At 43.1% G+C, this 121,896-nt stretch overlaps 6 protein-coding genes and 1 long non-coding RNA gene across 13 annotated transcripts; 4 read left to right on the forward strand and 3 right to left on the reverse strand.

The window, feature by feature from the left end:
- Window positions 1–60,095: 60,095 nt before the first annotated feature.
- LOC139539686 (NADH dehydrogenase [ubiquinone] 1 alpha subcomplex subunit 11-like) lies at window positions 60,096–62,437 on the reverse strand. Its single transcript, XM_071342860.1, has 4 exons — window positions 62,290–62,437; window positions 61,762–61,854; window positions 60,652–60,774; window positions 60,096–60,285 (listed from the first exon to the last, which is right to left on the reverse strand). The coding sequence occupies exons 1-4, from the start codon at window positions 62,366–62,368 to the stop codon at window positions 60,173–60,175; spliced, it is 408 nt and encodes a 135-aa protein (XP_071198961.1). The 5' UTR covers window positions 62,369–62,437; the 3' UTR covers window positions 60,096–60,172.
- Window positions 62,438–62,632: 195 nt separating this feature from the next.
- Window positions 62,633–65,205, forward strand: LOC139539688 (vimentin-type intermediate filament-associated coiled-coil protein-like). The gene is made up of 3 exons (XM_071342864.1): window positions 62,633–62,970; window positions 63,070–63,284; window positions 63,436–65,205. The coding sequence occupies exons 1-3, from the start codon at window positions 62,941–62,943 to the stop codon at window positions 63,788–63,790; spliced, it is 600 nt and encodes a 199-aa protein (XP_071198965.1). The 5' UTR covers window positions 62,633–62,940; the 3' UTR covers window positions 63,791–65,205.
- Window positions 65,206–65,568: 363 nt separating this feature from the next.
- On the reverse strand, window positions 65,569–68,152 carry larp6b (La ribonucleoprotein 6, translational regulator b). Of its 2 annotated transcripts, none has more exons than XM_071342863.1 (4): window positions 67,719–68,152; window positions 67,455–67,579; window positions 66,995–67,211; window positions 65,569–66,869 (listed from the first exon to the last, which is right to left on the reverse strand). In XM_071342863.1, the coding sequence occupies exons 1-4, from the start codon at window positions 67,761–67,763 to the stop codon at window positions 65,757–65,759; spliced, it is 1,500 nt and encodes a 499-aa protein (XP_071198964.1). In that variant the 5' UTR covers window positions 67,764–68,152; the 3' UTR covers window positions 65,569–65,756. The 2 variants fall into 2 exon arrangements, with proteins under 2 accessions (XP_071198964.1, XP_071198962.1); XM_071342861.1 differs by having other exon boundaries at window positions 67,455–67,551; window positions 67,719–67,914.
- Window positions 68,085–73,128, forward strand: LOC139539689 (uncharacterized). Its single transcript, XR_011667977.1, has 4 exons — window positions 68,085–68,400; window positions 69,602–69,974; window positions 71,470–71,693; window positions 73,000–73,128. It is a non-coding gene; the product is annotated as an uncharacterized lncRNA (long non-coding RNA).
- A 7,037-nt stretch (window positions 73,129–80,165) lies between these two features.
- LOC139539691 (mitochondrial import inner membrane translocase subunit Tim13) lies at window positions 80,166–82,160 on the forward strand. The gene is made up of 3 exons (XM_071342870.1): window positions 80,166–80,466; window positions 80,899–80,967; window positions 81,144–82,160. Exons 1-3 carry the CDS (start codon window positions 80,347–80,349, stop codon window positions 81,240–81,242), a joined length of 288 nt encoding a protein of 95 aa, XP_071198971.1. The 5' UTR covers window positions 80,166–80,346; the 3' UTR covers window positions 81,243–82,160.
- A 198-nt stretch (window positions 82,161–82,358) lies between these two features.
- Window positions 82,359–108,586, reverse strand: tmprss9 (transmembrane serine protease 9). Of its 5 annotated transcripts, XM_071342865.1 has the most exons (18): window positions 108,454–108,586; window positions 105,047–105,100; window positions 104,645–104,824; window positions 104,412–104,539; window positions 104,239–104,306; window positions 103,797–103,972; window positions 103,507–103,548; window positions 103,292–103,405; window positions 103,013–103,178; window positions 102,407–102,681; window positions 102,150–102,292; window positions 101,380–101,641; window positions 99,605–99,718; window positions 93,466–93,600; window positions 85,525–85,693; window positions 83,596–83,861; window positions 83,323–83,459; window positions 82,359–82,809 (listed from the first exon to the last, which is right to left on the reverse strand). In XM_071342865.1, the coding sequence occupies exons 3-18, from the start codon at window positions 104,778–104,780 to the stop codon at window positions 82,648–82,650; spliced, it is 2,493 nt and encodes an 830-aa protein (XP_071198966.1). In that variant the 5' UTR covers window positions 104,781–104,824; window positions 105,047–105,100; window positions 108,454–108,586; the 3' UTR covers window positions 82,359–82,647. The 5 variants fall into 5 exon arrangements, with proteins under 5 accessions (XP_071198966.1, XP_071198968.1, XP_071198967.1 ...); XM_071342867.1 differs by lacking the exon at window positions 93,466–93,600 and having other exon boundaries at window positions 108,454–108,585; XM_071342866.1 differs by lacking the exon at window positions 105,047–105,100 and having other exon boundaries at window positions 108,454–108,579.
- Window positions 108,587–113,465: 4,879 nt separating this feature from the next.
- LOC139539693 (kelch-like protein 23) lies at window positions 113,466–117,436 on the forward strand. 2 transcript variants are annotated; one of them, XM_071342872.1, is made up of 4 exons: window positions 113,466–113,999; window positions 115,072–116,104; window positions 116,293–116,704; window positions 116,826–117,436. In XM_071342872.1, the coding sequence occupies exons 2-4, from the start codon at window positions 115,141–115,143 to the stop codon at window positions 117,127–117,129; spliced, it is 1,680 nt and encodes a 559-aa protein (XP_071198973.1). In that variant the 5' UTR covers window positions 113,466–113,999; window positions 115,072–115,140; the 3' UTR covers window positions 117,130–117,436. The 2 variants fall into 2 exon arrangements, with proteins under 2 accessions (XP_071198973.1, XP_071198972.1); XM_071342871.1 differs by lacking the exon at window positions 113,466–113,999 and adding an exon at window positions 114,027–114,344.
- Window positions 117,437–121,896: the final 4,460 nt, after the last annotated feature.

Here is a 121,896-nt window from a genome sequence, read left to right on the forward strand (position 1 = left end):
TTTAAAGGTCCTCAATGATGTCACCATTGCCCTTGATTCTAAGCAATGTTGTGCTGCTATTTTTATTGACTTGGCCAAAGCTTTTGATATGGTGGACCATTCCATTCTTGTGGGCCGGCTAAAGAGTATTGGTGTCTCTGAGGGGTCTTTGGCCTGGTTTGCTAACTACCTCTCTCAAAGAGTGCAGCGTATAAAGTCAGAACATCTGCTGTCTCAGCCACTGCCTGTCACCAAGGGAGTACCCCAAGGCTCGACCATAGGCCCCACGCTCTTCTCAATTTACATCAATAACGTAACTCAGGCAGTAGGAAGCTCTCTCATCCATTTATATGGAGATGATACAATCTTACACTCAGCTGGCCCTCTCCGGATTTTGAGTTAAATGCTCTACAACAAAGCTTTCTCAGTGTCCAACAAGCTTTCTCTACCCTTATGCTTGTTCTGAACACCGCCAAAACAAAGGTCATGTGGTTTGGTAAGAAGAATGCCCCTCTCCCCACAGGTGTGATTACTACCTCTGAGGGTTTAGAGCTTGACGTTTGCCGTGGATGGGAGAGATCAGTATGTCAGGTGAGTATGTCACCTGACATACTGATCTCTCCCATCCACGGCAAACCTCATACAAGTACATGGGAGTATGGCTAGACGGTACACTGTCCTTCTCTCAGCACATATCAAATCTGCAGGCTAAAGTTAAATCCTCTAACGTAATCGCTCCTCGTTCACCCCAGCTGCCAAACTAACTCTGATTCAGATGACCATCCTACCCATGCTAGATTACGAAGACATAATTTATAGATCGGCAGGTAAGGGTGCTCTCGAGCGGCTAGATGTTCTTTACCATTTGGCCATCAGATTTGCCACCAATGCTCCATATAGGACACATCACTGCACTCTATACTCCTCTGTAAACTGGTCATCTCTGTATACTCGTCGCAAGACCCACCGGTTGATGCTTACTTATAAAACCCTCTTAGGACTCACTCCCCCCTATCTGAGATATCTACTGCAGCCCTCATCCTCCACATACAACACCCATTCTGCCAGTCACATCCTGTTAAAGGTCCCCAAAGCACACACATCCCTGGGTCGCTCGTCTTTTCAGTTCGCTGCAGCTAGCAGCTGGAATGAGCTGCAACAAACTCTTCATCCAAAGACTCAATCATGGACACTCTTGCTGACAGTTGTGGCTGCTTTGCGTGATGGATTGTGGTATCTACCTTCTAGCCACTTGTGCTGTTGTCTGTGCCCAATAATGTTTATATCATGTTTTGTGCTGCTACCCTGTTGTGTTGCTACCATGTTGTTGTCATGTTGCTACCATGCTGTGTTGTCATGTGTTTCCTGCCTTGCTATGTTGTTGTCTTAGGTCTCTCTTCATGTAGTGTTGTGTTGTCTCTCTTGTCGTGATGTGTGTTTTGCCCTATATTTGTATTTTATTTTTAATCCCAGCCCCGGTCCCCGCAGGAGGCCTTTTGCATTTTGGTAGGCCGTCATTGTAAATAAGAATTTGTTCTTAACTGACTTGCCTAGTTAAATAAAGGTTAAATAAATAAAAAGTAATTCAAAGAATTGTATGAAATATAGATTATATTAGAAACATGTTTATTAATGACAAATGTGAAATAAACACACACACACAATGACACAGCTCCTAGGGGCCTAAGGTACAGATGTAGGATCTTAATTTGAGCCAGTTTGCTACAGCAGGAAAACAAATCCTGCAGCAACAGGGAATTTAAATAATGGATTTTTTTTTTTTGTACATTTTTTTGCAATTAAGACACAAATAAAAGTGTGTCTGACTCTTTGTGTTTTACCACTACTGTCTTGACTGTAGTGTACACTTTGCAGGTAATGTTTGTTTTGGACTAGCTGGTACTACAGAGGTAGAAGGTAAGGACAGGTAAGAGAGAGAATCCAAGACAATGCACTTTCTACTTCTGCCTTACAACACACCTGTGAGAGGGACTGGAGTCACACCTGACATACTGATCTCTCCCATCCACGGCAAAGTGAAGAACAATAAGCAGTACATAACAAACCTAATGTAAACTAGGCTAATACAGTCAGCCTACACAAATACATGGTTATTGGGAAATTAGTCAGTATTCAAGCAATTATGCTAATCAAGCATCATTGCAAATTAGTCAATTTAGGCTATATCTGCTAGCTATGTGAGGCTTTATCATTGGCTGATTTTAATTAATGAACAAATACATTATTGGTAGCTATGGTTAGGCGTGTTTATAACAAGATACAAGTTTGTCCCCTGGATATCAAAGCAAACGATGGCCACAGTAGCTAGTTTATACAGCTGTATCTATAGCCATTTTAACTGGCTTAATACTTAACTTGTCATGTCAAAATGAATGCAAATTTGGAATCTGAGTAAATCTCACAGCTGTCAGTGTCGCCTTTCTAGTGTGTCATGACAAATCATCTAGCTAGCTAACTTAGGTGATACTGTCTAACTAGCGAACTCATAAGCTAGATATAGCAACTTCACAGAAGTGAAGAAACAACCTTAGCTGGATTAATATTTTGCCTTGTCATGAAATGTTAACTTGCTAGCTACCACCACAACTCCTGGCTATCTACCTATCTTGCTAGTAAATTGTTGATGACAATGGCTGTCCTTTACTTAAATTGGCAACTATTAGCATGCAACAATATAACGAATTACAGTATGATTTATTAGCTATTACTCTCGGATCTTACCTTGTAAGTTGAACAATGAAATTCCCACACCATTTCTATCAGAATTGCTTTTGGTCCATCTAGCTCCAGTCAACCAGCTTGCTTTTTTCTTTCACGTCATCCATAATTGAAAGATGGAAGGACGCTATTGTTGTGTCCTTCTTCCAAAGAAGGAGAATCTATACACGATTGGCTTATGAAACATGGACAACTGAACGGTGATTGGACATATTTGACAGACTTATGTGAATTAAGTGACGCCAAAGGAGCCATGCTCTACCAACTGAGCTACAGAGGACTAAATATGTTTTGTTTATTAAGTGATGAATGTTCACAACGACCGATCTATTGTTATATCCATCATTACAGTACGGTCATATAATGTAGGAGTATGACATACAACAGGGTATGAACATGGTATGAATACAATATTACCACATGAAAAAGTCATAGATATTGGACAAATAGCTGATATACTACAGAAAATGTGGGTGTAAAATCACTCCAGTTACAGTTCTGCAGTGGAGGGATTAAAACTTGATCTTAATGTCAGTGTGGGCTGCCGAGTACCTTTTCTCCATGCTCTCCCATTTATCAGAGAACAAAGATATGAGAGCACAGAGAGCAGGACTGTGTCATCTCCTCCCCCTAGATGAGGTACGGCTGTGGAAGCACTGGGCTGGGAGAGCTCTCCTCTGGGAGGGCCTATGAATTTCTCCAACATGTTCTTTCCTTGCTGCAGAAACAAGTAAGACCAACCTTTTAACAGCCATAATATCGCCCCGAGGACATGTGCATTTCTCTTTTCTGTTGAAGTTTATACCCTCGTTGGCGTGTGTGCGTGCATATGCATGCATCGGGGGAAAGGAGTGTGTGTGTTTATCTGGGTGTGTGTGAGTGTGTGCATGAGTTCAACCAGCCAAACTTCAGAAGTTTGGTTTACAGAGTGTATTGGATTCCCCAGGCTCAGCATTCTGTAAATTATTCTGTGTTGAACAGATTTTTACCTTGTCAGCTCAGGATTTTATCTGGCAAAGTTTTGGTTACTGGCTCAACACTAACCACTAGGCTACCTGCCGCGAATGCAAGGAGCTCTCTAGTTCTGGGTTTTAGGAAGTGTATTGTGTTGATGTTTTGGCAGCTTTCATTTATCTCAGTCACATTATAGTCTTAGAGATTTTTTGGGGGGGTTAACGTTTGGGAAATGATGCCCATGAACGTTTGACTGACTTTTGTGTTTTCTGATTTACAAATTTTCCCCTGCAGCTTCAGTAACAGTAAGAGGATAGCTGTGTTCGAATACCCACACTAACATACTGTATACTACATACTTAATGAGTATATACTATGTACTATTAGTTAATTTTAGTGTACTGTAAACGAACAGCATCCTTTCAGTTGAGTATACTAGCGCTTCGCCTGTCTACCGGAGGTTTATGCTGTTGCTATGCAACCTCTTGCTAGCTTGTTAGCATAACAAATTACAAGCAAGACATCATACGACTTCAGGTGTGTTCGTAAATTACTGTAAACGAACAGCATCCTTTCAGTTGAGTATACTAGCGCTTCGCCTGTCTACCGGAGGTTTATGCTTTTGCTATGCAACCTCTTGCTAGCTTGTTAGCATAACAAATTACAAGCAAGACATCATACGACTTCAGGTGTGTTCGTAAATTAATTCTGTAGTGCCAGAGTGCGCTCTGGGCATTCTTTAATTCAGAGTGTTGTCAGATTGTCCGTTAGTAAATTCAAAGCACACACTGGACGCGCTGGCCCGAGGAGTAGGGTTGATCAGAGAGTTCTGACCTCTCAACGCCAGCAGTAGAGAAATATATATTCAATGTTTATGTATTCCTATTAGTTGGTTGAATTTACATATCAAGAAGGTGTTATGCCATTTGTCGTGCTTGCAGATTGTGGAAGATTGTGAACGTCAAATCCTTCTCAGTCTGATATTGACATGCAAGCGCGAGGTCACGTTCTGAAATAGTACATTCTATTTACGTATGCAAAATGTATACAAGTTCACTGTGTACAGTATATGTCTTGATGTGTGTGTGTATATATATATATATAGTACCAGTCAGAAGTTTGGACACACCTACTCATTCAAGGGTTTATTTTTTACTATTTTCTACATTGTAGAGTAATAGTGAAGACATCAAAACTACGAAATAACACATATGGAATCATGTAGTAACCAAAAAAGCGTTAAACAAATCAAAATATATTTTAGATTTTAGATTCTTCAAAGTAAACACCCTTTGCCTTGATGACAGCTTCAGAAACTGTTGCCATTTTCTTAACCAGCTTCACCTGGAATGCTTACCCAACAGTATTGAAGAAGTTCCAACATATGCTGAGCACTTGTTGGCTGCTTTTCCTTCACTCTGCGGACCAACTCATCCCAAACCATCTCAATTGGGTTGAGGTCAGGTGATTGTGGAGGCCAGGTCATCTGATGCAGCACTCCATCACTCTCCTTCTTGGTCTAATAGCCCTTTCACAGCCTTGAGGTATGTTGAGTCATTGTCCTGTTGAAAAATAAATGATATCCCACTAAGCGCAAAACAGATGGGATGGGTATCAATGCAGAATGCTGTGGTAGCCATGCTGGTTAATAAATCCCCGACAGTGTCACCAGCAAAGCACCCCTACACCATCACATCTCCTCCTCCATGCTTCATGGTGGGAACCTTTGCAGCAATTCGACCATGAAGGCCTGATTCACGCAGTCTCCTCTGGCCAAGGCTTTAACCAGGCCAAGGCTTTCGACTCTGTCAATCACCGTATTCTTATCGGCAGACTCAACAGACTTGGTTTCTCAAATGACTGCCTTGCCTGGTTCACCAACTACTTCTCAGATAGAGTTCAGTGTGTCAAATCGGAGGGCCTGTTGTCCGGACCTCTGGCAGTCTCTGTGGGGGTGCCACAGGGTTCAATTCTCGGGCCGACTCTTTTCTCTGTACATATCAATGATGTCGGTCTTGTTGCGGGTGATTCCCTGATCCACCTCTACGCAGACGACACCATTCTGTATACATCTGGCCCTTCTTTGGACACTGTGTTAACAAACCTCCAAACAAGCTTCAATGCAATACAACACTCCTTCCGTGGCCTCCAACTGCTCTTAAACGCTAGTAAAACTAAATACTTGCTTTCAACCGATCGCTGCCCGCACCCGCCTGCCCGACTAGCATCACTACTCTGGACGGTTCTGACTTAGAATATGTGGACAACTACAAATACCTAGGTGTCTGGCTAGACTGTAAACTCTCCTTCCAGACTCATTAAACATCTCCAATCCAAAATTAAATCTAGAGTCAGCTTCCTATTTTGCAACAAAGCCTCCTTCACTCACTCTGCTCAAACATACCATCGTAAAACTGACTATTCTACCGATCCTTGACTTTGGCGATGTCATTTGCAAAAAAGCCTCCAACACTCTACTCAGCAAACTGGATGCAGTCTATCACAGTGCCATCCATTTTGTCACCAAAGCCCCATATACTACCCACCACTGCAACCTGTATGCTCTCGTTGGCTGGCCCTCGCTACATATTCATCGCCAGACCCACTGGCTCCAGATCATCTATAAGTCTTTGCTAGGTAAAGCTCCGCCTTATCTCAGCTCACTGGTCACCATAACAACACCCACCCATAGCACGCGATCCAGCAAGTATATCTCACTGGTCATCCCCAAAGCCAACACCTCCTTTGGCAGCCTTTCCTTCCAGTTCTCTGCTGCCAATGACTGGAACGAATTGCAAAAATTGCTGAAGTTGGAGACTTATATCTCCCTCACTAACTTTAAGCATCAGCTATCTGAGCAGCTTACCGATCGCTGCAGCTGTACACAGCCCATCTGTAAATAGCCCATCCAATCTACCTACCTCAGCCCCATATTGTTTTTATTGACTTTTTTGCTCTTTTGAACACCAGTATTTCTACTAGCACATCATCATCTGCACATCTATCACTCTAGTGTTAATTTGCTCAATTGTAATGACTTCGCTACTCTGGCCTATTTATTGCCTTACCTCCTCACGCCATTTGCACACACTGTACAGTATATAGACTTTTTATATTGTGTTATTGACTGTACGTTTGTTTATTCCATGTGTAACTCTATGTTGTTGTTTGTGTCGCACTGCTTTGCTTTATCTTGGCCAGGTCGCAGTTGTAAATGAGAACGTGTTCTCAACTGGCCTACCTGGTTAAATAAAGGTCAAATAAAAAATAAACAGTAGATGTTGAGTTGTGTCGGTCTGTGAAGCATTTATTTGGGCTGAAATTTCTGAGGCTGGTAACTCTAATGAACTCTGGGTCTTCCTTTCCTGTGGCGGTCCTCATGAGAGCCAGGTTCATCATAGCGCTTGATGGTTATTACGAATGCATTTGAAGAAACTTTCAAAGTTCTTGAAATTCTCCGCATTGACTGACCTTCATGTCTTAAATTAATAATGGACTGTCATTTCTCTGCTTATTTGAGCTGTTCTTGCCATAATATGGACTTGGTATTCCACCAAATCTTCTGTATACCACCCATACCTTGTCACAACACAACTGATTGGCTCAAATGCATTAAGAGGGAAAGAAATTCCACAAATGTACTTTTAATAAGGCACACCTGTTAATTGAACTGCATTCCAGGTGACTACTTATGAAGCTGGCTGAGAGAATGCCAAGAGTGTGCAAAGCTTTCATCAAGGCAAAGGGTGGCTACTTTGAAGAATATCAAAAATAAAATATATTTAGATTTGTTTAACACTTTTTTGGTTACTACATGATTCCATGTGTGTTATTTAATAGTTTTGATGTCTTCTTCTTCTTTAGTTTTGATGTCTCAGAAAATAGTAAAAAATAAAGAAAAACCCTTGATTGAGTAGGTGTGTCCAAACTATTTGACTGGTACTGTGTATATAGGAAGTAGACGCGTTCTGTCTCCTAGAGATTAACGTACTTTGATGCGAAAAGTGCAAATCAATCCCAGAACAACAGCAAAGTACCTCCTTGTGAAGATGCTGGAGGAAACAGGTACAAAAGTATCTACAACAACAGTAAAACGAGTCCTATATCGACATTACCTGAAAGGCCGCTCAGCAAGGAAGAAGCCACTGGTCCAAACTGCCATTGAAAAGCCAGACTACGGTATGCAACTGCACATGGGCACAAAGATCGTACTTTTTGGAGAAATGTTCTCTGGTCTGATGAAACAAAAATAGAACTGTTTGGCCATAATGACCATTGTTATGTTTGGAGGAAAAAGGAGGAGGCTTGCAATCCGAAGAACACCATCCCAACCGTGAAGCACGGTGGCAGCATCATGTTGTGGGGGTGCTTTGCTGCAGGAGGGACTGGTGCACTTCACAAAATAGATGGCATCATGAGGAAAGAATATTATGTGGATATATTGAAGCAACATCTCAAGACATCAGTCAGGAAGTTAAAGCTTGGTCGCAAATGGGTCTTCCAAATGTACAATGACCCCAAGCATACTTCCAAAGTTGTGGCAAAATGACTTAAGGACAACAAAGTCACGGTATTGGAGTGGCCATCATAAAGCTCTGAACTCAATCCTATAGAAAATTTGTGGGCAGAAGTGAAAAAGTGTGTGCGAGCAAGGAGGCCTACAAACCTGACTCAGTTACACCAGCTCTGTCGGGAGGAATGAGCCAACATTCACCCAACTTATTGTGGGAAGCTTGTGGAAGGCTACCCGAAACGTTTGACCCAAGTTAAACAATTTAAAGGCAATGCTACCAAATACTAAATGAGTGTATGTAAACTTCTGACACACTGGGAATGTGATGAAAGAAAGAAAAGCTGAAATAAATCATTCTCTCTACTATTATTCTGACATTTCACATTTTTAAAACAAATTGGTGACCCTAACTGACCTAAAACAGGATTTTTTTATTATGATTAAATGTCAGGAATTGTGAAAAACTGAGTTTAAATGTATTTGGCAAAGGTGTATGTGCAAAGGTGTAACTTCTGACTTCAACTGTATGTATGTGTGAGTGTGTGAGTGTGTGTGTGTGTGTGTGTGTGTGTGTGTGTGTGTGTGTGTGTGTGTGTGTGTGTGTGTGTGTGTGTGTGTGTGTGTGTGTGTGTGTGTGTGTGTGTGTGTGTGTGTGTGTGTGTGTGTGTACAGCCATCGACATACTGTTGCCCTGCACATCTAATGTGCTTCCTTGTGTCTATCGTCAGAATAAACACCAATCAACTGGGACTGCTGGCTGGGTAGTCCTTTCTTTAAAAAACAATGCAAGAGTGTTACGAAGTACGATCACATCTGTTACACTGGCGCTGAGACCCGTCTTCTTGTCTTCCTGGGACATATATTACATCTGCTGACTCTCAGATATATCTTAGTGTAGTGGATGTGAGTGAAAAGGACATGGATAACTGCTAACAGCAACTTAATGCCACAACTTCGTCAGCCAATTAGATAAATGGTATCTGCTTTAGAGTTTTCAATGATAATGCATTTTATGATAACCAATGGGGAGAAATGAAATCTACATAAATTACTGAGAAAAAATGTAGACTGTAAAATAACTTTAAAATGGGAGTCATGGAGCTAGGTTTGAGGGAACAGTCTTTCAGGCTTCCTCGCTTGTGAGAGTTTGTATACACCACGAGGGAATGTTGTGGGTTCAGCGGTAATTCAAAGGAAACTCAGAGACCACATAAACATTGGCATAGTTAGTCAAGTGTAAACACTCTGGTTCAAATCAGACCACATTAGCGGCCAACAAACACCTTGTCGCCCTGCTCTGGAACATGTTGTTCAGTGGTTGAAAAAGTAAATCACCAGCGAAACAGGCCACAGTCAACCATTGCTACAAATGGGTATAAGCTGTACTACTTTAAAGAATCCCTGATAGGTGGTTTACAGAGTGGGTTTAACCACTGTCCTCATCAGGTTATTTAGCACCAGGAATCTGACCTGTGACCTGTCCTGTGTGTTGGGCAAATGAGAGCCTCTGACAGAGGTGGGAGGGTGGAAATAGTGGAATAATCATCTTTACCATCAGCATAGCATCTCTGTCAAAATATACACAACCTTAATGTAACACGGCTGGCTAGGACCTGGTGAAAACCATCCATAGTCAGGCAATCTGTGGGTCCTGATTGGGAGTAGAGAGAGGAGGTTAGGGTTAGAGGCCTATCTGCAAGAGAAAAAACCTCTGGATCACAAATGTTTGGACTATGTCTAGCAAGTGGTCTCGTAATTGTCTGTCAAATAAACATGGTAGGGAGTTATAAGTACGGATAAAGTGACACTTGCAGTGAAGGTAAATGTGTTCAGTCCAACTACACAAAACAAGAGACCTCTGGAGAGACTCAAGCATTTCAGGATTTAAGAAGAAAGCGTTTTATGTTAATTCACATATACAACAGAACTCAGCCACTAAAATGTAGCATAAAAAAACAAAACAAAAACATTGTGAGTGATTCTAAATTGATCCCAAGTGACGTAGCATACTGTACATTTATGTAAGTGCCTGCAAAGGATAACCACTCTCGCAGTCCATACAAAGACATTAGGGAAACCATTACAATAATCCTGAACCAGTTTGTAGCAAAATTGGTCTCCCATTGGATTTTTTGTTTCAACACTGCACATATACTCCCTGAGCTAACTGGTTTTAGGCAGTTCAACACTTCAATTAGGAAGATGTTAAAACACCAAAGGCTGATATACCAAACCCTGTCATTCGATTCTTCTTCGAGCTGGTCAGGTCAAAAATGAGCCGCTCCAATCCATTAGCCCCCTTGTAAACTGTGTCGACCACGGACCTGGCTTAGCCTCCACTATCATGCTCAGTGTAACCCAGGGCATTGGCATGTTTGCCTGAAGGCGTGTGACCCCTACAGACCCCACAGATGGCCAGGGCTCTGCTGCTCAGGGTTCAGGGTGACTGATTGTTGTGTGAAAGCATTCACTGTGCTAGTGTACTTCATGTCTCATCAATCACTGGCCACTGTGCAACATTTCTGGAAGCGCTGATCAATCCTCTTTACAATTTACAATGTACTGGAATGCAATGAATGGGTGTTTAGGCCCTGCATGTATGTGTAGTTGTATCTCGTAAGGTTTGTGCCATGCCATTATGATTCAAGCAAAATGTATTTACATTTGTCTGCTCCTGCAAATTGAACTTCATGTTTCACCGTCTGGGGATTACTTTGGGCTCACATACAATATGGTGGGATCCTTGTCACAGTGAGGAGTGCAGACCCAACCAACATGGAGTGATTGAGTTTTGCGTTTCCAAACATTTAGCCCCAAAATGTCTATTTGATCAAAAATGGAAATTGGGTTTGTACTATCTTGTGTGTCAGAATAGTAATGTATACTAGTATTGGTCGTTTTTGGCATAGTGGACCAGTAAATTAACAAAATGTCAACATACAGTATAAATCAATCTTACTGATTCATAGTGTCATAGATATCGATATCGAATATTAAGTCTAGTAAATAGAGAAGAAAAAAATAAGTATTTGTTGCCTGGAGTATGCTGACTGTTTTCAGGCAAAAAGGGGCCGATGTGCATTTTCCATTCTATATTGATTTGTTTTCCTTGGCTTGGAGGTTTAATATGAAGTGTACAGATACAGCGAAATGCAGAATGTATATTTTTGATTAATTCAGCATCCGGTCACCTCTTTTAAGCCCCGTTTATACCTGGAATGTTACCTGCCGCTAACATGTGTCTTTCTTCCTGATCTTGTCCCGATCTTGTCCTGATCTTGATAATTTACACTTATAAGATCTGATAAAAATCAGTTCACAATGAGTCTTTTGAATCCTCTACACCTATCAAAAAATGTGGACACAATCAGAATGAAGACAAGATCAGGACAAAGGACGCATGTTAGAACCAGGTATAAACGTGGCTTCTGTTTCTTCCTCTGAGTCAACCAAATGCTATTCCATAGCCTGTCAGATCATGTACGTGAGTGTGTTAAATGAGTTATCACATTTACAGTGTACATGTGATGTAGTCTACTGTTCTTCCCAGGATGGTAAAATGGGATGGCAGAGGATCAGCGAGCTCAGTTCCATGAAACAAGCCTTTTAAATCTAGTTAACATCAACCTGGGCTGCGGTGTGCGTCGGTCAGGAGGCCATTGACAGGGGTCATTGTTCTAACCTCCAGGAAATCCTCCCTCTTCCTTTATGGGCCAAGGCTATAAGTTCAACACTAGTTGCAGAGCATTAAACATAGCGCAGATAAGACCGAATTGAGTGGGCGGATATCCCAGACAGGCATAAAACAAACTCTTTTTATACTATTTTCTGTCACTGCCTTTATGTCCCAGTGAGAGTCGATTCTGCGAATCTATTTTGATTTAGATGACATCCATGGTAAAAAACATATTAATAAATTATGCCATTTTTGAGTGACCTATCCCTTTAAGTGAGGGTATGGTGACTTTCAAGGAATATCTGTAATATCAGGACAAACTCAAAGCATTCAGCTCTGACATAATGGTGTGAAGAAAAAGCACTCAGCAACCTAGCTTCCAGGGGGAGGGTTGTAGCACTCATCATAGTGTACTTGACTGTGCCACCAAGGCACAGAACTCTAACAACTAGCTACCAGTCTGAAAAAGAGGTGTCACCCTGGAGTACGTTTTTGTCAAGTCATCAAATATGTAAAAAGCTTGAATATCAGTGGACGGAAATGTGGTAGTATTATATATAGACAGTATAGTGTAAGTACACACCACCACCACTACCACCACACACACACACACCACCCCAAAATCCTGAGCATTGTATCTCTGAAGGTTTCTGTGCTGTGTCTACTGACAAAGTGACAAAGGGAAGACAGTGTAGCATCATGCTATCTTTCCATTTTACAGAGAGAGAGACAAGACAGTTGGTTCTATTAATACCATGCCTTCACATTGACCTCTACTTGGCAGGCACAAAGGTGGCGTCAGGCAATGGAGCAACAGCAATAGCAGGAGACATTAGATATTAAATATGGACTGTGCAATCAAGACCTCCTGGAGTCAGAGCTGCTGTACAGTACTTAAATTACTTAAGTCCATTTAACTGGTTCAAACCAAACCCCTTTCAATCTCATGCATTGAAACAGGCATGCTATTCTGAATCCCATACAGAGCAAAGTATCATATGTTTGTGATCTCTCACTGGCAAAATTATACAATACAAAAATGTTGGATTAAGATTGGAATACAGATTGATTTATGGGGGGCTTTGAACTTGTGTATAACTTTTTTTTAAATTCCTGAGTTCACTCACTTTCTCAGATGTGCTTATTGAAACCTTATGACATGAGCTTTAACAATGTTCAGTTTATGCTCTCACACATTACAAACAACATTGTCCTGAATCTAAAATTAATATATTTTATTTGTGTGATGAATCATTATTGTAGATTTATTTCACGTGTCTCTACAATATCCTTTGTATAGATGTATGTATGTATGTGTAAATAGAAGGGTGTGGTCTACTCTAGCCTACAACTAGCCCAGCCAAGTCCTCTCCAACAGCTTCTCTAAAAGCCTGTCTTCTGGAGGGATATAAGAAAGACTTATGAAGCGGCATTTACAAAGTGACCGCTGGAGTTTTAGATTGATGCTGGAATCATTGTTCCATGTGGCCGATCTCTGACTCCATGTGTTATCTTATCTTAAAAGCCTGTTGAATTATGCTCCATGACATATTATCTCTGAGCTTGAATACTGGGGAGAAGCTTATGCTACTAGTAAAAGTATCCACTCAACAGCCATTAATAGTGTTCTCCTAAGGTAGTCTTAAATGTGTACTTTTGTGTGTATTTGGCTCTGTCTGCACTTGCCACTCTCATTTAATGGAATGTGTGTCTCTTTCTCTTTGGAGTATCTCCTTTAGCTGTAAATTATTGCTACAGTGCCTTCGGAAAGTATTCAGACCCCTTGACTTTTACCAAATGTTGTTACGTTACAGTCTTATTCTAAAATGTATTAAAACAAAATTAAAATCCTCAGTATTCTACACACATTAGCCAATAATGACAAAACAAAAACAGTTTTTTCGAAATGTTAGCAAATTTATAAAAAATTCAAAACAGAAATATCTTATTTACATAAGTATTCAGACCCTTTGCTATGAGACTCGAAATTTAGCTGTGCATCCTGTTTCCATTGATCATCCTTGAGATGTTTCTACAACTTGAGTGGCCAGATGGAAGCCACTCCTCAATAAAAGGCACATGACAGCCCGCTTGGAGTTTGCCAAAAGGCACCTAAAGACTTTCAGACCACGAGAAACAAGATTCTCTGGTCTGATGAAACCAAGATTGAACTCTTAGGATTGAATGTCAACTGGCAGCTTCATTAAATAGTACCCGCAAAACACCAGTCTCAACGTCAACAGTGAAGAGGAGACTCCGGGATGCAAAGAAAAAGCCATATCTCAGACTGGCCAATAAAAAGAAAAGATTAAGATGGGCAAAAGAACACTGGACAGAGGAACTCTGCCTAGAAGGCCAGCATCCCGGAGTCGCCTCTTCACTGTTGACGTTGAGACTGGTGTTTTGCGGGTACTATTTAATGAAGCTGCCAGTTGAGGACTTGTGAGGCGTCTGTTTCTCAAACTAGACACTCTAATGTGCTTGTCCTCTTGCTCAGTTGTGCTAACATAATTGTAAAAGGGTTTTCTAAGGATCAATTAGCCTTTTAAAATTATAAACTTGGATTAGCTAACACAACATGCCATTGGAACACAGGAGTGATGGTTGCTGATAATGGGCATCTATACACCTAGATAGATATTCCATAAAAATCTACCGTTTCCAGCTACAATAGTAATTTACAACATTAACAATGTCTACACTGTATTTCTGATCAATTTGATGTTATTTTAATGGACAAAATTTTCTTTTCTTTTGAAAACAAGGACATTTCTAAGTGACCCCAAACTTGTGTCTGTAAATGTGATATTTCTGTTTTTGTTTTATTTTAAATAAGCAATAAATGTGCTAACATTTCTAAAAACCTGCTTTTGCTTTGTCATAATGGGGTATTATGTGTAGATTCTTGAGGGAAAAAATGATTTAATCAATTTTAGAATAAGGCTGTAACGTAACAAAATGTGGAAAAAGTCAAGGCGGTGTGAATACTTTCCGAAGGCAATACACCCACAAAGACATGTCCATTTTAACTGTGTCAATGAGAGTCAAAATAAAGGTTTGAATGGGAATTGAAAGATACAAATGACTCACTGTACTTGCAGGGACCTTTCTGAATCGCCTTCCATGCTAATAGGCTCATCATTTTGGAACACACTTCCCCTATGGTGCTCTTTCAAAAAATTATGTTGAAAAAATGATTACAAGTTCAGCCATTGAGCCACAAAGTTGTCTGGAAGTTGTTGCTGTTTGGTTTGTGTGGAATGTGTGATTTCACACGCTCGCCCAGCATGCAGACATGTGAGTCTATGGACCTTCATTCATCACAATGTGACCTTTTCATTTAGAATACTGTCAGGCGCAAGCCTTCACTTCCTCTGATACATCAACAATGCCAGCCAGGACTCCCATGGATCTCCTCCTTCTCATCCCCAGCCAAACCAGGGTCAAAATTATCCCTGCAAAAACACTCTGCATGTCACATATTCAGATATTGCTGAACAATCGACATATTTGGGTTCCTCTTCAATGTCTTTCATTCTGTTAATAAGGGATTAAATGTTAGAACACTAACCCATCAGCCTTACTCTGGTAAGAATGAACCTTGTAATTTTCCAAACCATAACATAATGTTCTTTTTCCAAGTTTATCAACTAGGACTGATAAGATTGGATCAGATTCAAAATGATTCAGATTGAAAAATCATTAGATGTGGTTGAGGTACAGTACTGTACTGTAGGTTGATCTTTCCTGGCAGTTTTCCATTGCCCAAGCTTATATCTCCCATAGAGATGTTACGGATTGATGTGGTCTGAGGGTGTTGAGTGAAGCAACCTCTTTCAGTGCTTGATAACACCACACAGTCTCTCGGACAAACAACTAGATGAGATCTGCCCAAACTGTCTGCATTAAAGCCAGCCATTAGCAAAGGAAATCTGAGCCACTTAGTCACTCCCCTTCTTTTTGTCCACCGATATCCCCTCATTACTGAAAGCCGGGCTGAGGGAGGCATGTGATTTGGGATCGTAATGAGGGTCGACTCCCGTCCTACTGTACCAGTAGCTGAATGAATTATTGCCCCACTCACCTCTGCCTCTCGCAACTCTCTAAGCACTACTGATGGACAGCCAATGCTCTCTCTCTCTCTCTCTCTCTCTCTCACACACACACACATACACACACACACACACACACACTATCTCCTTAATGTCTTTCATGTCATGTGGTTACCTCAGGAAACCAACAAGATGCAGCTGTATTTTCGCATCTCATTTACCGTGTTTATGTACTGAACCATAATATTTATAGTAATCGCCTGTAAATACATTTTGGAGGGATGTGCTTTTATTTGTATGGTACATCAATAATGTTTTAACACCATGAAGGCCTTCTCCAACATGCCAATACTGATGTGCATGGCTTTAGTTTTTCCTCAACGCTAGGAAAATGTCTGCCAAACAGGTGAGGTGTAATGGGGCATTCTGAAAGGCCTTGATCCCCTGTAAAGTCCCTCTGCTACCCTCCCTCCATCACACCGTCCTACAGCCATAGCCAGCTCACCGCTGACTGAATGTTCAGCCTGGTTCAACCACTGACGGAAAAACCTGCCTTATAAATAATGCAGATCATCAAGGGGTCCTTTGTAGCTCAGTTGGTAGAGCATGGCGCGTATAATGCCAGGGGAGTGGGTTTGATTTCCGGGACCACCCATACGTAAAATGTATGCACGCATGACTGTAAGTCAATTTGGATAAAAGCGTCTGCTAAATGGCATATCATATTATTAAGCTCTGTCCCAGCTCTGAACAATCAAGGTGGGTCTTAACAGGCAAGATGCAAGGCACTTCACATCGCTCTAAATAATTAGGCTATCCAAATATGTAAACATTGAAGGCATATATGGTTTGCACTTATGATTGCATTGTGTTAATAATGAAAATGTTTGTGCCAAATTATAAAAAAGGGGATTTATCACAGGGATCCTCTCCAGGGACTGTCACAGGAAGTTGAGTTCCAAGCACTGATGGATGGAGAGAAAGGTCCAGCATAATACTAAGCTACCAACTGAGCCCTGTGTGAATACTTTCCTTGGAGTAATCACTGATCAAGCTCACTCAGTCAGCTAAGTGAAGCGGCAAGTATCCCACTGCATAGATTACACCATCTCAGCCAAGTCAGACCAGTGATAACTCAAGAGGAGGTGGAAAACGGTTGAAGCATCGCAAAGTATTTTAACAGAGCCCAGGTATGAGGGGGTGTAGGGCGGACCTATTGAGTGGTGAGGGTTTACCTCTGAGTCACAGCTGACTCACAGACTGGGAATGGCAGGATTTGGAAGTTCACATTCCATCCTGACTCACACACGCTACTCTGTCAATCCTGATGGGATTCTCTGACAAGAACTGTATATATACAGTATCAACAGTCAGAAGCTACAGGTGTTAAGTGCAGGGGTAAACATACTCTATATAAATGAGTCATCCTGCAGTGTTTGTCATTATACCCTGAATGAAGACAGCTTGTCTGTTGAAACGTTGGACATAAATATTTTTTGCATCTGAGCTCCTAGTGTGTGGCTCTTCTTTATTTTTTTAAGTGTTCCAATCTGCTAGCCAGCACCTCGCCTAAATAGGTGTGTGTTTATTTCGCCTCTAGAGCAAAAACCAAGTCATGAGGTCAAAGGAATTGTCCGTAGTGTTCTTGGAGGCACAGATCTGGGGAAGGGTACCAAAAAAATGTATCCAGCATTGAAGGTCCCCATGAACACAGTGGCCTCCACCATTCTTCAATGGAAGAAGTTTGGAACCACCAAGACTCTTCCTAGAGCTGGTCGCCTGGCCAAACTGAGCAATCGGGGAGAAGGGCCTTGGTCAGGGAGGTGACCAAGAACCCGATGGTCCCTCCGACAGAGATCTAGAGTTCCTCTGTGCAGATGGGAGAACCTTCCAGAAGGACAACCATCTCTGCAGCACTCCACCAATCAGGCCTTTATGGTAGAGTGGCCAGACAGAAGCCACTACACAGGAAAAGGCACATGACAGCCCACTTCGAATTTACCTAAAGGCACCTAAAGACTCTAGGACCATGAGAAACAAGATTCTCTGTTCTGATGAATGAAGTCTAGCATTGATCTACAACCAATTTCACACAGCTTGAAGAATCTTTTGAAAGAATAATGTGCAAATGTTGCACAATCCAGTTGTGGAAAGCTCTTAGACTTACCCAGAAAGACTCCCAGCTGTAATCACTGCCAAAGGTACTTCTACAAAGTATTGACTCAGAGGTGTGAATACTTACAGTAACAGTCAAATGTTTGGACACACCTACTCATTGAAGTGTTTTTCTTTATTTTTACTATTTTCTACATTGTTGTCACGTCTTCGAGGAGTAGTCGGTGGAGGAATCTGGCGCAGAGAGCAGAGGTAGTTCAATCGTGATCTTTTAATCCCGAACAACAAGTAACGGTAACGCCAAACACTAAGGCGCATCACTTTCAAACAGTCCAAAAACAGGACCAAACAGTCCGGAGAAAATAGAACACGAGAAACACACCACATGAACAGAAAAACAAGCCCGCACAAAAGCAGGCGGGCATACCTGGTTTAAATAGCCCAAATCAAAACCCAAACAAGGAACAGGTGTAACAAATCAGACAAAACTAACTGAAACAGAAAAGGGGATCGGTGGCAGCTAGTAGACCGGTGATGACGACCGCCGAGCGCCGCCCGAACAGGAAGAGGAACCACCTTCGGCGGGATTCGTGACAATTGTAGAATAATAGTGAAATAACATATATGGAATCATGTAGTAACCATCAAATTGTTAAACAAATCAAAATATATTTTAGATTTTAGATTCTTCAAAGTAGCCACCCTTTGCCTTGATGACAGCTTTGCACACTCTTGGCATTCTCTCAAACACCTTCATGAGTTAGTCACCTGGAATGCATTTCAACTAACAGGAGTGCTTTGTTCAAATTTAATTTGTGGAATTTCTTTCCTTGAGCCAATCAGTTGTGTTGTGACAAGGTAGGGTTGATGTACAGAAGATAGCCCTATTTGGTAAAATACCAAGTCCATAGCAAGAACAGCTCAAATAAGCAAAGAGAAATGACAGTCAATCATTACTTTAAGACATGAAGGTCAGTCAATCTGGAAAATTTCAAGAATTTTGAAAGTTTCTTCGAACGCAGTTGCAAAAACCAAGCGCTATGATGAAACTGGCTCTCATGCGTACCGCCACAGAAAAGGAAGACCCAGAGTTACCTCTGCTGCAGAGGACACATCTCAACATCAGTTCAGAGGAGACTCCATGAATCAGATCTTCATGGTCGAATTGCTGCAAAGAAACCACTACTAAAGGACACCAATAAGAAGAAGAGACTTGCTTGGGCCAAGAAACATGAGCAATGGACATTAGACCAGTGGAAATCTGTCCTTTGGTCAGATGAGTCCAAATTCGAGATTTTTGGTTCCAACCGCTGTGTCTTTGTGAGACACAGAGTAGGTGAACGGATGATCTCCGCATGTGTGGTTCCCACCGTGAAGCATGGAGGAGGAGATGTGATGGTGTGGGGGTGCTTTGCTGGTGACGCTGTCTGTGATATATTTAGAATTCACTTTCTTACGGCTGAGATCCCGTTAACGGGATCGATATGACAGCAGCCAGTGAAAGTGCAGGAAGCCAAATTCAAAACAACAGAAATCTCATAATTAAAATTCCTCAGACATACAAGTATTTTACACCATTTTAAAGATAAACTTGTTGTTAATCCCACCACAGTGTCCGATTTCAAAAAGACTTTACGACGAAAGCACACCAAACGATTATGTTAGGTCTACACCTAGTCACAGAAAAACCCAGCCATTTTTCCAGCCAAAGAGAGGAGTCACAAAAAGCAGAAATAGAGATAAAATGAATCACTAACCTTTGATGATCTTCATCAGATGACACTCATAGGACTTCATGTTACACAATACATGTATGTTTTGCCTCCAAAACATCCAGTGATTTTGCAGAGAGACACATCAATTTACAGAAATACTCATAATAAACATTGATAAAATATACAAGTATTAAACATGGAACTTTAGATAAACTTCTCCTTAATGCAACCGCTGTGTCAGATTTCAAAACAACTTTACGGAAAAAGCACACCATGCTATAATCTGAGTACAGCGCGCAGAGCCCAAATAAGCCATAAAGATATCCGCCATGTTTTGGAGTCAACAGAAGTCAGAAATAGCATTATAAATATTCACTTACCTTTGATGATCTTCATCAGAATGCACTCCCAGGAATCCCAGTTCCACAATAAATGTTTGTTTTGTTCGATATAGTCCATAATTTATGTCCAAATACCTTCATTTTGTTCGAGCGTTCAGTCCAGTAATCCAAATTCATGACGCACAGGTCAGACGAAAAGTCAAACAATTCCATTACAGTTCGTAGAAACATGTCAAACAATGTATAGAATCAATCTTTAGGATGTTTTTAACATAAATCTTCAATAATGTTTCAACCGGAGAATTCCTTTGTCTTCAGAAATGCAATGGAAAGCAGGTCGCTCTCACGTGAGCACGCATGTTCAGCTCATGCCAGACACCTGACTCAAAGAGCTCTCCTTCCCTCATTCTTCACAGTAGAAGCATCAAACAAGGTTCCAAAGACTGTTGACATCTAGTGGAAGCCTTAGGAAGTGCAATATGACCAATATCCCACTGTATATTGGATAGGCAAATCTACAAACCTCAGATTCCCCACTTCCTGGTTGGATTTTTTCTCAGGTTTTTGCCTGCCATATGAGTTCCGTTATACTCACAGACATCATTCAAACAGTTTTAGAAACTTCAGAGTGTTTCCTATCCAAATATAATAATATGCATATCTTAGCCTCTGAGCCTGAGTATCAGGCAGTTTACTCTGGGCAACTTTTCATCCAAGCTACTCAATACTGCCACCCAGCCATAAGAAGTTAAGAAGTACGTGGGTGGCCCAGCTGGTAAGACCCTGGATGGTACGTTCTACAGAAATTATGACAAGGCCTACAAAGATGCGTGGAACAAACTCCGTGACACGGAAGAAGTTGAAGATGATGGAAATGAAGGCGAGAAATGGTATATTGCTCATCATGGTGTATATCATCCTAAAAAGCCATATAAGCTACGTGTAGTATTTGATTACTCTGCCAAGTACAAGGGAACCAGTTTAAATGACCATCTGCTTCCAGGGCCTGATTTGATGAACAAGCTGAACGGTGTTCTTATGCGTTTTCGGCAGCACCCTATTGCATTGATGTGTGACATTGAGAAGATGTTTCACCAGTTCCATATACCTGAGACTGACCAAAACTATCTGCGCTTCCTTTGGTGGAAAAAGGGAGACATTAATGCACAGCCTCAAGAGTTCCGCATGAAGGTGCATCTGTTTGGCGCTGCATCATCTCCTGGATGTGCAAACTATGGGCTGAAGCACGTAGCTAATGAGAACAGAGACCTATACCTTCTAGGCTCACAATTCATCATGAGCGACTTTTACGTACAGTTGAAGTTAGAAGTTTACATACACGTAGGTTGGAGTCAAAAAAACTTGTTTTTCAACCACTCCACAAATTTCTTGTTAACGAACTATAGTTTTGGCAAGTCGGTTAGGACATCTACTTTGTACATGACACAAGTAATTTTTCCAACAATTGTTTACAGACAGATTATTTCACTTATAATTCACTGTATCACAATTCCAGTGGGTCAGAAGTTTACATACACTAAGTTGACTGTGCCTTTAAACAGCTTGGAAAATTCCAGAAAATTATGTCATGGCTTTAGAAGCTTTTGAGTCAATTGGAGGTGTACCTGTGGATGTATTTCAAGGCCTACCTTCAAACTCAGTGCCTCTTTGCTTGACATCATGGGGAAATCAAAAGAAATCAGCCAAGACCTCAGAAAAACAATTGTAGACCCCCACAAGTCTGGTTCATCCTTGGGAGCAATTTCAAAACGACTGAAGGTACCACATTCATCTGTACAAAAAATAGTACGCAAGTAGAAACACCATGGGACCATGCAGCCGTCATACCGCTCAGGAAGGAGATGCGTTCTGTCTCCTAGAGATGAACGTACTTTGGTGCGAAAAGTGCAAATCGATCCAAGAACAACAGCAAAGGACCTTGTGAAGATGCTAGAGGAAACAGGTACAAAAGTATCTATGTCCACAGTAAAACGAGTCCTATATCGACAACCTGAAAGGCCGCTCAGCAAGGAAGAAGCCACTGCTCCAAAACCACCATAAAAAAGCCAGACTACGGTTTGCAACTGCACATGGGGACAAAGTTTGTACTTTTTGGAGAAATGTCCTCGGTTCTGATGAAACAAAAATAGAACTGTTTGGCCATAATGACCATTGTTATGTTTGGAGAAAAAAGGGGGAGGCTTGCAAGCCGAAGAACACCATCCCAACTGTGAAGCACGGGGGTGGCAGCATCATGTTGTGGGGGTGCTTTGCTGCAGGAGGGACTGGTGCACTTCACAAAATAGATGGCACCATGAGGGGGGGAAATTATGTGGATATATTGAAGCAACATCTCAAGACATCAGTCAGGAAGTTAAAGCTTGGTCGCAAATGGGTCTTCCAAATGGACAATGACCCCAAGCATACTTCCAAAGTTGTGGCAAAATGGCTTAAGGGCAACAAAGTCAAGGTTTTGGAGTGGCCATCACAAAGCTCTTAACTCAATCCTATAGAAAATTTGTAGGCAGAACTGAAAAAGTGCGTGCGAGTGAGGAGGCCTACAAACCTGACTCAGTTACACCAGCTCTGTCAGGAGGAATGGGCCAACATTCACCCAACTTATTGTGGGAAGCTTGTGGAAGGCTACCTGAAAAGTTTGACCCAAGTTAAACAATTTAAAGGCAATGCTACCAAATACTAATTGAGTGTATGTAAACGTCTGACCCACTGGGAATGTGATGAAAGAAAGAAAAGCTGAAATAAATCATTCTCTCTACTATTATTCTGACATTTCACATTGTCAAAATAAAGTGGTGATCCTAACTGACATGAGACAGGGAGTTTTTACTTGGATTAAATGTCATGAATTGTGAAAAACTGAGTTTAAATTTTGGCTAAGGTGTATGTAAACTTCCGACTTCAACTGTAGATGACGGGGTCACAAGCATAGACAGTACGGAACATGCTATTCAGTTTGCACGTGAGGCTCGAGAACTTTGTGCGATGGGTGGTCTTTGACTGCCCTAGTTTGTATCCAATAACAGACCTGTCCTAGAAAGCATACTGCCATCTGAACATGCATCCGACATTAACCTTGCATTTGATGACTTGCCATCAGAAAGAGCCCTAGGGATTCAGTGGCACGTTGAGTCTGACTGCTTCGAGTTCAATGTCAATCTCAAGGACCAACCTGCAACGCATCGAGGTATACTGTCTACAGTTGCCTCCTTATATGATCTTTTAGGGTTTGTAGCTCAATTCCTGCTCAACGGAAAAAGAGTACTGCAGGAAATGTGCAGGCATGGCACAGGTTGGGATTACCCTATGACTGATGAACTTCAACCAAAGTGGGAGTGTTGGAAAAAAGGATATTGTTCATTTGGAGATGGTGAACATACCCCGTAGTTATGCACCTGCTGACTTTGGAAGGGTTACCAAAACAGAGCTACATAATTTCTCTGATGCAAGCGCGAGTGGATATGGTCAGTGTTCATATTTGAGACTCAAGAATGAAGAGAGACATTCATTGTGCTTTAGTCATGGGAAAATCTTGTATCACTCCCACAAAGGTCACAACTATTCCCAGACTTGAACTCACAGCTGCAGTTGTCTCAGTAAAAGCAAGCAATGTGCTCAAGGAGAAATCAACTGTGGGAGCAATTATTAGGAAATGGAAGACATACAAGACCACTGATAATCTCCCTCGATCTGGGGCTCCACGCAAGATCTCACCCCGTGGGGTCAAAATGATCACATGAACGGTGAGCAAAAATCCCAGAACCACATGGGGGGACCTAGTGAATGACCTGCAGAGAGCTGGGACCAAAGTAACAAAGCCTACCATCAGTAACACACTACAGGGACTCAAATCCTGCAGTGCCAGACGTGTCCCCCTGCTTAAGCCAGTACATGTCCAGGCCCGTCTGAAGTTTGCTAGAGAGCATTTGGATGATCCAGAAGAAGATTGGGAGAATGTCATATGGTCAGATGAAACCAAAATATAACTTTTTGGTAAAAACTCAACTCGTAGTTTTTGGAGGACAAAGAATGCTGAGTTGCATCCAAAGAACACCATACCTACTGTGAAGCATGGGGGTGGAAACATCATGCTTTGGGGCTGATTTTCTGCAAAGGGACCAGGACGACTGATCCGTGTAAAGGAAAGAATGAATGGGGCCATGTATCGTGAGATTTTGAGTGAAAACCTCCTTCCATCAGCAAGGGCATTGAAGATGAAACGTGGCTGGGTCTTTCAGCATGACAATGATCCCAAACACACCGCCCGGGCAACGAAGGAGTGGCTTCGTAAGAAGCATTTCAAGGTCCTGGAATGGCCTAGCCAGTCTCCAGATCTCAACCCCATAGAAAATCTTTGGAAGGAGTTGAAAGTCCGTGTTGCCCAGCAACAGCCCCAAAACATCACTGCTCTAGAGGAGATCTGCATAGAGGAATGGGCCAAAATACCAGCAACAGTGTGTGAAAACCTTGTGAAGACTTACAGAAAACGTTTGACCTCTGTCATTGCCAACAAAGGGTATATAACAAAGTATTGAGATAAACTTTTGTTATTGACCAAATACTTATTTTCCACCATAATTTGCAAATAAATTCATTCAAAATCCTACAATGTGATTTTCTGGAAAACATTTTCTCATTTTGTCTGTCATAGTTGAAGTGTACCTATGATGAAAATTACAGGCCTCTCTCATCTTTTTAAGTGGGAGAACTTGCACAATTGGTGGCTGACAAAATACTTTTTTGCCCCACTGTATTTGTAGCCAACCGAGTGCAGAAGATGCATCTCAGCACGACTCCCCAGCAATGGAGATACATCCCGACTGATGGAAATCCCGCAGATCACGCGTCCAGAGGCCTAACTGTCAATGAACTGCTATCATCTGATTGGTTCACAGGACCCAAGTTTTTATGGAATAAAGAAAGATGTGGTCTCAGAGTTGCCATTAAGAGACCCGGAAGTCAGAAAGGCTCAAACAGTAAACACGAGGACCACAGAACAAGTAAGTCTTGCAGATCGCCTGTCTAACGTCTCATCCTGGTCTCGGACTTCTCAAGCTGTTGCACGTATCCTTCGACGAATCAGCAATGACAGATCAAATGGTCTCTCAACGATGGAACGGGAGAAAGCAGAGCGTCTCATAATCAAAGATGTGCAGGGACAGGTACTGTATATCAAGATCAGCTTAAGTTGCTAAGTAAAGGGACTCAGCTGCCACTCCAAAATGAGTTGTACCGCCTCAACGCCTTCCTAGACAAAAATGGTGTGCTCAGGGTGGGAGGAAGACTTTGTGACTCGTGTCTTCCTAACTCATTCAAACACCCTGCAATCATTCCCAAGGAACACCACATCACGAAAAGGATAATTGTTCACTACCATGAAAAGGTCAAACACTAGGGTAAAGGCCTGTAAACACATTAATGAGATCAGGTGAAATGACTACTGGATCCCAGGTATCACTCAGGGCGTAGCATCTTATCTTCGCCAATGTGTGACTTGTAGAAAGCTCAGGAGACCCACAGAAGAGCAAAATATGGATGATCTCCCTCCAGAGCGTGTGGACTCATCACCGCCGTTTACATACTGCGGTATGGATTGTTTTGGCCCAATTCTCCTTAAGCAAGGACGAAGAGTGCACAAAAGGTATGGTCTTCTCTTCATTTGTTTTTGCTCTCGTGCCGTTCACACTGAAATGTTAGATGACATGTCAACAAATGCCTTCATTGATGGTCTGCGCTGCTTCATAGCCATACGTGGTGCAGTTTGTCAGATTAAATGTGACCAAGGAAGCAACTTTGTGGGAGCCAAAAATGAACTGAAGGAAGCACTCATGGAAGTTGACATGGACAGGCTGACTGCCTATCTCATTGAGAAACAGTGTGACTTCAGCATGAATGCTCCCCATTCAAGTCACGTGGGTGGCATCTGGGAGCGACAGATCAGGACAGTGAGAGGTATCCTTAGCTCCACACTCTCACTCTTCTGGTAGACTAGATTATTCTTCTCTACGAGCCTTCTTCTATGAAGCAATTGAGTTGACGACCTCAATGATCCAAACAGTCTTGAGCCACTCACCCCTAATCATCTGCTTACTATGAAATCTACCACAGCTCTACCTCCTCCAGGCAAGTTCATCAGGGAAGACATGTATCCTCGAAAAGGTGGCGGCATGTTCAATATCTAGCAGAACAGTTTTGGAGCCGCTGGCAAAAAGAGTATCTAGCCAACATCGCCATCAGGCAGCACTGGCACACATAGTGATGATGAGAGATGATGATCTGCCTAGAAATGAGTGGCGATTGGGTAGAGTTTCAGAGACTACTGTTGATAAAGATAGACTAGTAAGGAGAGTCAAAATATGTGTTGGTGATCGGAAGTTAGACAAGACGGGCAAGCGTCTCACCAAGCTGGTCAGTTCAAAAGCTGGTCTTGTTGCTGGAGACTGGTTAAGATAGATGCCCCCCAAATCTCTTTATGTCCTATATCTAACCATGATCTCTTATACTTTTGAATGGTTTGTGCTATGATTCCATACCTGTCTGATACTCTATTTCTGGTCTTAGGTCATTTAAGGTACAGAAATCATTTGTGCTTTGTGTATACCCTGTACATTGTTCCCCATCACTCCTGATTTGGTGGGAGTGTAAATGAACTCCAAAAACGAGTGTCCGATCACAATGTCTGCTCTATATTCAGACTTTTATTTTCTTGTATGAGCTTTCTATCCTCACTGTGTATTTGACAGTTTAGTGTGACTTTTATTTTGAAAGCAGGTTTTTTGCCTTCTCTGTTTTTCATTTTTCTTCCAAGATGGCGTAGCAGTGGGGATGTCCGATTTTATTGTCTTGTCCTGTCCAATGTATACATCGTTTTTCTTCGTATATATTTCATATATATTTGTATAATTTTTTTTCATCAAATTTTCCGTCTACGGACTGAACATACTCTCCTGCAACACGCCTCACCCAATGTGGTATGGGTCTGCTATTTTTACACTTTTGAACCGGAACCACCTTCTGAAGCTAGCCAGCTAACTAGGTACTAGCTAGTAGTTAGCATGGAGCTAGCCTCGAACTAGGCCCTTCTCCCGGCTAGCCAAAGAATTCCATCAGATAATTCCTGGGCTTCAATGCCTCTTCTGCCAATTGGCCTGGACCCTTTGCTGCCGACACAGAACCCCGCCTGTGTTGTTATGTGTTAATAGCATTTAGACTACGTTACCCAGCAGGCTATGCGGGCGCGAGAGATGGTTAAAGAATGCCTTGCATGGCTAAACATGGAGTTTTCTAGCTGAAGTATATGTTCATTAAAAGTAGTTAAACCTGCGCCCCGGTTTGTCATTATATAAAGAACAAACATAACATGGTGTCAGATTGGTAGTCGCTATGACGAGACAGAGAAAAGAAAGGAGTAACTGCAAATTTCCGGGACGAAAATTGAACATTCTACCACAAGTCAAGTGACGTGAGTAGTCGAAGACGCTAGCTTGCAAGAGCGAGGACAACGAGCCGCAGCAGCGAGAGTGACAGCAGCGAGAGCGAGGCTGCATTGGAATCTGTTGACGAGCAAGTTGATGAGCAACATACTGAAGAGAAATTGACACTGTTCCTGTTCTCCGTCATGGATAGGCTTAGTCCTCCTACTCCTATGCAGTTAACAGGCAATTTAGCTGACAATTGGAAACGTTTCAAGCAGAGATTCAATATCTACCTAGCAGCCAGTGGTGCAGGGGGAGATGATGACAAATTGAAAGCTTCCATTTTTCTGCATGTTATTGGAGAGGATGCATTGGACATTTGCAATAGCTTTCAGCAAGACGAGGCAAACTTGACATTGACTGTGCTAATGGCTAAATTTGAGGAGTACTTTGTACCAAGCCAGAACGTCACGTTTGAGAGATACAAGTTTTTCTCTCATGATCAGAAACAGGGAGTCGGTTTTGACCAGTATTTGGCTGAGCTGAACACACTGAGCAAAACGTGTCAATTTGAAAATCTGAAAGACTCACTAGTGAAAGACAGGATAGTCTGTGGCATATTTGATAATGGACTCAAGGAGAGATTGCTGCGTGAGCAAGATTTAACTTTGGATAAAGCAGTGAATATGTGTCGAGCAGCTGAAACCACCAGAGCACAAGCTAAAGAGCTGTGCAGGGATGAGACGTCAGTGTATGCAATAAAAAGAGAGGAGCACCACACACAACGCCTTACAAAACAAAAACAAGCAAAAGAGAGAAATCAAAACACTACATGTGGAAAATGTGTATTTATCCACAAGCCAAAAAAATGCCCTGCATATGGCAAATCATGTAACAACTGTGGGAAAAAATAATCATTTCTCAAAATGCTGCAAAGCTGAGGCTACAAAAGCTGAGGCTACAAAGTTGAGGCTACAAAAGGATCACACAGTCGAGGAGATGGAAGAATTCTTTGTTGATTCTGTGGAAATATGCAATGCAGTAAATGCTGTATGGATTGTGCCATTGACTGTGAATGAAACTATAATACCATTCAAGCTTGATACTGGAGCACAGGTAAACCTGTTATCGCTGGATGACTACAAAACACTGAAGGTGAAGAGCAAAATACACCCTGTGAAAGTTAAGGTTACTGGTTATACTGGGGAGAATGTACCAGTCAAAGGTAGCTGCATAGTAACTTTACAGCATAAAGGAAAACAGTTCAGAGCACAGCTGCTGATTGTGGAAAAGAGTGTACAGCCTATTCTAGGAATCATTGCATGTGAAAAGCTCAATTTGTTGAAAAGAGTGTATGTAGTGACATCACAGACTGAAAATGACCAAGAATCAATACTGGCTGTGTATGAGGATGTGTTTGAGGGTCTTGGATAAAGTTTACCAGGAGAACACAAAATATGTACTGATGACAAAATTACTCCAGTTGTGCATTCATGCAGAAAAGTTCCATTTGCACTGAGGAAAAAGCTCAAAGAGGAACTCGGACGCATGGAAAAGATGGACGTCATCACAAAAATGGATGAACCTACAGACTGGGTAAGCTCACTGGTTATTGTGGTGAAAAAGAACGGTGATCTCAGGATATGTCTAGACCCGAGAGATCTCAACAAAGCAATCAAGAGAGAGCATTTCAAGTTGCCAACCAGAGAAGAGATAATGTCGCAGTTTGCTGGAGCAAAGTGGTTCAGTAAGCTTGATGCCTCATCAGGATTCTGGCAAATGAAGCTAGATGATGCAAGCTCAAGGCTATGCACATTCAACACACCTGAGGGCAGGTACAGATTTCTTCGTCTACCATATGGGATTCTCTCAGCGCCAGAGGTCTACCACAAGACAATCCACATGATCTTCGAGCACATTCCAGGAGTGGAGATTATGATGGATGACATCATCGTCTGGGGGTCCACAAAAGAATAACACGATGCGAGAGTGAGACAAGTGCTGGACCTGACACGGAAAGTCAACCTAAAACTAAACAAGGACAAATGAGAGTTTGGTGTGAAAACACTTACATTCGTGGGAGATGTACTTTCAGAGGACGGAGTCAAACCAGACCCGAGGAAAACATCAGCCATCAACAACATGGAGCGCCCGAAGAACAAGGACGATGTGAGACGCTTCATGGGCATGATCACCTACCTTGCAAAGTTCATACCTCAACTGTCAGCACAGTCCGCTCCACTCAGATGTCTTCTGGAACAGAAAAATTTATGGGAATGATCCCATGAACAGGAAAACTGCTTCAAAAACCTAAAGAAGACAATCACAGAAGAGCCAGTGCTCAGGTTCTATGATCCAGAGAAAAGCACAAGGATTTCTGCAGACGCGTCACAGTTTGGCCTGGGAGCAGTTCTTCTGCAACAGCATGACGACACATGGCAACCCGTCGCTTATGCGTCCAGAGCCTTGACAGGCGCAGAGACAAGGTATGCACAAATAGACAAAGAACTACTGGCAAGCACATACGCTTGCGAAAGGTTTCACCAATACGTCTACGGACGAGACTTCGAAGTAGAAACCGACCACAAACCATTGGTGTCAATCATGTCTAAGCCACTGAATGATTGTCCAATGAGAATCCAGAGAATGTTGATCAGACTGCAAAAGTATGATGTGAAGATGATCTATACCCCGGGAAAGTTCATGTTCGCCGCCGACACTCTTTCTCAAGCAGTCGACAAGAAGGAGAGCTTCGACACACAGAAAAACACTGAGATTCAGGCCTACGTCGACATGATCGTAGCATCACTTCCTGTGTCTTCTGAGAGAATGGAGCAGATCAAAAGAGAGACCGCAGCTGACCAAACAATGACAGAGTTGAAAGAAACAACACTGATAGGATGGCCTGCACAGAAAAACAACTGTCCAAGGAGAATACAGGACTACTGGATGTGCAGAGCAGAGCTCACCGTTGTGGATGACATAGTGTTCAAAGGCAACAAGATTGTCATTCCCATGACACTACGCAAAGAAATGCTACAGAAAATACACGAGGGCCACTTGGGTGAGGAAAAATGCAAACGACGAGCACGAGAAGTAATGTACTGGCCAAGAATGAACCAGGAAATCAGCCAGACCACTGCTTCATGGGAACTGTGTTTGACCTACAGGCCAAAGCAGCAATGCCTCATCCAGTACCCAACAGACCCTACTACAAAGTTGGAGTTGACCTTTTTGACTGCAATGGCAAAAGTCATATTGTTGTTACCGACCACTACTCAAACTACCCTGAAGTAGCAACACTGCCAACTACCTCCAGCAAAGCTGTAATCACCTACCTGAAATCAGTCTTTGCAAGACATGGGGTTGCGTCTGAACTGTACTCGGACAATGGCCCGCAGTTTTCAAGTTCCGAATTCCGATCGTTCACTGACGATTGGGGATTCCGACACAACACCTCCAGCCCCAACTACCCAAGGTCCAACGGCTTAGCAGAGAGTTCAGTCAAAATTGTCAAAGGTCTGATTAAAAAGGCACACGATGGAAAGGAGGATTTCCTAAAAAATCTGATGATCTACCGCAGCGCACCGCTGCAGAACGGACTTTCACCTGCACAAATGTTGATGGGAATTCGCATCAGAACCAACCTACCCATCCAGGAGGACTTGCTAACACCCAGAGGTGCTCACAAAGTCAAACTCGCAAGGGAAAAACAGAAAGACAAACAAAAATAGCGACACGACAAAAGTGCAAGACACTTACCTGAACTGAAACCTGGAGATCATGTACGACTCCGAGACATCACTACAGGAACCTGGATGCAGCAAGGGTGTGTGCAGAGAGAAGTTGCACCGCGATCCTATGAGATCCAAACGGAGCATGGATCACAACTGAGACGAAACAGAGTGGATCTAAGGCTTCAGCCATTCACTCAAGGGACTGAGGATCATCAGGAGGAAATTGCTGAAGCGTCAAATGCCTTTAGAAATGGACAATTCAGTCAGAACACCCTGACTGACAATGAACGCTGTCCAACTGTTTCAGGAAGCACTTCAGCTGAACGACCAAAAAGGACTGTCAGAGCCCCTGAAAGGCTTATTGAGAATAGCTTCTTTTTTTTTAACAAAAATACAAAAAAGGGGCACCTGGACTGAATGTTTTGTTAATGTGACAAGAAATAGAGCCACAATAGAGTATTGTTGGACAGACTATATTTAGTTGAAAAAATAGAAAAAAAATGTAAGGGGGAAAAAAATTGGGGAAAGAAATGTGTGTTATTGAAAATTGCATGTTATGCAGGTTGAGTAAACAAATGTGATGTGACATGTGTAGTTACATAGAAAAGTAGTTTTCTTTTAAAGGAAAGAAGATGTGTTGTTATGTGTTAATAACATTTAGACTACGTTACCCAGCGGGAGATGGTTAAAGAATGTCTTGCATGGCTAAACATGGAGTTTTCTAGCTGAAGTGTATTTTTATTAAAAGTAGTTAAACTTACGCCCCGGTTTGTCATTATATAAGGAACAAACATAACACCGCCGATCCATCACAACTGGTCTGCCGACATAACCGCCCGAGTGGGTTTCAACAGACTCTTGTTGCGACATCCCCCTGAGACCCATCTGCTAGCCCCGGCCTGCTAGCTGTCTGAATCGCCGTGCCTCCAGCTCGCCTAGCTACTCACTGGACTCTATGATCACTCGGCTACACATGCCTCTCCCTAATGTCAATATGCCTTGTCTATTGCTGTTTTGGTTAGTAATTTTGCTTTATTTCACTGTAGAGCCTCCAGCCCTGCTCAATATGCCTTAGCTAGCCCTTATGTTCCAGCCCTCACACATGCAGTGACAGCACCTGGCTTACATGGTGCCTCTAGAGACAAAACCTCTCTCATCGTCACTCAATGCGTAGACTTACCTCCACAGTACTCACATCCTACCATACCCTTGTCTGTACATTATGCCTTGAATCTATTCTTCCGCGCCCAGAAACCTGCTCCTTTTACTCTCTGTTTCCGAACGCACTAGAAGACCAGTTTTTTAAGCCTTTAGCCGTACTCTTATCCTACTCCTACTTTGTTCCTCTGGTGATGTAAAGGTTAACCCAGGCCCGGCAGCCCCCAGCATCACTCCCATTCCCCAGGCGCTCTCATTTGTGATCTTCGGTAACCGTAAAAGCATTGGTTTCATGCATGTTAACATTAGAAGCCTCCTCCCTAAGTTTGCTTTAGTCACTGCTTTAGCACACTCTGCCAACCCGGATGTCCTAGCCGTGTCTGAATCCTGGCTTAGGAAGACCATCAAAAATCCTGAAATTTCCATCCCTAACTATAAAATCTTCCGACAAGACAGAACTGCCAAAGGGGGCGGAGTTGCAATCTACTGCAGAGATAGCCTGCAGCGTTCTGTCATACTATCCAGGTCTGTGCCCAAACAATTCAAGCTTCTACTTTAAAATATCCAAGTCTCTCACCGTTGCTGCTTGTTATAGACCCCCCTCGGCCCCCAGTTGTGCCCTGGACACCATATGTGAATTGATCGCCCCCATCTATCTTCAGAGTTTTGTACTGTTAGGTGACCTAAACTGGGACATGCTTAACACCCCGGCCATCCTACAATCTAAGCTAGATGCCCTCAATCTCACACAAATCATCAAGGAACCTACCAGGTACAACCCAAAATCCGTAACCATGGGCACCCTCTTAGATATCATCCTGACCAACTTGCTCTCTAAATACACTTCTGCTGTCTTCAACCAGGATCTCAGCGATCACTGCCTCATTGCCTGTGTGCGTACTGGGTCTGCTGTCAAACAACCACCCCTCGTCACTATCAAACACTCCCTAAAACACTTCAGCGAGCAGGCCTTTCTAATCGACCTGGCCTGGGTATCCTGGAAGGATATTGATCCCGTCAGTAGATGATGCTTGGTTGCTCTTCAAAAGTGCTTTCCTCTCCATCTTAAATAAGCATGCCCCATTCAAAAAATGTAGAACTAAGAACAGATATAGCCCTTGGTTCACCCCAGACTTGACTGCCCTTGACCAGCACAAAAACATCCTGTGGCGTTCTGCATTAGCATCGAATAGCCCCCGCGATATGCAACTTTTCAGGGAAGTCAGGAACCAATACACGCAGTCAGTCAGGAAAGCAAAGGCCAGCTTTTTCAAGCAGAAATTTGCATCCTGTAGCTCTAACTCCAAAAAGTTCTGGGATACTGTAAAGTCCATGGAAAACAAGAGCACCTCCTCCCAGCTGCCCACTGCACTGAGGCTAGGTAACACGGTCACCACTGATAAGTCCGTGATAATCGAAAACTTCAACAAACATTTCTCAATGGCTGGCCATGCCTTCCTCCTGGCGACTCCAACCTTGGCCAACAGCCCCGCCCCCCCCGCTGCTACTCGCCCAAGCCTCCCCAGCTTCTCCTTTACCCATATCCAGATAGCAGATGTTCTGAAAGAGCTGGAAAACCTGGACCCATACAAATCAGCTGGGCTTGACAATCTGGACCCCCTATTTCTGAAACTGTCCGCCGCCATTGTCGCACCCCCTATTACCAGCCTGTTCAACCTCTCCTTCGTATCATCTGAGATCCCCAAGGATTGGAAAGCTGCCGCGGTCATCCCCCTCTTCAAAGGGGGAGACACCCTGGACCCAAACTGTTACAGACCTATATCCATCCTGCCCTGCCTATCTAAGGTCTTCGAAAGCCAAGTCAACAAACAGATCACTGACCATCTCGAATCCCACCGTACCTTCTCCGCTGTGCAATCCGGTTTCCGAGCCGGTCACGGGTGCACCTCAGCCACGCTCAAGGTACTAAACGATATCATAACCGCCATCGATAAAAGACATTACTGTGCAGCCGTCTTCATCGACCTGGCCAAGGCTTTCGACTCTGTCAATCACCATATTCTTATCGGCAGACTCAGTAGCCTCGGTTTTTCTAATGACTGCCTTGCCTGGTTCACCAACTACTTTGCAGACAGAGTTCAGTGTGTCAAATCGGAGGGCATGTTGTCCGGTCCTCTGGCAGTCTCTATGGGGGTACCACAGGGTTCAATTCTCGGGCCGACTCTTTTCTCTGTATACATCAATGATGTTGCTCTTGCTGCGGGCGATTCCCTGATCCACCTCTACGCAGACGACACCATTCTATATACTTCCGGCCCTTCCTTGGACACTGTGCTATCTAACCTCCAAACGAGCTTCAATGCCATACAACACTCCTTCCGTGGCCTCCAACTGCTCTTAAACGCTAGTAAAACCAAATGCATGCTTTTCAACCGGTCGCTGCCTGCACCCGCACGCCCGACTAGAATCACCACCCTGGACGGTTCCGACCTAGAATATGTGGACATCTATAAGTACCTAGGTGTCTGGCTAGACTGCAAACTCTCCTTCCAGACTCATATCAAACATCTCCAATCCAAAATCAAATCAAGAATCGGCTTTCTATTCCGCAACAAAGCCTCCTTCACTCACGCCGCCAAACTTACCCTAGTAAAACTGACTATCCTACCGATCCTCGACTTCGGCGATGTCATCTACAAAATAGCTTCCAATACTCTACTCAGCAAACTGGATGCAGTTTATCACAGTGCCATTCGTTTTGTTACTAAAGCACCTTATACGACCCACCACTGCGACCTGTATGCCCTAGTCGGCTGGCCCTCGCTACATGTTCGTCGTCAGACCCACTGGCTCCAGGTCATCTACAAGGCTATGCTAGGTAAAGTGCCGCCTTATCTCAGTTCACTGGTCACGATGGCTACACCCACCCGCAGCACGCGCTCCAGCAGGTGTATCTCACTGATCATCCCTAAAGCCAAAACCTCATTTGGACGCCTTTCCTTCCAGTTCTCTGCTGCCTGCGACTGGAACGAATTGCAAAAATCTCTGAAGTTGGAGACTTTTATCTCCCTCAACAACTTTAAAAATCTGCTATCCGAGCAGCTAACCGATCGCTGCAGCTGTACATAGTCCATCTGTAAACTACCCACCCAATTTACCTACCTCACCCCCATACTGCTTTTATTTATTTACTTTTCTGCTCTTTTGCACACCAGTATCTCTTCTTGCACATGATCATCTGATGATTTATCACTCCAGTGTTAATCTGCTAAATTGTAATTATTCGATTTATTGCCTACCTCATGCCTTTTGCACACATTGTATATAGATTCTCTTTTTTTTCTACCATGTTATTGACTTGTTTATTGTTTACTCCATGTGTAACTCTGTGTTGTCTGTTCACACTGCTATGCTTTATCTTGGCCAGGTCGCAGTTGCAAATGAGAACTTGTTCTCAACTAGCCTACCTGGTTAAATAAAGGTGAAATAAAAAAATAAAATAAAAAAATCTGGACCCTCTCTTTCTAAAATTATCTGCCAAAATTGTTGCAACGTGTCGTGTTGTCTGAGATCCCCAAAGATTGGAAAGCTGCCGCTAAAATCCCCCTCTTCAAAAGCGGAGTCATTCTAGACCCAAACTGTTATAGACCTATATCCATCCTGCCATGCCTTTCTAAAATCTTCAAAAGCCAAGTTAATAAACAGATCACCAACCATTTCGAATCTCACCCTACCTTCTCTACTATGCAATCTGGTTTCCGAGCTGGTTATGGGTGCACCTCAGCCACGCTCAAGGTCCTAAACGATATCATAACCGCCATCGATAAAAGACAGTACTGTGCAGCCGTCTTCATCGACCTAGCCAAGGTTTTTCACTCTGTCAATCACCGCATTCTTATCGGCAGACTCGATAGACTTGGCTTCTCAAATGACTGCCTCGCCTGGTTCACCAACTACTTCTCAGATAGAGTTCAGTATGTCAAATCGGAGGGCCTGTTGTCCGGATCTCTGGCAGTCTCTATGGGGGTGCCACAGGGATCAATTCTCAGGCCGACTCTTTTCTCTGTATATATCAATGATGCCGCTCTAGCTGCTGGTGATTCCCTGATCCACCTCTACGCAGACGACACCATTCTGTATACATCTGGCCCTTCTTTGGACACTGTGCTAACAAACCTCCAAACGAGCTTCAACGCCATACAACACTCCTTCCGTGGCCTCCAACGCTTAAATGCTAGTAAAACTAGGTGCATGCTCTTCAACCGATTGCTGCCCGTACCCTCCCGTCCGACTAGCATCACTACTCTGGACGGTTCTAACCTAGAATATGTGGACAACTACAAATACCTAGGTGTCTGGTTAGACTGTAAAATCTCCTTCCAGACTCACATTAAGCATCTCCAATCAAAAACGAAATCTAGAATCGGCTTCCAATTTCGCAACAAAGCCTCCTTCACTCATGCCGCCAAACAAACCCTCGTAAAACTGACTATCCTACCGATCCTTGACTTCGGCGATGTCATTTACAAAATAACCTCCAACACTTTACTCAGCAAACTGGATGTAGTCTATCACATTGCCATCTGTTTTATCACCCAAGCCCCATATACTACCCACAACTGCGACCTGTATGCTCTCGTTGGTTGGCCTTCACTACATATCCGTCACCAAACCCACTGGCTCCAGGTCATCTATAAGTCTTTGCTAGGTAAAGCCCCGCCTTATCTCAGCTCACTGGTCACCATAGCAACACCCACCCGTAGCACGCGCTCCAGCAGGTACATTTCACTGGTCATCCCCAAAGCCAACACTTGCTTTGGCCGCCTTTCCTTCCAGTTCTCTGCTGCCAATGACTGGAACGAATTGCAAAAATCTCTGAAGCTGGAGTCTTATATCTCCCTCTCTAACTTTAAATCAGCTGTCTGAGCAGCTTACCAATCACTGTACCTGTACATAGCCAATCTGTAAATAGCACACCCAACACCATCCCCATATTATTACTTACCATCTTGCTCTTTTGCACTCCAGTATTTCTACTTGCATATCATCATCTGCACATCTATCACTCCAGTATTAATGCTAAATTGTGATTATTTTCGCCTCTAGGGTCTATTTATTGCCTACCTCCCTACTCTTCTACATTTGCCCACACTGTACATAGATGTTTCTATTTTTCTTTTCTTTTGTGTTATTGACTGTACGTTTGTTTATGTGTACCTCTGTGTTGTTGTTGTTTTTTGCTTTATCTTGGCCAGGTCGCAGGTGTATATGAGAACTTGTTCTCAACTGGCCTACCTGGTTAAATAAAGGTGAAATAAATAAATAATTAAAACGTGCCAAGGGTATATGGAAAACGGGCACGAGAGAGAAAAAGGAAAATACGTTTTTGTTAACCTTTTGTCAATAGGGGGAGCTGTTAGCACTATTTTTTTTTTTTACATTTCCAAATTAAACTGCCTCGTACTCAATTCTTGCTCGTACAATATGCATATTATTATTACTATTGGATAGAAAACAATCTCTAGTTTCTAAAACCGTTTGAATTATGTCTGTGGGTGGAACAGAACTCATTCTACAGCACTTTTCCTGCCAGGGAGTGAGATTTCAGAAATCTTGGCCTCTGTTCCCAGGTCAGTTTATAAGTCCCTGTGAATGCTGTGGGGCTACAAACACTGCCTACGCCTTCCTCTAGATGTCAGTAAGTGGTGACAATTTGAATGGGGTCGATTGCGCAATCTGGGACTTTATATAAGCCCAAATTGCGGAAGTACCTTTCTTTTCTGCCCTGCGCTTGACGCACGATGGACGTCGGACTTTCCTCGGGGACGAGGGACTTTGTGGTAGGGGGGCTGTGTATAGTTGAGGGATCCACAAGATTAGATACTAACAGCTGCTAACTAAAATGTGTAGTTTAAAGTATAGGCCTGGCCTACCATTGGGTCCTTCTGGAACAGCATATCTGGTGCTTGATGCAGTTGGGGGGGCTCGATGACATCTCCTGGCAGCTCTGGCTAACTGTTTTGCTCAGAGTCAGAGGTCTCTGTGTCATCCCGTGATACATCTATTACATTAAAATAACACAAGAACCATTAGTGTATAATCACAATAAAAATTCCACAGACATCAAAACAAGAACACACATGAAGACTGGGTCCTTGTGAAGTCTGACCACACTGACTCTGACTAGCCTTAGGTAGGGAGCTGCTCTGGGGTCCGGTGGTGATGCAAGTGCTGGGGTCTGTTTGCTCCTGACCTGCCTGTTTGTCCTTCTTTAAAAAGAAGTCTGATATCTCTCCCTTTCATTTCATGTTTAATTGACCCTATGCAAAAATAAGACAGTCGATGGTTACATCTAAGCATCCAATTACCCACATTTTAGTCCAATCTCAATCTTAATTACAAATACCCATTATCATAATGGTCCTTAAAATCTACTACCAGCATAAGTTACTAGTTAGATCATGGCTAGCCCTACTCTGCAATAAGTAACTTGTGTTCAACCTTCCCAAGTTCTCTCACGTCACCCCGCTCCTCCGCTCTCTCCACTGGCTTCCAGTTGAAGCTCGCATCCGCTACAAGACCATGGTGCTTGCCTACGGAGCTGTGAGGGGAACGGCACCTCCGTACCTTCAGGCTCTGATCAGGCCCTACACCCAAACAAGGGCACTGCGTTCATCCACCTCTGGCCTGCTCGCCTCCCTACCTCTGAGGAAGTACAGCTCCCGCTCAGCCCAGTCAAAACTGTTCGCTGCTCTGGCACCCCAATGGTGGAACAAACTCCCCCACGACGCCAGGTCAGCGGAATCAATCACCACCTTCCGGAGACACCTGAAACCCCACCTCTTTAAGGAATACCTAGGATAGGATAAAGTAATCCTTCTAACCCCCCCCCCCCCCTTAGAGTTAGATGCACTATTGTAAAGTGGTTGTTCCACTGGACATCATAAGGTGAATGCACCAACTTGTAAGTCGCTCTGGATAAGAGCGTCTGCTAAATGACTTAAATGTAAATGTAATGTAAATGTAACTTAGCTAGCTATAATTTCTTACACTTTTACGATAGCAGACAGGATCTGCAAATTGTGGTCATCTTTTGAGTAACGTTAACAGATTGATAATAACAATTGTTCGTTTTGAGTTCAAGAAACTGAGTTAAAACTTCTTCTTAATAGGGGGCGCTATTTTCACTTTGGAAAAAATCGTGCCCAAATTAAACTGCCTCGTACTCTATTCTAGATCGTACAATATGCATATTATTATTACTATTGGATAGAAAACACTCAAGTTTCTAAAACTGTTTGAATTATATCTGTGAGTAAAACAGAACTCATTTTGCAGCAAACTTCCATACAGGAAGTGAAAAATCTGAAAACGAGGCTCTGTTCCAGGGCCTGCCTATTCAACTGGCTTATATTTATCGATATGCATGCACTTCATACGCCTTCCACTAGATGTCAACAGGCAGTGGAAGGTGGAATGGGGTGTCTAGCTTGATCTGAGGTCGAACAAGAGCTTTTGGAGTGGTAGGTCAAGAATTTCCTTTCTCTACCTAGGCGCGCGAAGCACCTCCATATTGTCTTCTGATAAGCGTTCGGTATACACAGCTAATATCTCCGGCTCTGATTTTATTTGATACATGTGATAATAACATCGTAAAGTATGTTTTTTCAACCGAGTTTTATCAGATTATTCAACGTTTATTGGGACTTTTGGAGTTTTCCGTTCTTTGCGTCGAGAGAAACTGGGAACGTCATCAAGCTTGGCTAGCATTGTGGCGCGAATTCGACAGGAGAAAAGGACATTCTAAAACCAAACAACGATTTATTCTGGAAATAGGACTCCTTGTACAAGATTCTGATGGAAGCTCAGCAAAAGTAAGAACAATTTATGATGTTATTTCTATTCTCCGCCGTTTTGGCGGGCGCTGTCTCGCAATAACGCAAGCTGTTTGTTATGGTAAAGTTATTTTAAAAAATCGAACATGGCGGTTGCATTAAGAACCAGTGTATCTTTCATTTGTCATACAACAAGTATTTTTTAGTAAAGTTTATGATAAGTTCTTTGGTCAGATTAGGTGAGTGTCCAAAATAGCTCCGGACATTCTGGTTAATCGATGCTACATATTCACAATGTATAACCACGGTTTGCAGCTCTAAATATGCACATTTTCGAACAAAACATAAGTGTATTGTATAACCTGATGTTATAAGACTGTCATCTGATGAAGTTGGTCAAGGTTAGTGATTAATTTTATATATTTTGCTGGTTTTTGCGAATGCGATCTATGCGGTGAATAAATGCGGTTGTGTGTTTGGCTATTGTGGTAAGCTAATATAATGCTATATTGTGTTTTCGCTGTAAAATACTTAAAAAATCGGAAATATTGGCTGGATTCACAAGATGTTTATCTTTCATTTGCTGTACACCATGTAATTTTCATAAATGTTTTATGATGAGTATTTAGGTATTTCACGTTGCTCTCTGTAATTATTCTGGCTGCTTTGGTGATATTTTTGATGGTAGCTGCAATGTAAAACTATGATTTATACCTCAAATATGCACATTTTCGAACAAAACATACATTTATTGTATAACATGTTATAAGACTGTCATCTGATGAAGTTGTTTCTTGGTTAGTGACTAATTATATCTCTATTTGGTCGGTTTTGTGATAGCTACCTATGCGGTAGAAACATGGTGAAAATATGCGGTTGAGTCTTTGGCTATTGTGGTTAGCTAATAGAAATACATATTGTGTTTTCGCTGTAAAACATTTTAAAAATCGGAAATGATGGCTGGATTCACAAGATGTTTATCTTTCATTTGCTGTATTGGACTTGTGATTTCATGAAAATTATATTATATGATATCCCTGTCCCGTTAGGCTAGGCTATGCTAGTCAGCTTTTTTGATGAGGATGCTCCAGGATCCGGGATGGGTATTACTGAAAGGTTAAACTGGGGGCAGCACAAGAGGGATGTGGAGGACTTTTGCCGCCGCTATGACAACTGCACAGCGAGAAAGGGCCCCCCAGGCCGCTCTCATGCTCAGCTCCAACAGTTCCCAGTGGGGGTGGGAATGGATGTAGTTGGCCGTTCCCCACAGACAGTGGAAACCGCTGGGTGCTCACGGCCATGGACTATTTCACAAAATGGCCCGAGGCCTATGCTCTGCCTAACCAGGAGGCAGAGACCATCGTCGACGCCCTGACAGCGGGGATGTTCAGCAGGTTTGGAGCTGCGGAGTCCATCCACAGCGGCCAAGGCAGAAACTGAGTCCCGTGTGTTCGCCACCATGTGTGAGAGGCTGGGTATGCACAAGACCCGCACTACTCCTCTCCATCCTCAAAGTGATGGCCTTGTGGAGCGCTTCAACAAAACACTTGGACAGCAGCTGGCCATCGTCTCTGCCAAACACCAGCGTGACTGGGACAAGCACCTGCCCATGGTCCTCATGGCATGCCGCTCCGCTGTCCAAGACTCCACCTCCTGCATGCCTGCCCTCTTCATGCTGGGGAGAGAGATCCGCACCCCTGCGGAGATGGCGTTTGGTCGGCCCCTGGATAGCCCTCATGTTCCCCCGGGGCCGGAGTATGCCCGGAGACACCAGGACGGACTTGAGACGGCCCACACCTTCACCAGAGAGCAGCTGGTAAATGCAGGTGTGAGGCAGAAGAGGAACTATGACGTGCACACCCGAGGAAGGCACTTTGTTGCTGGGGAGCTGGTCTGGGTCTACAGCCCCCTAAGAAAAAAAGGCAGATTCCCCAAGTGGGACAGTCACTGGGTGGGACCCTGCAGCGTCCTGGAGAGGGTAGGGGAGGTTGTTTACCGGGTGCAGCTTCCTCCCAGGGGGGGAAAAGGTGGTACTGCACCGGGACAGGTTAGCCCCATACAGAGGGGCCTCTTCTCCCCAAACCCCAGGGACCCCCACAATTCCCCTCTCTGGCAATGACATTCTCCAGGCACCCACCCCCAGGTGCAACAGACAAGCTTCCAGACAGCCCACTCCCCCTGTCTCCCTCCCTGTGTCACCGCGTGGTTCCATGGACTGTATTCCCCGTTCCTGGGGTTTGAGCCATGGACTGTATTCCCCGTTCCTGCTTCCTTGTCCCCTATATCCCTGCCTTCATCCCCTGGGTCCCAGAGGGGCAGCCTCCTGCCATGGATGGAGCCCCCTGTTTCACATCTGGACACTCTGTGACCATCATGGCCACGCAGGCAAAGGAAACCTCCGGGTCGCTTCAGAGACTTTGTTTGTTTCCTCGGGGACGAGGGACTTTGTGGTAGGGGGGCTGTGTAGCGACCCGCACAGACAGCTGTGTGTTATGTGTTTGGCTATTAGCTGGTTGTGTTGTACTTACCAGTACCCAGTGTTCGCGGGGTCCGACATGCCAATCAACCTGCTATCTGCCAATCACAGGAATGCCTGGAATGTTCTGATGCCGGGCATCCTGGTGGTTGGCGGAGTGGCGTGGAGGGGGTTGGGCAGGGGGATGGAGCATTGGAAGTTAAGACCAGGTTTAGTCATTGTTCTTTCTCTTACATCTGGGCTTCGCAAGAGAAGGTCACGGTTAGTTTGTGGGGTATCTTTCATTTATTTGGCGTGGGCTACGGCCAAACAGTAGCCTGTGTAAAGTTGGGTTAATAAACCGCCAATTCGTAAACTCAATCCTCTGTCTGGACAATTGTTCCTTTATGATCTAGTCAGGTCATTACAATATTCTTGTAAATGAACCCCAAAAACGAATGTCAGCTCTATATTTTGACTTTTATTTTCTTGTATGAGCTTTTACCCTCACTGTCACACGGTTTAGTGTGACTTTTATTTTGAAAGCATGTTTTTTTTGCCTTCTCTGTTTTACGTGCCAAGGGTATATGGAAGACGGGCTCGAGAGAGGAAAAGGAAAATACGTTTTTGTTAAGGTTGTTCAAGCACCCAAGAAACAACGTCAAACTTAGCATCTAGCTGGAAAGAGAACAAGGTATTTACTGTCTTTCAATATTGGCCTTGTTTCAGATATCTTTCTAATTCTTTTGAACATGTACAGAACGGATATTTGTGTTGCAATTGATGTTCTGAAGTCTGCTAGCAATATGACGTTATTAGCCGTAGCCTAGCTCCACTGTTTGCTGGCAATTTTTTTAAATCTTGTGCCACATTATCAAGCTATTAGCATGTAATCAACTATTTGGGTAGAAATTCGCATGCATATCGATGCATTTGATGTATCAAGCACGCTAATGTAAAAGTGTATTGTTTGTGGAATGTATTGTTCATATTGTAAGAGCATTTTTGGTTTGTTTCTCCATCAGCTCTTATGGTGTGTTTATGGAAATGGTACCGCATTAAACTTTTATGAACCATCAGTTTGAGAGTTGACCATTCATTCAGCTGGGGATGCTACAATTCTCTCTTCCTCGTCCTCGATTTGACAAATGTGCCATCGAACGTCAAAATAAATGCTTATTTCAATAAGAGGTGAAATGAGATGTCAATCAGCATCAAACTGCCAGTAGCGAATGACATTTTGAGGTGGCACCCAGTGTGACAATCAGATGTCAGGGGTGTCCAGTGCCACCCCTGACACCTCTCTGGCTCCGCCCCTGGCCATCACCTCATGTTTCAGCATGATAATGCCCTGCCACATGTCGCAAGGATCGGTACATAATTCCTAGAAGCTGAAAATGTCCCAGTTCTTCCATGGCCTGCATATCCACCAGACATGTCACCTATTGAGAATGCTTGGGATGCTCTGGATCAATGTGTACGACATCGTGTTCCAGTTCCCGCCAATATCCAGTTACTTTGCACAGCCATTGAAGAGGAGAGGGACAACATTCCACAGGCTACAATCAACAGCCTGATCAACTCTATATGAAGGAGATGTGTCACACTACATGAGGCAAATGGTGGTCACACCAGATACTGACTGGTTCTGATCCATGCCCCCAACTTTTTTTTAAGGTATCTGTGACCAACAAATGCATATCTGTATTCCCAGTCATGTGAAATCCATAGATTCGGGCCTAATGAATTTAGTTTGTGAACGTGAATGTGTCATTTCCGGTCACAACTTGCAGACTTGTTTACGTGCTGCTGTGCGTTTTGTTGCTAACCTTACTTTGCTACCTGACAACTTTACGGTTTTTACTTTTTAATTACCGTTTATATTTTTAGTTTTTCCCTCACTCAACATTTTTTCATCCAACTTTTTCACTCCGGACGCTTTATCTGGACATGGTTCGTCAGGACCTCCAACAGCCGAAGCTAAGTAGTAACTAGAGGGCGACCGATTAATCGGAATAGCATAACAATCGGAAATCGGTATTTTTGGACACCGATTTGGCAGATTTTTTATTTTATTTTTTTTATTTTTTTTACACCTTTTATTTAATCTTTATTGAACTAGGCAAGTCAGTTAAGAACACATTCTTATTTTCAATGACGGCCTAGGAACGGTGGGTTAACAGCCTCGTTCAGTGGCAGAACGACAGATTTTTACCTTGTCAGTCCAACGCTCTAACCACCTGATTACATTGCACTCCACGAGGAGCCTGCCTGTTACGCGAATGCAGTAGAAGCCAAGGTAAGTTGCTAGCTAGCATTAAACTTCTCTTATAAAAAACAATCAATCAATCATAATCACTAGTTAACTACACATGGTTGATGATATTACTAGTTTATCTAGTGTGTCCTGCGTTGCATATAATCAATGCGGTGCGTATCGTTGCTCCAATGTGTACCTAACCATAAACATCAATGCCTTTCTTAAAATCAATACACAGAAGTATATATTTTTAAAGCTGCATATTTAGCTAAAAGAAATCCAGGTTAGCAGGCAATATTAACCAGGTGAAATTGTGTCACTTCTCTTGCAAATAAATTCATTAAAAATCCTACAATGTGATTTTCTGGAATTATTTTTCTCATTTTGTCTGTCATAGTTGAAGTGTACCTATGATGAAAATTACAGGCCTCTCTCATCTTTTTAAGTGGGAGAACTTGCACAATTGGTGGCTGACTAAATACTTTTTTGCCCCACTGTAGTCCTATAATTCCTATAATAACTACAACCTAAAACTTCTTACCTGGGAATATTGAAGACTCATGTTAAAAGGAATCACCAGCTTTCATATGTTCTCATGTTCTGAGCAAGGAACTTAAACGTTAGCTTTCTTACATGGCACATATTGCACTTTTACTTTTACTCCGGCGCCGGAAAGAGATGGCTGCCTCGCTTCGTGTTCCTTGGAAAATATGCAGTATTTTGTTTTTTTACGTGTTATTTCTTACATCGGTACCCCGGGTAATCTTAGGTTTCATTACATACAGTCGGGAGGAACTACTGAATATACGATTAACGTCAACTCATCATCGTTCCTACCAGGAATATGACTTTCCCGAAACGGATCCAGTGTTTTGCCTTCCACACAATACAATGGATCTGATCCCAGCCGGCGACCCTGTGCGACGCCGAAAAAGGGGAAAACGTGGCGGTCTCGTGGTCAGGCTTCGGAGACGGGCACATCGCGCTCCACTCCCTAGCATACTACTCGCCAATGTCCAGTCTCTTGACAATAAGGTTGATGAAATCCGAGCACGGGTAGCATTCCAGAGAGACATCAGGGATTGCAACGTGCTCTGCTTCACGGAAACATGGCTAACTCAAGGGACGCTAACGGAGTCGGTGCAGCCAGCTGGTTTCTTCATGCATCGCGCCGACAGAAACAAACATCTTTCCGGTAAGAAGAGGGGCGGGGGGGTATGCCTTATGATTAACGAGAAGTGGTGCGATCATCATAACAACACACAAGAACTCAAGTCGTTCTGTTCACCTGATCTAGAACTCCTCACAATCAAATGTCGACCGCATTATCTACCAAGGGAATTCTCGTCAATCATAATCACAGCCGTATACATTCCCCCCCAAGCAGACACATCGATGGCCCTGAACGAACTTTATCTGACTCTTTGTAAACTGGAAACCACACACCCTGAGGCTGCATTCATCGTAGCTGGGGATTTTAACAAGGCTAATCTAAAAACAAAACTCCCTAAATTCTATCAGCATATCGATTGTGCTACCAGGGCTGGAAAAACACTAGACCATTGTTATACTAATTTCCGCGACGCTTATAAGGCCCTCCCCCGCCCCCCTTTCGGAAAAGCTGACCACGACTCCATTTTGTTGATTCCAGCCTACAAACAAAAACTCAAACAACAAGCTCCCGCGCTCAGGTCTGTTCAACGCTGGTCCGACCAATCTGAATCCACGCTTCAAGACTGCTTCGATCACGCGGATTGGAATATGTTCCGCATCGCGTCCAACAACAATATTGACGAATATGCTGATTCGGTGAGCGAGTTCATTAGGAAGTGCATTGACGATGTCGTACCCACAGCAACGATAAAAACATTCCCAAACCAGAAACCGTGGATTGACGGCAGCATTCGCGTGAAACTGAAAGCGCGAACCACTGCTTTTAACCAGGGCAAGGTGACCGGAAGCATGACCGAATACAAACAGTGTAGCTATTCTCTCCGCAAGGCAATCAAACAGGCTAAGTCTCAGTACAGAGACAAAATCGAGTCGAAATTCAACAGCTCAGACACAAGAGGTATGTGGCAGGGTCTACAGTCAATCACGGACTACAAAAAGAAAACCAGCCCCGTCGAGGACCAGGATGTCTTGCTCCCAGACAGGCTAAACAACTTTTTTGCCCGCTTTGAGGACAATACAGTGCCACTGACACGGCCCCCTACCAAAACCTGCGGGCTCTCCTTCACTGCAGCCGAGGTGAGTAAAACATTTAAACGTGTTAACCCTCGCAAGGCTGCAGGCCCAGACGGCATTCCCAGCCGCGTCCTCAGAGCATGCGCAGACCAGCTGGCTGGTGTGTTTACGGACATATTCAATCAATCCTTATCCCAGTCTGCTGTTCCCACATGCTTCAAGAGGGCCACCATTGTTCCTGTTCCCAAGAAAGCTAAGGTAACTGAGCTAAACGACTACCGCCCCGTAGCACTCACTTCCGTCATCATGAAGTGCTTTGAGAGACTAGTCAAGGACCATATCACCTCCACCCTACCGGACACCCTAGACCCACTCCAATTTGCTTACCGACCCAATAGGTCCACAGACGACGCAATCGCAACCACACTGCACACTGCCCTAACCCATCTGGACAAGAGGAATACCCATGTGAGAATGCTGTTCATCGATTACAGCTCAGCATTTAACACCATAGTACCCTCCAAACTCGTCATCAAGCTCGAGACCCTGGGTCTCGACCCCGCCCTGTGCAACTGGGTCCTGGACTTCCTGACGGGCCGCCCCCAGGTGGTGAGGGTAGGTAACAACATCTCCACCCCGCTGATCCTCAACACTGGGGCCCCACAAGGGTGCGTTCTGAGCCCTCTCCTGTACTCCCTGTTCACCCACGACTGCGTGGCCATGCACGCCTCCAACTCAATCATCAAGTTTGCGGATGACACTACAGTGGTAGGCTTGATCACCAACAACGACGAGACGGCCTACAGGGAGGAGGTGAGGGCCCTCGGAGTGTGGTGTCAGGAAAATAACCTCATACTCAACGTCAACAAAACAAAGGAGATGATTGTGGACTTCAGGAAACAGCAGAGGGAGCACCCCCCTATCCACATCGACGGGTCAGTAGTGGAGAAGGTGGAAAGTTTTAAGTTCCTCGGTGTACACATCACGGACAAACTGAACTGGTCCACCCACACAGACAGCGTTGTGAAGAAGGCGCAGCAGCGCCTCTTCAACCTCAGGAGGCTGAAGAAATTCGGCTTGTCACCAAAAGCACTCACAAACTTCTACAGATGCACAATCGAGAGCATCCTGTCGGGCTGTATCACCGCCTGGTACGGCAACTGCTCCGCCCACAACCGTAAGGCTCTCCAGAGGGTAGTGAGGTCTGCAGAACGCATCACCAGGGGCAAACTACCTGCCCTCCAGGACACCTACACCACCCGATGTCACAGGAAGGCCATAAAGATCATCAAGGACAACAACCACCCAAGCCACTGCCTGTTCACCCCGCTATCATCCAGAAGGCGAGGTCAGTACAGGTGCATCAAAGCAGGGACCGAGAGACTGAAAAACAGCTTCTATCTCAAGGCCATCAGACTGTTAAACAGCCACCACTAACATTTAGCGGCCGCTGCCAACATACTGACCCAACTCCAGCCACTTTAAAAATGGGAATTGATGGAAATTATGTAAAAATGTACCACTAGCCACTTTAAGCAATGCCACTTAATACAATGTTTACATACCCTACATTACCCATCTCATATGTATATATACTGTACTCTATATCATCTACTGCATCTTGCCATCTTTATGCAATACATGTACCACTAGCCACTTTAAACTATGCCACTTTATGTTTACATACCCTACAGTACTCATCTCATATGTATATACCGTACTCTATACCATCTACTGCATCTGCCATGCCGTTCTGTACCACCACTCATTCATATATCTTTATGTACATATTCTTTATCCCTTTACACTTGTGTGTGTGTGTAAGGTAGTAGTGTGGAATTGTTAGGTTAGATTACTGTTGGTTATTACTGCATTGTCGGAACTAGAAGCACAAGCATTTCGCTACACTCGCATTAACATCTGCTAACCATGTGTATGTGACTAATAAAATTTGATTTGATTTGATTTGATTTGATTTACTTTCTTCTCCAACACTTTGTTTTTGCATTATTAAACCAAATTGAACATGTTTCATTATTTATTTGAGGCTAAATTGATTTTATTGATGTATTATAGTAAGTTAAAATAAGTGTTCATTCAGTATTGTTGTAATTGTCATTATTACAAATAAATCTAAAAAAATCGGCCGATTAATCGGTATTGGCTTTTTTTTGGTCCTCCAATAATCGGTATTGGGCGTTGAAAAATCATAATCTGTCGACCTCTAGTAGTAACATTAACATGATGCCTTCTAATTGCAGTCGCTGTACTCATAATATACAGGAGAACGATCGCCTTACGGCGAGGATAGCTGTGCTGCAAGCCCAGCTTCAGACGCAATTGTTAGGCAAGGGTAATTTTAGTGTAGGAAAGGATGAAACAGCGTCTGTGCCACCAGTAAGTACAGATTGTAGTATAAATCCCCTCTTGCACGGTCCCCGCAGCCGGACAACTTTCTCATTGCTTCTGGAGGGAAATGCTGTAGGAATGCTCAACCGGTGTCGCTCATTCAGCCGACAGAAACTTTCAACCGGTTCTCCCCATTAAGCAGCGAGTCGGAGTCAGAGGCCGAGCCTTCTCTGGCCTCTATTCCTCCTGTTACGGGGTCTGAGACGCCGAAGCCTTCCACTATTAGCAATGACAAATTGAAAACCTTAGTCATTGGCGACTCCATTACCCGCAGTATTAGACTTAAAATGAATCATCCAGCGATCATACACTGTTTACCAGTGGGCAGGGCTACCGACGTTAAGGCTAATCTGAAGATGGTGCTGGCTAAAGCTAAAACTGGCGAGTGTAGAGGGTATAGGGATATTGTTATCCACGTCTTAGGATGAAACAGTCAGAGGTCACCAAGCGCAACATAGCTTCAGCGTGTAAATCAGCTAGAAAGATGTGTCGGCATCTAGTAATTGTCTCTGGCCCCCTCCCAGTTAGGGGGAGTGATGAGCTTTGCAGCAGGGTCTCACAACTCAATTGCTGGTTGAAAACTGTTTTCTGCCCCTCCCAAAAGATAGAATTTGTAGATAATTGGCCCTCTTTCTGGGACTCACCCACAAACAGGACCAAGCCTGGCCTGTTGAGGAGTGACGGACTCCATCCTAGCTGGAGGGGTGCTCTCATCTTATCTACGAACATAGACAGGGCTCTAACTCCCCTAGCTCCACAATGAAATAGGGTGCAGGCCAGGCAGCAGGCTGTTAGCCAGCCTGCCAGCTTAGTGGAGTCTGCCACGAACACAGTCAATGTAGTCAGCTCAGCTATCCCCATTGAGACCGTGTCTGTGCCTTGACCTAGGTTGGGCAAAACTAAACATGGCGGTGTTCGCCTTAGTAATCTCACTGGAATAAAGACCTCCTCCATTCCTGCCATTATTGAAAGAGATTGTGATACCTCACATCTCAAGATAGGGCTACTTAATGTTAGATCCCTCACTTCCAAGGCAGTTATCTTCTTTGGGATAGGGGGCAGCATTTTCACTTTTGGATGAATTGGTGCCCAAATTGAACGGCCTCCTACTCTGTCCCAGATGATAATTGATGCATATTATATATTATTACATATTATATATTATTACTATTGGATAGAAAACACTCTGAAGTTTCTAAAACCGTTTGAATTATGTCTGTGAGTATAACAGAACTAATTTGGCAGGCAAACTTCCAAACAGGAAGTGAAAAATCTGAAATGGGTCGATATGAAAGTCATCGCCTATTCAAATCTCTGTCATTTATGGATCTGTATGCACTTCATACGTCTTCCACTAGATGTCAACAGTCGGTAGAACGTGGAATGAAGCCTCTAGTGTGATGTCAATCACACTAGAGGTGTGATTAGTGTGATTGATTGATTGATTGATTGATAGTGTGATGTGGGGCCAGATGGGAGCTATTTGAGTGACTGGTCTGGCAGAGTTCCAGTTCCTGGCCACGCACGCTAGCCATGTGATGTCCATGTGTGCCATGAGTTATACAGACATGAAGAAATGCTCCGGTTGGGACGTTATTGGATATACAGTGGGGAGAACAAGTATTTGATACACTGCCGATTTTGCAGGTTTTCCTACTTACAAAGCACGTAGAGGTCTGTCATTTTTATCATAGGTACACTTCTACTGTGAGAGTCGGAATCTAAAACAAAAATCCAGAAAATCACATTGTATGATTTTTAAGTAATTAATTTGCATTTTATTGCATGACATAAGTATTTGATACATCAGAAAAGCAGAACTTAATATTTGGTACAGAAACCTTTGTTTGCAATTACAGAGATCATACGTTTCCTGTAGTTCTTGACCAGGTTTGCACACACTGCAGCAGGGATTTTGGCCCACTCCTCCATACAGACCTTCTCCAGATCTTTCAGGTTTCGGGGCTGTCGCTGGGCAATACGGACTTTCAGCTCCCTCCAAAGATTTTCTATTGGGTTCAGGTCTGGAGACTGGCTAGGCCACTCCAGGACCTTGAGATGCTTCTTACGGAGGCACTCCTTAGTTGCCCTGGCTGTCTGTTTCGAGTCGTTGTCATGCTGGAAGACCCAGCCACGACCCATCTTCAATGCTCTTACTGAGGGAAGGAGGTTGTTGGCCAAGATCTCGCGATACATGGCCCCATCCATCCTCCCCTCAATACGGTAGAGTCGTCCTGTCCCCTTTGCAGAAAAGCATCCCCAAAGAATGATGTTTCCACCTCCATGCTTCACGGTTGGGATGGTGTTCTTGGGGTTGTACTCATCCTTCTTCTTCCTCCAAACACGGCGAGTGGAGTTTAGACCAAAAAGCTCTATTTTTGTCTCATCAGACCACATGACCTTCTCCCATTCCTCCTCTGGATCATCCAGATGGTCATTGGCAAACTTCAGACGGGCCTGGACATGCGCTGGCTTGAGCAGGGGGACCTTGCGTGCGCTGCAGGATTTTAATCCATGACGGCGTAGTGTGTTACTAATGGTTTTCTTTGAGACTGTGGTCCCAGCTCTCTTCCGGTCATTGACCAGGTCCTGCCGTGTAGTTCTGGGCTGATCCCTCACCTTCCTCATGATCATTGATGCCCCACGAGGTGAGATCGTGCATGGAGCCCCAGACCGAGGGTGATTGACCGTCATCTTGAACTTCTTCCATTTTCTAATAATTGCACCAACAGTTGTTGCCTTCTCACCAAGCTGCTTGCCTATTGTCCTGTAGCCCATCCCAGCCTTGTGTAGGTCTACAATTTTATCCCTGATGTCCTTACACAGCTCTCTGGTCTTGGCCATTGTGGAGAGGTTGGAGTCTGTTTGATTGAGTGTGTGGACAGGTGTCTTTTATACAGGTAACGAGTTCAAACAGTTGCAGTTAATACAGGTAATGAGTGGAGAACAGGAGGGCTTCTTAAAGAAAAACTAACAGGTCTGTGAGAGCCGGAATTCTTACTGGTTGGTAGGTGATCAAATACTTATGTCATGCAATAAAATGCAAATTAATTACTTAAAAATCATACAATGTGATTTTCTGGATTTTTGTTTTAGATTCCGTCTCTCACAGTTAAAGTGTACCTATGATACAAATTACAGACCTCTACATGCTTTGTAAGTAGGAAAACCTGCAAAATCGGCAGTGTATCAAATACTTGTTCTCCCCACTGTATATGATAACAACATCCTAAAGATTGATTCTCTACTAATTTTGACCAGTTTATTAGACTTGTAATATAACTTTTTGAAGAATTCATCCGACGTTTGCCTTCAATGCGCCGGTGTTTGGACACGTGTACTACACATGCTAGATAAAGTTGCTAATATGACATAAGTAATGGACGTCGAACAAAAAAAATGATTTATTGTGGAAATAGGATTCCTGGCATTGCATTCTGATGAAGATATTCAAAGGTAAGGGAATATTTATGATGTAATTTCGTATTTCTGTTGACTCCAACATGGCGGAGAAATGTTATTTATATTTGAGCGCCGTCTCAGATTGTTGCATGGTGTGCTTTTTACTAAAGTTTTTTAAAAATCTGACACAGCGGTTGCATTAAGAACCAGTGTATCTTTAAGTATATGTAAAACATGTATCTTTCATCAAAGTTAATGATGAGTGTTTATGTTAGATGACGGGGCTCTCTAAAATTTCTCCGGATATTTTGGAGCCATTTCTGAACATGGCGCCAATGTAAACCAAGATTTGTGGCTATAAATATGCACATTATCGAACAAAACATAAATGTATTGTGTAACATGATGTCATATGAGTGTCATCTGATGAAGATGTTCAAAGGTTAGTGATTAATTTTATCTCTATTTCTGGGTTTTGTGAAAGCTATCTTGCTGGGAAAAATGGCTGTGTGTTTTTTGGATTTGGTGGTGAGCTAACATAAATATATGTTGTGTTTTCGCTGTAAAACATTTTAAAAATCGGACATGTTGGCTGGATTCACAAGAGTTTTATCTTTCATTTGCTGTATTGGACTTGTTAATGTGTGAAAGTTAAATATTTCTAAAAAATATTTTTGAATTTTGCGCGCTGCCTTTTCAGCGGAATGTTGGGGGGGGGGTTCCGCTAGCGGAACGTCTGTCCTAGAAAGGTTATAGTCAATGAACTAATCACTGATCATAATCTTGATGTGATTGGCCTGACTGAAACATGGCTTAAGCCTGATTAATTTACTGTGTTAAATGAGGCCTCACCTCCTGGTTATACTAGTGACCATATCCCCCGCGCATCCCGCAAAGGCGGAGGTGCTGCTAACATTTACGATAGCAAATTTCAATTTACAAAAAAAAAAAAAATACATTTTTGTCTTTTGAGCTTCTAGTCATGAAGTCTATGCAGCCTACTCAATCACTTTTTATAGCTACTGTTTACAGGCCTCCTGGGCCATATACAGCGTTCCTCACTGAGTTCCCTGAATTCCTAATGGACCTTGTAGTCATAGCAGATAATATTCTAATTTTTGGTGACTTTAATATTCACATGGAAAAGTCCACAGACCAACTCCAAAAGGCTTTCGGAGCCATCGTCGACTCAGTGGGTTTTGCCCAACATGTATCCAGACCTACTCACTGCCACAGTCATACTCTGGACCTAGTTTTGTCCCATGGAATAAATATTGTGGATCTTAATGTTTTTCCTCCTAATCCTGGACTATCGGACCATCATTTTATTACGTTTGCAATCGCAACAAATAATCTGCTCAGACCCCAACCAAGGAGCATCAAAAGTTGTGCTACAAAATATCAGACAACCCAAAGATTCCTTGATGCCATTCCAGACTGCCTCTGCCTACCCAAGGACGTCAGAGGACAAAAATCAGTTAACCACCTAACTGAGGAACTCAATTTAACATTGCGCAGTTGCACCCCTAAAAATTATAAACATTTGTCATAAGAAACTAGCTCCCTGGTATACAGAAAATACCCGAGCTCTGAAGCAAGCTTCCAGAAAATTGGAACGGAAATGGCGCCACACCAAACTGGAAGTCTTCCGACTAGCTTGGAAAGACAGTACCGTGCAGTATCAAAGAGCCCTCACTGCTGCTCGAGCCCTCACTGCTGCTCCTATTTTTCCAACTTAATTGAGGAAAATAAGAACAATCCAAAATAAAGCTAACTAAAAAGCAGCATTCCCCAAGAGAGGATGGCTTTCACTTCAGCAGTAATAAATTCATGAACTTCTTTGAGGAAAAGATCATGATCATTGAAAAGCAAATTACGGACTCCTCTTTAAATCTGCGTATTCCTCCAAAGCTCAGTTGTCCTGAGTCTGCACAACTCTGCCAGGACTTAGGATCAAGGGAGACACTCAAGTGTTTTAGTACTATATCTCTTGACACAATGATGAAAATAATCATGCCTCTAAACCTTCAAGCTGCATACTGGACCCTATTCCAACTAAACTACTGAAAGAGCTGCTTCCTGTGCTTGGCCCTCCTATGTTGAACATAATAAATGGCTCTCTATCCACCGGATGTGTACCAAACTCACTAAAAGTGGCAGTAATAAAGCCTCTCTTGAAAAAGCCAAACCTTGACCCAGAAAATATAAAAAACTATCGGCCTATATCAAGTCTCCCATTCCTCGCAAAAAAATTTGGAAAAGCTGTTGCGCAGCAACTCACTGCCTTCCTGAAGACAAACAATGTATACGAAATGCTTCAGTCTGGTTGTAGACCCCATCATAGCACTGAGACTGCACTTGTGAAGGTGGTAAATTACCTTTTAATGGCGTCAGACTGAGGCTCTGCATCTGTCCTCGTGCTCCTAGACCTTAGTGCTGATTTTGATACCATCGATCACCACATTCTTTTGGAGAGATTGGAAACCCAAATTGGTCTACACGGACAAGTTCTGGCCTGGTTTAGATCTTATCTGTCGGAAAGATATCAGTTTGTCTCTGAATGGGTTGTCCTCTGACAAATCAACTGTAGATTTCGGTGTTCCTCAAGGTTCTGTTTTAGGACCACTATTGTTTTCACTATATATTTTACCTCAGGGGGATGTCATTCGAAAACATAATGTTGACTTTCACTGCTATGCGGGTGACACACAGCTGTACATTTCAATGAAACATGGTGAAGCCCCAAAATTGCCCTCGCTGGAAGCCTGTGTTTCAGACATAAGGAAGTGGATGGCTGCAAACGTTCTACTTTTAAACTCGGACAAAACAGAGATGCTTGTTCTAAGTCCCAAGAAACAAAGAGATCTTCTGTTGAATCTGACAATTAATCTTGATGGTTGTAAAGTCGTCTCAAATAAAACTGAAGGACCTCAGCGTTACTCTGGACCCTGATCTCTCTTTTGACGAACATATCAAGACTGTTTCAAGGACAGCTTTTTTCCATTTACGTAACATTGCAAATATCTGAAATTTTCTGTCCAAAAATGATGAAGAAAAATTAATCCGTGCTTTTGTTACTTCTAGGTTAGACTACTGCAATGCTCTACTTTCCGGCTACCCGGATAAAGCACTAAATAAACTTCAGTTAGGGCTAAATACAGCTGCTAGAATCCTGACTAGAACCAAAAGATGTGATCATATTACTCCAGTGCTAGCCTCCTTACACTGGCTTCCTGTTAAAACATCCTAAAGATTGATTGTATACATCGTTTGACATGTTTCTACGAACTGTAATATAACTTTTTGGACTTTTCGTCTGAACTTTCGCCTGGACTTGCCCGCGCCTCGTGAGTTTGGATTTGTGAACTAAACGCGCAAACAAAAAGGAGGTATTTGGACATAAATTATGTACTTTATCGAACAAAACAAACATTTATTGTGGAACTGGGATTCCTGGGAGTGCATTCTGATGAAGATCATCACAGGTAAGTGAATATTTATAATGCTATTTCTGACTTCTGTTGACTCCACAATATGGCGGGTATCTGTATGGCTTGTTTTTGTGTCTAAGCGCCGTACTCAGATTATTGCATGGTGTGCTTTTTTCGTAAAGCTTTTTTGAAATCTGACACAGCGGTTGCATTAAGGAGAGGTATATCTTTAATTCTGTGCATAACACTTGTATCTTTTATCAATGTTTATTATGAGTATTTCTGTAAATTGATATGGCTCTCTGCAAATTCGCTGGATGTTTTCGAGGCACAACATTAGTGAACATAACGTGCCAATGTAAACATATAAATATGAACTTTATCGAACAAAACATACATGTATTGTGTAACATGAAGTCCAATGAGTGCCATCTGATGAAGATCATCAAAGGTTAGTGATTAATTTTATCTCTTTCTGCTTTTTGTGACTCCTCTCTTTGGCTGGAAAATGGCTGTATGTTTTTTTGTGACTCGGCTCTGACCTAACATAATCATATGGTGTGCTTTCGCTGTAAAGCCTTTTTGAAATCGAACACGATGGGTAGATTAACAAGAAGTTAAGATTTAATTTGGTGTATTGCACTTGTGAATGTATGAAAGTTAAATATTTCGAATAAATATTTTTGAATTTCGCACTCTGCCTTTTCAGCGGATGTGCCCTAGCCTTAAACTAAGGCAAGGGCTGATTTCAAGGTTTTACAGCTAATTGGCTTGCTCCTACCTATCTTTCCGATTTGGTCCTGCCGTACATACCTACACGTACGCTACGGTCACAAGAAGCAGGCCTCCTAATTGTCCCTAGAACTTCTAAGCAAACAGCTGGAGGCAGGGCTTTCTCCTATAGAGCTCCATTTTTATGGAATGGTCTGCCTACCCATGTGAAAGACACAGACCCGGTCTCAACCTTTAAGTCTTTATTGAAGACTCATCTCTTCAGTAGGTCATATGATTGAGTGTAGTCTGGCCCAGGAGTGTGAAGGTGAACGGAAAGGCGCTGGAGCAACGAACCGCCCTTGCTGTCTCTGCCTGGCTGGTTCCCCTCTCTCCACTGGGATTCTCTGCCTCTAACCCTATTACAGGGGCTGAGTCACTGGCTTACTGGTGCTCTTCCATGCCGTCCCAGGGAGGGGTGCGTCACTTGAGTGGGTTGAGTCACTGACGTGGTCTTCCTGTCTGGGTTGGCGCCCCCCCTTGGGTTGTGCCGTGGCGGAGAACTTTGTGGGCTATACTCGGCCTTGTCTCAGGATGGTAAGTTGGTGGTTGAAGTTATCCCTCTAGTGGTGTGGGGGTTGTGCTTTGGCAAAGTGTGTGGGGTTATATCCTGCCTGTTTGGCCCTGTCCGGGAGTATCATCGGATAGGGCCACAGTGTCTCCTGACCCCTCCTGTCTCAGCCTCCAGTATCTATGCTGCAGTAGTTTATGTGTCGAGGGGCTAGGGTCAGTCTGTTATATCTGGAGTATTTCTCCTATCTTATCTGGTGTCCTGTGTGAATTTAAGTATGCTCTCTCTAATTCTCTCTTTCTTTCTTTCTCTCGGAGGACCTGAGCCCTAGGATCATGCCTCAGGACTACCTGGCATGATGACTCCTTGTTGTCCCCAGTCCACCTGGCCGTGCTGCTGCTCCAGTTTCAACTGTTCTGCCTGCGGCTATGGAATCCTGACCTGTTCACCGGACGTGCTACCTGAGCGGTAGAGATACTCTGAATGATCGGCTATGAAAAGCCAACTGACATTTAGTCCTGAGGTGCTGACCTGTTGCACCCTCGACATCCACTGTGATTATTATTATTTGCCCCTGCTAGTCATCTCTGAACATTTGAACATCTTGGCCATGTTCTGTTATAATCTCCACCCGGCCCAGCCAGAAGAGGACTGGCCACCCCTCATAGCCTGGTTTCTCTCTAGGTCTCTTCCTAGGTTTTGGCCTTTCTAGGGAGTTTTTCCTAGCCACCGTGCTTCTACACCTGCATTGCTTGCTGTTTGCGGTTATAGGCTGGGTTTCTGTATAGCACTTTGAGATATCAGCTGACGTAAGAAGGGCTTTTATAAATAAATTTGATTTGATTTATTTAAAACCAAATACTTTTAGACTTCTCAAGTAGTATTTCTTTGAACCTTTATTTAACTAGACAAGTCAGATAAGAACAAATTCTTATTTACAATGACTGATGAAAAGATGAAAAAGCCTGGAAGGAGGAGAGATGACTAGAAACGATTCGGTTGGCCGTTTTATGTGTGGATTAATTGTCGGAGTAGAGGTCCTTGTGCATTTCAGGTAAAATAACAACTCAATGTTTATATCCCAGGACAAATTAGCTCAGGTCCTCCGAGAGAGAGAAAGAAAGAAAGGGAGAAAGAGAATTAAAGAGAGCATACTTAAATTCACACAGGACACCGGATAAGACAGGAGAAATACTCCAGATATAACAGACTGGCCCTAGTCCCCAAACACATAAACTACTGCAGCATAAATACTGGAGGCTGAGACAGGAGGGGTCAGGAGACACTGTGGCTCCATCCGATGAAACCCCTGGACAGGGCCAAACAGGCAGGATATAACCCCACACACTTTGCCAAAGCACAGCCCCCACGCCACTAGAGGGATATCTTCAACCACCAACTTACAATACTGAGACAAGGCAGAGTATAGCCCACAAAGATCTCTGCCACGGCACAACCCAAGGGGGGGGCGCCAACCCAGACAGGAAGATCACGTCAATGACTCAACCCACTCAAATGAGTGGAAGAGCACCAGTAAGCCAGTGACTCAGCCCCTGTAATAGGGTTAGAGGCAGAGAATCCCAGTGGAGAGAGGGGAACCGGCTAGGCAGAGACAGCAAGGACCTACTGAAGAGATGAGTCTTCAATAAAGACTTAAAGGTTGAGACCGGGTCTGTGTCTTTCACATGGGTAGGCAGACCATTCCATAAAAATGGAGCTCTATAGGAGAAAGCCCTGCCTCCAGCTGTTTGTTTAGAAATTCTAGGGACAGTTAGGAGGCCTGCGTTTTGTGACCGTAGCGTACGTGTAGGTATGTACAGCAAGACCAAATCGGAAAGATAGGTAGGAGCAAGCCCATGTAATGCTTTGTAGGTTAGATCCCATGGCTTAACAGGAAGCCAGTGTAGAGGCTAGCACTGGAGTAATATGATCAAATGTGTTGGTTCTAGTCAAGTATACTTAAGTATCAAAAGTAAAAGTATAAATCACTTCACATTACTTATAATAAGCAAACCAGACATCCCAATTTTGTTTGTATTTTTAAATTTACTGATAGCCAGGAACACACTCCAACACTCCTACATCATTGACAAACGAAGCATGTAGGGTTGACCAGGGATGTTCTCTTGATAAGTGTGTGAATTGGACAATTTCTCTCCCAAAATGTAACGAGTACTTTTATCAGGAAAAATGTATGGAAAAAGTACATTATTATTTGATTTTGGAATGTAGTGGAGTAAAAGTTGTCAAAAATATAAATTATTAATCACAGATATATAATTTTAAAAAACTTAAGTAGTACATTAAAGTATTTTTACTTAAGTACTTTACACCACTGTTTAAGTTGACACACACACCATCTTCAATTGCAGTTGATTGGTGCAAATTGTCTGGGAAGATAGCCAATGTCTCCACCATGTGGCTAAAGCAGGGAGGTGCAGGATACAGACTGTCGTAGACACTCTTTTACACAAGTTTATTCAAGGAATATTTAATATACAATATACATGTCAATATATAGTCTCCCCCTTGGGCTGTTTACATCCTGGGTGGTCCCGCTAATCTCCAGCCCTCCATCTTGCCCACCTTGGTGAACATGGCCAGTGTCCCCAGCCCAATACACGCCGTTGTGCCCGTCATTGCACTGTGAGCTGTGTATCATAGAGAAAAAAAGACATGTTATTAGTGGAAAAGAAAGAGGGGATAATCTCTGATGCCCCTCTGTATCTCAAGCAAACATCATCTGGCGATGAGAAGATGTTCACTGCCCTACAAAGTTCTTATAGCGCTTGATAGATGACAGCAATATGATGGTAACTATGTGGGATGTTAACAAGGGCAGAAGGGAAAATACCACTTTTTAGAATTAAACTCCGGAAGAAAATGCTTTGAAACGGAGGAGGTTCCACCCAAACTTATCCAATAAGAATGCTCATTTTATTTATCTGTTTCAAAAAGTTTGTTCCTACTGCATGTAACCCAAATCTTCAGCATACTATGTAATATAGCCTACTCACTACGAGCTCCAAGAAAGACTCCTGATGCACAGCCTCCGAGGAAATAGTTCACCGGATCATCAGGAGCATCCCGGGCCTGTGCAGCTAGACAAGTGGTCATTCCAAAGATCGCCCCCAAGGCAGCTGTCATGGAAGGAAAGATAAATCCAATTAAGGCCTGGATTCAATCAGATCAAGCATTAGGCCTAACCGGCGATAGTCGACACCGGCATAACTGATGTTTTGGCAGTGTAACTGCATTGGAACTGTCAAATCGGTGAGCAGCTGTACTTGATCATTTTCACAAAGCCACACCTGTCCCGTTCAGAACAAGAAAGTGTAGGCTATATAAAATGTAATGACTCTCAAATTGAAAATCATTAAATAATGAGGATTTCTATCAGCTTAATCAAGGTGTAAATTACATCTCACATTCCACTGTTCTAACGTGTAAACAAGGCTGCATGGGATCTCTTGCAATGCAACTCCATGCAGCTAATAGCAATGTTCACTTTAGGTATAATGACAGGTGTCACTTGTGGATTTGACAGCTCTAACACAATTACACTCTGACACTGCCAAAACAACCGCTATGTTGATGTTGGCTAAAGTGAATATGATTGAATAGAGCCCTAAATTAACATATACTGGCATAAACCCACCTTAACTGTATGTTTGTTTACAACTCCTTATGACAAATATCTGATCACCCCCCAAAAAATCTGATCACCATTGAAACACTAAGATCAAATGGACACTTTCACCATCACTCAAACGAGGCAACTGTAGAGACTCCGTGTTTATTAGGTACATTTCAGCATTGTGACCTGGGCCCATATCCACAAAGCTGAGTGCTGATCTAGGATCAGTTTTGCATTTTAGACCATACTGAATAAGATTATACGAACAGACCCTAGATCAGCAGTCCAACTGAGATGCTTTGTGGATATGGCCCTTGGACTAAATCTTCTTGACAAATGTAGTGTACTGATCGGAGATAACATTCTAGCCTGAACATTGTTGGCTACTGGTCTAGGAGGTGTCACTAGGTATTTAAGTGTAAGATTGGATACCTTCATGGCAGCAAGCCAGGTGATTATTATCAGTGTATGAGATTAGAGACATGTATACCCATGGTTACTGTGCCATTTGTGGCTCTCTGAACAGCTTGGATTGCGGAATCAGGCTGGAATGCCACAATGTGATAGGCTGAACCCACCAACCCTGTGTGTAAAAATAAAAATTGGCTGTTAGATTACTGTGCATTGGGTTAACTAGCTAGCTACCTACTTGACAAGTAATTTTGTCTTTCAAAGTCACAAGAATGTTAGCTATGATTAGTTTGCTAGCTAACTGGTAAACATCATTCAAAATCCATAGTTTAATTTACTGCCTTAGCTGTACTGCCTGACAGCAACTGCTGGCTAAACAACTAGCTAACTGAACAACGTTAGCTGACGTTACATTCGTTGAAAACAACACATTACTTACTAGTACAGTAAGCTAGCACTAGTTAGAATGACAGTTAACTATGCTATGGCTAGTTAGCTTGGCAGCTAGCTAACGTTAACCGGTTATGGGGTCTAGTGTTACTTTACTGCTCTTTACCGCCAGCTAGCTAATTTCCACAATGTATTTCTTTGTGCTAGATTTAGATACCTAGAGCTGTGCCCAATTTGGTGGTGATCCATGTTTTCTCGATACAATCCTTCCCCTCTTGCAGATCCCAATAACCCATTTTGGATTTCACATGAAGGACACAGACATTGGGGAAATATCGCGAGATGGGGGGGAAAGAAGACGACACTTTAAATATTGGAAAACTTTATTGATAAATATGTATTAGCTAAACAAACATCTTATGAAAAGTATTCTGTTGACTTTTTAAAAAAAGTTTAAAATACAATTACTTTTTCAATGTGTTATTAGCTACATATAAAACAACATCACACACTGACAACTTTTCTACATTGTATGTAAAGCTGTCAACACTACTGTTTCCGGGGCGGAGTTTAATCCACAGGTTACAAAGAGAATCAGTTTCAAAGTTCATTCAAGTTATCCAGCCTTTTATTTCAAAACAGTGCAGATAACGAACGAGTATATAGCTCGAGGCATGTTGTTCGTAATGAATCAATTAAATGATATATTGATGCATTTCTTATGCGTTTTGGAGCTTAGAATCTCGTAGGATGACGTGTCGGTAGCGGTAGCTGGTTAGCATAACATAATCAATACTTTTTTTCTGGACACGGAACAATATTTTTTGGTTCAGTTTAACGAGGAACAAACGCTGAAGAAGGTGCAGGCATGGCAGGAAGAGTAAACACCAGCCCTCCGGTGAAATGCGTTTTCACGAGATTTCAAGTGATCATTCATTGCTCTCTTATTTGATCGTTAATCAATCTTCTACGGTGTGCTATTGTAACTTGACTTTAGGTCGTACCATATTCCTCATGTGACATGTCCTCGCCATCACCAGTCCAAATTCGGGAGGCGAACGCACACCTGGTCGCTGTGCACAGGCGGGTAGCAGAGCTGGAACAGTGGCTCGAGGCAGCAGATAACACCGTGAGGGAGCAAGCGGAGAGTCTCATCAGGAAGGACGAGCAACTGAGGGCTGCTACCCAGGAGATCGCTGAGGCCAAGGATAAGTAAGTGATTGAGGTCTTGTCTCTTCGGGGCATTGCCAAAGCTCTTGTTTAATGTCCCCAACCATTGTTATTTAATATGTGCATTGTGTGCGCGAGACTGCAGAAGCGTGTTTTTAAAGGTGATCAATCATGTCTCATCTCATTTCTCTAGAGAGATTCACTACCTCCACGAGAAGCTGTGTAAGTCAGAAGAGACCATCCAGAGGTTTCAGAACATGGGCAAGGAGAAGGATGCTATGATAGGACAGTTGCAACATCGCTGCCAGCTCCTGGACAACATCTGCAAGAGCAGGCCTTTACTAGACAGTATGCTGTCCCATATGGCTGAGGCAGAAAGACTTGGGCCAGTTGTGGGGATGGGTGAACCCACTGCCAATACGTCCCTCACAGACGGGGAGTCAAACTGCAGTCCCAACCGCATCTCTAACCACAAAGACTTCTCCCTCAGTGAGGATGACATGGATGACCAGGAGCTGGATGAGATAGTGTTTGGAACAACAGTATAGTACAAGGCCCCTGAGAAGAGTTACATAGGTTAGAGCTGAAAAGGTTCTAGAAGAGGATAGTACTTGAAGTAGAGGCATGAGTAATTTCAAAACATCATGCATGTCGTTTTTTTTAATGCTCCAAGTAGTTCTGTATGTTAAGCAGATGACTTACAACTTAACATCTTACATGAATGTGGGGGAACTGCTTGACACGTTATGAAGCCTTTGATGTAACCAAATCGAGAGAAACTAATCTGCCTTGATTCCATGTCTTAACCAGACTTGAAATGTATAGACATCTGGTTATCGTCTGTTACTGTTTTAACTGCTATATTTTATACTGTAATATCAAATATTTGGAATTAGTGTAAACAGGACCTCTATGGTCAGTGTTCAGCAGGTCAAAGTTCAGAAAGTACATCTGCAGCACCTGCAAGGCTAGGTTCCAATCCATCCCATGCTTTGTATATGTAGTATACACTTTTTAATAATTTCTTTTAAAGTAACAATTAATTTTAAAGTTTTATTTTCAGGGATTGTAGTTACTCCCTTGTAAACATGACACACAGTAGCCTCTTACTGGCATCAATATTTGCTTCAGTGAAGCAAGTCTATGCAACGTTTGCTTCATTCATTACATAAGCTGCTACATAGATGTCACATTCCAGTAAGGTCAGAATCAGTGGTTATTTTTTTCATAGTGGAAGGAAAGTTCCAATGATTGCCTTTAAGGTTATTATAGGTGGTGGTAGGGAGGTGGATGGTTGTCAAACTATTGCTGAAAAACAGCAAGTATGAAAACAAGGGTAAATTGACAAATACATCCCAAGATTTAGACCCATTGGTCGAGAGGAAGGTGGTAAGAGTGAACCCATAGGTTAAATGGCAAGCGTGAGGAATGTGCATTGTGCCACGCTTATAGGCTATAAGGTAAATGGGTGAATGACATTCCGCACGTGGCTAATGGGAAGGAGATGAAACGAGATGCTATGCTGATTTTCTATTCTACGGGCATAGAATACAAAGTGAATTATGTTTAAACAAGCATTCAGATCAGCCTTCCTGATTGAACATTGTATTAAATCTACAAATGTAGTTTATCATGACATCACAACCATGCCTTGTACTCTTTTTATATTCTACAGTTTTGCTTAATCATTATAGAAGCAATATATAGTGTTGGCTTAAAGTATGTTGTCTGCTTTTTCTTTCAGTACAACTGCATGATTGTGCTGCTTAAACTGTTCCGTTTGTGGTCACTCTACCTTTAGCATGGGCACAGTTGCATATTGCCTCTGAACTGTAAAATGTGTGTTGCTCACGCTGTTCATGTTACGGTCATAGTCAATGAAGAAATGAGAATAGGTATTTCTGTTCAATGAGGAATGCTTAAACAGGGCAGTCTGCTACATGAATAAATTATTCATACACCATTTTCTTGGAAAAATAACTTGGCCGTGTGAGAGAAAAAAAAAACAATACTATCTTTGTAAAACATACCCCACTAGAAGACATGCTGGCACAGGGAATGGTGGCTGGCACAGGGAATGGTGCCTGACAGACTATGGTGGCCATTGCCCCTGTGGGACTTGACATTTTGAGAACATTATCCTGATGGAGACGCACACATTAGAAGTTATGCTAGGGAAGTTCAGATAACCGCATATGTGTCTTTAGCAGTTGAGGCAGGAATGAAACCATGTTTTACCCCAGAATAGTAATGTACTGAGATATCATTGCATATTCTGAATTTTTTTTTGTCCATACTGGGCATAAAGGGAAATAACAAAGAACTGTTGAAAGTACATCGTAATCTTTATTAATCAATACAAAATAACATTTTCATAAGTTTGACCATCGTGACCCCTCCCATTTCATTTCGATAAACATTGAGACAATCAAAAGTAATTGTGGACACTATGGTGGTTACATTAAGATCAAATCATTCCTTGCTTTGGGCAGAGGTAAATTTGGCAAGGCTTAATCATTGCTGCACTACCAGCTTCCCCCTGCCAATGCAGTTGTAGAAGCCTTTAGTGCCATCAGGGCCAAGCGGCTGGCGCAGAACATCCACCACGCCCAGTGGCCTCTTGGGCAGGCCAGGCGAGAGGGGCCCACCTTTGTCAGGAAAAAATGCCTGGGCGGCAGTCTTCCGACGCTGGACCCAGGGACTCCCCACAAATCCCAAACTTTCCTGGGAATAGTCCCCGGAGCACTTGCTCCTGCTGCCAAAGCTTCCATTGCCACTGGATACAGGGCTGCTGCTGATCTCTGGAGCGGCCAGCGGGGACGGAGTGTGGCCACTGGGGAACAGCTTGCGGGGCAGGAGGGGGCTCCCCACAGGGCTACAAACTGGGTTCTTGTAGGGGTCTGAGCGGAAGGAGGACACCCGGGGGATGGCCAGGGGGCTGCCGTACAGAGCCTGAGGTCGTGTGACCCTGCGGTTGGGCCTGAGCGAGGCGGGGGCGAAGTCAGACTCAGACGAGCTGTAGAGGGCAGAGTCCTCCAGGGAGTAGCCCGGGTAGCGCCTGCCCTTGCGGTTGGGCTTCCTCGAGCACATATTCTCGATGCCGTCCTCAGACTCTTCCTCTGTGCGGTCCTGGCTGCCCCTTGGTTTCCTGGTGCCCCTGCTGCCTAGGAGTACCACGCGTACCGCCCTGTTCCCCTGTAGCTGCTCCTCAGCCTGCAGGGCCTCAAAGGCCCTCCGTGCCCCCTCCAGGTACTCATACTCCACCACGGCACACACCTTACGCCCCAGCTCCATGTGTTTCTTTGCATACCTCTTGAGCTCGGCAGGGATCTCCTTCCCTGGGCGCAGGATGCGGAGGGACGTGATGGTGCCGTGGCAGCCAAATAGTCTCATGGCTGTCTCCATCAGGCCCTGCTGCTCCACCCCCGGGGCTACGCTCTCCTCATCGTTGTCCTCTCCTCCCAGGAGGTTCCAGGCCAGCAGCAGCTTGCTGGTGGGGACACACAGTAGCCAGTCGGGCACTGGGTCCCGCCGTCGCACCTTGGTTCCCTCCTCGTTGACTTCCAACTGCTGCGTGGTGCGAGCTGCAGCCAGAGTGGTTCGCCAGTCACGTGTGAGCTCCCTGATCTACGACACAGAATGTTTAGGTTAGTAATGTTCAAAGGTTATACTTGTTACCAAAAGACATGTCAGTGCAGGCCAAAGCAGTGAACAGGGTAGTTTTCAATAACAAAGTAATCTATAAATCCTACCTTTTTGAATGAAGTTAGTAACTTCACACTGACGTAGCCCTTCTTGTTCCTCTGAACATGTTTCAGTAAAAAGGCATCTTCAGACAGGCTCTCATTGGTAAGATAGTTTTCTAGCCGAGCTGCAATTTTCTGTTTCAGGTCTGCAACAGGGGTACTCCAGCCTTCATCCTGAATACAGTCCTCTTCTTCAAACACATCAGTCAACTCTGTGGAGCTTCTGCAGAACCATTGATATCAACATTCAAAAGTTGATAAACATTGTGTATTTTGACATTGAGTAAACCTCGAATGAGGTGTTGAATGCACATACTACACTTGAACAAGAAAATAAGCCTATATTTCTGATCATGTTTTTATAATGACCAAGCTGGTCCCTGTAAGTCTGAACAATTCATTTTAAAACATGACACATTTAAATTGATTATCAGATATTACAGTAATCTGTAACATGGGCTCTTACCCATCCAAACTATCATATGTTCTGTCCTCCGTGTATGACCCAAGCCGCTTTGAATCTGGGGACAGCTGATACATTTGCAAGCCACATCGGAAGACGTCTGCAGTTGGTGAAGACATGTTGTGAGACTGAAACGAATTTTTATATCGATAAACTCAGATGATTTGTAGCCTACATGTATGTGTGTTGAGCATGTTCGTAGTTTACTTTATATGTAACCATTACCTGAAGTTACAAAGCAAAAGTATTGACTTTAAATTAGCCTACCTGATATCCTCTGTGCCCGACGTTTCCCCAGTCTCCACCGCACATGTTGACATGGAATATTTTTAGAAATTCTCATTTCTGGTGGCCCTTACGTCACAATTGAGAGAACTTGACCATTGGATAATGACATGTTTGATGGATGCAATCAAGGAAAATCAGGTGTTTACATTTGGTATTCTACACTACCATTGCTTATACCGTTGTGTGAGCAGTTTTCCCTTGTTTTTGAAGGCCACACATTCAGTCCTAAATCGAATCTTCATATAAGTGTTGTTCACGGTACTTTATCTGTGTCACTGTTTAGACAGGCAGCCCAATTCTGATATTTTTTTCCCGAGATTTGGTCTTTTGACCAATTACATCAGTTCTTTTTCAAAGCTGATCTAATTGGTATGGAGCCCCTTAGGCGTCATTGTGGAGAGAAAAAAACTGCCATACTAACCCCTTCCTTGGTTGTTGTTGTTTGTTTTTTTATCCATTCCCTCAGATGTTTTTTTCATCCATTGCAATTATATATTTTTTTATCAGTTCCCTCATATTTTGTATTAATTCCCTCAGGTTTTTAATTCCCTCAATTTTAATAATCCTCGGAATATGCGTGTTTTTCCATTCATTGTGTCTGCACCCCTTTGCCAGAAATTATGCTGCTGATGGAACCATAGTCTGAGATCAATTAAAACAGGTAAACGATTTATAATTGCTTATGTAGCTAGCTGACAGTAACGGTTCGGTCACACCGACAGAGTTATTGCATTTTGGTACACCACAATTACATTCAATTCCAATTGAACGCTGCGTTTGCCTTACAGCATTGCGTTTGATGTGGTGCATAAATTGGATTTATCAAACGTATGCGGCTTGACAGAAATGGTAGCAGAAGGTGACGCTTCGAACACACTGACAGCATCATTGCGCAGCATCATCTGGATATGTATGCAACAACAGTTCAACATTCACCTTCTGCTACCATTTCTGTCAAGCCGACTACACATACAGTTTGACTCATACATTCATAAATCCAATGTATGCACCACACCGCAACTGACTGCAACACATGCATGACAAACAAAGCAAACTCAACCAAACAATGGCGAAATTAGGAAGTAGGCTACAAGAAGTTCTAGCCATGGGGAGTTGAGACAGCAGCCGACATTCAGTAATGCTGAATGGACAGTGCTTTGCCTCCGCTCATTGGACAAGTATAGGGCAGGTTTCCCAAACTCGGTCCTGGGTTCCCCCCTGGGTGCACGTTTTTGTTTTTTGCCCTAGTACTACACAGCTGATTAAAATATTAAACTCATCATGCTTTGATTATTTGAATCAGCTGTGAAGTGCTAGGGCAAAAACCAAAATGTGCACTCAGGGGGGGCCTCAGGACCGAGTTCGGGAAACCCTGGTATAGCAGATCAACTCAGTGGTGCTGAAAGGACAGTGCTGCTGCCTAGCCAGATGTATATAATTATCCTGTTTGTGGGCAGTGGGATAGTTGGGGCACAGTTTGTCTCTCACACCGCTGTGTTTGTGACATCCATTTTTTGACTTATAGATTAATGAGAGATATATTGATTCTTTAAGAATATAACTTAGAAATGCCTCATGAGCTTAGTTCAACTGTCGCATCCTATCAGAACCCAAAATATAAGCTTGTTTTAACTTTGATATCATGGATGGTCAGTCCTTGCATCCATAGCTCTGTGTATGAATTTGAGTGGTTACATTTCTCCAGGCCCATTCCTCAGCTTTTTATTATTTCAGTTATGGATTCTTGCTTTAATTGAGCTATCTATCTATTACATCTTCATTTATTCATCCATCCACTATAACCATCCATCAAATAAAGTTACTTGCTCAAAGCTGTAACTATTTTCCTCCTTTGTTTTCAGATTGACTGCAGTGCCGTCGAGGGCATAACGGATGCTCAACTCACACAATACGTGCCCAGATTTGGTGATCTTAAGGCAGTACTGCAAAAGAGAAGTGGCCGCTCTGCAAAAGAGAAGTGGCCGCTCTCCAGGGATCAAGTGTATCCAAAGCTGCAGAGAGGGATATAGAACATTTTAAACACTGAAAGAAAAGTAATGAGAAGTCAGCAAAACTTTGGAAATGCCAACGATTAGAAAACAGAATGTACTTTCCAAATTGTATGGCTGGAACAAGTTGGTGTCAACTCATTCTGCCAAGTCACAGATAAAGAAAGGTGGTGAGACAAGACAATTAAAGGCAGCAAAGATGGTTACAATGGCAGAGCTGTTGGAGGTAAGTAAGGCACTTTTCTTTCCAAATAGAAAAAGCAAACTATGGCATGTCTCACCATGCAAGACTTTACTGAGGAAGACCTAGACCCATCTACTACATTGGTCGAACAATACGAACGAAAAGTTTGAAACATTTTAAGACTATATCCAGCAACAAACAAAAACAACTATGCGGCAGATGAAAGTCTCAAGGCAGCTGCCTCTATCTCTACAGAGAAGAATAACAGAACTAAGTACAACAGAATCGCCAATGTTTTCTCATCTGACGACGAAAGCCTGGAATTGGAGGAAATCAGCACAGGGGACATTACCATTCGCCGCAAAGAAAGCCGGGAATCAGAGGAAATTGACACAGAGGACAATCCCATCGGCCTTCAAGCTTACCACTCCCTCCACTCACAAAAACATTTGCATCTGCTACAACAGACAGGAGGCTCTTGATACCCCCTCACAACCAATGGTTGAAATATCAGGTTTGAGTGACAAAATACTGGGTGTATCAATATCAATGGACAAAGAAATTCAAGTGGGATATGCTTTTCTAGATGATGAATGCTTTGCTTGATGATGCGCTTCCAATTGACGTTATGTTATTTTCAACGCCGAGGCCTATCCCCACCCCGCAAAGGATACCCAGAATCAGAATTCGTAGAGGAAATGTGTTCCAAGACCTGAATGCTGCCATTCAAGATGGGAGTGTTTCTGAAGAAGACACCATTTTAGAGAGAGAAATTATTCTACCCAATGGCACGACAGAGAAAGGTGAGGCCCATTGTGGAGTGCTGAGAGACGCCTTAAGTGAATACTGGGAAACATTCATGAGGAAGTGCACAAGTGGGACCATGAAAATTCCCATGACATGATGGACTCGTGGGAAATTGTTGCAAAAGTGATGATCCTTGGCTATAACATGGTAGGCTACTTCCCTTTAGCATTGGCCAAGCCATTTCTGCAACACTGCCTTGGAGAACAGATCAAATCTGAAGACTTCTTGGCAACATTTTTGGAGTCTATACCAAGTGAGGAAAAGGTAATCGTCAAGCAGTCAATCCAAGATTGCTCGTCAGTTGCTGGGAGCACATGATGTCAAGATTCTGATCAATGAGATGAACTGGCAGAAGATGCTACTTGAAGTCACCCACAAAGAAATCATATCCTGCCTACATTGCTGAGTGCTGGAACAGCGTACTGAAAAGGTTGCAACTGCATCTTGGGGGTTTTGACTAGGTTCTCGGGAGCCTCACACCAACATGCAAGAGTTGCTGCAGCTGTTAAACACGATACCTTAATCAAGAGGGAACAAACGATCATGGACTTTTTAAAGAAGTACATCCATAACTGCTCAACAAACTGCCTAAAGCAATTTCTCAGATTGTTGAACAATGATAATTAAGTAGCCCACCACCTAGCGTGTGTTTTGTTTGATATTGCTTCTATGGAGGTTAAATGCAAATGTAATTTACTGTTTCTCTGTTCTGTCTTACCTTCTTATACAGGTGCAGATGTCCTTGTGTCTTTATACAGGTGCAGATGTCCTTGTGTCTTCAGCCATTCACGTCTACTTTGTTGAGCCCAAGAGTGACTTTGTGAGAAGCCCCAATCACACACCTGCGGATGTGTTTTGGAGATCCCCCAACACCTACACATCATACCTTGAGATGCCAGAGGAATTCACCCAGGTCCTGGATTCCAAAGTGTGGGTGATGGACATCATTTAAATGTAAGTGAGACATTTTCTCACACACACACAATGAACTTTCTCAAATCAATCATGTAGCATTAGTAGTTGAATTGTCAAAAGTTACCAGGGAGGATGAAAGTTGCGTTAGAGGGGAGCGGTATAAATGTATCTGTCTTGTTCCACCAGGCTACCTGACCCAATTATGTTGACAACACATTAAACAACTACATTCACAATGTTGTGTTTTACCCTGTCTTACTTTCTTCAACTGGCGCACATGTCCTTGTGTTGAAACTAAGAGTAACTTTGGAAGAAGCCCACAAGACTGCTGAAGAACACACACATGCTGTACACAGTGCCATTGTCCCCATCCTTGACTTTTCTTTAAAACACACTGACATTGTTACAATTTCTAAATCACAAAACACAAGCATTTGTATTTATTATGGATCCCCAAGACAGCAGCTACTTTTCCTGGGGTCCGGCAAAATTAAGGCAGAATTTGTTATAAGCAGTTTTTGGGAGTATGTTTTTTCCTCCCTGCCCCTTCATCCAACAAGTTGATTGTCCATCAAAAGTACACCTAAACAATATCAAAACTATTTCACACAATAATAATAATAATAATAATAAATATATTAAATTGAGAATACTCTGATGGGTGACTATTATCGATTGTGACTGAAAAGGCTGAAGATCAGTGTGTAATTTCGGTCTACATGGAGCATCTTGTCACACCCTGGCCTTAGTTATCTTTGTTTTCATTATTATTTTAGTTAGGTCAGGGTGTGACATGGGGAAGTATGTGTTTTGGGTTGTCTAGGGGTTTGTAGGTTTAATGGGGAAATGTCTTGTCTAGGTGTTTGTATGTCGATGGCTGCCTGGATTGGTTCTCAATTAGAGACAGCTGTGGTTTATTGTCTCTAATTGGGAGCCATATTTAAGGCAGCCATGGGCATCATGTGTTTGTGGGTAATTGTCTATGTTGAACGTTTGTTGCTTGTCTGTGCACTTACGTTATTTAGCTTCACGGTCGTTTGTTGTTTTTTGTTAGTTTGTGTATAGTGTTCGTTTTCGTGTTTTTCTCTCCTCCACAATAAAGAGATGTATTTTGCACACGCTGCGCCTTGGTCCAATCTCTCACAAGAAGACGATCGTGACACATCTTCTGTTTTAGTTTTCTTAACAAAAATGTAACTTTTTTTCAAATCATAATTTCAAATTGCATACAGCCCAGATGTTTAGATTTTTATAGACCATCTGAAAGAAGAGACTCATCTATGTTTGCCAAACAACAACTACCAATAATTAGCATACTTTCTTTTTTTCATTTTTTTTTTTACAGCCGCGGTTCCTCAGTGCGCATTCGCCCCACTCAGGAGTAGCCTACTCTGTAAAAACTCCATGTGTTTGAGTCCAAAGTTTGTTCATGTGTTTACATGTTCATGAAATAAAAGGATCATTGATAACAAAAGTCAACATTGCTTATATTTTGTCTGAAAATTTAAAAGTATACTGTTACTAAAAGGCACAATTCCTATCCATTGATTCTCAAATAATATGACTGGTAAATACCTAGTATATTTATGAGTGGTAGAGGGAGAATGAAATAGGCCTACAGTCTCAGTCAAGCATACCACCATGGAATCTAAGGGGTTTAAAAGTACTAACAGCTCTTCCCTTAGTGTGAGGTAGAGGTCAAGGGTCATGTATGCATCTGCAGGAACAGCTAGATTGTTCTCTGCCATGATGTAGTAGCACAAGGTATACACATCCTCACCACAAGCTATGTCATGACGGTGGACACGATGGTCCTCACAGCTGGTTATGTCCTCTTGTGACACACCACTCTGGAACTGTGTACGTGACATCAGGCCGAAAATGGGGGGACATTCTCATTCTTTGAGGGGTGGATCAGGTGTTCCAGGTCTTCTTTGTAGCGTCCAATTCATCCTGTAGAGGTGGAAATATTGTTGTTGTTATTAAGGTATCATGAACATAACAAGCCCTACAAGTGCCAAAATAAGGAAAAATATAGGTATTTTACCATAATTTGGGACTACCAGTAGCCTATCCTACATGTTTTTCAAAGCCCTTGTCGAATTTGGGGCTCAGAAGTTTGTGTATTAGGCTTAGTGGCCTGCCATGGGAGAAGCCCCATGAACTCCAAGATGTGCCCATTAAAACAGCAGACACGTATTGATTCAGGACCATGAACAGTGGCACAAATCAGCGCCAAATAAACATAGGAGCGATACCTCTGAGATTTCAGCACCACCAGTTACTGGACAGCAACGCAAAAAAATATAATTTTAATGGTTGTGTACACATAATTGCAAATGTTATCGCAGGTGCAGAAAAAAGATTGTTTCTAGCTCCAATGGCGAAGTAACGCATAGCAATACATACATCCTAAAAATAAATAAATTAAAGGGGCACCAGGGGCAACAACTCAGAGCTCATGACAAAATTCAAAACCTGTGGCTCGTTGGGATTGGCATTGCTAGTGTGTTGGCATGTGGAAGGCCTCATAGGAGAGAGACTACTATGTTTCCAATGACATTGTTCCCATTCCACTGAACTTTAGAATTGTAAAATAGTGAATACACGTAAAGATTATTGCAACTACTGCTCCAAATCTTTTGGTTTCCGCTACAGGCCATAGAGAATACACTGATTGGCATATATGACTGATACACTGGGGGGGGGTCTATTGATTGAAGTTGGACGCTTGTCTGCTCCTAACAGCATGCAATTCAATTACAATTAGATATGGGAAATCATAGGGAAATAAAACATATTATTAAGAGTTACATTCTGTCCTTGTTTTCGGAAACACTACAAAATATGCTTGTAATTGCAGTATTGGTGAGGTACATGGACAAGGAAGAAGAACGTTTATAGGCAAATGCAGTACAGTGTGGCAGGTAACTGTACCAAGCCCAGGAAGCAGAACAGCATAAGGTCTGTCGAAATCACCTGAATCTTTCAGTCTATGGAGGTGCTCAAGCCAAAATTCAACACACTTTAGGCAGAAACCCCCACCAGCTTTCGATTCTCTGATTGCTGGTGGATCGACCGTATAAGAAGCTTCTCTCACCCCCAATGGCATCATCATTCTGTCGTAGGTACCGTTGCATGTCCCAGACACGACTGTTCTCCGTCCCCATTTCTGCTCCTACAATGCGGGCACAGCCCCCCACTTCCCCAACCGTATCAAGGAAATAGCCACCAATAACTTTTGGGTCGCTCCTGGTGTTGTATGCATTGAGCCAGAGTATTTTTCTTGAACACGTTGATGGCACCATTACTGCAGATCCCAAATGGCTTCAATTAATAATAGGAATCGGCATGTCACAGGAAGTTGGGCCCCTTGGCAACAACGTATGCTTGCCTTGTAAGTCTTCTGCTCCTTCAAATCTCTGTGTCAGTTGGGAGGAGAGAAAGAGATCAGGTGCTGTGGCTGGTTCTTCTTGTCACTTGTCCTCGACAGGCAACCAATCTCAGTCAGGGTTTCAATAACATGGGCCTGGGTTAGTTGGAAGCCCTCTCACCATGTCAAGGTACAGGCCGAGAGAAGGATTTTTAACCCCCTACTCTATCTTTGTAGTGCTTGACCTGATGGGGCTTGGATAGGTGTAGCAATATGATGCTGACTCAACCCTGCTGTGTAATGGACTCCAGGACACTTCTGCCATATTACACACACAAATCTAGAACCTCCAGATATGCAAACACTAACTAGAAACCAATGTCCAAATCCATACCAACCTTGGCCTAAAATTTGATTTGGAATTGGACACAAAAGATTAATGACTAGGGAGAAAGGGTTAAGGACCAGTAAGTCTGTAACTGGGCAACTGAACAGTCAATTTCAGTCAATTGAACATTTTACTTGCAATGAATACATTTAATGTGCAAATGTATACATTTACAGCCAATTCGAGCAAGCTTCAAATATTTACCAGAAAACAAATGGAAAAATATAAAAATATTTACATGCTTGTAAACGTTACTTGGAATACAAGACAGATACATATGCTATATACTACAAAACAACTTAACTTCACAGCCAATGTCTGCTTTTCTTTCAAAAACAAGGACATTTCTAAGTGACCCCAAACTTTTGAACGGTAGTGTATGTGTTGGAATATAGCACACCACACACTCATATGTCCCAAAAACGTTAAGATGGACTAAAACACAATTCAGGCAGATTATGTTAAAGGTTTTTATTTCAATGAATGAATCAAGACAAAATGTTTGCACTTGATATACAACTTTTAGGGCCGGTTTCACAGACAACGCTTAAGCCTACTCCATGAGTAAAATGCCTGTTTTGTGCTATCTTAACTCTAGTCTGTACAAGTCGCTTTATCTTAAAATAGTCTTAGATTTATCTTGTTCTGGATTAAACAAAGTCGATTGCAAGAGGGAGGATTAGAGCTACTCTAGGACTATATTGAAGCTTAAATTAATCCTTCAAAGAGGCAGGTTTAACCTCTGCTTAGTACTGTTTGTGAGAGAGCATGGACTAGTTGGAATATCTAAATGAAGACCAACATGCACTACAGAGGCCAGCCAGATGAGTACTTGTGGATAGGAGTAATCCATTAAACTACTTTGATGAAATAGCTTTGAGACCGCTTTCGTATGTACAAAGAAAATGCATTGGAGATATCTTTGCTTGAGCCTAGACTTTCCTCTCTATCTCAAAGAGGAACGCCTTTACCCAATTCTCTCCAAGGTTTTTGGCATCTGGAAACTTTCATTGTGAAACAGGGCCATTTGTGAACTGAGAGGTCTTTTACATCAAGTTTCCTGATGCTGCTGGCCAAGCCAACTATAAAGTGCAATTCTATGAATATGGGCACTTTTCAGGAGTGATTGGCTGTATAGATGGATGTCATATTCCCATCAAGTGTACAGGAACCGTAAGAAACTCCTAATTTTGAGTTTTCAAACATTGTTGCCCACTGGAAAGGTGCAACTCACGATTCAAGGATTTTTCAACTCTTCATTGTGTGCTCAGTTTCAGAGAGAACAACAAAGTGGACTACTAATTGGTGACAGTGGATATGGTCAGAGTAACTTTTTATTCACTCCATACATAAATCCCACAACAGCTGAGCAGCAAAGATACAACCAAGCTCATACCCGCACGAGAGGGATGGTCGAGCGTATGTTTGGAGTATGGAAAAATCGATTCCAGTGTTTACGCAATACACTTTGTTTCAAGCCAAGAAGATGCTGCAAGGTGATCATTGCTGCACATCTACCTGAAGCAGCAGGCAATGACCAACGAGGACTTGCATACAGAGATGCTTTCACATTGCAGCACTTCAACTAGATGAGATGCATTTAAATATGGAATGTATTCATTATGGCTAATTTTTGCTTTGATAATGTTTGTTCTGTACAAAATTCAAATAGTGTGCAGCAAAATTAAGTGACTAAAGCAAGGCTGGTTTAAAATGTAGTTTGTGGTGATTAAAATACTCATGAATATCCAAATGACAACATTTAAATGTTTTACATATATTGTTCACCATGGCTGGTTATCACAATTGTCTCATCACTATCTTTTTTTAATCATATTTCTCTCTTCCAACTTCATATCCAATTCAACCTGTAGAATTCTAATTTCTATTTCATGTTCTTCCTTCAGATATTAAATTTTATGCTCATGAAATTCTCTGGCTAACTTTTGGTCATGGTCATCTTTTTTGTTCTCTGCTGAAAGGTGGTGGCAGCATCTTCTCTCAGGGATGCTATAGCAGATGTAGAGGGTACACACTCACTGTGCACTCGCTCGTCCAACCTGTTCACATTCCTTTCCTCTGAAAAAAGAACACTGTTAGAAGCACAAATAAACTCATATGGTCCTTAGAATGAAAGAAGAGTAAAGATTGACACAGACAGTGGAATATATTTACAAAAGGAAGTAACCAATTTACTTTTTTTGGTATATGTACCATTTGTGCTCAGTTCTTCATCTGAAATGTCCAAATGGTCATCATCTGGTATACCATCCAGAGGTTGCTGGTGCTCTATTATTCCAGACAGCAAGTCACTCAATTCATCAGTCTTGTCTTATTTTTGGTGGTCCACCACCAGTAGATCGCTCTCTTCTGATCTCGGCATTCTCTTTTTAAAGCCAGTTTAAGGTTCTTCCACAGAGTCTAAAAAGGCAGATATCATTCAATATAAGTGATGTCACAAATATGAAAGAGAAATGTGAAATACTTATAATAATGAAGATATCTCACGTGAAGTTGTACTCTTCTTGTGGTTACAAATTTATTGAATTCACTTCAAATTGCAGCCCAACCACTCTTTCTTTTGCTCAGTAGCAGTAGTATGGTTTTTACTTTCAATAACTGGATGGTTTGACTCACAAATAATTTTTGTCTCAAGATTCACACCATGTTTTCTATTCCATTTCGGGTTTTTATGAGCACCATTAGACCAACAGCATGTGCTCAGACTTAACCTAATCAGGCTTAACACAGGTGTTCTCATTTACCCTTACTCCAGGGCTTGCGGTCCAAAAACTTAAAGACACACACACCCAATCCCCTCAGCCCTGAAATTAAGTGGACACTTCTGATGACGTCTGACGAGTATACACTTGCAGGGCGAGGGAGGAAGGAAAGATTTTTAAATGGGCCATCCTTGGCCGGAAATTCGTCACCCGTTGATCCCGTGATGATTGTGTTTTCAACTACCGGTAGCTTGTGTGCGCTTTATGATGGCGACTGGGATTCCCCCAAGGGCATAAGGCGAGGAGGGTAAGTGAACGAGGGTGTGTCTTTTTAAGTGTTTGGACTGAAGCCCACTCAATAGTCTCCTACTAACTAAAGCAAATGTAAGCCACGTTCATGAAAACTACTTAAATGTCGTAGTTTAACTAGTACAGTCGTGGCCAAAAGTTGAGAATGACACAAATATTAATTTTCACAAAGTCTGCTGCCTCAGTTTGTATGATGGCAATTTGCATATACTCCGGAATGTTATGAAAAGTGATCAGTTGAATTGCAAAGTCCCTCTTTGCCATGCAAATGAACTGAATCCCCCAAAAACATTTCCACTGCATTTCAGCCCTGCCACAAAAGGACCAGCTGACATCATGTCAGTGATTCTCTCGTTAACACAGGTGTGAGTGTTGATGAGGACAAGGCTGGAGATCACTCTGTCATGCTGACTGAGTTTGAATAACCGACTGGAAGCTTCAAAAGGAGGGTGGTGCTTGGAATCATTGTTCTTACTCTGTCAACCATGGTTACCTGCAAGGAAACATGTGCCATCATCATTGCTTTGCACAAAAAGGGCTTCACAGGCAAGGATATTGCTGCCAGTAAGATTGCACCTAAATCAACCATTTATCGGATCATCAAGAACTTCAAGTAGAGCGGTTCAATTGTTGTGAAGAAGGCTTCAGGGCGCCCAAGAAAGTCCAGCAAGTGCCAGGACCGTCTCCTAAAGTTGATTCAGCTGTGGGCTCGGGGCACCACCAGTACAGAGCTTGCTCAGGAATGGCAGCAGGCAGGTGTGAGTGCATCTGCACGCACAGTGAGGCGAAGACTTTTGGAGGATAGCCTGGTGTTAAGGGCCGCAAAGAAGCCACTTCTCTCCAGGAAAAACATCAGGGACAGACTGATATTCTGCAAAAGACTGCTTAGGACTGGGGTAAAGTCATTTTCTCTGAATCCCCTTTCCGATTGTTTGGGGCATCCGGAAAAAAGCTTGTCCGGAGAAGACAAGGTGAGCGCTACCATCAGTCCTGTGTCATGTCAACAGTAAAGCATCCTGAGACCATTCATGTGGGGTTGTTTCTCAGCCAAGGAAGTGGGCTCACTCACAATTTTGCCTAAGAACACAGCCATGATTAAAGAATGGTACCAACACAACCTCCGAGAGCAACTTCTCCCAACCATCCAGGAACAGTTTGGTGACGAACAATGCCTTTTCCAGCATGATGGAGCACCTTGCCATAAGGCAAAATTGATAAGTGGCTTGGGGAACAAAACATCAATATTTTGGGTCCATGGCCAGGAAACTCCCCAGACCTTAATCCCATTGAGAATTTGTGGTAAATCCTCAAGAGGCGGGTGGACACACAAAAACACACAAATTCTGCCAAACTACAAGCATTGATTATGCAAGAATGGGCTGCCATCAGTCAGGATGTGGCCCAGAAGTTAATTGACAGCATGCCAGGGCGGATTGCAGAGGTCTTGAAAAAGAAGGATCAACACTGCAAATATTGACTCTTTGCATCAACTTCATGTAATTGTCAATAAAAGCCTTTGACACTTACGAAATGCTTATAATTATACTTCAGTATTCCATAGTAACATCTGACAAAAATATCTTAAGACACTGAGGCAGCAGACTTTGTAAAAATTCATATTTGTGTCATTCTCAAATTTGGCCACGACTGTACACATTAAGTGCTACTCCTGCTCCTGGCTTAATCTAAGCCCTGTCTGTGAAACAGACCCTTAGTGAAATGAACTGGCTAGGAAACTGAAAACTACATCTCCCATGTTGGAATCACAATTACAGGAAGTCACGTGATCGAATATCTTGTTTCAAGGGCAATTTGTCGAAGTGGTTGCAAGAGCTACACGTGTAGTTAGGTAGCTACAGTTTAATTTCTTAAAGTTAATATTAGCTATCACAATTCGTTATGGACGGATTTGGTTCCGACTTTTCATCAGGTGCTGGGTCCGGTAAAATGGACACTGGGACAATCATGGAGCAAGTGAAGGTCCAGATTGCGGTGGCTAATGCGCAAGAGCTCTTGCAGGTAATTTGCTATACTAGCTAACTAGGTAGTCAACTGCATTCATTGTATACAGGTAAAGTTAGACACCGGACCGCTAGCTGACTGGTTAACTAATTGTTGAGTAGCAAGTTGAAAAAGCTCATGTGAAAGCAATAAGTTACTACCACCATACAACTAGTTAGTAAGCTACGAATACAATAGTCCTTATAGCTACAAGCTGGCCAACGTTAGTTAGCTAACTAGCTACCTTAGCCTGTCGAATGAATGAATGAATGCTGTTTGTTAGAAAGCCATGTAAATATTTTATTACATGCATATAGTTAACTACAAACGGCATATTTGGTCTGTAGGCCAGGACTGCTCTCAATGTAACGTTAGTTAAATTGCCTGTCAGGTCGTGGAGCCTGAGGTGAGTGATGGTGGGTTAAATCTTATCTTTCTCCTTTGTTGTAGAGGATGACAGACAAATGCTTCAAGAAATGCATAGGCAAACCAGGAGGCACGTTGGATAACTCTGAACAGGTATGCCAGTGGATTTATTTGCAGATTATAATAACGGGATATGGATGGGAAGTGGTTGATTTGTGACCCCTAACTTGAGTCAGTGAATTGTCATTTGAGACATCTGGTATGTTGGACATCATAAAATGCAAATATTATGCAGTGGTAATGCTGACAGATTTTTTTGTTTATTGCAGAAATGCATCGCTATGTGCATGGATCGATATATGGATGCATGGAATACTGTGTCCCGTGCCTACAATTCCAGACTACAGAGGGAAAGGGCTCGTATATGAACATTAACCTACTCTGCCAGCCACACCTTAGCAAAGCCAAAACATATGCCAGGGAAGGTGTTAATGGTAGTGGCTGAGGCTGGCACGATGACACACAAACTTCTGTGACAACACCTCATGGACCGGTTTGGTTTGCAGATCTTGTGAAAAGCAGCCATAATACTTGTGGACATTCTCCTTTCACTAAAGGATAGTTTAACAAATGGATATCTTATATGTTTATTTTTATTACAAGAGTCATGAATTCATTTTCATGAAAGATTTTCTGTAATTATAATGTCACTTTTCAATCATTCTCTAAACTAGTCTACTCTCTGTAACTGTCCTGTTAAATTCAGTGCCAGGTACCCATTCTTCAGTTTGTCACAGGCTGTGGCTATGTGTTTGTGTGGGTGAAACAGTTCCCTGAAGAGGTTAGGTAAGGTTTATTTTACCACCACTTTCCTCTGTAAACCTAGTTTCTCTCATGGGGAAGAATTGAGGAACAAGTTTTTGTTTTCATAACTGTGAACCCGGCCAAGCCAAAGAATCCTATATCAGAATACGTGTTGAGAACAAAACAGTATTGTCAAGACTTTCGTTCCAGTTGTCACTCTATCTTCCCACCACAGTAGTGGGTCTGTTTTAACAAGGTCTGCTGTGGTGCAGACTTTGTGTTGAACCCAGCTGGCTTTGTGTGCTTGGTTTGTCAGATTTCTGGGAACAGCTCCACTTCATTCAGCCCTTTGACTTGTGTAGAGAAGTAAAAAGAAATGGCCTGTGAATGCTGAATGGTGGGTGGTGCTCAGAGAACTGAGGTGTTTGTGACTGACTGGAATGGCCTTTTTCACTTGTCAGAACTAAATAAATCCAGATGAAATTTGTCAAATTGCTGTTTTTGTCCTTTGAAAATGAATAAATGCTCTGTTGCTTGAGGAACCAGTGTGGCTCATATTTCATATAGTGCCTGAACAGCTTCTAGAAGCTATGTAGATTTAGTCACGTAAAGATGCTTTCATGCAAGACTTCCTGACAAGAATCTGCTATAGCTGTGCACATAATTGTCAAACGTTTTGGTTGGTCTATTGAACTTGCATCAAAATGGTGATTGGCTAAATAAGACAAATGACAGTTGGGTAAATGCCAATAAAATGAAATATATTTTTGGACCCACAAAGACTAAAATAAATACACTTCCCCATTTAATAATGTATGTTGTAGTAAAATGTCCATGGACCAGTTATCCACATTATTGTCCAAGATTAAACTTTCAGCTGGACTCTCCAGGCAGTTTACTGGTGGCGTATCTTCCTTGACCAGTAACACACAAATGCCAGTGGTGGCTGCAATGTAGAAAACCCATTTTGTGTCCTCAAGTATTATATGATGTCTCTGTCAGTCTCAATTCCTTCTCTCTTCCATAGCCTCAGAAGTGCAGATAGTTGGATATCCATTCCCTGATGGCAGTGACCCGCATATAGACTCCTGGGAAAGCAGTCCGTCCGCAGCCATGTCCCCAGCTAGTTACCCCGGCAACAAACCACTGGCCAGAGAATTCACGACATGTCAAGGGGCCACCAGAATCTCCCTGCGTTTCAGAAACGTAGATCTCGGTTAACAACTTTGTTAGAGAATTGAAAATACAAGGCAATAAGTACATCCAAAATGTGCATTGGTCCTGGGAAGATGGCTTTAGAGCATAAGAACAAAAATAAGTCACCTGATTTAGATGTTTGTCACCATAAATGTACTTTTGAGAACTGACTGTGTGTGGCATTATTTTAGTTATTTTGCTGAGTAGAGTGCCATTTGGCTAGCTAGACGCTGGATGCCTGGACCCAGGAATGCAAATCGGCTGACTTGGTTACATAAGCAGCTTAAGAGAAGAGGCTGACTGCCGTTTGCAGTTTTAAGGAGAAAAAATGTAAAGATAAGCATCACTTAAGTGCAGCAGTTTCTTAGAATAAACAACCACTCAAAGTTAACTTTAAAAGATAAGTTAAAATGTTAACTTATCTTGAGTTTAAATGTTTCGAAAGACTTCAGTTGCATCCAACTTGGAGATAGTGTGCACTGCACTTCATGTCATTTGAGCTCTTACCAGGCATGTGTCTTTGCCCCCCTCCATGTAGCCGGCACACATCATGCTTGGGGTGAGGCTGTTGCCGTATGCCTGCTGGCAGTCTGACTGCTCGATGATGTTCACATCAGCTTTCTGGAGCAGGTTGGTCAAAGAACCTGTGGGTGAGACAAATGTTAACATGAGTCACATAGTCAAATAATGACATTTCAAGATTTATACACACATCACTTATTTGAACATATGAAACATTTTATCACAACAGAATGTCTTGATATCTGATATTACTCTCACCTCCCTCCCTCATGGAGCCCCAGCCAGTGATGTAGCACTCAGTGTTCTTCAGAAAGGTGTGTACAGGAGAGGGGAGGCAAACCAACTGGATTGTGTAGGACCTGGGTGCTGGGACAGCCATCTCCAGCAGGGCCACATCATGGTCCATGTTGGTACTGTTGAAGCCCGGGTGCAATATGATCCTCTGGATGGGGATAACCAGAGCTCCCACCCCGGACCTCAGCACTGAACCCAGACTCACTGACCAGGCGACAGGGTTGGAGTTACTACGGTGATGAGATGAGGACAATGAGCTGATGATTTAACTGGCCGTTTAGGCAGGGAATGGATTTTGGAGTATGTGTAGAAGTGAATGTTCTATATACAGTTAGTTATGAGGTGCACTGGAGACAGACAGACATGCACACCTTTACCCTATTCTTAAAAATGAAAGGATATGTTATGGGGAATCTTATGTCCCTCCCTGTGTAAGTAAACAATTTATGAATGATTCCTCATGAAACCCAGACGAAAAAATCCATGACTTTGAGGATTATCATGAAATGTAATCCATAGAATAGTACTTTAGACGAAGGATTGTTGACTCATATTTGACAGTTGTATCTAGAACAATTGAGAAATAATTTATAAAAGTTTATATATTTATGACATTTTAGCCTTACTCATGTCTTACCCAGACTCATTAGTGTTTCATCTGTAGGTGCTACAAAGCAAACATGGGTGTCACGTGCTTGCTCTGTAATATGAGTAGTATTTTGATTTCAATAACTTTTCTAAAAATTAATTTATGAATATTGAAAAATATAAAGCTGAATATTGAAAAGACAATTTATTTGGCAATTTTTTACATTGTTGAAAGTAATATACTCTTCGACAGAGTCAATCAACTAGATTCCGATTTTTTTTTCTTGAGCGGATGGTCGGGGGCCCGGAAACATAATTACAAATCATTTGTTGACTGCAAGAATCCCAAACAGATATAATATTTGACTAAAACAATCATTTCAAACCATGCTTACATTTGTATACGATCACGTCTCTCTATTATGCGTGGGAATACTTGGGAACAGATTTCCAAAATTAAAATAAATTGGAGTTGATTTCCTGGTGTTTTTAGTATTTTATGTCCAACAATGGAAAAAATAAAACATGTTTTTGCTTAGGACACTAGGGGGGCAAAATTCGGTCCATGGGCTGCCAGTTGGGGAACCCTGCTCTACGCGCATATCACAATTTAAAAAGTGGGATCCCTGCTACTTTTAGAGTTATGATCAAATTTGTAAGTGTTACCAAAAGAGTGAATGTGAAAATGGATTCAAAATGTTCACCTTCTGCTGGTGATTTGCTGGATGTGCAATGGATAAAGTAAAAGAAAGTGCTGTGATTGGATACATTGCCGACTATGCCAATTTCTCTATATACTAAAATAGGCCATAACTTTAAAACTAGCAGAGATCCCGCTCTGGAACTTTGATATGCACGTAGAGTATATTATGTATAGAAAAATGTATGTTTATATTTGTCAATATTCATAAATTAATGTAAAGAAAAAACAGTTTTGGAAATCTAAATACTACTCATATTACAGAGCAAGTGGTAAAGCTTCATATGACACCAATGTTTGCTTTGTAGCATCTACAGATTAAACATTAGGGAGTCTTAAAGGAGGCCTGGGTAAGGCCAAAATGTCATAAATATGCCAACTTTGATAAATAATTTCTATATTATGCGTTTAGATACAAATGTCAAATGTATGTCAACAATCTTTCCTCCAAAGGACTAATCCTTGGATTACATTTCATGAAAATCCCCCAAATCATAGTCTTTTTTTGTCTGGGTTCCATGAGGAATCACTCTTCTACAGTATGTGACAATGTGAATGGTCTACAATACATGTTAGGCCCTGACAGACAGTGATGTATTCTGTACCCTTTGAAGCAGTGGGCAGCAGTCAGGAGCCACTTAGAGTGTATGAGAGTGGCTCCACAGCGGTGTAAGCGTTGATACTGTAGGCTGCCAATCCATGGCCACTCCCCCCTCCGTGCAGTCAAGCCACCCACAATCCTCTGGGAGCCCACTGCCGGACGCATGCCACAGTCTAAGGAGAGAGAGAGTACAGGATGGCAACTTAGAACTTTAAAAGTCATCAATGTTTTGAAGAGGGATTGTAAAATTGGGTCCATCTACATCTGCTACATACAGTGCCTTCAGAGAGTATACCCTTGACTTATTCCACATTTTGTCGTTACAGCCTGAATTCAAAGTTGATTAAATATATTTTGTTTCTCACCCATCTACACACAATACCCCATAAAGACAAAGTGAAAACATGTTTTTTGAAATTTTTGCAAATTTATTGAAAATTAAATACAGAAATATCTCATTTACATAAGTATTCACACCACTGAGTCAATATGTAACGGTTGTCGAAGTCGTTCTCCTCCTCAGACGAGGAGGAGCATGGATCGGACCAACACGCAGCGAGGTATGTAGACATAATGAATTTTAATTATAATAACGAATACGAAAAATAGAAGACAAACTACAAAACAACAAACGACGTCAACAGACCTGAACATGCGAACTAACATAAACACGAAGAACGCACAAACAGACTAAACAAAACGAAACAGTACCGTGTGGTGCACAAACACAGACACAGCAACAATCACCCACAAACAAACAGTGTGAACAGCCTACCTAAATATGGTTCTCAATCAGAGGAAACGTAAAACACCTGTCCCTGATTGAGAACCATATCAGGCTAGTTAACATGAACCCAACATAGAAACACATAACATAGAATGCCCACCCAACTCACGTCCTGACCCACTAAAACAAACAATTAACACAATAACTAGGGTCAGAACGTGACACAATATATGTTAGAATCACCTTTGGCAGCAATTACAGCAAGTCTAAGAGCTTTGCACACCTGGATTGTACAATATTTGCACATTATTCTTCAAAAAATTCTTCAAGCTCTGTCAAGTTGGTTGTTGATTATTGCTAGACAGCCAAGTCTTAGTCATTTTCAAGTCTTGTCATAGATTTTCAAGCTGATTTAAGTCAAAACTGTAACTAGGCCACTCGGGAGCATTCAATGTCGTCTTGGTAAGCGACTCCAGTGTATATTTGGCGTTGTGTTTCAGGTTATTGTCCTGCTGAAAGGTGAATTTGTCTCCCAGTGTCTGTTGGAAAGCAGACTGAGCCAGGTTTTCGTCTAGATTTTGCCTGTGCTTAGCTCTATTCCATTTCTTTTTATCCTAAAAAACTCCCTAGTCCTTGCCGATGACAAGTATACCTGTATACCACATGACCACATGATGAAGCCAACAATATGCTTGAAAATATGAAGAGTGGTACTCAATGATGTGTTGTGTTGGATTTGCCTCAAGCATAACGCTTTGTATTCAGGACATGAAGTTAATTTATTTGCCACAATTTCTGCAGTTTTACTTTAGTCCGTTATTTACATTTTAGTCATTTAGCAGATGCTCTTATCCAGAGTGACTTAGAGTTAGTGCATTCTTCTTAAGATAGCTAGGTGAGACAACCACATATCAGACATAGAAAGTACAACATTTTTTACTCATAAGTAGCTACAGTATCAACAAAGTCAGAGCTAAGGAAGGTGTCAGGTGAGGGGGGGGGGGGGGTGCTGTGGGATTATTTAAGATACTCTTTGAAGCGGTAGGTTTCAGAAGTTTTTCTGAAGATGGGCAGGAACTCTGGTGTCTTAGCTTCAGGGGAAAGCTGTAGGGGTGGGAGGGCCAAGAGACCAGAGGTGGCAGAATAGAGTGCTCAGGTTGGAGTGTAGGGTTTGAGCATAGCCTGAAGGTAAGGAGGGGCAGTTTGTCTTGTTGCTTCGTAGGCAAGTACCATGGTCTTGTAGTGGATGCAAGTTTCGGCTGGAAGACAGTGGAGTGGTGAGACGAGGGAGAACTTGGGAAGGTTGAACAACAGTCGTGCTGCAGCATTCTCGATAAGTAGCAGGGGTTTGATGGCACAAGTGAGAACCCAGCCAACAGCGAGTTGCAGTAGTCCAGACAGGCGATGACAAGTGCCTGGATTAGGACCTGCGCCGCTTCCTGTGTGTGGTAGGGTCATACTCCATGGATGTTGTAGAGCATGAACCTGCAGGGGCGAGTCACTGCTTTGATGTTTGCAGAGAACGACAGGGTGTTGTCTAGGTTCACGTCAAGGTTCTTTGCACTCTGGGAGGGGGACACCGGGGAGTTGTCAACCGTGCTGGAGAGGTCTTTGAGTGGGTAGGCCTTCCCCGAGAGGAAGAGCAGCTCCGCCTAGTTGAGGTTGAGGTGGTGGGCCGACATCCAAAATGAAATACACTACATGATCAAAAGTATGTGGACACCTGCTCATCGAACATCTCATTCCAAAATCATGGGCATTAATATGGAGTTGGTCCCCCATTTACTGCTGTAACAGCCTTCTGGGAAGGCTTTCGACTAGATGTTGGAGCATTGCTGCGGGACTTGCTTCCATTCAGCCACAAGAGCATTAGTGAGGTTGGTCACTGATATTGGGCGATTAGACCTGGCTCGCAGTCGGCATTCCAATTAATCCCAAAAGTGTTCGATGGAGTTGAGGTCAGGGTTCTGTGCAGGCCAGTCAAGCTCTTCCACACCGATCTCGACAAACCATTTCTGTATAGACCTCACTTTGTGCACGGAGGCATTGTCATGCTGAAACAGGTAAGGGCCTCCCCAAACTGTTGCCACAAAGTTGGAAGCACAGAATCGTCTAGAATATCATTGTATGCTGTAGCGTTAAGATTCCCCTTCAAGGAAACTAAGGGGCCTAGCCCGAACCATGAAAAACAGCCCCAGATCATTATTCCTCCTCCACCAAACTTTACAGTTGACACTATGCATTCGGGCAGGTAGTGTTCTCCTGGCATCCGCCAAACTCAGATTCGTCCGTCAGACTGCCAGATGGTGAAGTGTGATTCATCACTCCAGAGAACGTGTTTCCACTGCTCCAGAGTCCAATGGCGGCGCGCTTTACACCACTCCAGCCAATGCTTGGCATTGCGCATGGTGAACTTAGGCTTCTGTGCGGCTGCTCAGCCATGACAACCCATTTCAAGAAGCTCCCGACAAACATTTACTGTGCTGAGGCTGCTTCCAGAGGCAGTTTGGAACTCGGTAGTGAGTGTTGCAAGCGAGGAGAGACAATTATAACGCGCTACAACACTTGGCGGTCCCATTTTGTGAGATTGTGTGTCTTACCACTTCACGGCTGAGCCGTTGTTGCTCTTAGATGTTGCCACTTCACAATAACTGCACTTACAGTTGACCTGACGCACTGACTTGTTGGAAAGGTGTCATCCTATGACGGTGCCACATTGAAAGTCACTGCGCTCTTCAGTAAGGCCATTCTACTGCCAATGTTTGTCTATGGAGATTGCATGGCTGTGTGCTCGATTTTATACACCTGTCAGCAAAGGTGTGGCTGAAATAGCCGAATCCACTAATTTGAAGGGGTGTCCACATAGTTTTGTATATATAGTGTATTAAGTTATACCGCGACCACCATGGCATTTCTCTTTAAAAATTATTTCACTGTGACCTGCTGCTGACTGTCAGGCAGTGAGGCAGGCTGTTTCTGAGTGAATGAGTGGTGGGAAGGGCTGGAGGGGTGTGTGTGTTGAGAGAGCACTGCAGCAGGCAGCTTAGTCCACTATTGGCTGAGCCACTTGAGTGAGAGGAGCAAGAGCAGCACTCGCGCATGTCATGACAACTTTTTACTAGCTGTAGGCAGGCTATGTACACTGAACAAAAATATAAACGCAACATGTAAAGTGCTGGTTCCATGTTTCATGAGCTGAAATAAAAGATGCCAGAAATGTTTCATCTGCACAAAAAGCATATTTCTCTCAAATTTTGTGCACATATTTGTTTACATCCTTGTTAGTGACCATTTCTCCTTTGCCAAGATAATCCATCTACCTGACAGGTGTGGCATATCAAGGAGCTGATTAAACAGCATGATCATTACACAGGTGCACCTTGTGCTAGGGACAATAAAAGGCCACTTTAAAATGTGCAGCTTTGTCACACAACACAATGCCACAGATGTCTCAAGTTTTGAGGGAGAGTGCAATTGGCATGCTGACTGCAGGAATGTCCACCAGAACTGTTGCCAGAAAATGTAATGTTAATTTCTCTACCATAAGACTCCAACATAGTTTTAGAGAATTTGGCAGTACATCCAGCCGGGTTCACAACCGCAGACCACGTGTATGGCGTTGTGTGGGCGAGCGGTTTGCTGATGTAAACGTTGTGAACTTAGTGCCCCATGGTGGCGGTGGTGTTATAGACAGTCATAAGCTACAAACAACGAACGCAATTGCATTTTAGAGATCCTGTGGCCCATTGTGAGGCCCATTTCTTTTAAGGTATCTGTGACCAACAGATGTACATCTGTATTCCCAGTCATGTTTTATCCATAGATTAGGGCCTAATTTATTTATTTCAATAGACTGATTTCCTCATCTGAACTGTAACTCAGTCAAATCTTTGAAATTGTTGCATGTTGCGTTAACATTTTTATATTTTTTTTGTTCACTGTATTTTTGTTCAGTATAGGTTGTCATTATGCAGACGCCTACTTTTTTACAACCCTTCTTCCATAAAACATTAACACGCTAGAACTGATGCACATCAAATAAATAAATGAGCCAAAGCACTGGAAAACGACTTTGTGGGCACTAGAGCGCATTACATAACTTGACGCTGAGGTGGTTTAAGCTCCATTCTAATGTCGACTTCTCTTAAAGAAAACGGTATCAAGCGAAGTGTTTTACGCATGCTCATCAGTTCTTGGGTATCGGGGGCTGCGCGATTGGAAATCTGAAATGGAAGTTATGGAAATCCCTCGCCTGGTTCATTTTATGGGGAAAAGTCCTCAATGCAACTGACATTTGCCTCTGTTCGCCATCAATTAGCCTATTAATGTATATACCATTGTAGGCTACTGTAGGCTAACATTTGCTAAAATAAATATGTGGAATTAACGATATCACTGGAGTCATTGCAAATTAATTTGTGCCAATTTGTAGCCTTGTGTTATTATGCAATTATTAATGGCCATGTTTAATTAATTCAATCGGCAGTTATCAAAGCTCTATCGCAATTGCCGATCAGTTGTTAGAACGCATTACATTGACCGTAACAGTACACAGATTAGGCTACAAGTAAAACATATATAAAATAAAAACACTAGCTGTTGTTGACAAGCATATTCAGTTCATATACATATTATTCATATTTAATTCAGTGATTGAAATGATGACCCCATCCTCAGTAGCCTATTCCAACTGGCTATTGGGAAACGCAAGCACTTCTTACCTCGAAATCGCCTCCCTATTCATGTTGATTGAATTAGTCTCAAAATTATAATAGTAATAATAATAATGAATCTTTAGTCTCTCTCTTTTTCATAAATGTCATTCAATCCCAAGAGGCTGAACTTATCTCACCAGAGAAAGCATACGAGGGAACGGAACAGTGCCCCTCTGTCTCAGTATGTGTAGCATATCTATCTGTTGATGTTTGGTCAGAAAGAGTGTGACATTGCTGCCACCATTAGCATTGAATACAAGGGAAGTCATTTGGCCTACTTTGATTTTTTTTTTTAAGTATATATACATAAAATAATAGCCAATCAGCGTTGAGCTAAACTGAGCGAGCTCAACTGTGAATGGTCCTGGAGCACCAAAAAAAAAAGTGTAAAGGGAAGCCAGTTTGGATTTGGCTTCAGACCAATCACATTACAAGTCAAATGTCATTATTGACAGAAAAAAAACTTTAATTGTTGGATCTCATTGTGTTGTTGTCCTCCGGTGGCTAGCTAGCTAAAATTGTCCCTTTCCTAAATTAGCCATGGATGTAGATAGTGATTTGGACTTGTGGTTTTACTTAATTCTCCGTACTGGCCCCTAACCTGAGAGGGTGGGAGTTCGACATGTTAACAAGATGGCCTGGCGTATTGTTGCCCATAAAATGATGTTAGGCTAGCAAGCAAGTACTTTTTTTTTTAAATTATTTATTTATTTTTAAATAAATTTTATCCCATTTTCTCCCCAATTTTCGTGGTATCCGATTGCTAGGATTAATATCTTGTCTCATCGCTACAACTCCCGTACGGGCTCGGGAGAGACGAAGGTCGAAAGCCATGCGTCCTCCGAAGCACAACCCAACCAAGCCGCACTGCTTCTTAACACAGCGCGCCTCCAACCCGGAAGCCAGCCGCACCAATGTGTCGGTGGAGGAAACACCGTGTACCTGGCCCCCTTGGTTAGCGCGCACTGCGCCCGGCCCGCCACAGGAGTCGCTGGAGCGCGATGAGACAAGGATATCCCTACCGGCCAAACCCTCCCTAACCCGGACGACGCTATGCCAAATGTGCGTCGCCCCACGGACCTCCCGGTCGCGACAGAGCCTGGGCGCGAACCCAGAGACTTTGGTGGCGCAGCTAGCACTGCGATGCAGTGCCCTAGACCACTGCGCCACCCGGGAGGCCCCTCAAGCAAGTACTTAAGCCAGGTAGCCTAGGACAACAAAAACTAAAAGCGTGTACTGTATGACAGAGTCATAGAACGTTTAGGCAACATGAAAGAGGAGGATGGCATTGGCGTTTCTCTACTAGTACTGTAGGCTGAGTCACACACACACACACACACACACACCGAGAGAGAGACATCAGTACCATGGACAGCCACATCATATTTAGCTTACGTTGATTGGACTAAATCATTTTTTGGTATCTTTTAGTTGTTACTGTATTAGACTAAGAATAGGTGATTACATGATGTTGAAATGGTTCTGGAACAGTGGAGACAGATATAGTTTTCTTTGCGACTTGAGGTAACTCTCCATGGTTCTAAATCAATAATTGTTTTGTTGTACAAAAAATGTTGGAAACATTGCCTTGCTTGACATTGCTATAGGTCCTGTAACTGTTTGTTAATTCCAATATGTTTTGTGGACTTCACCGGACAGATGTTGCTCTCCGGTTTTGTAATGAAATAAATGTATGGTTGAATTTATTCTGCCACTTCTTATTGTCTCGGCCTTAGGCCTATATATCACTGTCTAAAGGCATATGAACTAACAGGTTATAGAGAAAACAATGTAGTTATCACAACACAGGTTGTAATATGACATTTTTCTCTCGATTGGCTTCCCCGGTGATTTTACCTGTCCACCGCTACTGTGGACTATGCCTATTGAAATTACAAGTCAATCTCTCAAATGGGCCATTTATAACGGTTTGTAGTCTTAACGTCTGACACATAATAATGGCACAATTGCCATAAAATAGCCCAACATTCATTTTTTAAGTGACCCCAATTTTTTTTTTTACTATGTTGGTAGCCAGTATATAATAACAATAAGGGTTTGTGGTATATGGCCAATATACAACGGCTAATTGCTGTATCCAGGCATTCCGCGTTACGTCATGCTTAAGAACAGCTCTCAGCCATGGTATATTGGTCATATACAGTACCATACCCTCCTCGTGCCTTATTGCTTAATCATAGCAGTCAAATTAGTTAAATCCACATCCATTGATGGAAAATGATCTGGCGAGTTTAATAGGGGCAAATTATCTTTTCTCTTGCGACATATTTAAATTATTTTATTACGTCATGTCATAGCTCGCAATAATTATTATTTTGATCAACCGAATTTTGCTTCTAACGTTGTTACAAGTTACATAGATATTCCTTCTTAATTGTCTCGATAACGTTATGGAAAAAGGGTTAATTGTATAAATGCGGAAAGTTTTCAGGCCTTTTGGGCAGGTTTTGAGTGGTCATTGGGCTGGGAATTGTATCTAGACCTGGAAACCCTGCCTGGTTGGAGCAGCCTGCCAGGTAGGATGCAATCCAAGAGTGTGCAGAGCCTGAGACACCTAGCCCTGAGAGGGTGGAGAGGAGGATCTGATGGTCCATGGTGTCGAAGGCAGCGGTTAGATCTAGGAGGATGAGAACAGAGGATAGACATTTAGCTTTGGCAGTGACACAGAGAAGAGTAGAAGCATGACTGGTTAGGGTCAAGAAGATTGTTATGAGAGAGATAGCGAGAGAGTTGGTCAGAGACAGCATACTCAAGTGTTTTGGAAAGCAAATAAAGGGATACCGGTCTGTAGTTTTTGATGTCAGAGGAGTCAAGTGTTGGTATCTTGAAGAGGGTAGCGAGTCAGGCTATTTTAAGTCAGAGGGGACGCAGCCAGTGGTCAGGGATGAGTTTATGAGGGAGGTCTCCAGAGATGGTCTAGGGAAGGGAGGAGGGGATGGGGTTGAGAGGGCAGGTTGTCGCGCGGCTGGACCTCACTAGTCGCAGGATTTCATCTGGAGAGAGAGGGGAGAAAGAGGTCAAGGCGTAGGGTAGTTCGGTGTGAGTGGGACCAGTGGACTCAATAGGCTGAGTGAATGAGGAGCGGATGTCGTCAACCTTCTTTTCAAAGTGGTTGACAAAGTCGTCCACAGAGGAGGAGGGAGGGGAGGGCGTGGAAGATTAAGGAGTTTCCTAGGGTTAGAGGCAGTAGCTTGACATTTATAGTGATATAACGTGGCTTTAGCAGCGGATACAGAGGAAGAGAAGGTTGAGTGAGGGAGTGGAAGGATGATAGGTCCTCCAGAAGTATAGTTTTCCTCCATATTCACTGTTCTGTAAGCTCACAATTAGTCACTCTGCCATGGAGCAGGAAGGGAGGGCTGAGCCGGCCTGGAGGAAAGAGGGATAGTGCGAGTCATAGGATGCGGAAAGGGAGGAGAGTAGGATTGAAGAGGCAGAATCAGGAGACAGGAGGGGAAAGGATTCAGCAGAACAGAGAGATGATAGGATAGAAGGGGAGAGAGTAGTGGGAGAGAGAGCGAAGATTGCGACTGCACATTACCATCTGGGTAGGGGCTGAGTGACTAGGATTGGAGGAAAGGGACACAGAAAAGGAAATAAAGTAGTGATCAGAGACCTGGGGGCGAACAGCATCTAATAAAGATGAGGTTTAGCATATTGCCTGCCTTGTGATTGGGAGGAGACTAGGAAAGGGTGAAGTCAAAAGAGGCAAGGAGGGTAAAGAGAGAGTTGGAAAGAAATTAATCGAAGACAGACAGGAAGGTTGAAGTACTAAGAGCGGTGAGCCATCGCCAGGAAATTTGCTTATCAAGGTGTCAAGCTCATTGAGGGAACCTCAAAGAGCACTCTGTAAGGGCACCTGGTGGGCGATAGATGACAACAATGTTAAGCTTTAGTGGACAAGTGACAGTGACAGCATTGAATTCAAATGAGGAGTAGGACAGGTGAGAGGCAGAAAATAGAAAATCTCCACTTAGGAGAAATTAGTAGCCCTGTGCCACCACCGCGACGACCAAATAATCTCGGACTATGAGAGAAAACATTGTCAGATGAAGCCAGAGCAGCTGGAGTAGCAGTGTTCTCTGGGGTGATCCATGTCTCATCGGGGCAACAAGTCAAGGGACTGAAGGGCAGCATAGGCTGAGATTAACTCAACGTTCTTGACCGCAGATTGCAGTTCTAAACGCTGCCAGAGACCAGGAATTCCACATGGGTTGTACGCGCCGGGTACACTAAATTAGAAAGGTTGCAGCCAAGGGGTGGGGAGCGTCTGTAAAGCCTACAGGAAGAGGAGCGAATTGGGAACACACACATAGTTGCAAAGCTACAAAACAGCAAAATTAGATAATTTGAAAATAACTAGGTAAGATACTCAAGTGAAAGAGTGGTGTGGAGCCTTCCTTTCCTTCCTTCCTCAAATAACTCTGCAGAAGAACTCGGCTGAACCGTCTTTGATTCAGCAATGGTCTTAGTTTTGTGACGAAACTGCCGCTGAAAAGACCACCGCTGAGAAAACAGGGGAGACTGAAGTACTAATATGTATTGCTAATTGCCTTGCAAAGGTGAAGAGCACACCTCCTGGTACTAATTGCTGATTGCCTAGGAGAGGAGAAACCACTCCCTTCCCAATAAAGCCACTGATTACCAAAACAACAACAGTCACAAATTGCCCTGCCCCTTAATTCTGGTTGATGTGTCAACAATAATCAGCAAATTAATAGTAGTCAGCAGTTCACACAGCAAGTAGGCTACTGGGAAGACAGGCAGCACTTAAAGTAGATGGCCCTGGCTCACAAAAAGACAGTATTAGACAACAACAGATAAAGACAAAAAGTATACTTATCACTGCTGGAGATATCAAAAGTTTCACCTGTCTTTGTGATCATCTCCACCCCCCTCCAGGTGTCGCCCATCTCCCCCATTATTCCCTGTGTATTTATACCTGTGTTCTCTGTTTGTTCGTTGCCAGTTCGTTTTGTTTCATCAAGCCTACCAGCGGTTTTCCCTCTGTTCCTGTCTCTCGATTGTTCCTGTTTTCTAGTTTTCCCGGTTTTGACCTTTTCTGCCTGCCCTGACCCTGAGCCTGCCTGCTATTCTGTCCCTTTGCCCCACCTATCTGGATTACTGACCTCTGCCTACCCTGAGCCTGCCTGCTGTTCTGTACCTTTGCCCCACCTATCTGGATTATTGACCCCTGCCTGCCCTTGAACTGTCTTTGCCTGCCCCTGTTGGATTGCCCCTTTTGTGTTCCAGGCTCTGGTAAATGATGTTCTTCGCAACATGTTGAACCAGTTCGTCTTCGTCTACATTGATGACATCCTCATTTTCTCCCGCTCCCCCCAAGAACATGTGCTCCATGTCCGACAGGTTCTTCAACGCCTTCTAGAGAATCAGCTGTTTGTGAAGGCGGAGAAGTGCGAGTTGCATCGCTCCACCATTCCCTTTCTGGGTTACATCATCTCTGCTGGGAGTGTCCAGATGGATCCCGGGAAGGTGAGAACGGTGGTGGATTGGCCTCGGCCTATGTCCAGTGTGCAGCTGCAACGATTCCTGCGGTTTGCCAACTTCTATCGTCGCTTTATATGGTGTTACAGCACCCTGGATCCCCCCCCAGTTTCTGCACTCACCTCTACCAAGGTTCCGTTCACATGGTCCTCTGCCGCTGACTGGGTGTTCCGGGACCTCAAACACCGGTTCACCACTGCTCCCATCTTGGTTCATCCTGACCCTTTCAGTCAGTTTGTGGTGGAGGCCGATGCTTCGGATGTCAAAGTGGGGGCTTTCCTGTCCCAATGTTCTGCCCTGGACCTTAAGCTGCATCCCTGTGTCTTCCTCTCCCAACGCCTCATTTCCACGGAGAGGAAACACAATGTGGGGAATCGGGAGCTTCTCGCGGGGAAGATGGCATTGGAGGAATGGAAGCACTGGCTGGAAGGGGCGGAACATCCGTTCATTGTGTGGAACGACCACAAAAACTTGGAGTATCTCTGCACCGCCAAGCACCTCAACTCCAGGCAAGCGAGATGGGCCCTGCTGTTTACCCGGTTCAACTTGTCCCTCTCTTACCGGCCGGGGTCCAAGAACGTCAAGCCGGATGCCCTGTCTCGCCGCTATAGCCCCACAATTACCACCCCGGAGCCCGAGACCATCCTTCCCACCTCATGCCTGGTGACGGCACTCAGCTGGGGTATAGGGAAACAGGTCCGGGAGGCGCAGTGGTCCTAGCCGAACCATGGGGGGGCACAGATAACCGGATGGTTGTGCCTGACGCTGTCTGCTCTGCGGTCCTGGAGTGGGCCCATTCCTCCAGGCTAGCTCCCGTCAGACCCTGGCCTTCGTGTGACAATGCTTTTGGTGGCCTACTATGGTTCCGGATGTCGCTGTGTTTGTCAGAACAAGACTCCTCGGCAAGCTCCGGCTGGTCTTCTGCAACCACTGCCTGTCCCTCACTGTCCCTGGTCCCACATATCTCTGGATTTCATCACGGGTCTCCCCCCGTCTAAGGGCAACACTGCCATCCTGACTGTGGTCGCCCGGTTTTCCAAAGCCGCCCACTTCATTCATCCCCTCAAACTACCCTTGGCCAAGGAGACGGCCCAGCTCATGGTGCAGCACGTCTTCCTGATCCATGCACCGCCCATGGACATGGTTTCCGACCGGGGGCCTCAGTTCCCATCCCGGTTCTGGAAGGCGTTCTGCACCCTCATTGGGTCGTCGGCCAGCCTGTCCTCTGGGTTCCACCCCCAGTCCAATGATCAGTTGGAGCGAGTCAACCAGGACCTCAAGACTGCGCTGCCTGGTCTCTGCCAACCCCACCACCTGGAGCCAGCAGCTTGTGTGGGTGGAATACGACCACAACACCCTTCCTTGCTCTTCCACGGGGCTATCGCCATTTGAGTGTTCCCTGGAGTATCAGCCCCCGCTCTTCCCCGGGCAGGGAAGAGGTCGGCATACCTTCTACTCAGATGTTTGTCCGCCGCTGTCGTCGTAACTGGAGGAGAGCCCGGTCGGCCCTCCTCAAGACCATCTCCAGGTATCGACGACAAGCGGATCGCCATCGGACCCCGGCTCCCCGGTATCGTCTCGGCAGAAGGTATGGCTATCCACTTGGGATTTGCCCCTTCGGGTGGAATTCTGCAAATTCTCCCCCCGGTTTATCGGCCCATTTCCCATCTCTAAAATGATTAGCCCCTCTGCTGTTCATCTTCTGTTGCCCCGTACCCTTCGTATACACCCCACGTTTCATGTGTCCCAAGTTAAACCCATGTCTCACAGCCCTTTGTCTCCTGTTTCCAGGCCCACCCCTCTCCCTCGTCTGATCAACAGCCAACCGGCATACACGGTGAGGTGTCTCCTGAATGTTCGACCTCGGAGCAGGGGTTTCCAGTACCTGGTTGACTGGGAGGGTTATGGCCCGGAGGAGAAGTGCTGGCTCCCCGCCAGGGCCTCATTGCGGATTTCCAATGCCGACACCCCGGTCAACCAGGTATGCACCCAGGACGGAAGCCAGGTGGCGCCCCTGGGGTGGGGGGGTACTGTCACACCCTGATCTGTTTCACCTGTCTTTGTGATTGTCTCCACCCCCATCCAGGTGTTGCCCATCTCCCCCATTATCCCCTGTGTATTTATACCTGTGTTCTCTGTTTATCTGTTGACAGTTTGTTTTGTTTCGTCACGCCTACCAGCGGTTTTCCCTCTGTTCCTGTCTCTCGATTGTTCCTGTTTTCTAGTTTGGACCTTTTCTGCCTGCCCTGAGCCTGCCTGCCATCCTGTACTTTTGCCCCACCTATCAGGATTACTGACCTCTGCCTACCCTGAGCCGACCTGCTGTCCTGTACCTTTGCCCCACCTATCTGGATTATTGACCCCTGCCAGCCCTTGAACTGTCTTTACCTGCCCCTGTTGGATTATTAAACTGTTGTTAATTCAATGTTGTCTGCATCTGGGTCTTACGTTGAAACGTGATACTAAATATAGAATGAAGCACACTGAGATAGCGCCTGAGAAGCTGGTTATATACCGTACTCAGAAAAGAGGTGATGCATGTTTGGAATATTTTTATTCTATACAGGCTTACTACTTTTCACTCTCACTGTCATTTAGGTTAGTATTGTTGAGTAACTGCAATGTTGTTGATCCATCCTCAGTTTTCTCTTATCACAGCCATTGAACTTTGTAACTGTTTTAAAGTCACCATTGGCCTCATGGTGAAATCCAATAGGTGCCCTTTGCGAGGCATTAGAAAACCTCCCTGGTATTTTTGGTTGGATCTGTGTTTGAAATTCACTGCTCGACAAAAAATTGTATGTGTGGGGTCATTCAAAATCATGTTAAACACTATTATTAGAGTGTGCACTAAGTTATTATGTGACTTGTTATGCACATTTTTACTCCTTAACTCATATTTCATTCATTTGTACACATTTCTTAAAACATAATTCCACTTTGACATTATCGGGTATTGTGTGTAGGTCAGTGCCCCAAAGTTGAAATTTAATCCATTTTAAATTCAGGCTGTAACACAACAAAATGTGGAAAAAGTCAAAGGGTGTGAATAGTTTCTGAAGGCATTGTATGTTGACAACTGAGACGTTTGTGAGACAGGCCAGCGATAAACTCACCACAGTTCTTCTCATCAGCCTCGTTAGAGCAGTCAATGACACCATCACACTCAGGGTTCATTTTGCTGACACACTCCCCAGCCCTGCACTTGAAGTTCTCACTACAGTTCACAGCTGCCAAAAAAACACAATTACTTACAGTGCATTCGGAAAGTACTCAGACCCCTTCGCTTTTTCCACATTTTGTTACGTTACAGCCTTATTCTAAAATGCTCATCAATCTACACACAATACCCCATTATGACAAAGCGAAAACTGTTTTTTAGACATTTTTGCACATTTATTAAAATAAAAAAATATACCTTATTTACATAAGTATTCAGACCCTTTGCTATGAGACTCAAAATTGAGTTTAGGTTCATCCTGTTTCCATTGATCATCCTTGAGATGTTTCTACAACTTGATTGAAGTCCACCTGTGGTAAATTCAAATGATTGGACATGATTTGGAAAGGCACACATCTGTCTATATAAGGTCCCACAGTTGACAGTGCATGTCAGAGCAAAAACCAAGCCATGAGGTCGAAGGAATTGTTCGTAGTGTTCCAAGACAGTATTGTGTCTAGGCACAGATCTGGGGAAGGGTACCAAAACATTTCTGCAACGTTGATGGTCCCCAAGAACACAGTGGCCTCCATTATTCTTAAATGGAAGAAGTTTGGAACCACCAAGACTCTTCCTAGAGATGGCCACCTGGCCAAACTGAGCAATCGGGGGAGAAGGGCCTTGGTCAGGGAGGTGACCAAGAACCCGATGGTCACTCTGACAGCGCTCCAGGGTACCTCTGTAGACATGGGAGAATCTTCCAGAAGGACAGCCATCTCTGCAGCACTCCACCAATCAGGCCTTCATGGTAGAGTGGCCAGACGGAAACCACTCCTCAGTAAAAGGCACATGACAGCCCGCTTGGATTTTGCCAAAGGCACCCAAAGGACTCTCCGATCATGAGAAACAAGATTTTCTGGTCTGATGAAACGGAGATTGAACTCTTGTCCTGAATGCCAAGCGTCACATCTGGAGGAAATCTGGCACCATCCCTACAGTGAAGCATGGTGATAGCAGCATCATGCTGTGGGGATGTTTTTCAGCGGAAGGGACTGGGAGACTAGTCAGGATCAAGGGAATGATGAACGGAGCAAAGTACAGAGAGATGCTTGATTAAAACCTGCTCCAGAGCGCTCAGGACCTCTGACTGGGGCGAAGGTTCACCTTCCAACAGGACAACAACCCTAAGCACACAGCCAAGACAACACAGGATTGGCTTCGGGACAAGTCTCTGAATGTCCTTGAGTGGCCCAGCCAGAGCTCGGACTTGAACCCGCTCGAACATCTCTGGAGAGACCTGATAATAGCTGTGCAGCAACGCTCCCCATCCAACCTGACAAAGCTTGAGAGGATCTGCAGAGAAGAATGGGAGAAACTCCACAAATACAGGTGTGCCAAGCTTGTAGCGTCATACCCAAGAAGACTCAAGGCTGTAATCGCTGCCAAAGGTGCATCAACAAAATACTGTTTAAAGGGTCTGAATACTTATGTAAATTTGATATTTCAATTGTTGTTGTTGTTTTTTTGCAAAAATTTCTTTAAAACTTTATTTGCTTTGTCATTATGGGGTATTGTGTGTAAATTGATGAGGGGGAACAGAACAATTTTATCAATTTTAGAATAAGTTCGTAACCTTACAAAATGTTTTAAAAGTCAAGGGGTCTGAAAATTTTCCGAATGATCAAACATCAACTACCTAAAATGTCTCTATAACCTTGCTTCCAAAATTACCATGCAGGAGTGGGGCTGCTACCATTGTCTTGGAAATAGGACTGACTGTTGGTGTCGTAACTGGCACCATTGGCGGGGTGTGGGCAGGGTAGTGGACCATGCCAGGGTTGGTGTGGCTGAGGATCCAGTTGCGTAGCCTGGTGACGCGGGAATAGACCCCTGGCCTGTTGATCTGAGCACAGCCCACGCCCCAGCTCACCACCCCAGCGAGGAAGAACCGCCCTGGGGCCTCCTCACACACCAATGGCCCTCCAGAGTCACCCTGATAGTGATTTAATATAAAATCAGGGAATTTGTCAACATGCCATAATCCCAGCCCACTATTTGTAGGACAGCCCTAAGGGACAATGTGTTATTTGAACTCAAAGTACACATTCCACACAACAATAATAGAAAAAAAGGACATGTATTTTGTATGTATAATAGTATTATAAACTGGGTGGGTCGGGCCCTGAATGCTAATTGGCTGAAAGCCGTGAGTATACCACGGGTATGTAAAAAAAATATGTTTTTACTGTTCTAATTACTTTGGTAACCAATTTATAATAGCAATAAGGCACCTTGGGGGTTTGTGGTATATGGCCAATATACCACGGCTAAGGGCTGTGTCCAGGCACTCCACATTGTGTCGTGCTTAACAACAGCCCTTAGCCAGGGTGTATATATATATGTTGGCCTTATTACTTAAATAGAGCCACCCTGTAGGGGAACAAAAATGTCAAAGACTCCAAGCGGATAGCTTTTCAGGCTCATCGCTCTCTCTTTCTCACCTGACAGGAGTCGACCTTCCCTTGTAGGAAGCCAGCACACATCATGTTGTCGGTCACAGAGCCTCTGTAAACGGACGACTTGTTGCAGACCTTTGAATCAATGATATTAACCACTGCCTTCTGTAGAGATCGTGGCGTATCAACTACACAGCACAACAGAGAGCAGGGTCAGTGAGCACCACAATACAAAGGGTAACTTGCAAAGGTGTGACTTTAGTTATGCTGTAGTTGTAAAAACAAATTCAAAGTTAACTCACAGGAATGCTGGTTGAGAGCCCCCCAGCCTGACACCACACAGTTCCGGCCTGGGCTGAAGACATGGGAGGAGGAGGGCAGACAGACAGGCTGAATGTAGGGGCTGAAGGTGAGAGGGGTCTCTAGCTCCAGCATGGTCACATCGTTGTCAGTGGTCATAGGGTTGTAGTCTGGGGACACAAACACAGACTTGATGTTCACAGAGATGGCTTCTGACTCTTCTCCACTCACCAGGCTGGCTCCTACCAGGGCTGTCCATTCTTTTGGGTCATTGTCCCTGTAGGGAGTTGGAAAAGAGAGGTCAATTCACTCAACTTCAAACTGACACTCCTCACTTCTCAACGTTGATAGCCTATGTGTGGCAAGTCTATTGACAGGTGCAAGGGGTTGTCACTAGTTACCACAGCCACAAAGAAACCCCACATATTTCTACAATGTCTCTGATTAAAATGAGATTTTGAACATAGCCTTAACCATAACCTTAACCACACTGCTAACTTTATGCCTTACCCTAACCTTAAATTAAGACCACATTTTTACGCTAAATCCAATTTTGACTTTGTGGCTGTGCTATCTAGTGGAAACTGGTGCATGGTGTAGTAACCTACTTCTCGAAGCAGTGAGCAGCAGTGACAAGCCAATGGCTGTTGATGATGGAGGCTCCACAGTTGTGTCTGCCATGCAGCCTCAGACTGACCTGCCAGGGCAGCTCCCCAGGACGGGCATCCACTCCACCCACTATTCTACTGCCCATGGCCGGGCGTGTCCCACAGGCTGGGGACAACAGCAGTCAGTTAGTATATTGTGAAAATTGTATGTTTTAGTGTTTCTCTCTGTCCTGACTGTCTGTCTCTGTCTGTCAGTCATAGAGGTTAAAGAGCACTTACAGCAGTAAGCTTCATCAGAGCCGTCGGCACAGTCCGGGATGAAATCACACTCGGCGTTGACCTTGGTGACACACTCCCCATTGTCACAGGTAAAAGTGTTGTCAGGACAGCTGGCTGAGGAGAGACAGTATCATATGGTCAGACGGAAAACCCTGACCTGCGGCGCCTTGACTTTTCTAGAGCAATCAATATCAGAGTAGAATAGAAACACTCACCCATATCGTCTCCAATGTTATAGAATGACTTCCCACTGGCCCCTGGGGAGTGAACACGAAAATAAAAGACTGGATGAGGAAGAAAGCATGACATAATATGTAACTATACACTTAAATGATAGTTGTGAACTATGCATTATCTATACCCCCTCTTTTTCAACATCTCTTGATCTGTTTTGGTCAAAACATTGTAACTACAATCAGGATATATGTTAGTCAGGGTGTTTGAGTGTGAGTGGGATTTTCTATCATACATCATAACTATCGGACAAAAAAAGATGACATAGTACCCAGTAAAACAATAGTGTTGATCTCTCCAAACTCAGACACTTCTATGGGCTTCCCATGAAACAGGGCGTTCAGTCCTACCCTTAAAAGGTCCTGAATAAAGTTATCAGAGTACTGCTGGACCTTGGACACGCTGAAGACCAGTCGATATGTGGCCATCACATTGCCATTGATGTTACTGGAATAAAGGGAAACATCAAATTAAAGTAAACAAATATAAAAGGTTCTAAAACACTTGTTTACTATACATTTCATATAAGTATGTGCGGTCCTCTGTAGCTCAGTTGGTAGAGCATAGCGCTTACAACGCCAGGATAGTAGGCTTGATTCCCGGGACCGCCCATACGTAAAATGTATGCATGCATGTAAGTTGCTTTCGATAAAAGCATCTGCTAAATGGCATATGTTATTATTCAGTGTAACATTCATTATCTTTGGACTTACCCATAGGTAACAATATTACAGTCGATATAGTGATGTGCTATTGACGAGGCAATGAAAATATTCTTGATCTGCAAGTGGATTGAAAGATTTGAACTATTTGTTAATAAAATCATTAAAATGTGAACGTGTGACATGAAATCAGGCCCCAGGATCTCAGTGCAGTCAGCTCTTACCTTAGTCTTTAGAGTAAAAGTGAGCACTATAGAGAATGCAGAGCTTTCATCTTGCAGGTCAGGGCCATACTTGAGACCCTTCAACTCTACCGTCTCCATGAAGTAATGCTCCTCTTCCACCAAGTATGCTGTTGATGTCAGAGAGGATCAAACATCTGTATGCAATTGATTATTACTACTCAAATAGCTGATACATTATCGGTAATAAGCATTATGTAAGTCACATGACTCACCAACCAACAAGCCCACAAAGACGCTGATGAATAAGACTAGGATGAAAGCCAGGGTGATGTTCCTACAGCAGACAGAGTTGGGGGGAGTAGGAGCGGCTTCCCCTGGGGACCACTCACGATCCTTCTTTAACTCCATGTTGGCTTCAAAGCAACCTTACCTCATACAGAGCATTCCAGTATCTGCACATAGAATGGAATACTCAGTCAGTCAAAGATTGGGAAATGCATTGCAGGCTTTCCTTTTTTTGGCACACCTTGTAATAGTAGCTTGTACACCTTAAATTTAACCCTGTAATAGTAGCCTACTCTACGTAAAGCATATCAAACCCCATTTAACAGAAAGTTATAAAGAATAATGGCAAGATGGGTATGAAATTTTAGGGCCATTTTTTTCTCTCTCACCTTTATTTAACCAGGTAGGCCAGTTGAGAACAAGTTCTCATTTACAACTGCAACCTGGCCAAGATAAAGCAAAGCAGTGCGACAAAAAACAACACAGAGTTACACATGGGATAAACAAAAGTACAGTCAATAACACAATAGAAAAATCTATATACAGAGTGTGCAAATGGAGTAAGGAGGTTAGGCAATAAATAGGCCATAGTAGCGAAGTAATTCAAATTTAGCAAATTAACTCTGAAGTAATAGATGATGATGTGCAAGTAGAAATACTGGTGTGCAAAAAAGTAAATAAAAACAAATATGGGGATGAGGTAGGTAGTTGGGTGTGCTATTTACAGATGGGCTATGTACAGCTGCAGCGATCGGTAAGCTGCTCAGATGGCTGATGCTTAAAGTTAGTGAGTGAGATATGTCTCCAACTTACGCGATTTTTGCAATTCGTTCCAGTCATTGGCAGCAGAGAACTGAAAGGAAAGGCGGCGGCCAAAGTAGGTGTTGGCTTTGGGGATGACCAGTGAGATATACCTGCTGGAGCGCGTGCTACGGGTGGGTGTTGTTATGGTGACCAGTGAGCTGAGATAAGGCGGAGCTTTAGCTAGCAAAGATTTAGGGTAATGGAATATACTGTAGGTCTACTGGTCGAACTTCTTAATCCCGCAATGATACTACAACTTGTGGTGATATTTAGTTACATGAGATATCTATTTTTGACCAGATAATATTTACATTGCATAACTCTGTTAAGGTCATCATAATGATGGGTGCGGCTCTCATGGGGAGAAAAGGCTGGTCTCCCATCCAATGTTATTCCATTAGTGGAAATACACCACCATGGAACAATGGAACTAAATATTCCATTTAACTAGGCCATTGAAAGTTTTAAACCAGGTTTCCATCCATCCTTTGTATGCGAGTAAAGTACACAGTAAGATAAAAACAAATGTAATGACAGGCCTGATGGCAACAGAAAATGTTTCGGTAAACTTTACAAATGTCCACAAAACCAAAAACGCTAGACAAGGTGGGATCTTTTTGTGTCGGTAAAATGAATTATGCTAGAAATTTCGGTGGAACCCTTTTATGCACAAATATTGATATAATAACCATAATATCGAAGCAAACTTGTAGTTAAACGCTGGCTGGCTGGTTGACCAGGCTGTGCGATGAGATGTTGTGTGGTCCTCCCACTACGACTCGGGAAAGCATGTAGTTTTTAGGCTACAAATTAAATAAATGATGAACTCCACAGGGTGGTGTAGGTGCAAGGTCATGAGCTTGATGCGACTTTCCAATAAATATCAAGGGTCTTTTTCTGGTGACATGATTTCCGATGCTTGGCTACCATAGCACATCTATAATTTAGCCCAAACAACTACCTCTTCCCCTACTGTATTTATTTATTTATTTTGCTCCTTTGCAACCCATTATTTATATTTCTACTTTGCACATTCTTCCACTGCAAATCTACCATTCCAGTGTTTTACTTGCTATATTGTATTTACTTCACCACCATGGCCTTTTTTTGCCTTTACCTCCCTTATCTCACCTCATTTGCTCACATTGTATATAGACTTATTTTTCTACTGTATTATTGACTGTATGTTTGTTTTACTCCATGTGTAACTCTGTGTTGTTGTATGTGTCGAACTGCTTTGCTTTATCTTGGCCAGGTCGCAATTGTAAATGAGAACTTGTTCTCAATTTGCCTACCTGGTGGAAAAAATTAAATTAAAATAAAAACAATTTTGACAAATAATCTCGCTCTTTTGTTCATAATAGCCCTCATAATCTCATCATGTAGGATATTCGTGCACTCTAGCCAACAGCGCGCAGATAGTACTTTTGTGTGCGAAAACTTTCAGTTGAGTGGAAAATGCGATGGAAACCCATGTAACTTTTTTATTTTTATATTTGGTACATGGGAATTTAAACGCAAAGGTATTTTTATGTGCACTACATCCTCACGCACAGATTTATCTGCAACAAACCCATTTGATGGAAGCACATCTCTCGTGGGAAAATGCGCATATTGTTTTCTTGCGGATGTTAGACTAGTCTCATGAAAATCTGTTGCAAATTGGATGGAAACCTAGCTACTAACCACGTTTACATCCACAGTTTTTATGCGAGTAAAGTTATACCTTATTTTAAAAAATCAAGACAGTTGTGATGGAAACAGGAAGTTTGGGTATAATTTTATAAATGCCAACAGATCATTTTTTAGTTCGACATGGTGGGATATTTTGTGTTGGTAAAATGAATAATGCTATAAATGGCGGTGGAAAAGTCTTTATGCGCAAATATTGATATAATAATCATCAAATATAAGTAAACTTCACGCGATGATATGGTGTGTGGCCCTCCCACTATGACTCTGGAAACCATGCATTTTATTAGGCTACAGATTTCATAAATTATGATGAACTTCCCAGGGTGGTGAAAACTGCAAGGTGATTTTGATGCTCCTTTCCAATAAATATCGAGGGTATTATTCTGGTGACATGGTCAATGCTTGACTGCCATTTGACAAATACAAATATTCTCGCTGTTATACATAATCTCATCACGTCTAGCCTACTACCTGCGTTGTATCTGCAGGCCTGCACACGCCAATACCAGAGTAAGCACATTTGCTATTAAACTCAACCGTTTTTGTGACAAGAACTATCGGTAAAGTTGAAAATTCGATAGAAACACAATGAACTTTATGTTTTGATTGGGTACATGAAAATGTTAACGAAAAAGTAAATGTTGTGTGCACTAAATCACCACGCACTGATTTTTATCGTCAACAAGTCCATTTGGTGGAAACACCAATGGTGGGAAAATTCACATAGGATATTTTCTTTATGCGGATTTTAGAACAATCGCATGAAAATCTGTGAGCAATTGGATGAAAACCTAGCTACTAATGCAAAGAAAGCTAGCAATTTACTATGAGTAAACATGCACAATCAATATCAATAGACATTGGTATTATTAATAAAAGTGGAGGTGAAATAAAACTATACATATTTAGTAGGCTATACTTAGGTGTTTATGATTTTCATCTAAATTTCTTATTTGATGGCTTCAATTTGGCCGATTTCGAAACGTACGCTCATCCGTCAAAGGCGCATCGGAGTAATGGATCGCCCTAAGGAATGGATAGGCCAAATAAAAAGTATGAAAAATAGGAGAAGTAGTCTGTTGTTTGAAGTCCATGTAAGAAAAACAAATGCTATGAGTCTACACGCCACCAACGGCATTGTGAGATGAGCAGCCTAAACTAGTTGAATGTAATTTTAGAAACACTAAGCGCCACTTTAACGCATAAAGTTATGTGAGCAATTCGACACGACAGGTGCTAGCACTCATTAGTTACTGCTTACAGTAAAAGTAAAACGATTTAAAGTATGCCAACTCACCTGTCCCGTCTCCAATGTCCGACACTGACGATCACAGTATCCTTTTCAGAGGATGAGTCGGGACAGACAAAAGATCCATGGAGACTAAATACATCGGAAACAGGTCCAGTATTTGTTCAACCTGCCAGTGGGCGTGAAGGCGCTAGAATCACCTTGTGCTCATGTACTTCCCTTCACAAATCCTCTGAGTCCCCCCTCCCACCAACCCTGATCCCACCTAGAGCCTTAAAAAAGGTTTTGGCTACATCCCGGTTTACATAGGCTTCATTGTACAAATGATGTGACCTAACAGTATTATAAGGTGTGTAAAAATCTACACGTAAATAAAAACAAAGGGTACTCCCTAGTATTAATCATGGAATTACTTGAAATGTTGTGACATTTATTTTGAGCTAAAAAATGTGAATTTCATAGGAGTTGAATGTCAAATCAAAAATAGTTTTGATTGGATACACACTATATATACAATTATTTGATTCGGCTATTTCAGCTACACCGGTTGATGACAGGTGTATAAAATCGAGCACAAAGCCATGCAATCTCCATAGACAAACATTGGCAGTAGAATGGCCTTACTGAAGAGCTCAGTGACTTTCAATTTGGCAACGTCATAGGATGTCACCTTTCCAACAAGTCAATTCATACAATGTCTGCCCTGCTAGAGCTTCCCCGTTCAACTGTAAGTGCTGTTATTGTAAAGTGGAAACGTCTAGGAGCAACAACGGCTCAGCCGCAAAGTGGTAGGCCACACAAGCTCACACCGCCAAGTGCAGAAGCACATAATGCGTAAAAATAATCTGTTTTCAGTTGCAACACTCACTACCAAGTTTCAAACTGCCTCTGGAAGCAACATCAGCACAATAACTGTTTGTCCGGAGCTTCATGAAATCGGTTTCCATGGCCGAGCATCCGCACACAAGTCTAAGATCACCATGCGCAATGCCAAGCATCGGCTGGAGGGGTGTAAAGCTTGCCGCCATTGGACTCTGGAACAGTGGAGTGGTGAATCACGCTTCACCATCTGGCAGTCAATGGACGAATTTGGGTTTGGCGGATGCCAAGAGAACGCTACCTCCCTGAATGCATAGTGCCAACTGTAAAGTTTGGTGGATGATGAATAATGGTCTGGGGCTCTTTTTTATGATTTGGGCTAGGCCCGTTAGTTCCAGTGAAGGGAAATAAGCTACAGCATACAATGATATTCTAGACGGTTCTCTGCTTCCAACTTTGTGGCAACAGTTTGGGGAAGGCCTTTTCCTGTTTCAGCATGACAATGCCTTGTGCACAAAGCAAGGTCCATACAGAAATGGTTTGTCAAGATCGGTGTGGAAGAACTTGACTGGCCTGCACAGAGCCCTGACCTCAACCCCCTCGAACACCTTTGGGATGAATTGGAACGCCGACTGTGAGCTAGGCCTCATCGCCCAACATCAGTGACCAACCTCACTAATGCTCTTGTGGCTGAATGGAAGCAAGTCTCCGCAGCAATGTTCCAACAACTAGTGGAAAACCTTCCCAGAAGAGTGGAGGCTGTTATAGCAGCCACTGGGGGGAAGAACTCAATATTAATCACCATGATTTTGGAATGAGATGTTCGACAAGCAGGTGTTCACATACTTTTTGTCATGTAGTGTATATATATTTGTGGTCATGTAGGCTATTATACTGAACAAAGATATTAATGCAACATGCAACAATTTCAAATAATTTACTGAGTTACAGTTCATAGAAGAAATCCATCAATTGAAATCCATTCATTAGGCCCTAATCTATGGATTTCACATGATTGGGCAGGGGTTGCAGCCATTGGTGGACCTGGGAGAGCATAGGCCCACACACTTGGGAGCCATGTCCAGCCAATCAGAATGAGTTTTTCCCCACAAAAGGGCTTTATTACAGGCAGGAATACCAACACTTTACATGTTGTGTTTATATTTTTTGTTTAGTATACATCATTATTTTATCTCCTGACATAGTAAAAACACTTCAAGATGGAGGGGAGAGTCCTGGAATTCTTTTAACTTTTGGCTCGATGCCTTGGGCTCACTGCTCTTGGCAGATCTTTACTTATCTTACCAGGACTGCAGTCTCTCTAGCCAACTTCGCTTATCAGTTCTAGTTACATGGTGCATTTAGACCACATCCACTGTGCCACTCACGCAGTACACTATTTAGGATGAAAATAAAGTGGCATTACATTTTGTTTTATCTACAGATAAATAATTGCCAGTAGCTGGTTTAAATGTAAATGCTTTCAAGAGTCAACAGTGTTTCCCCTATATTCATTTCGCAGCCATGCACCGCTTAAGACCCCAGGAAGACCCGAGCCGCCCACAAGCGTCTCTTTGTTTGTGCCCACAAGCTTGAGTAGCCTCCTACAGCAGCTAAGAATTACAGCCTGCTGATCACAATCAACAAGCCTCCCTTCCTGGAGGATGAAAAGAGCCGTTCAGCCCCTCTAACTTAGCTATAAATGTGACACTATAGCCAGCAAGCTACCAACCCTCCACAATGTTCTTTTTACAGTGGCTGCGGTTCCGGATTTTCTGGAACCCAGATTTCTATTTACTAAATATTTCTACATATGTGCAGGATCATCTGCGCACTTCCCCCTCCAAGTTTCAGCTGCTGCTCAGTGTTCACTCACTCTGTGACACCGCTGCTGCTTGTACATGAAGAACTAAACTACCGGTCAAAAGTTTTAGAACACCTACTCATTGAAGGGTTTTTCTTTATTTTTACTATTTTCTACATTGTAGAATAATAGTGAACACATCAAAACTATGAAATAACATATATGGAATTTTGGCCCATTTCTCCTGACAGAGCTGGTGTAACTAAGTCAGGTTTGTAGGCCTCCTTGCTTGCACACGCTTTTTCAGTTCTGCCCACAAATTTTCTATAGGATTGAGGTCAGAGCTTTGTGATGGCCACTCCAATACATTGACTTTGTTGTCCTTAAGCCATTTTGCCACAACTTTGGAAGTATGCTTGGGGTCATTGTCCATTTGGAAGACCCATTTGCGACCAAGCTTTAACTTCCTGACTGATGTCTTGAGATATTGCTTCACTATATCCACATAATTTTCCTCCCTCATGATGTCATCTATTTTGTGAAGTGCACCAGTCCCTCCTGCAGCAAAGCACCCCCACAACATGATGCTGCCATCCCCGTGCTTCACGGTTGGGATTGTGTTCTTTGGCTTGCAAGCCTCCCCCTTTTTCTTCCACATATAACGATGGTTGTTATCGCCAAACAGTTCTATTTTTGTTTCATCAGACCAGAGGACATTTCTCCAAATGTCGGCCTTTCTGGTTATGTCGATATAGGACTCGTTTTACTGTGGATATAGATACTTTTGTACCTGTTTCCTCCAGCATCTTCACAAGGTCCTTTGCTGTTGTTCTGGCATTGATTTGCACTTTTCGCACCAAAGTACGTTCATCTCTAGGAGACAGAACGCGTCTCCTTCCTGAGCGGTATGACGGCTGCGTGGTCCCATGGTGTTTATACTTGCGTACTGTTGTTGGTACAGATTAACGTGGTACCTTCAGGTGTTTGGAAATTGCTCCCAAGGATGAACCAGACTTGTGGAGGTCTACAATAGTTTTTCTGAGGTCTTGGCTGATTTCTTTTGATGTCAAGCAAAGAGGCACTGAGTTTGAAGGTAGACCTTGAAATACATCCACAGGTACACCTCCAATTGACTCAAATTATGTCAATTAGCCTATCAGAAGCTTATAAAGCCATGACATCATTTTCTGGAATTTTCCAAGCTGTTTAAAGGCACAGTCAACTTAGTGTATGTAAACTTCTGACCCACTGGAATTGTGATACAGTGAATTATAAGTGAAATAATCTGTCTGTAAACAATTGTTGGAAAAATTACTTGTGTCATGCACACCGTAGGTTTCTTAACCGACTGGCCAAAACTATAGTTTGTTAACAAGAAATTTGTGGAGTGGTTGAAAAACAAGTTTTAATGATCCAACCTAAGTGTATGTAAACTTCCGACTTCAACTGTATATCTCCCTCTCTAACTTTAAGCATCAGCTGTCAGAGCAGCTTACCGATCATTGTACCTGTACACAGCCAATCTGTAAATAGCACACCCAACTACCTCATCCCCAAATTGATATTTATCTTTTTGCTCTTTTGTACCCCAGTATCTCCACTTGCACATCATCATCTGCACATCTATCACTCCGGTGTTCATGCTAAATTGTAATTATTTCGCCTTTATGGCCTATTTATTGCCTTACATCCCTAATCTTCTACATTTGCACACACTGTACATATCATTTTCTATTGTGTTATTGACTGTACGTTTGTTTATGTGTAGCTCTGTGTTGTTGTTTTTGTCGCACTGCTTTAATTTATCTTGGCCAGGTCGCAGTTGTAAATGAGAACTTGTTCTCAACTGGCCAACCTGGTTAAATAAAGGTGAAATAAAAAATACATTACTGTTTGGAATTGAGGTGCATTGACTTTCAAAACATGAATGACCAGTCCTAGGTCAAAATAGCAGCAACAATTACCTCCTCATCCTCCCTGAAATTTCACTCGGATTGGTATGTCAATATATTTTGAAAGGTCAAATATACTTCTTATCTTTATGCTGCAGAGGAAATAACTTATGAATTGACAATGTGTCATGTGTGGATTGGAAACATGCTAACTCTGGTCCAGGGTGTTATGTGTGGATTGGAAACATGCTAGCTCTGGTCCAGGGTGTTATGTGTGGATTGGAAACATGCTAGCTCTGGTCCAGGGTGTTATGTGTGGATTGGAAACATGCTAGCTCTGGTCCAGGGTGTTATGTGTAGATTGGAAACATGCTAGCTCTGGTCCAGGGTGTTATGTGTGGATTGGAAACATGCTAGCTCTGGTCCAGGGTGTTATGTGTGGCTTGAGCCTCGACTTCAACGGCCTGAATATTTCGATTAATATAACTGATATCAAATCAAACGACTATCATCAATTTAACGTATGCGTATTAATTTAATTCGCTTGTGATATCCGTCGCTACTATGCTCCTATTTAGCCGTAATCATCACATTTCTGACCACCTTTTACTTGGCGATACTCCTCATTCTTGATTAGGAATGCACAGGTGTCTTATAAACCTCTGTGGCCAGTTGCAGGTGGTACTCCAAAAAACTGAATATTCTGAAAAAAAAATTATCCACTTTTTGCACCACAGGAGGAGTTTCCTCGCCACTTTAGCTGCCGGAGATCTGGCATCTTTGCAGGAACTAGTCATTTGTAACACCTCGATCACACCGACAGTGTTATGGCGCAAAATGGTAGAGCCTCATCGGGATATGTATGCAACATAAATTCAACATTCACCTTCTGCTACCAATTCTGTCAAGCCGTCAACGCATAAATTCAATTTATCCAACGTATGCACCACACAGAACGTGATTTCATATCTTTCTGAATATTTCCTCTTTATTGGAGTTCCACCTGCAACTGGACACAGAGGTTTATAAGACACCGGCCCCTTCCGAATCGAGAACAAAGAAAGTATCGCCAAGTAAAGGTTAGTCGAAAATATCTTTACAGCTAATAAACAGCATATTAGATATGCAGCTGAGGTTCGAGTTTACATGGCTACGCTCCATAGAGGATTTTTTTCTAATTATGTTTACTGACTGGCTTTAATATACTTTCGTTACTCGCAAACATAAGTGTTGCAGGAGTGCTGACAAACTTATTTATGTATGCGCAAGTTGTAATTTGTCCAAAATACGAAATAAACTACTTTCGAGGACTATGGTTGCCGTCAGACTAGCTCTCGTCCATGCGCACACAGATCCGACGCATGCCCATTGGCCTGCTCGCACATTGCGTCGAACTCGTCAGAACTTTAACATATTTTACTTTGGTGAGTAAAGATGGAGGGCGTTGAAGCAGACTCAAGCCACATGTAATGCCATGGAGCAGAGCTAGAAACACGATAGTTGGCAACGTTAGCTAGCTAGCTAGCCATGATAGCCAGGACGTACAGTCTTGCTAGGCGGTTAGCTGTCTCTATCTAGTCGGAATAATGACAACAAAAATATTTAAAAGTTGAACCCTTTAGAAAATGTATGGAAATTAGCTAAATTATTTTTGTTTATTCATTCAAACAAGACGAACAAAATACGAACTCCCCGCCATTTTCGCTCTTCTGTAAATTTCACTGACAGTTTGACCTGATTAGTCCTCCAACCTGACGTTTTTTGTGTGTAGTTGAGACCATAATAATAGAATATTCTATTAATAATAAAGAAGTGTTTTTTTCATAGTCTAAATATGTTTCATAGAAAAAAACGGACCGGATATTTATTAATTTCCCTCTGTGCAGAAATCTCTCATGTTTAGCAAAGAGCAGGGGTCACGTGCAGGGGCTACAAAAATACATGTAAATTGATAATTTTCTATTTAACACATAAAGCTGCGACTTATAAAGGAGGCAACGTTATAATTCAATGTTATTACATGGCTCTTTACAAACCCCTTTCACCCACAACAAATAGTTTGGTATGCCTGCTGTCTGGTTGGCACATAGGCCATAGTTATATTTAGCTTGTGTTTTGCAAACTGACCTGACCTAATTTCCCCATTGGTAGCCAACAGAGAACCAGAGAAAGGTCGCACCAGAGAAAGTAAGACAAGGGGAGAACCGTGGCTGTTGTGACATGGCCTGCAGAAATCCAGAGCTGGTGCCGTATACTGTAAGACCAACACCTTCTCCTGTGTTATGCCCCGATAACGACAGTTCCAACGAGGAGGCTGAGATAAATGTGATGATACCTGACACAGTTCTTCACATAGAGACAGAATCCTTCTTTGTGAACCGTCAACAGCTGGCTCTTCAGAGCCCCTATTTCCGTGCACTTTTCTATGGCGGCGGCAGAGAGAATGGCAAGCGCCACGTTGAGATCAAAGGTGTGGGTGTGGACCAGTTTCGTGTCCTGATGGAATACACCCAGACATCCAAGCTATCTCTCAGCAGAGAGAATGTCCTGAGGATCCTAGAGACAGCAGACTTCCTCCAGCTGGAGAGACCCAGGCTCCTATGTTGCAAGTTCCTGGAGAGAGAGTTGCATCTGAGCAACTGCTTGGGCATGATGTCCTACGCTTGGCAGCTGGGATGCCGGGAGCTCTACACAGCAGCACGTGAGGTGGCTCTAACCCACCTACCTGCTATCGCCACAGAGGAGGACTTCATGTATCTGTCCAAGGAGAGTGTGGCGGACCTCCTTGCCAGTGATAAACTATTTGTACCCAGGGAGGATCAAGCCTTGGAGATGACCTTACGCTGGGCAACCTTTGACCCCAGTCGGGAGGAGGACTTCATGGAGTTGGTGGAGCTGGTGCGACTAGAGAGCCTGTCTCTGCCCTACATCACTGATCTGCTCACCAGGCTCAAAGGGTCTGACCCACAAGCCAAACTCATCTGTAAACTGAATGACAATTTTCCTACTAGCTGGTCTATGTGCAGGTCCATACCTCGGGCCAGAGAAACACTGTACATACTCGGAGGGCCCCATGACCAGGACAAACAGTCTCTCTACCAGTTTTACCCACACAGTGGGAGATGGCAGTCTCATGCACCACTTCAGAGGAAGAATCTCACACAGTACTCTGTGGCAGCAGTAGGTAATGATTTGACAATTTGACTCCCTTTCAGAAGTTAAACACCCTTTCTTATTCTGAATAAATTACGTCAGCTAAAGTGATCCATGAACTTACTATCAGTATGCTATCGGGAGTATGTATACTTGAATAAGCCATAGGAGTCATAATTCAAGTAATTTATGTCAGCCTCTTGTTTCTTCCTCTCCCAGGAGAAAACATTGTAGTCACCGGAGGCAACTTCCGTGATGAGATATTTTGGTACAGCGTGGACTGGGTGCGGATATTCCAGTGTGGGAACGAGCGCTGGGTGGATGGCCCTCCGCTGCAGAAGTCCAGGCACAGCCACTGCTCTGTGGGCCTGGGGCAGGAGCTGTACGTCCTGGGGGGCACCATGGACGAGGGGCCTGTGGCCCACGTGGAGAAGCTGCCGCTGGGGGCACAGGGCTGGGAGGATGTCAGCCCCATGGTGCGGGCTGTGGATAGGGCTGCCACCGTTGCTCTGGATTTGTGTATCTATGTCGCCTGTGGACTGGATGAGAATGGGGAGGTGTACAGCGGCATTCAGAGATACCTGGTGAAGGAGGACCAATGGGACGTTGTCACCTACTCCCCTCTGCCCAGGTAAGTGAAATCAGAGCTTGCACTAGTTCTGCTAGGTTGAAAGTCATGGAACTAGCTAGGTTGCATCAACAGACTTTTGTCTGGGGCAGGTTCCTTATAAAAATAGATTTATGTCCCATAGGTATGACCTTCTTGCAACAGTGCTCAACGGGGCCCTCTATTTCCTGGGAGGTCAGGCATTGCGGCTAGATGTGGAGACAGACGAATGGACAGTTCTAGAAGAAGAATGTCTGGACAGAAAGTTCTTTGGTGGCTGCACCACAGTCAATGGGCAGATCTACCTGCTGAGCGAGCGAAAGATGAACAAAGCATTCCCCAACATGGTACTGATGGATCCTTACATCGACACCTGCATGGAAATAGACAATGCCATACCCTGTCCTGTGCCTCTCCGTGGCTGTGTTACCATGCGCTTGGTCACATGACACTGGTGAGTTGCCAGTAAGCATTTAGCAGTTCACATCCTTCTCACCAAATCCCTCTCCCCAATATAAGAGATATTCTATTGAAATGGTCAGACACTTATCAGCTATTGATTTTGCTTTTGAATGAAAAGGTACAAACACATTTATCAATAGTTTGATAACATTTATTTATTGATTTTGTTGAACTGGCCAGAGTGAACAAACTTATGAGGTGTGTGCATCCAGAACAAGACTAGTCATGTGTTATTGCCATTTGTATCATTGCACTAGTAGAACCTTTAATAAAATAAACATCCAATAATCATGATTGAAGGCCCAGTGCAGTCAAAAATGTGATTTCCCCGTGTTTTATATATGCAGTACATTTCCACACTATGAGGTTGTGACATTTGAAAATGCTGATAATGCCCTTCATCCCACCAAAATAGTCAAACATTTCAGGCGGTCTGTTCAAACAGCTCTTACACTAAAAGGGCATTATCATAATTTTCACAATTTCACAGTTAATAGACCAATAAGAAAGAGAGTAACAAACCTCTCTGCCAATAACAGCTAGTTGTCAGTTTTCCCCTTCCCACTCAGTCCACTCCCAGACAGTTCTAGCTACATTCTTGCTTGAGAAATTGCTCTTTGCTAAGAAGATGTTTTTGACCATAACAACTAACTGTGAACTTTAATATCTTCAAAACAAAGCAACTGTTTAGGTTATGCAGAGGTTGTTGATTCTGCTCTTCACAAGTCTTCCCTGTCAGCCCTTGCTATGGAAACAACATTTCCCTAGTATAACATAAGGGTGTAACACTGGTGTTACAGTACAAAAGCAGCATTAAGAGAGTGAGGCACACCTCGACCCTGGTAACAACATAGTCAGTCTCAAAGAAGTGTGTTCCTACCCTGGTCCCAGATCTGTATGTGCTTTAGTCATCTCATCTGATTATCGCTGTCATTGCATGACAAGCTCATACAGATCTCTTATTCCAGTGTGAGACGATAGAGATGATTGTGATTGACACGTCTCTGGGCAAAAGAGTCATTCCAAACCCCCATCTTTTCACAGCACAGTAGTATCATGTCTTTAGTGCTTGAACGTTTTGTCAATCTAATGACATCACATTTTTGCAAAAGCTCCTGTAAACAATATGAGTAGTAAAATTGTATCGATTCAGACCTTATTCCAGGTATAGATTCAGACAGAATCTAAAACATTGTCATATTTTGTAACAAGTGCTTGTGACCGACAAAGTATAAAAGTTCAGTAGCACAGAGTAAAACAACCTGTTGGTGAAACATGCTGCAAACTCCTCTCTGTCACAGGAATATTCATATAAAACAATTATAGAAAAACATTATTTTTCCCCCCAAGGTTTTTCTTATAAAATGTTAAATGCCTGGTCATGACGCTGCTCCATAAGGCAGGGTTTCCCAAACTTGGTCCTGCCCCCCCGCCCCAACGAATAGGCATGTTCTCATTTTCTTCACTAGAGGGCGATATCACAATTCTAACAAGGAATATGGCCAGTTTGACAAATTGATGACAAAAATGAGAATGCTTGGGAAGTTTGTATAAATTGTCAGCTAAAACCACAAAGCTACAGTAACTGCACATTTAATTCTAGAGGCTGTCAATGTTGCCTGAGATATCCTTAATTTTAATAAAAAGCTAATTGTTTAAATGTATACATTTTTCTAAATTCTACCATCATACTTGTGTTATTAATGTCAGTTGTTAGTATAATGAACAAAAAGGCCATAGATTACTAGGTTGTTTCTTTTGATCTAAAAGTGTCATGCCCTGGCCATAGAGATGTTTTTATTCTCTATTTTGGTTAGGCCAGGGTGTGACTAGGGTGGGCATTCTAGTTTCTTTATTTCTATGTTGGTGTGGTTCCCAATCAGGGGCAGCTGTCTATCGTTGTCTCTGATTGGGAATCATATATAAGTCCTTTTTCGTTTGGGTTTTGTGGTTAATTGCTCTCTGTTTAGTGTCTGCACCTGACAGGACTTTCGGTTTTCTCCTCTTTGTTATTTTTTTCGAGTGTTTTGAGTAATGAACACTTACCACGCTGCGTTTTGGTCCACTGGTTATTTAACCAGGTAGGCTAGTTGAGAACAAGTTCTCATTTACAACTGCGGCCTGGCCAAGATAAAGCATAGCAATTCGAACACATACAACAACACAGAGTTACACATGGACAAAACATACAGTCAATAATACAGTAGAAAAATAAGTCTATATACAATGTGAGCAAATGAGGTGAGAAGGGAGGTAAAGGCAAAAAGGCCATGGTGGCGAGGTAAATACAATATAGCAAGTAAAACACTGGAATGGTAGTTTTGCAGTGGAAGAATGTGCTCCTTTACTCAGTTCCCAGCTAGTCTCTCTGCCTACTCCTCAGGCTCGCTTTCCTCATCGCTACGCTCATCTTTCTCCATCTAAAAAAAAATATATATATATATATTTAGATGACAGGCCAAGGTTGTAAATCTCTCCCGAGAGGCGCAGTGGTCTAAGGCAGGGTCTGTCGCAGCCGGCCGCAACCGGGAGACCCATTGAGCGGCGGACAATTATCCCAGCGTCGTCCGGGTTAGGGGAGGGTTTGGCCGGCAGGGATGTCCTTGTCCCATTGCGCACTAGCGACTCCTGTAGCGAGCCGGGTGCAGTGCACGCTGACACAGTCGCCAGGTGTACAGTGTTTCCTCCGACACATTGGTGCGGCTGGCTTCCGGGTTAAGTGGGCGGGGTGTCAAGAAGCAGTACGGCTTGGTTGGGTTGTGTTTCAGAGGACGCACGGCTCTCGACCTTCGCCTCTCCCGAGTCCGTACAGGAGTTTCAGCGATGAGACAAGACTGTAACTACCAATTGGATACCAACGATAAACAGCTGCCTCTAATTGGGAACCATATTAGCACCAACATAGAAATAGACATACTAGAACACCCCCTAGTCACGCCCTGACCTACTACACCATAGAGAACCAAGGGCTCTCTGTGGTCAGGGCGTGACAGCCAAATACGTTTTCCTGACATTTAATCCTAGTAAAAATTCCCTGTCTTAGGTCAGTTAGGATCACCACTTTATTTTGAGAATGTGAAATGTCAGAATAATAGAGAGAATTATTTATTTCAGCTTTTATTTCTTTCATCACATTCCCAGTGGGTCAGAAGTTTACATACACTCAATTAGTATTTGGTAGCATTGCCTTTAAATTGGGTCAAACGTTTCGGGTAGCCTTCCACAAGCTTCCCACAATAAATTGGGTGAATTGTGGCCCATTTCTCCTGACAGAGCTGGTGTAACTAAGTCAGGTTTGTAGGCCTCCTTGCTTGCACATGCTTTTTCAGTTCTGCCCACAAATTTTCTATAGGATTGAGGTCAGAGCTTTGTGATGGCCACTCCAATACCTTCACTTTGTTGTCCTTAAGCCATTTTGTCACAACTTTGGAAGTATGCTTGGGGTCATTGTCCATTTGGAAGACCCATTTGCGACCAAGCTTTAACTTCCTGACTGCTGTCTTGAGATGTTGCTTCAACATATCCAAAATAATTTTCCTCCCTCATAATGCCATCTATTTTGTGAAGTGCACCAGTCCCTCGTGCAGCAAATCACCACCACAATATGATTCTGCCACCCCGGTGCTTCACGGTTGGTATGGTGTTCTTCGGCTTGCAAGCCTCCCCCTTTTTCCTCCAAACATAACGATGGTTATTATGGCCAAACAGTTCTATTTTTGTTTCATCAGACCAGAGGACATTTCTACAAAATTACAATCTTTGTCCCCATGTGCAGTTTCAAACCTTAGTCTGGCTTTTTAATGCCGATTTTGGAGCAGTGGCTTCTTCCTTGCTGAGCTGCCTTTCAGGTTATGTCGATATAGAACTTGTTTTACTGTGGATATAGATACTTTTGTACCTGTTTCCTTCAGCATCTTCACAAGGTCCTTTGCTGTTGTTCTGGGATTGATTTGACTTTTTCGCACCAAAGTACGTTAATCTCTAGGAGACAGAACGCGTCTCCTTCCTGAGCGATATGACGGCTGTATGGTCCCATGGTGTTTATACTTGCGTACTATTGTTTGTACAGATGAACGTGGTACCTTCAGGCGTTTGGAAATTGCTCCCAAGGATGAACCAGACTTGTGGAGGCCTACAATTGTTTTTCTGAGGTCTTGGCTGATTTCTTTTGATTTTCCCATGATGTCAAGCAAAGAGGCACTGAGTTTGAAGGTAGACCTTGAAATACATCCACAGGTACACCTCCAATTGACTCAAATTATGTCAATTAGCCTATCAGAAGCTTATAAAGCCATGACATCATTTTCTGGAATTTTCCAAGCTGTTTAAAGGCACAGTCAACTTAGTGTATGTAAACTTCTGACCCACTGGAATTGTGATACAGAGGAAATAATCTGTCTGTAAACAATTGTTGGAAAAATTACTTGTGTCATGCACAAAGTAGATGTCCTAACCGACTTGCCAAAACTATAGTTTGTTAACAAGAAATTTGTGGAGTGGTTGAAAAACAAGTTTTAATGACTCCAACCTAAGTGTATGTAAACTTCCGACTTCAACTGTAAACTATCTATAAAATGACTCTGTAATGGACCCTAAGTAATCTTATTACTACTTTTATTAGACTTGACCTTCGTAATACACTCCTAATAAATTGCCGCGCCAATTTGTGAAAAAGCCTCCAGTTTCACCGGCCAGGGAAGACCACTAGTCAATGTCAATGGTGTATATAGCCAATATACCACGGCTTAGGGCTG

The sequence above is a fragment of the Salvelinus alpinus genome, chromosome 15 (assembly GCF_045679555.1).
Source record: "Salvelinus alpinus chromosome 15, SLU_Salpinus.1, whole genome shotgun sequence".
NCBI lineage: Eukaryota > Metazoa > Chordata > Actinopteri > Salmoniformes > Salmonidae > Salvelinus > Salvelinus alpinus.

Excerpts from the sequence above, each read along its gene's own strand:
- LOC139539693 (XM_071342871.1), top strand. The coding sequence starts at position 114,261 with ATGCGCACACAGATCCGACGCATGCCCATTGGCCTGCTCGCACATTGC. Across the intron at positions 114,345-115,071 it reads CTTTAACATATTTTACTTTG|CCAACAGAGAACCAGAGAAA; the intron begins GTGAGTAAAGAT and ends CCCCATTGGTAG. Across the intron at positions 116,705-116,825 it reads ACCTACTCCCCTCTGCCCAG|GTATGACCTTCTTGCAACAG; the intron begins GTAAGTGAAATC and ends TATGTCCCATAG.
- LOC139539691 (XM_071342870.1), top strand. The coding sequence starts at position 80,347 with ATGGACGGATTTGGTTCCGACTTTTCATCAGGTGCTGGGTCCGGTAAA. Across the intron at positions 80,467-80,898 it reads ATGCGCAAGAGCTCTTGCAG|AGGATGACAGACAAATGCTT; the intron begins GTAATTTGCTAT and ends CCTTTGTTGTAG. Across the intron at positions 80,968-81,143 it reads CGTTGGATAACTCTGAACAG|AAATGCATCGCTATGTGCAT; the intron begins GTATGCCAGTGG and ends TGTTTATTGCAG.
- tmprss9 (XM_071342865.1), bottom strand. The coding sequence starts at position 104,780 with ATGGAGTTAAAGAAGGATCGTGAGTGGTCCCCAGGGGAAGCCGCTCCT. Across the intron at positions 103,549-103,796 it reads CAACACTATTGTTTTACTGG|GGGCCAGTGGGAAGTCATTC; the intron begins GTACTATGTCAT and ends TTCACTCCCCAG. Across the intron at positions 102,682-103,012 it reads GCTGCTCACTGCTTCGAGAA|GGACAATGACCCAAAAGAAT; the intron begins GTAGGTTACTAC and ends AACTCCCTACAG.
- larp6b (XM_071342861.1), bottom strand. The coding sequence starts at position 67,794 with ATGAGAATTTCTAAAAATATTCCATGTCAACATGTGCGGTGGAGACTG. Across the intron at positions 67,552-67,718 it reads TCGGGCACAGAGGATATCAG|ACGTCTTCCGATGTGGCTTG; the intron begins GTAGGCTAATTT and ends CACCAACTGCAG. Across the intron at positions 67,212-67,454 it reads ACATATGATAGTTTGGATGG|AAGCTCCACAGAGTTGACTG; the intron begins GTAAGAGCCCAT and ends ATGGTTCTGCAG.
- LOC139539686 (XM_071342860.1), bottom strand. The coding sequence starts at position 62,368 with ATGGGTTATTGGGATCTGCAAGAGGGGAAGGATTGTATCGAGAAAACA. Across the intron at positions 60,775-61,761 it reads AAATGGCACAGTAACCATGG|CTGCCTTGGGGGCGATCTTT; the intron begins GTATACATGTCT and ends CTTCCATGACAG. Across the intron at positions 60,286-60,651 it reads AGTCTTTCTTGGAGCTCGTA|CTCACAGTGCAATGACGGGC; the intron begins GTGAGTAGGCTA and ends TATGATACACAG.
- LOC139539688 (XM_071342864.1), top strand. The coding sequence starts at position 62,941 with ATGGCAGGAAGAGTAAACACCAGCCCTCCG. Across the intron at positions 62,971-63,069 it reads GAGTAAACACCAGCCCTCCG|GTCGTACCATATTCCTCATG; the intron begins GTGAAATGCGTT and ends ACTTGACTTTAG. Across the intron at positions 63,285-63,435 it reads ATCGCTGAGGCCAAGGATAA|AGAGATTCACTACCTCCACG; the intron begins GTAAGTGATTGA and ends TCATTTCTCTAG.